This window comes from Carcharodon carcharias, chromosome 18 (assembly GCF_017639515.1).
Source record: "Carcharodon carcharias isolate sCarCar2 chromosome 18, sCarCar2.pri, whole genome shotgun sequence".
NCBI classification, from domain to species: domain Eukaryota; kingdom Metazoa; phylum Chordata; class Chondrichthyes; order Lamniformes; family Lamnidae; genus Carcharodon; species Carcharodon carcharias.
In genome coordinates, this window is record NC_054484.1 from 73,099,446 (window position 1) to 73,243,624 (window position 144,179).

A 144,179-nucleotide genomic window follows, 5' to 3' on the forward strand; every position below is an offset into this window, starting at 1 on the left:
ATAGACCGCCTGTACTATTCCATGCAGAGTGGTTAGTCTTGCAGTTACTTTCTCCAAGTAGGAAAGTTATCACAATTTTTAAAAAACTAACCTCTTCTCCTGAAAGTGCTGAGTTATGTTGGGTAAAGATCAGCGGGTATTTGCCCTTCAATGCCCTGAGGTAGAACATTGTTTTGGATGTCAGGAATTGTTTTTTTATATTCAACTGAAACTTGGAACCAACAGCCTCAAAGCAAAATTTCCACAGCCATGACAACAGACTGCAATAGAGCCAGTGATAGTTTGTACACTAGATCTGTTTGCCAGATTGTGTCATATGCAGCAATAAACTCAAGGAATATTGACCCTGTTTTTTGTCTGTTCGAAACCTGATTCATTCAGTAAATTGTCAACACTGCAGACAATTCTTTGAAGGATAAATCTTTCAAATAATTTGTATGTGCTGCTTCCATTGAAGCCGTGGGTGGCAGAATCGAGAGGTTGGGCTGAATTTTACTGAGGGCTTCAGGACTCTGGCGTGGGGTGGAAAGCTGCTTGTGAGCTCACACTTGCCAGCAGCAGGACCGCATCAGTGATTTTACCACAGAAGGAATCCTAATTCACTGTCTGTGTGCCTGCCAGTCTATTCAGGAAGGTGGGCAGGCTCTCCATGCTGCCAGCCCCATCAGACGGTCAGCAGTTCTGAAGCCTCACTGGTAGCATCAGGGGAGCTGGGTGCTGCTGAGGCAGGCAGGAGACCTTTTATGTCTTGGGTAAATGAGTTCGTTGGCCAACCGAACTCTAACTGCACACCTGCCTATGTCCTCTTCAGTTGTTGCTTACAATCAATAACAGGGAGAGACTGATGTAAGAATAAACAGTGATGGTTCATTGAGACATAGGGCAGAGCACCAGATCAAAGTGCTCACTCAGAAACCTCCAGAACTAGACTTGTAGTTCCCAGCTGCCCGTGCTGTACAGTGATTCCTCGATGCTGTCACATGATCGGTACACTTGCATTCCCTTAAAGGGACAGGGTACCTCACTTTACCACATCCCTCCCCCTTTACTTAAAAGTACAGCTAACAAGCTTAAAACACATGAACTATTTACACAATAACTATTTGCAGGTCAAGTCTCTCAGGAGGCCTTCGTTGACAGGTTGAGTGTCGTAGCCCAACAACCTCGGCTGGTGCTTCCAAGACCTCCTCTTCAGGGGCAGTTACCCACTATGTCCCTCAGTGGATGAGTTCATCCTCTTCCGGGTGCAGCCACATTCACTCCTGCTGCCTCTCCCCTCCAAGCTGAAACAGATAAAGGGCAACAAGCACAAAGCAACAAAGCGATGAGCTACATGATGTGTGAGGAGAAAGAGGAAAAGGGGGAAAAGAATTCTTTTTGTTTTTCTTTCCGAGGACTGTCAGTAAATTCTCTTTTTCTTCCAGCATGTCCTTTTTTTGGTAGCACTGACTCATATCTCTGTCTTTTCTTTAATTTTGCTGTTGACTGGACTACACTCAGGTGTGAGCTGAGCATGAATGAGCTCAGTAGTTAGGTTTTCTGACAGCTCTTCTGAGAATTCGGGGGCTTCTAGCTTTAAAACTTCAGGGCTTTTACACAGTTGCTGCTTCAGCTCTTCCAACTCTTTTCTATTCTCATTAATAGTTTCCTGGAAAATCGTATATCATTGCCCCTTTGCAGGTAGTTCATTCGTTAACTCAGCCAGAGACAAGCTTAACTCTTCCTTTTTTTCTTCATATCATTTTCGTGGCACAAATTGGGAGCTGATTGAATTTTGTTGTGCACAAAAAAAGTCCTTTAATAGATTTTCCATTTCCTTCCGAAGGATGCTGACTTCAGGTTGAACTCTGTCCCTGTGTAACACTTCTGTGGGCATCCCCCGTTCGGTCTTTGTGTACTCATTTTTTTTGCAGCAACACTTCTGGTTTTGAATTGGGAACTTAGTGGACCCTCAAGATTTATCTCTCCCAACCAGTTCCTTCCGAGGACATTCAGTCCCCTGCCTGACATTACAAATAGGTGTAATTTTGCAGACTGTTCCTCATACTGCACCTTGACTTGACATACCCCTTTTATATTTATTTCTTTGCCTGTGTATGTCCTCAGCTTTGTGTCCAAAACTTCTAACTTCAAAGGATGGGTTCCTTTACTCAGATATCTGAACGTATGCTCTCCAATGGTGGGCATCAACGGTCCCGTATCAGCTTCCAACTTAATGGGTTGTCCGTTAACTGTAATGACTACTTGGATTGGCTCAGTTACACCCACTTTGAGGTTATATAATGAATGGATGTCAGATTCTATTTCTTCTGGCTCTTCCATGAGACATATTTCATGATTTTTCCTTCTGCCTTTATAGTGTTGTTTTAGCCTTTCTCTGCAGTGCCGCATTATGTGGCCATAGCAGTGACAGAAAAAGCACTTGATTTGTTTGAGTTGTTGTTTGCTCACTGGAGGCCTGGATGTATTTCTCTCATTCATTTTGTGGGTTTTCACTGCAGTGCCGTTGTTTTTCAACGGTCTGGAGCTAGAGAGCGTTTCCCGCCTTTCCCGAAGTTTTCACGCCTTTTGTTGCCAGATTGTCCCACTTGACTAGATGGAAGATGCCATTTTGTGCATCTCTTATAGCTTCCGAATTTCTAACAGCACTCTCCATTGCGGTAGCTAATTCTAATGCCTTATTGAAGTCTAGACTAGGTTTGGCCAGCAAACGCCTTTGTATAATATCATCTCCAATCCCACATATCAGCCGGTCTCTCGACATATCACTAATGGACCTTCCGAATTCTCAATGCTCAGTTAATGCCTTTAAAACAGCCACATAGTCAGCTATTGTCTCCTTTGGAAGCCCATTCCTTGAATTGAACTTGAAGCGCTGCACAGTAGCTGAGGGCTTTGGTCTCAGGTGGCTCTGTACAATTTTTATTAACTTTTCGAAAGTCTTTGAGTCTGGGGCATCAGATGACATAAAACTACAGATCAGCCCATATGTTTTGCTCCCGCATGAGACCAAAACAATCGCCCTCTTCTTCTCCTCCTCCTCGGCAAAGCCGTTAGTGGTAAAAAAGAACGCTAGGTATTCGACATACTGAGACCAGTCATCTCAAATGGGGTTGAATGGATCGACACGCCCAGACTGCGGCATCGTGAATGACTGCCAAGGGGACTGCGCTTCAAATAGGTTTTCCAGGTAATGACGAATTTAGGTGTTTGGCTTACTGCAGAGTCATCGTTTCTTTGGGGTCTCTTATAATTTTCTGTCCATAGCCATTTTTCAAGTATTTACCCTTTTAAATGTATTACCTCTTTAAAAGCAGTTGCTGTATTTTTTAAACTCTGTCTCTGCAGCTGGTAGCTTTTCTCTCCTAGGTTTCGCGCTCTTCTCGGGTTTTGGCAGGATCCCCAGAATTGTGATTCTGTAGGGCTTTAAAAAATTTTTAAACTGCAGCACTGCTTTCTGCTCTGATTGCTGGCTGTTGCCTGTTCTACAAGGTAATTACAGATGCTCTTTCTAATGCTTTGCTCACCCATCTTGAAATTTATTTTCTTTTGTTCTTTATCCTCGTCGCCACTTTTATGTCTTGGGTAAATGAGTTTGTTGGCCAACCAAACTCTAACTGCACACCTTCCTATGTTCTCTTCAGTTGCTGCTTGCAATAAATAATGGGGAGAGACTGATGTAAGAATAAACAGTGATGGTTTATTGAGACATAGGGCAGAGCACCAGGTCATATGTGCTCACTCAGAAACCTCCAGAACTAGACTTGCAGTTCCCAGTTGCCCATGCTGTACAGTGATTCGTCAGTGCTGTCACATGATAAGTACCCTTGCATTCTCTTAAAGAGACAGGGTACCTCACTTTACCACAAGACATCAAACATCTGGGAGATAAATTAATAAAAATTGCAAAATTCAGGGAGCTGAGGATCGGAGGGAAACCCCTCCAAGGGGATTGTTGGCATTGTGAGGACTGCCTTTCTTGCCCATGGCTCCCTCTTTGAATCATGAAGCCTCTGGCTCAGTTTGACCCTGGCTGCCATGGGGAGGCCACCTCCATGCAGCTGGCAGCTTGCCAATGCAGCCGGGCATTGCCCTGCCATCAGCAAAATGTCAGTGGCCCTGTAAAATAGGCCCTGATGGAGCCTTTTAATTATGCAAATCAGCTGCCTGCCTCCATGGAGCAGGCAGCTGATCCACCTTGAAACCAGCCCCCTCCCCCCACCCCACTCCACCCATTGAGAAAATGCCATCCCAACGCTGGTCCCCACTATTTGACCTGCCCCGCACCACCTCCCAACCCACCACAGTGGTGGGTAAAATCCTGCCCATTATTTCTCAGAGTGTCAATAATATTGTTGGTGCCACTTGCTCTGTTTCCCTGACAATCAGTTGCCAAGGATTACCAGGCCCAATGCCATTTGTTAAAAGCATGTTGTCAAATTTACTAAGCACTTTTGACTGATTTGATAGCTAAAGAGAATGTAGTCGATCTTCAGAAGGTGTTTGCTAAGATAGTGAACAAGAGACTTGTTAGAAAGCTCAGTTCTATGGGTACAAAAATAGATATAGCATACTGGATAGAGTCTTCATTGGGAGACAGTAAACAAAGAGAGTTAGGGTAAATTGATATTGTTTGAATGGAGAAAGGTTGGAAGTGGTGCACCCTGAGCCAGTGCTGGATCCATTTCCATTCTTAATGATTTGCTCTGGGGCATAGGAAGCACAACCTCAAACATTATTGATATAAGTGTCAACCATGGCTCAGTTGGTACGACTATTGCCCCTGAGTCAAAATGTTGTGGGCTCAAGTCTCACTCCAGAGACTTGAACACAAAATTCCAGGCTGACACTCCAGTGCAGTAGTGTGGAAGTACTACACTCTTTGAGACAATGTCCTTTTAGGTGGATGTAAAGAATCCCCTATCATTATTTTGAAGAAGAATAGGGGAGTTATTCCTGTTCTCCTGGCCAGTGTTTATCCTTCAATCAATATCACTAAACAAACCAATTATCTGGACAATATTACATTACTGTATTTGGAATCTTGCTGAGGGCAAATTAGCAGTTGTGTTTCTGACGTTAAATCAGTGACTACACTTCACTAGGACTGCATTGGTTTTAAAAACCTTGGTACATCCTGAGATCATGAAAGGTGCTTTATAAATGCAAGTCTTTATTTTTCTATAGAAAGGAAATTAAGGCCATAGACAGCATGCAGCATAGGTTGGTTAATGTTTTGTGAGCTGCAGTAATTTGCTTTAAACTTAAAATGCTAAATATATTCAGAAACAATCTGAGTTTCTGTGCATGGCTTTGATTTCAGTTTATAATGTTTCAACTGGGGAAAATTTGGGCAGATGTAAGAGCCAAAACTTGAGGATGTTTCACCATCAGCTAATGGATTGTTGCTGCAGATGCTGACATTTGGGAGAACCTCATAAGCTAATCTCATTTTAAATCATCTTGAACCAAATCTTAACTGAACCTTATACAGTCCCACAATAATTTTAATGTTTCTTTTAACATATTCCTAATGATTTTTTTTAACATAACTTTTTAAAACCTATATGGCTTTCATGAAAAATATTTACTTTGCTTGCAAACATGGTGATCTGTTAATGTGATTGAAACATGTCTCCATGGGCTAAACCTTTGGCTCGGCATGCGGGGGCAGGGCCTGCTCGCTGAGGTTAAAATGATGTGGGGTGACATTGGATGTGCGTCCTGACATCACCACGCCTCATTCAGACTTTCAGTTCAGCAGGTGTGCACCTGAGCCGGCTGCGTGCCCGCTGAACTGTCAAAGGCCTATTAAGGCAATTTAACTCTCAATTAAAATAATTAATGGAGCGGGCAGGTGAAGACCCCAGGCGGCTTTCGCATTTTTCATGGAACTGCATCCATGGTCAGGCTGAGGTCTCATGAATGATTCTAAATTTTGACAAAAAATTTGATTGAAATTAATGCACATGTCCCAGCTCATGTGACAGTTCCACATGAGGGGACATGTCATAAAAATTTTCTTGCCACTTTATTAAACTTTCTGGACTTAAAACTAATCTCCCTGAGGCACCTGTCCCGACTCAGGCCACCCTCACCCCACCCGCACAGGGAGCCCTCAGCACTTCCGGGTGTGCATCCTGCTGGATGGGCCTTAATTGGCCCATCCAGGTAAAATGGCGGCATTGACTGATCAGGGGTGCCGATCGGGTCCGCGCCCATGCCCGGTCCCACACCGCCCACCCGACAGGTGAGAAAATCTGCCCCATCACACTTTCTGCATGATCACATTGTGGTGACACAGGAGTGCAGCTGCCTCCCCAGTAGATCATTGCAGTTGGAAATAAAAACTAATCATAGACATAAATGGTTGCAGCTCCCCGATTCTCTGGTACAGTCGACACCACTTAGTTACATTTAATCACACTTCAGTTACCTGTATTTGAACAGCACGTCAGAAATGCTATATTATTCCACATAAACGACGTTAGTGAATAACTGGGCCTAATCCATTAAAGATCAAAAATATTGTGTGGAAAACTGCTTCTCACATGACAATGCTGTAAGACAGCAAGATAATATTAGCCGCTCGCAGCTGAGATTCTATAAAAGTTGGAGGAGGGGGTTTCACTGGGCTGAATTTCCCTGGTTGGGCCGCGATCCTGATGGCGACCTCCATTCCAGGAGCTGGATTTTATGGCGTTGGGGGGAGCGGGGGCACCATATTCCCAACATGCCGTAAAATAGATGGTGATGATATCAGGAGGGTGTCCCAATGTCACCAGGTCACATCGGCAGCCTGCCCAATGTCAATTAAAGGGGCAATGCACTCCAATTTTAAGCAACCCATGTGCTTTTACAGTCAGTTAGGGTTAGGGTTGGTGCACTGGCTGCATGGGCAGGCAGGGATCCTGCATTGAGCACTCTCTTAATCCAGGGCAGGATATAAGGCAATAGAAGAAGCAAGGAATGCAGAGGTAGGAGCTAACATTTATTGCTAAAGTTTTGATTTTCTGGATTGTTTTCTGAAACATTTTCTTCAAATGTTTGGGGGGATAAGGAGGCTTCCCTCCTTAAAGAGCCACTAATAGACTGGCCACAACATCAGTGAGTCTGCACCTCAGCAATCCAATTGCTTAAAAATGGAGATTGTTATATCAGGTGGAGGTGAGAGCAGAAGGGAGAGAAGGCCAGCTGACCAGAGACAGCATAGATGGGTCCACCCGCGGGAGCAAGCAATAAACCCTGAAGGGGTTGAGGCCAGCGAGCCTTGCTAAGGAGAAGGGGTCAGCAGAGGCGCCATTATCCTGCTGGCAGAGTATACCAAGTGGGATCTAAGTGTCGGGGCATGATGGAGGTAACGTGCAGGAGAAGAATCCGTCTCTCAAGGGAGACAGTAACCTCCATCTGCAAAATAATTGGCCCTGAGATTGCATCCAAATGTGTTGGGGGGGCACCCTATACTTATTTCGCTGAGTGATTGCCCTGAACTTTTATGCTACAGGTTCATTCAGGGGTGCTGTAGGGGATCTGTGCAGTGTGTCACAGTCTGCAGCACACCAGTGCATAAAGCTTGTCAGGGCTGCACTCTTCAGGGAGGTGAATACATTTCAGAACAGATGAGGATAGTCAGGCAGAGGATCTGCAGTGATTGCACCCATGTGGGAATCAAAGCGCCTGCAAGAGAGCCGGGGGCCTTTGTGAATCGTAAAGGCTACCACTTGCTCAACATCCAGCAGGTGTGCAATCACCAGCAGCAGATCCTCCAGCTTTGTGTAATGTATCCTGGGAGTTGCCATGATTCCTCCATTCTCCGGCACTCCCAGTTTCCAAGGCTTTTCAGCACCCCTCCATGATTGGATGGCTGGCTGGTGGGGGATAAAGGATATCCTCTAAGAAGATGGCTGATGACACCTATAAGACATCCTGGAACCCCAGCTGAAGAGAGGTAGAGCAGAAGCCATGCCTCCACGAGGGACATAATTGAGAGGACAATAGGGCTGCTCAAAATGAGATTCCTTTTCCTGGGCTGGTCTGGGTGATCCCTTCAATACACTCCAGATGGTGTGTCACTCATTCTTGTTGTGCGCTGTGTCCTGCACAATCTAGCTCTCTCTTGGGAAGATCAGATGGAGGAGGAAGACTGGGACACACTGCCACAGACATTTGAGCATGAATCCAACACGGACTGAGAGGATGAGCCTGCACAGCCCCAGGACCATGCTGAGGAGCTAGCAGGGCAGCAGCTTTTGGGGGCCAGGGAGACTTGGGAAGATCTTATTCAAAGGAGCTTCCAGTAAATGTCCAAAGTACTCATTCCATATCCTTGAAAAGCTGCAGTTAGATCATTGGCCAAACCCCATGAACTCCTCCTGACACCCTCTTGGGCCTGCATTTCTTCAAAAAAATAACAATTTTCATGCTCACTTACTCCTTGGGATTGAGTTGCAGGCCTCCAATATTCATGGCATCAATAGCACAAGAAGAACACGTGATATGAAATATCAATTTAATAAAGTGATGTGGAACAAAACACAAGTCACATAACTAAATATATCACCCGGGATTGCCTTTCTGTGTTTAGTGTGATCTCTTAAAGTGTTCACGAGTGCTGCATATTGGTGCTCCCCCATCGCTGGCAGCTGCATTAGAGGCAGGATGCTGACTCAGATGCCACAGTGGCCTGGATGACCTTGGAGGCCATCCTCTGGTTGCCAGTGGCTGTGTGTCCCTGATTGTGCGGGAGAGTCCTGCACATTGGCAAGATACTTAGCAGGACACTCTTCAGTCACCATGGAATCCTGAGTTGATACTGTCACTGGCAGAGGGGCAGAGGAGCTTCTGTCACCATCAGGAGCACCCTGAGAAGAGACCCCAGATAGCTGCCGTTTGTCCACCAACATGAGGTTTGCTAAAACCTCCCTGCTCATCACAGATGGATGAGAAACTAGCAGAGACACTAGCTGCCTCATCCATCTCTCACACTGGCGATGTCCTGCTGACATCACTGCTAGTGTGTGGATTTGCAAGTCTGAACACAACCCCGGAAATCCTTGATTGAGCTGCTGGAGTTGGCTGTCCATGAGAGTTGCCAATCTCTCGATGGAGGATAACGTGCATTCAGAGGTGAGGGTGTCTGTAGTGCTCATACTTCGCATGGACCACTCCATTGTACAGACACGCATTCCCTCTGGAAGCTCCACCAGATCTCTAAGTCCCTCCAGCTGGACATCCAGCATTTGCCACCAAAGGCTCCTCATCTGCCTGGGATCAGCATCTTCCTGCTTTCCAATGCTCCTCCAACTGTCAGAGACCTGGGAATCTCAATCTCTGACAGCTGCTCAGGTGATTGCGATGTGCTGCACCCAGCCTGTGCTACCATTTGTACACTCAACCCCACTGAGGTGCCAATACCTGAGGTGGTGTGAGGTGTGGGGTGAGGATGTGATTCAGCAGCAGCTGAAGGTGCCTGCTCCTTCGATGTTGCTGATGGACCATCTGGGTCCTCGATTGGTCTGAATGAAGATCCACCTGATGATAAAAAACACGTATGTGAGCATTAAAGAAGCAGAGTAAGTAACTGTTGCAGCATTCTGCACAAGGCCGTTGTACACTTCACAAATATTAAGATGTAGGATAACAGAGGAACAGTCAACATAACTTTGCTTTCTCTGGCCCTAAGCAGGTTCTGGGGGAGGGGGTGCAGATGATACTAATCACTGGGGGCCCATGCTCTAGGGGATCCTGAGCTCATTGGCTGCTTTGGACACTGACCATTCAGAATGACAGGCATGAGAGCATCCTGATTGGCAGGCTACTCGACAAATGATTGCTGTCGTTCTGAACAGCAGCACTTATTGGCCCAGTGGGGCCCACCAGATTCCTCAGTCCTTACTTTTCTTGCCTACCTCCTCATGGATTTCTGTCTGGGTATTGTCGGACTTGTGTGCTGCTTTCTTCCCTGGCTGGAACCTGGAGGGCGTTGAGCACAAAATAAGTGCCTCTACATTTACTTTAGCTTCCCCCTGAAGGCCCTACCCTCGTGACACCTTTTTCTGATTCCTGAAGTCCTTCCCAAGTCTAGTACCTCGATGTCTTCAACTATGGTGTATGTAGCCCTGGGCTTTCCCCTCCTGACCTCTTTGAGGTGAATGAATTATCAGACTCTGATGGCATTCTTATGGAAACATGGAAAAGAACTTCCACAGTAAGAGGTAACATAATAAGATGCAGTTTGCCTTGAACTGCCATTACGGGTGGGATTTCCGGTCCCAACACTGGCGGGCATTGTTGTAGGTGGGACAGGGAAATTTGGAGACCGGTTAAAAGTCAACAGTTCTCCAAATGTTCCCGTCCCACCCATAACGATGCCTACTAGTGTTGGGGCCAGAAAATCTTGGCCTACGTTGCAGGCCACCACAAGACCATAATGTGGAGACAGGTCCCAGCCAAGTCCAGAGACAGAGTTTTCATATGTTTGGCTTCCTCCAGTGTTTGAAAGAATTGAATACTTCTCTTCCTGCCCTTCCATAATTTAGAACACAGCAATCTTATCAATTTCCTGACACTGGCTTGAATTCAAATATTTTAGCTCCCTTAACAACACCAAGGTTTTCTTTAGAAAATGGAAACCATTCCTTCGTTCCCAAAAGCTCATTTCCATGTCATACCATGTCTGTAGTAGTAAACCTGTGCCCGAGGTTCATGATGAATAGATTCTTTTTGACTTGGCCACACTCATACAGTGATCTCTGCTCCACCTAGGAATGCATTCCTTCTCCTGATTGTTCTGTCTGATTATAGCAACTGTTCTCGAGGTCAGGAAGGGCAGGGCCCTGGGCCACACGCCATTGTTGAGGAAATTGACTGGGGGAGAACTTCAGGACTTAGAGAAGAAGCCGGGAGGGGAAGGGCCTTCAGCCGCCCAGGGCCCTTCCCTTCCCTCCTTGAGTTGGCCACCATCTCCACATGGCTTAATTCCAACTGACGAATTGGGCTTATTGCAAAGTCATAGGAGAGAAATCACAGCTACTATTGAGTCTGTGTGTGTGTGTGTGTGCGTGTGTGTGTGTGTGTGTGTGTGTGTGTGTGTGTGAGCAAAGTGAATGTGTGAGCATGAGTGAGTGTGTGTGAGTGTGAGTGATTGTGTGTGAGAGTGAATGAATGTGAGTGTGTGTGAGTGTGAGTTAGTGTGTGTGAGAGCATGTGAGTGTGTTTGAGAGTGTGAGTGTGTGTGAGAGCATGAGTGTGTGAGAATGAATAGGTGTGTATGTGAGTGTGTGTGTGTGAGCACAAGTGAGTGTGTGTAAGAGTGTGAGGGCGAGTGAGTGTGTGTGAGAGCAAGTGAGTGTGTGTGAGGGTGTAAGTGTGTGAGCGTGGGTTAAAGCGAGTGAATGTGTGTGTGAGTATAAGAGCGAATGAGTGTGTGAGTGTGTGTGAACCCTGAGTCTGCGAGTGAGCTGGACGCACACACACATGTACACACGTGCATGCACACACATACACACACACAAATACAGGCTGTTCGGTGTTGGGATACACACACACACTCCCCACCACCACCCCGCGCCCCCCCACCACCCCCCTCCTCCTCCCTCCCTAAAAACCTATCCAAACATCAGGCCAGGAGAGTAGGGAAATGCAGATTGAAAGGCAATCCACTTCTGACCTCTACTTTCATATGAATTCTGCTGAGGCCAGCACATAGTGTGTATCAGCAGAGGTGAACACAAGCTCAGTGTTTGTTAAACCCAACTCCTTAGCTGGCCCTTGTCCCGTCCTCCATCCCTGCTGAACAGGACTAGAGGTCCAGTCTGTGTCTCTTTAGCTCTGCTTCTTAAGCAATAAGGCAAAGAAGTTTTTATTAGTTGGCTCAGCTGCTTGGCACCTCTGAATGATCATTTTTATTCATCATTCTTTTTTAAATTATCAATTTATTGCTTTGACATTGATTTTTCTTTTGTGTAGTATGTTGTTTACGTTTCCTTCATACCCTCAACTTTTTAAAAATTCATGTTTAATGTCCCAAACCAGATCTCAGGCAGCTGCTGCTGGATCTTTTGCCGAAGGGGAATCAGAGGCTCACAAGAATCTGATTGTTTTTTGGAGGCTGGCAAAAAGGATTATTTTTGCTCCTGTAGAAACGGTAAGTGTTGGAAATGCTCAGCACACCTGTTAGCAACTGTGCATAGAGAAGGAGAGGTCAGTGACCTTTCATCAGAACTAGTGCAGATCATGGACCTGAAATGAAATACTGACTCTTCACTCTCTGCAAATGCTGCCTGACCTGCTGAGTATATTTAGCATTTTCTGTTTATATTTCAGATTTCCAGCATCTATAGTATTTCACTCTCCTATTATTTGCCCCATGCTGGGTATTTGTAAGTGTGGTTAGTTTCAACTTAAAATGGGAAAATAATAATCACTCAATGCAAAGGGTAATTTATTTTTGTTAACAAAGCCCACTTGTGTGGATAGAAATAACATATTATTGCAGGTGAATTGATTGGTGCTGATTTACTGGAAGGTTTTGCCATTTTAAACTTAGAAGTGAAACCAGGAGTTATGCGCTAATAGAGTATACATGGGACTGTTGTTTGTGGTTCTTGTGAAGTTTTTTTGATACTACTGTCTGAATATTGCATAGGGCCTAACACAAAAAAGCGAACCTGGTTGCATAATGTGAAGGGTCAAGTTGTGTGCAATTGTTTGACAAAGCCATGGTTGTATGGTGTATCAGACTGAAACCTGACCTTTCGATGGGCTTTATAGATAGATGCATGGAGTACAAAAGTCAATAAGTTTTCTAAAGCTATATGAAACAGTTTGAACCCACTGTGGCAATGGTTCCCAATTGTGGATGCCTGAAGAATGTGGCCAGGAGGGTTAAAGGGGATAGGGTTGTGGAGTTAAGGGGCCTAGAAACAGGTGAAGCACTGGGGCCCATGATTTCTCTCCCTGGCCCCTGCCCCTGAGCCCTTCATAGCAGATGCCCGCCCTCTACCCCCCCCCGACCCCCACTGTGAAAGTGCATCCCCTTCACTCTCAACCTGCTCAAAAACTCTGCCTCTCCTCAACCAGCAGATCTCGCCCCTTGCTGTCATGCCAACTCAAGAATGTTCTCCTCCATCGGCTTCAGCATATTTACATTTGAGACTCCACCATCTGTACAGTTGTGTTCCAGCGCCTTGTTTTTCTTCTCCTGCGAAGACAAGAGCACATTACTGAGTCTCTATTTTGGATGGCTGAGGCGTGCATGCTCCTCCCTAATATCACTGGTCCATGTGCCCAACACATTGCAGCACTTTGCCATTATAGGTGTGCCTGCCATCCTACCTTTCCGAAACAGCCTTGCTGGGCATAGGTCTCCTTGGCCTCTAGTGCCATGCATGTACCATCTTCCAGCCCCATTTGGTGATGAGGCTTGCCCTCTGGCCGCCATACCTCAAATCCCTCAAGAAATTGGTCATGCCTGGGCTGCAGGCTAGCAGAGATTGGCTGTCACTGAAGAGAGTCCTGCAACTGCACTCAATTCCACAATCATATCTTCGGTGTCCCCAGTGTCCTTGCACGCTGTTCTTTCAAACCCCCGCCCCCCCCCCCACCCCCCTCCACCCACAGCAACTCACCCTGTTCCCACTGCCAGGACAGTGCTGGCCTTCTGAGCGAACACTTTTCCGGCTGACCGGCTGTTAATTGACCAGCCAGTGCATCATTGCTGTCAGCAGCCAGTGTTGGGCCGGAGAGCACATCTTGTCTGTTTCTGGGTCTGCCAATCTGGCACGCATGCTGACTGTAATATTCAGGCTCAGATCAGAAACCCAGAAGTGGCCATGGCGGGATGTCAGGTGGAATATTAATTGGCCACCTCCGGGGTACCTGTCCAATTAGGAATGGCATCTGGATGCCAGTGTTGGCATTTCAGCATGGCCTGCGGGTAGGCTCTCAGTGTAGGTGCCGCTGAGTGGCCAGTAGCAGAATTATCAGTGGTACCTTGGAGGCACCTTCATTGGAGGGAAGTGGCTGCCATATTACAACAAGAGCTACATTAGCGGAGACCATAGCCTCTATGACATGACTGCAATGGCATGTGGAGACTTGAGCACTGTGATTTAACACCAGTAAAAGCACATGGAGGTGGGAACATGAGTCAATCACATTTTCCTTGCCCCGGCCCCTTCACACTCTGGCTCCGAAGCCTCCTCTCTGAGGCTGGGAAAATTCTCCAGTGAAAACACAAACGTGTTCTTGGAGATTGGTTTTACAATGTTGCAGAAATAGTGAACATGGGAAGTCTTTCTGCCCTGTTTAGGATTTTGTTCACACATAATGAAAAGAGAAATATTTCCCAAGACCAGTACCTTATCACTCTACTTTTAGTCCATTTTTAATTAAGCTTTAATTTCCTGTCTTCCTCACAACTCAATAAAGTGTTAATATTATTATTCTGTGAATGGGGTATTGCTGATTCTTAACACCAGCCAAACAGAAAAAGAAGCTATGATAATGGTATACACTAACTTTACGAAAAAAACTTCTCTCTGTATATCACAAAACCACAGAATCATTACAGCGCAGAAGGTGGCTATTTATCCCATCGTGTCTGCACCAGCTGTCCGAATGATCAACTCACCTAGTTCCATTCCCCCACCTTCTCCCTGCACATTCTTCCTTTTCAGTTAGTGGTCTGATTCCCTTTTGAATGCTTCAGTTGAACCTGCCTCCAACACACTCTCAGGCTGTGTATCCCAAACCCTAACCACGTAAAGAAGTTTCTTCTCATATCACTTTTGCTTCCTTTACTGATTACTTTAATTCTGTGCCCTCTCATTCTTGATCCTTTCATGATGGGAACAGTTTCTTCCTTTCTATGCTCTGTCCAAACCTCTCAGGATTTTGAATACCTCTAACAAATCTCCTCTCAATATTTATTTTCTCTAAGGTAAACAGTCCTAACTTCTCCAATATATTTTCATAACTGAAGTTCTTTTTCCCTGGAACCATTCTTGTGAATCTCTTCTCCGCCCTCTGTAGTGCCTTCATTCTTCCTAAAGTGTGTTGTCCAGAACTGGACATAATACTCTAACTGAGGCTGACTTAGTGATTGATACAAATTCAACATGCCTATAATCTGTATACTCCAAATGAAATTCCAGTGTTACTATCACAATGCTTAAGCTTGAAGAAATAATCTTTGAAAACGAGTTAGTTCACTAGCCTACTGTAAAAGGTAGTATATAATTTAAATTTATTATTTCACATCTCATGGCTGGCTTGCTGTAGTTTGGTTAAATTATATATAGTAGAGCCGATCATAATCAAAATTAGGACAAGCTGAATCTCCAGAATGTCCAAGTCACTGTTGTATAAATAGTTATAGTCACCTGAGCTGCTGGTGTACAGATCTCATGTGGTTTCAATGTGATCTGAATTTCCTTTGTGTATGAGTGCCACCCACTTTCCATGTTGAATGTTGTTGTGTGCAGGCACAAAAGGACAAGTTCCCATTGAATTGAGATGTTTCATCCTCCTCTCCAGAATGTAATCCATTTATGCAATTCCTATCTTCTCATTGAATATGTGGGGTGTGAATGATGAGGACAAATACTCTGTTCTTCCAATTCAAAAAGAAAAATTGAAGGAGTCAATTGTTAAGGGAGATTGCCAAAAGAGTAGATTAGCTCAACTGGACAGGGCAGTTCTTGTGAAATACTGGTTTAAGATAAGTTCCACAATGTAATGCAATAATGAAGAGTTAACTGTACCAGTGTTTTTTGTACACTATTCATGGTTTGCTTTGTATGGTTGGGCCATATTTATTTAGTTCTACGGTGTAAAACTCAGCAGTTCACGGAAAACATGCATTTTGCAGACTCTAGAGACAACAGAAATACACAATGAAAACCATAAAAGACAAACTCAGGACGAATAAAAACAGAAAATGCTGGAAATATTCAACAGGTCAGCCAGCATCTGTGGAGAGAGAATTAGTGTTAATGTTTCAGGTCAATGATGTTTCATCAGAACTGGAAGAAGTTAGAGATATAATAGGTTTTGAGCAAGGGTGGTTGGGATAAGGACTAATAATAATTTTCATATAATATTGAATGTTACAAAACATAATGTACTGACCAATTCCATACAGCTCGCTTCAACCTCCTTGGTGCCTCTCTCCACAGTTGCTGTCAGACCTGTTGAACATTGGCAGCATTTTCTGTTTTCATTTTGGATTTCCAGCATCCGCAGTTTCCTGCTTTACAATTAGTCCAAGGCTAAACATGGTCCCAGTTTGTCCCTATTACAGAATCTCAGAATTGTTACAGCATAGAAGGAAGCCATTTAGCCCATCGTGTCTGCACTGGCTCTCCGAATGAGCAATTCATCTAGTGCCGGCAACTCACCAATCTTATTGATCACACTTTGTGCATACACATACATGCACATTAACCTTAATTTAGACTCTATTACTTTCTCCCTTACTCTGGCCCCCCACTTTAGTGTTATCTATCTTTTCCAGTATTCTATGCAACTTGGTATTCCTCTCTGATATTGTAGCCAGACTTTAATGTTTGCTGTGCAGGCAGGCGACAGTCCTGATGCAGTGTGAAATGGCGCACGATGATGTCGGAGTGACTTCCCAATGTTATTGTGCTGCCTCGCAATATTTCGGTTGGCAGGCTCACGAATATCGGAAACACGCCCACTGGTAACTGAAGGGCTAATTAAGGTCAGTAAAAGTGCAATTAATCCCAGTTTTGAGAGACCCGTGCACTTATACACTTGGCACATGGGCCAATCAAGCAGGCGGGCTCCATAGTTTTTCATCATTCTAGATCCAGTGTGGGATATAAGGGCCAGACGGAATGGAGTGTTGAGGAGGTCGGAGCATCAAATTGAATTGTGAGTATTGTGTGCATTATAGTTTATTTTTTGATTCATTTTGTTCCTCTACATAACTTTAGGAGGTTTAAATCTTTGCAGAGGCTTTCTGCAGACAGCCCCCTTCATACTTTAGGTCAAACCTCTTCAAGCATAAGGTTTGACTTGGGTTTTGTGTACCCTGCTTGAGAGACCTCCTCAGGTGAGGAGGAGAAGGCAGGAAAAGAGAGGAAGCCACCTGTAAGCATTGTGTGGGGAGACAGGTAACTATGCCGGAGTGAGGTAGAGACTGAGTGAGCAGTGGTTCACATGGTAAGTTCTGGTAAGTCCTTTTCAGGTTTAACTATAGATTAAGAATCAAGACTTGACATAGTACTAGCCTTCTAACAAGTTAGGGTTAGCTTGTTAAATAGAGAACTGCCTGGAGTGGCATATATCTGTCAATCACCTAAAAGCAGTTGGTTCCAATGGTGTTAGTTGCTGTAGCAGGACGCTAAACCAGCTAGTGATTCATCAGAGGGTCTATAAAAGAGACAGGTTTTTCAAGCTGCACGGTCAGCAAGGGATAGCTAGGAGGAGATAGGCGAGTAAGCCAGAGTGAGATGGAGACTGAGTGAGTGACAAATTAGGTTCATGTGGGAATTTGGTGCATGGGGCAAAGGGGTGAAGTATACATAGGAATTATTCTAAGTTAATTAAGTGAGTAATTAAATTAGTTAACATAAGTGACAATGGCAGGGCAGGTGTTATGTTGCAGCTGTGGGATGTGGGAGTGTTTGGATGCCAAGGCGATCCATGACAAACACATCTACAGAAAGCATAAACAGCTAGAGGAATTCCGGTCAGGATTATTGATCTGGAAGCCAAACTGTGGACACTGCGCAACATAAGGGAGAGGAAGAAATACTTGGACATTTTGTTCCAGAACACCTCTTAGGATAGGGTCATCTGCCTTGGTCAGCGGTGAGGGACAGGAAGATGTGACCATGAGTGAGACAGGTAATGGGACCGAGCAGACAGTAGTGGAGGAACCTCAGGCTTTGCAATTGTCAAACAGGTTTGAGGTGCTCACAATCTGTGGGAACAAAAGTGAGGTCTGCAAGGTGGATGAGCAGGCTGGGCATAGCACCATGGTGCAGGAAGCCAATCAAGCAAGGGAAGCAAACAGGAATGTGGTGGTAGTAGGGGACAGTGTAATAAGGGGGATTGACACTGTTCTCTGCAGCAAGGAGCGAGAGCTCAGAAGGTTGTGTTTCCTGCCTGGTGCCAGGGTTTGGGACATCTGCTCAAGGCTGCAGAGGAATTTGCAGTGAGATGGGGAGGATCCAATCATTGTGGGTATAGGCAGGACAAGGAAGGGAGTTCTGCATAGTCAGTATGAGGAAGCTAGGTACCAAATTAATAAGCAGGACCTCAAAGGTAATAATCTCAGAATTATTACCTGAGCCACGTGCAAATTGACATAGGACAAATAAGATTAGAGAGAGGACTGTGTGGGTCAAAGCCTGGTGTGGGAGAATTGGGTTCTGGTTTGTGGGCCACTGGCATCAGCGCTGTGGTAAGTGGAGGCTGTACCATTGAGATGGTCTACACCTGAACTATGCTGGGATCAGTATTCTTGCAAATCGCATAATTAGGGAAGTTGAGAGGGCTTTAAACTAAACAAGGGTAGGAGGGTGAGTGATCAAGCTTGGGTAGATGTGGCAAATCAAGGGGTAGATTCCAGGTCGGACATCACAATAGTAATATAGGAAATGAGAGTCATGGGATAGCAGGAAGGGACAGAGCGAAAAAATCTAAGAATACACCAATTGTCAATACTAGAGGCAGAATTTTGGCCTTGATGTGCAGGGTTGGCGGGGCGGGCTGGGACAGTCGGGAAGCTGTCTGCCTCCCGCAATCGGCAGCGCTCTGTGATTTTATCTGGGTGGGCCAACTGAGGACTGCCCAGTGTGATATGTGGCCTGGGAATGAGCGCAAAGGGGCAGGCAGGGGACAGGCCATGATGTCTGCCAGGTCTAATGCCCACCCAGTGGTTGATCCAAGTGCAGCCTCAGCAGCCCCTGGATGGTTGCTACTGAAGGGCGTGGAAGTCCTGTGAAAGGAAAACGTAGCGGGTGGGCAAGGCAGGCAGGAGGGCAGGCCAGCGGGGCAGTCGGCCTAGCGTTTCTTGGGTGAGCATCTCGCGGCCCTCCTGGGGGAGGTGGCAGCGAGGAGAGAAACCCTTGTCCCCAGGGATAGTAGGAGGAGGCCCCCCCCCACCCCCATCTCACCAAAAAAGTGGGAGGAGGTGGCATCCAGGATCAGCAGCCACGATGTGGTGATATGTACATGGATCCAGTGCCGGAAGTGCTTCAGCGATCTCCAGTGATCGGGAAGGGTGAGTACCCTGTTGGCATGGATCACTTTGCATGGGTCACTTTGCAGAACAAGTAGGAGCTGACCATCACGCCGTGGACCTCAGGGTGTTAGAGTGTGAGTGGCAAATGTCAATGAGGCAGGAGCAGGCCAAGGGGGTGAGCCCTGGCTGCTCGGAATAAGTGTCTTGCAGCTCCAGGGTCACAAATTGGCTGAGCTCTGTGAGGTTGTGAGGTGTTCCTCAGGTGGGGTTGGCCAGGCTGCAGTGGCGCTGCAGGTAGAGAGTGGACTCATCAATGCGCCTCTGTCCTTTCAGGAGAAAACATCCCATAACAATGCTGAGAGGTTGCGGACTGGCAGGGAACCCCCACACCTCCTCATCCTTACGCATTATGAGCAGGAGGCCCTAGAGCCGGAAATGTGCCATGCACCTCGGTCAAGTGGCTGTGGTGAGGTTGGGGTGCCACAGGAAGGTAGGAGTGCCATGCACTGATGTGAGAATGTGGTTATTTCAACCATTCTAGTGTAGTCTCTATATTGATGTGAGCTTCGAACCTGGAACCCCCATTGATAATCGAAAGACGAGGGCACCATGATGCATTTCTCTGTCTCACCAGGGTACCAGGCATGCACAGTGACAGTGTCACAACTTAAACTAATGAAATGTCCTTTTTCTCCCTTTTAGGCTCACCAGCAGCCATTCGTTATGAGGAGCCTGAAGGTTCACCCCTGACCCCTGAGGACCACTATGCTCAACATGCACCTGCGTCACACCCTCTCTGTCAAGCAGGCACCAGCGCAGTTACCAGCACCTCAGTGGGCATAACATTACCATCTAGTCTATTAGTGCACATTGATGAGGGTACTTATGTTCACCTGAGGTGCAGGTGGAGACAGAGAGTGCCCAGGGTGCCGGCAGTCGGAGGACTGCTGGAGACCAGGACAATGCTCAGTCGATGGCTGATGATGGGCCTCTGAAGTTGTCCCTGAGGCAGCAGATGCTGGAAGTCCAGCAGTGTGTGCAGGAGGATCTGGCGGAGATACATGAGGGAATGATCCTCATGGCCAAGTGCAATGCCTCCTCCAAGGAGAGAGTGGAGACTCTCATGGAGAGACTCCTACAGGGACTAAATCGGGTGTTCCTGGGGATACGCTCAGACCTGCAAGCCCTCACATCGGCAATGTCCTCAGCTGGAAGATGGATTGGGCAACCAGTTTCCCAGCTTGGTTCCCGTCCATCAGTGGTGAGCAGGGAGGCCCAAAGCGACCTGACCTTGGTGCACGAGCTGCCTGTCACCTTTGTGAGCTCCTCTCAGGGCGATCTGGATGACGGCAGCAGTTCCTCCGCTCCTCTGCCAGTGGCTGTGGCATCCAATGAGGCTGCGGTGACTGGGGAAATGCCAGCCGTGGCACTGGCCACTCCCTCCCAGGCAGGGCCAGCACAGGCTCCATGGGCCAGAGGAAGCCTGCCAAGGTCATCGAGGCCAACAGGACAGCAGAGTGAGCAGGCTGTCTCCAATGCTGGTACCAGCGAAGGGGAAGCACGTAGACGGAGTACCCGCAAATGAAAACGTAAAGCACCTGAAGCACATCATGGCCTGATCACGGGTGATATTTGTTTCCCCCATTTTTCTTTTTTTTTAATGGTGTGATTGAAAACACCGGTTAATTTCTGCAATGTTTAACATTCACAAGTAAATGAGATGTTACTTTGTGCAACTGGCCTCTGGATGTTTCATTTGTTCTGTAGGTGCGGGGTAGGCCATGGTTTTTGGATGGACCTGTGTCTCCTGAAACTTTATTGCACTGGCACATAGTGCATGTTGTTGACCAAGGAACTGGTCCTGTCAGGGATCGAGTATGGAGCCTGCAGCCCTGGTCTGTGCAGTTGTGTCAAGATCTTCTTCCTCCACTGTGTCCCCCCCTTGCCAGTGCCAGATTGTGGAGAGTGCAGCATACAACTACTATCAGTGACACACGATCTGGGGGGTACTGGAGTGCGCCCCCTGAATGGTCCAGGCATCGGAAGAGCACCTTGAGAAGACCAATGACCCTCTCTACCACCACCCATGTGGAGGCATGGCTCCTATTGTACCACTGCTTGGCCTCTGTTCTTAGTTGGTGGAGAGGCGTCATGAGCCAACTTCTGAGGGGATAGCCCTTGTCACCCACCAGCCAACCATCCAGCCGGGCTGGAGCACTGAAGAGCCCCGACACCTGAGATTGTCTGTGGCTGTAGGCATCGTGGGAGCTGCTGGGGTACCTCGTTCAGACTTGCAGAATCTGCATATTTTGATCACACACTATCTGCACATTCATGGAGTGGAAGCCCTTCCTGTTGTCAAAGGCCCCCAGCTCACCCACCGGCACCTTGATGGACACATGTGTGTGGTCAATGGCACCCTGGATGTGGGGGAACCCAGCAATCACTGCAAAGCCTCTGGCTCACTCTGCCTGGCTGGCCTTGTCCATACGGAAATGAATGAAAGACAATACCCGCCTGAACAGAGCGTCTGTCACTGTTTGATGCAACTGTGGACACTGATTGAGAGACACCACAAAGATCACCCATTGACCCTGGAAAGAGCTGGAGGCATAGAAATTTAGGGCCACCGTGACCTACAGAGCCACTGGCATGGGGTGTCCAGCCACACAGTCGGAGCTGATCTCATGCCCAATCATCTGACAGGTGGAGGTCACTGTCTCCCTTGAGAGATGTAGCCTCCTTCAGCATTGCACCTCAGACATACTGAGGTAGCTGCATTACCACCTGTAAACACTGGCAGCAAGACAGTGGTGTCATCTGTGGCCCCTTCCACCTTGGACTTTTTGTTGGCCCTGCGCCCCTTGTGCCTCTCCTCCCACAGGTCACTCCCCTGGAGGCTGAACAGGGACACATGGCCTCCTCCCCCTTCCAGCCCTCTCTTCCTCCTCAGAGGAGGTGCCTCTAGTGGAGAGCACAATCCCATTTACCATGGTAAGGCTGTCTGATACCTGGAAGACCCCACGCAGTTGAATCCTCCAGGTCCTGAACTGAAGCCTCTAAATTCTCTGAATGCAGCTCTGAAGTGAGATGAAGCTGTCCCATTCACAGAAGCAAGCAGCAGCAAGTGGTATCCTGCACACCTCACTAATCGCTTTGACAAGACCACTGACCCCTCTTATCCTGCCCTTGGATGAAGTTTGGATAATTGTGGCCTGCCCGCCTGCCCATTTTGCCTGTGCGATGGCCTAAAAATCGCACGGGCTATGTAAAGTCAGAGGCAATCGGTGTCTCAAAGGCCTTAACTGGCCAGTTAATTAATGGCGGGCGTGTCTCCGTGTCCATCATGTGCCCACCTAGCGAAATATCACAAGAGTGCTTGTTCACATTGGAACGCTCAGCCAAAGTCAGCGCGCTTTATTTAACGCTCGAGTGGGTCGGGCACTCTCTAAGCTAACAATCCTGTCCTAGATGTTACAAAGATAACAAAAAGACAAAACTAAAAGCTCTGTATGTCAATGCGTGCAGCATTCATAACAAAGTAAATGAATTGATAGCATACATTAAAGTAAATAAACCTGATAGTCATTACGGAGATGTGGCTGCAGGATGACAAGGATTGGGTCCTGAATATCGATGGGTATATGATATTCAAGAAGAATAGGTATCTAGGTAAAGGCAGAGGGATAGCACTATTAACCAAAGATGACATTGGTGCAGTGGTTAAAGATAACCTTGGTTCAGGAGATCAGGATGTAGAATCGGTTTGGGTGGAGGTGAGGAATAGCAGGGGAAAGAATTCATGAGTGGGAGTTGTCTACAGGCTCTCGAACAGTAATTACAGTGTAGGACAAAGTATAGAAGAAGATATATTGGGCGCATGTGATAAAGGGATGGCAATAATCATGGGTGATTTTAATCTATATATAAACAGGAAAAATCAGATTGGTAGTGGTAACCAGGATGAAGTGCTCATAGAATGCTTTCAGGATAGTTTTTTAGAACAGCATGTTCTAGAACCAACTAGAGAGCAGGTAATATTAGACTTGGTATTGTGTAATGTGACAGGGTTAATTAATGAGCTCAGATGAAGGCACCCCTAGGTAGCAGCAACCACAATATGATTGAATTTTACATCCAGTTTGAAAGGGAGAAGTGTGGGTCTAAGACTAGTATCTTAAACTTAAGGGCATGAAAGCTGAGCTAGCTGAAGTGAAATGGGATACTAGGCTAGGGGATAGATCAATAGAGAAGCAGTGGCTGATTTTTAAGGGGATATTTCAGAATATTCAGAATAAGTATATTCCTAAAATAAGGAAAAACTCTAAGGGGAGGACCTACCATCTATGATTAACTAAAGAAGTTAAGGAAAGCATCAAACTTAAGGGAAAAGCACTTAACCGAGCAAAGGTGAGTGGCAGGTCAGATGATTAGTCAGAATATAAAGAACAGCAAGGAATGACTAAAAGGTTAACCAGGAGAAAGAAATTAGAGTATGAAAGGAAGCTAGCTAGAAATCTAAAAATCGATAGCAAGAGTAAAGTATTTAAAAAGGAAAAGAGTAATAAAGTGAATGTTGGTCCTCCAGAGTGTGACAGTGGGGAGTAAATAGAAGACAATGAGGAAATGGTGGATGAAATGAACAAATGAACAAATATTTTGCTTCTGTCTTCACTACAGAAAATACAAAGACATTCCAGTAATAGCTGTAAATTAGGAGGTGGAAGGGAGAAGGGAACTTCTTGAAATTACAATCACCAGGGAAGCGGTACTGAGCAAACTGGTGGATCTGCAGGCTGAAAAGTCTCCAGGTCCTGATGGACTTCATCCTAGAGGTGGCTAATGAGGGAGTAGATGCATTGGTGTTAATTTTCCAAAATTCGCTAGACTCTGGAAGGATTCCATCAGACTGGAAAGTAGCAAATATACCCCCTCTATTCAAGAAGGGAGGGTGGCAGAAAACAGGAAACTATAGGTCAGTTAGCTTGATGTATGTCATGGGGAAGATGTTACAATTGATCATTAAGGAAGTTATAGCTGGTCACTTAGAGAAACTCTAGATAATCTGGAAAAGTCAGCATGGTTTTGTGAAAGGGAATTGATATTTAACCAGTTTACTGGAGTTCTTTGAAGGAGTAACATGTGCCATGGATAAAGGGGAGCCTGTAGACGTGCTGTACTTGGATTTCCAGAAGGCAGTTGATAAGGTGCCACGTCAAAGGTTATTGCGGAAAATAAAAGCTCATGGTGTAGGGATAAAATATTAGCATGGATAGAAGATTGGCTGGCTGGCAGAAAACAGAGACTATGCACAAATGGGTTCTTTTCTGATTTGCAGAATGTGATGAGTGGTGTCCGCAGGGGTCTGTGCTGGGGCCTCAACTTTTTACAATTTATATCAATGACTTTGATGAGGGGAGTGAAGGCATGGTAGCTAAATTTGCAGATGACACAAAGACAGGTAGGACAGTATTTTGTGAAGATGACATGAGGAGGTTGCAGGCAGATATAGATAGGTTGAGTAAGTGGGCAAAAATCTGGCAGATGGAGTATAATGTAGGAAAATGTGAAGTTGTTCACTTTGGCAGGAAGAATAAAATGGCAGATTATTACTTAAACAGAGAACGGCTGCAGAATTCCAAAGTGCAGAGGGATTTAGGTGTTCTCGTGCATGAGTCACAAAAGGTTAGCATGCAGATACAGCAAGTAATTAAGAAGGCTAAGGGAATGATATCCTTTTTTATGAGAGAAATTGAACTTAAAAATAAGGATGTTGTGCTTCATTTATACAGGGCATTGGTGAGACCACACCTCGAATATTGTGCATAGTTTTGGTCTCCTTATTTATGGATGGGAGGTGGTTCAGAGGAGGTTTATTAGATTCATACCTGAAATTAGCAGGTTGTCTTACAAGGAGAGGTTAGACAGACTGGGTTTGTTTCCACTGGAGTTTAGAAGAGTGAGGGGTGATTTAATTTAAGTATACAAGATTCTGAACGGTCTTGGCAAGGTGGATGTGGATGTGGAAAGGATGTTTCCCCTTGTGGGCAAGTCCAGAACTAGGGGGCACTGTTTTAAAATTAGGGGTCACCCTTCTAGGACAGGTGAGGAGAAATTTTTTCTCTCAGAGAGTTCTGAAGGTGGCAGAGGCGGGTCATTGAATATTTTTAAGGTAGAAACATATAGATTCTTGTTTGGCAAGGGAATGAAAAGTTATCGAGGGTAGATGGGAATGTGGAATTTCAAACACAAATAGACCAGCACGATTTTATTAAAATGGCAGAGTAGGCGAGGGGTCGAATGGCCTCCTTCTGCACCTATTTTGTATGTTCGTATTGTTCGCAGGCACCGTAATAGAGTCTGCCCTCAGGACCAAGAGGCACAGCCAGAAGTCAACAGGCATTACAAGGGAGTAGGGGCAGGAAAAGGCACCAATACCCAACTGGAAGAGTGTACAGGTTGTGATCCAGCTACCTTGACAAGCCAGAGATACAGTGCCAAAGAAGGTTCTGCCTTTCTGGAGAAACAGTCGCCTTAATAAGAGACATGATTGGACCAGAGATAGCTTCAAACTGCATAGGTGGCCACCCAATTCCAGTGAATCTGAAAGTCACAGTTGCCTTAAACTTTTATGCTTTGGGTTCATCTGGGGGTCTGTGGGAGATCTTTGCGGAGTATCATAATCCGCAGCACACAACTGCATCAAACTGGTGACAGATGCACTCTTCGAAGGCTAAACACTTATATTCAATTCAAAACAGATGAGAACAGCCAGATGGAGCAAGCCAAAGGTTTCGCAGCAATAGCAGGATTTCCAAGAATTCAGGGGAGCCATTACTGCACACATGTACCCAGCACACAGGGGCACCAGTGGGGGAACCGGGGGCATCATGAATTGAAATTCCACTTTCTGAACATTCAGATAATGTATGATCACCAGCACAAGATCCTGCAGGCTTGTGCCAGGTATCCTGGAAGCTGCCATGATGAGTATATCTTATGTCACTCCCAGGTGCCAAGACTCTTCATAGCCCCAGCATGGCTGGATGGCTGGCTGCTGGGGACAAAGGATATCCACTCAAAAGGTGGCTGACCACACTGTTCAGACAACCAAGGATGCCTGCAGAGAAGTACAACTGGAGTCATGCTTCCACAAGGGCCATCATTGAGAGGACAATAGACCTCCTCAAAATGAAGTTTCACTATCTGGACTGCTCAGGAGGATCCCTGAAATATTTTCAGGAATATTTTTCCCTTATAGTGTATTATGCTGTGCCCTTCACAGTCTGATTCTCTCAAGGGGGGAGCATATGGAAGTGGAAGACAATGACGTTCTTCCAGAACTGCTGAGGATGAATCCAGTGCTGACTCAGAGGTAGAGCCTGCTCAGTCCCAGAGTAATGAAGAAGGTCCAGCAATGAGATTGCTGATGGGAATCATGGACACAAGGGAGACCCTGACTTATAGGAGCTTCCAGTATGGCTCCAAACTCATGACTCCAAATGTTCACAGACAGCTCATCTTCTTACTGCTCAGGGCTGATAAAGCCCTCCTGGTACCATCTTCTCCTGTCCCTCCCTCTGAAATACACTTTGTAGCCCAACTGATGTCTTACCCTATGATATAAAACACAAGGCCATTTGATGTCACATTTTGCAACATATACATACAACGTTACACAAGTGAGAATGAGAAATAATTCACCTTTTTTATTCATTGGATGTAGGCTTCACTGGCTAGGCCAGCATTTATTGCCCTTGCTCAGAGTCAACCACATTCCCCAAAAGATATCAGTGCATCCCAGATGAGTTTTTACAACAATTATTTCATGGTTATCATTAGACTTTTAATTCCAGATTTTTATTAAATTCAAATTCTACCAGCTGCTATAGTGGGATTTGAACCTAGGCCCCCCCAGAAAATTCCCCTGGGTTACTAGTCCAGTAATAATACCACTATGCCATTGCCTTCCCTGTGAAACCACTACAGTGATTATAGTGACTTTAATTTCCATTTACGGGTGCTACATCTTGGTGCTTCCCCCTTGCTGGCAGCTGGCTTGGAGGCAGGCTGCTGACTATGATATTCCATCGGTCTTGATGACTTTGGAAGCTGTCTTCTGGTTGTTCACAGGCCCCGACTGGGTGACAGAGTCTAGTGCCATGGCTGGGCACTCCTCAGTTGTCATGGTCTCCTTAGATGTGATGGTGACTGGCAGAGGGACATAGGAGCTGATGCCATCATCAGGAGTGTCCTGAGATGAGCCCCCACATTCGTGGAGCTGCAGGTTGTCCGCCAGCATGAGGCTTGTTGGAACCTCCCTGCTCCCCAGAGATGGACGGGATGCTAGCAGAGTCACTAGGTTCCTCATCCACCTCTCAAATTGGCAGTGACCTGCTGATGTTACTACCAGAGTGAGGGCTCACACGTATAAACGCAACCCCCAGAAATCCCTGATTGAGTTCCTGGAGTTGCCGGTCTATGAGAGTTGCCAATTTGTCTATGGAGGGTGCTGTGTGCTCAGAGCTGTGGGTTAACACAGTGCTCATGCTCTGCATGGACCCCTCTGTTATGACCAGTCCCTGGGTGAGGTCCCCCACTTTGTTAACTTCCCAGATGGGACCCCAATTTTGTTATGCTCCAAGATCAGGAGGAATGAGCTGACTCCCCTCCTTTATTCAGCCCTCTTGGCTGGTCGCATCAAGGTATCTCTTGATATCTTTTCCCAGTCCAAATGTATTTATGTTTTAGAAGGAGCTAATTTAACCAGGCTTTCTTGAGTCAAAGAAAGAATAAGTTTATTAGTTACTATAAACTCAAGAAAAATAATAAAAACACAACATTCAAACACACACAGATCAGAAATGAGAAGTTGAGTCCAAATAAAAGTTTTTAAAAATATACAAATCAGTCTTTGGTTTATATGTGAGGCATTGATGGCGAAATGGGGTTGAGAAACTTATCAGCCATGATTGAATGGTGGAGCAGACTCGATGGGCTGAATGGCCTAATTTCTGCCCCTATGTCTTATGATCTAAACGTTGCAGCCGTTAAGCTGGGTGATTCCAGTAGTGCTGACTTTTGCTGTTTAACAGTGGGTTTGGAAATACATGGCTCTGCAAGTTAGCTAAAGAATCTGTTCTATTTCCTTGTTGACTGTGGCTTCTGCTGACTTGCCTCCAGCAACAGAGAGAGAGAGAGGAGACTAGTTGGTCTTCTTTTGCTATCACTCACACAGCACACTAGCACACTAGAACAGTAGCACCGCTCTGTAACTAGCTTTTTACCCCATTTTTCTCTGTGTATTCCTGTAAGGGAAAAAAACCATGTCTTGTGCTTAGGGTGTTTTCTCTGATCTCCGGCCATGTTATACATTCTGAGATATGAATCAACAGGAGATGGATTTTGGATGCCTGCTGAGATTGGTAATCAGTCTTTTGTCTCTGCATCCAAGGAGATTAAAGTTCAGTCTTTTGCATCTTTCCTATCTCCCTTTCAAGTGTCTCTGTTTGAAGAAGACTATGACATCTTTTCAGGTGCGACATTCCATGTTCTCTCAAGACAGGTTGGTCCTTATAATCCACATAGGAATGTTCCAGAAAGTAGTCACTTTATATTATCAACCACTTTTTGCTGAGTGTCCTTGCTTGTATTTCTTTAAAAACACACAGTCTTACTTAAAAAGTTCAATATGCCTAAAAGTAATTTGTGGCAGCAATCGGCTTTTCATGACACCTCCAATGCAGAGACCATGGCATGCAGACCCTCAGGGATCTCTGCCAGATCTTCACGTGCATCCTGCTGGAGATCCAGAATTTACTACCTCCAGAGTCTCATCACCTGCGTTGGGCTCTGCACAGTCCTGGTCTCCAGCAATCTTTTGATTGTCAGTGCCCTGAGGACTCTCTCCCTCTGTCAGCTCCTCAAGCGAGTGTGACATGCCTTCCCCAATGTGCACTGTCATCTGTTCCAGAACACTCATTCCCATTAATGTGCTCGTATCTGTGTTGGGAATGGTGCAGAGGGAGGATGTGATGTGGGTGCATCTGGCTGGACCTCATCCTTTGATGTCAAGGGAAGGTCTCCGGGTCATTCTCCGGCCTGGAGGAAGTTCGGTCTGAGGGAGGGAAAACATATGTAAGTCTCCAGCAGCCTTTAAGAGTCAGAATACATTTATTCAGGTAGCTCTTCAGATTGGAGATCTGACTAACCAAAGACTTTTGTATAGACGAGCATAAGGGACTAGTGGGTTGTACCTGTCAGTCTTACAACCACTGCCCTACATCTCTCATACCCTCCCACCAATCTATTCCTTGTCCACTGGACTCTTACCCTCCTTGGAAACACCACCTCTCCATGACCAGTGGACCTTGCTGGAGACCATCTCCAGGATCTGCTCCTCCATTGGAGTTAGCACTGCCAGATAAGGGACACCACCACAAGTTTGTTCTCGCTCTTGGGCATTGTGACTCCTTTTCTCCTGTAAGGACAATAGTCCTTTCATTAGATCCCCCCTCTACATGCCAGGACATTCCATTTTCTTCTCCAAAGTCACAGGTATAAATGCCCATCAATTTGCAGGACTGTATCCTTCCATGCATACCAGCCATCCTGTCTACTCACAGTCTTAAAGGGCACAGGAAGATGTGCCAAATTAATCTCAGGGCTTTACACCCAGGAGCCCCAACAAGTGCAGGCACACACAAACACATCTCTCCACGGTTACCTGGGGACTCAATACTTACCCTGGCAAAGTGCAGAAGCTCATTGACCCTCTTCCTACCCTGCATCCAGGCCCTTTGGACTACATCACTAACCAGAAATGCCACCTCCATCCATGCCTTCTTCCTTAGATGTGGAGTCTTCCTCTTCCCATCTCAAGGCAGATATATCGATGAGCCGAAAATTTAGGCTTATCTCCTGGTTACCACACACCTGCCAAGTTAGTTTAAAGTCTCTCCAATAGCACTTGCAAACCATTTCTCGAGAAACTCAGTCACTGCTCTGTTTAGGCAATACCCATCTGACCTGCTCAGGTCCCATCGCCCCCAGAGCCGGTCCCTAAGTCCAAAGAATCTAAAGGCCTCCCTCTTGCACCATCTCTGCAGCCACACACTCATCTGCTTTATCATCCTATTTTTATACTCATTAGTGTATGGTACTAGGAGTAAACCAGAGATTACTACTTTTTTTGCATTCATTCACAGGATGTGGGCTTTGCTGGGCCAGCATTTATTGCCCATCCCTAGTTGCCCTTGAGAAGGTGGTGGTGAGCTGCCTTTTTGATCCACTGCACTCCATGTAGTGTAGGTGCACCCACGGTGCTGTTAAGAAGGGAGTTCCAGGATTTTGGCCCAGCAACAGTGAAGGAACGGTGATATATTTCCAAGTCAGGATGGTGAGGGCTTGGAGGGGAACTTCCAGGTGGTGGTGTTCCCATCTATCTGCTGCCCTTGTCCTTCTAGATGGTAGTGGTTGTGTGTTTGGAAGGTGCTGTCTAAGGAGCCTTGGTGAATTCCTGCAGTGCATCTTGTAGATGGCATCAGTGGTGGAGGGAGTGAATGTTTGTGGATGTGGTGCCAATCAAGTGGGCTGCTTTGCCCTGGATGGTGTCAAACTTCTTGAGTGTTGTGGGTGCTGCACTCGTCCAGGCATGTGGGGAGCACTCCATCACATTCCTGACTTGTGCCTTGTAGATGGTGGGCAGGCTTTGGGGTGTCAGGAAGTGAGTTACTTGATGCATGACTCCTATCTTCTGATCTGCTCTTGTAGCCACAGTATTTATATGGCTGGTCCAGTTCAGTTTCTGGTCAATAGTAACCCCCAGAATGTTGATAGTGGGGGATTCAGTGATGAACATCAAGGAGTGATGGTTAGATTCTCTGTTGTTGGAGATGGTCAAATCCTGACACTTATGTTGTGTGAATGTTACTTGCCATTTGTCAGCCCAAGCCTGGACATCGTCCAGATCTTGCCACATTTGTAATGTGGAAAAAGACTGCTTCAGTATTTTTGAGTCGCAAATAGTGCTAAACATTGTGCAATCATCAGTGAACATCCCCACTTTGGACCTTATAATGGAAGGAAGGTCATTGAAGAAGCAGCTGAAGATGGTTGAGCCGAGGACACTACCCTGAGGGACGCCTGCGGGGATGTCCTGGAGCTGAGATGACTGACCTCCAACAACTACAAACATCTTCTTTTGTGTTAGGTTTGACTCCAACCAGGGTTGAATTTTCCCCCTGATTCCCATTGACTCCAGTTTTGCTAGGCCTCCTTGATGCCACACTCGGTCAAATGCAGCTTTGATGTCAAGGACAGTCACACTCGCCTCGCCTCGGGAGTTCAGCTCTTTTGTCCATGCTTAAAACAAGGCTGTAATGAGGTCAGGAGCTGAGTGGCCCTGGCAGAACCCAAACTGTGTGTCAGTGAGCAGGTTATTGTTAAGCAAGTGCCACTTGATAGCACTGTTGATGACCCCTTCCATTAATTTACTGATGATGAAGAGTAGACTGATGGGGCGGTAATTGCTGGGTTGAGTATGTCCTGCTTTTTGTGAGCAGGACATACCTAGGCAATTTTCCTCATGGCCGGGTAGAGGCCAGTGTTGTAACTGTGCTGGAACAGCTTGGCTAGGGGTGTAGCAACGTCTGGAGCACAAGTCTTCAGTACTATTGCCGGAATATTGTCAGGGCCCAAAGCCTTTGCAGTATCCAGTGTCTTCAGCTGTTTCTCGTTATCACGAGGAGCGAATCAAATTGGCTGAAGACTGGCTTCTGTGATGCTGGGGACCTCTGGAAGGAGGCCGAGATGGATCATCTACTCAGCAAATGCTTCAGCCTTATCTTTTGCACAGTAATGCTGGGCTCCACCATCATTGAGGATGGGGATATTTGTGGAGCCTCCTCCTCCAGTGAGTTGTGTAATTGGCCACCATCATTCACAACTGGAAGTGGCAGGACTGCAGAGCTTAGATCTGATCCATTGCTTGTGAGATTGCTTAGCTCTGTCTATTACTTGCTGCTTATGCTGTTTGATATGCAAGTAGTCCTGCATTGTATCTTTACCAGGTTGACACCTCATTCTTAGATATACCTGGTGCTGTCCCTGGCATGTCCTCCTGCACTCTTCATTGAACCAGGATTAATCCCCTGGTTTGATGGTAATGGTGGAGTGGGGAATATGCCAGGCCATGATGTTACAGGTTTTGGTTGAGTACAATCCTGCTGCTGCTGATGGCCCACAGCGCCTCATGGGTGCCCAGTATTGAGTTGCTAGATCTGTTCGAAATCTATCCCATTTAGCATGGTGGTAGTGCCACACAACACGATGGAGGGTATCCTCAATGTGAAGGCAGGACTTCATCTCCACAGCAACTGTGCAGTGGTCACTCCTACCGATACTGTCATGGACAGATGCATCTGCGGCAGGCAGATTGGTGAGGATGAGGTCAAGTGTGTTTTCCCCTTGTGTTGGTTCCCTCACCATCTGCTGCAGACCCAGTCTAGCGGCTATGTCAATTAGGAATCGGCTAGCTCGGTCAGTAGTGGTGTTACTGAGCCGCTTTTGGTGATGGACATTGAAGTCCCCTGCCCAGAGTGCATTCTGCACACTTGCCACCCTCAATGCTTCCTCCAAGTGATGTTCAACATGGAGGAGAATTGATTCAACAACTGAGGGAGGGCAGTAGGTGGGAATCAGCAGAAGGTTTCCTTGTCCATTTTTGATCTGATGCCATGAGACCTCATGGGGCCCGGGGTCGATGTTGAGGACTCCCAGGGCAACTCCCTCCCGACTGTATACCACTGTGCCGCCACCTCTGCTGGGTCTGTCCTGCTGGTGGGACACGACATACTCAGGGGTGGTGATGGTAGTGTCTGGGACATTATCTGTAAGATATGATTCTGTGAGGATAACTATGTCAGGCTGTTGCTTCACTAGTCTGTGAGACAGTTTTGGCACTAGCCCCCAGATGTTAGTAAGGGTGAGTTTGCAGGGTTGACAGGGCTGAGTGTGCGGTTGTCGTTCCAGTGCCGGTGGTTTGTCTGGTTTCATTCCTTTTTCATGACTTTGTAGCAGTTTCATACAACTGAATGGCCTGCTAGGCCAACTCAGAGGGCATTTAAGAGTCAACCACATTGCTGTGGGTCTGGAGTCACATGTCAGCCAGGGCAGGTAAGGACGACAGATTTCCTTCCCTAAAGGGCATTAGTGAACCAGATGGGTTTTTACAACAATCAACAATGGTTTCATGCAGGATTCAAACCCAGGTACCCAGAGCATTGGACTGCAGCGGTTCAAGAAGCCAGCTCATCACCAACTTCTCAAGGGCAGCTGGCGATGGGCAATAAACGCTGGCCCAGCCAGCGAAGCCCCCATTCGATCAATGATTTTTTAAAAAATTACTCTGGGTCTCTGGATTCCTAGTCAGTGACAAATACCACTACGCCATCACCTCCTGATCCTGCTGCTAATACCCTGCCTAGCTCCCTAAATTCTGACCGCAAGGCCACATCCCCCATTTTGTCTATGTAGTTCATACAAATGTGGACCGCAACTGCTGGCTGTTCACCCTTGCCTCTCAGGGTGATCTACAGCCATTCAGTGATATCCTTGACTCTGGCACCAGGGAGGCAACACACCATCCTAGATTGATGCCTGTGGCCGCAAAAGTGCCTGTCTATTCCCCTATCAAATCACCTATCACTATTGTCTTCCAATCTTCCTTGTACCCCCCTGTACAGTTGAGCCACCCATGGCATTATTGGGCAGGATTTTTGGTCATTGGGCAGGCATGGCAGGTAAGCCCGGGAGCGACCGGGAAATGGTTCGTGCCTGTGATCGGTCTCCGACCGCGATTTCACGCTGCCTGGCCAATTAACGGCCAGCCAGCGTGAAACGTGGGCTGAAAGGCTCAGCGCTGCCGGGGTGGGGGCAGGGGCAGGTCGAGCGCTGAAGTCTGTGTGAGCACAGGGGAGCGCGCACTGAAAGCTCCCTGAAGGCAGAGAGCTGCCTCAGTGAGCTGAAGAATTTTAAAATCAAAAATACAGGTTCGGAAATTCACAGAATCACAGAAACACAGAATCACACAATGCAGAAGAGGCCCTTTGGCCCATCGAATCTGCACCAACACGTGAGAAACACCTGACCTACCTAATCCCATTTACCAACACTTGGCCCATAGCCTTGAATGTTATGACGTGCCAAGTCCTCATCCAGGTACTTTTTAAAGGATGTGAGGCAACCCGCCTCCACCACCCTCCCAGGCAGCACATTCCAGACCGTCACCACCCTCTGGGTAAAAAAGTTTTTCCTCACATCCCCCCTAAACCCCCTGCCCCTCACCATGAACTTATGTCCCCTCGTGACTGACCCTTCAACTAAGAGGAACAGCTGTTCCCTATCCACCCTGTCCATTCCCCTCAAAATCTTGTACACCTCGATCAGGTCACCCCTCAGTCTTCTCTGCTCCAACGAAAACAACCCAAGTCTATCCAACCTCTCTTCATAACTTAAATGTTTCATCCCAGGCAACGTCCTGGTGAATCTCCTCTGCACCCCCTCCAGTGCAATCACGTTCTTCCTATAATGTGGTGACCAGAACTGCACACAGTACTCCAGCTGTGGCCTCACCAAGCTTCTATACAACTCCAACGTGACCTCCCTACTTTTGTAAATTCTGAAAAAAAAGTCCCCACATAGGACTCACTCATATGAACATAAACATAATAAAAATTATGCAAAAACATTTTTTTTAAAATTAATGTTGGAAACCTCATCCTGCCCGGGGAAGAGGTTTCCTCAAAAATGCAAATGCCACCTGGCCGATTTGCCTGCCCGCCAACCGTAAGGTTGGACAGGCAGTGAAAAATCTCTCATACCTGCCCTGGGGATATAAAATTCTGCCCATGGACTTGGCTCTGGTTGCATTCCCCAGATAAACCATCACTCTCATCAATATTCAGATCTCAATGCTGGTTGGAGATTGGGATGCACTCAGGGGACTCCTGCTGTACCTGTCTGTTTCTTCTTGTTTCTTCTCTCTGGTGGTCACACATTCTCTCTCTCTCTGAGTTCTCTTAAGCTGCAGGTTGACCACATCTATAGATGTGCTATTCGTAGAGTTCTCAAACTCATGGATGCACCGCAGTGATGCCAACTGCTGCTCAAGTTCCGAAACCTGGTCAAGCTCAAGCTGGTGCAACTGACAACACTTACTGTACAAATGGTTATCCAGGACAGGGAATGCATCCTGGAGTTCCCACATAGCACAGAATGTGCACTCTATAGGTCAGAACAGCCTTGCCATACTTGTATGTATTAGTTAAAAGCTTACTACTGCTAATAAATATTTACCAATGTTAATAAACATTATGGACACTAATAAGCCTTACTAATACTGGTAAACCCTACTAATACTTAATACAACTTGCTTACAATAATATACTTCACTTATAAAAAACAAGACTCATCAGTTATTATTACTTAATTTTTTTATCTGTCAGTTTTTTTTGTTCATTCATGAGATGTGGGTGTCACTGGCTAGACCAGCACTTATTGCCCATCCCTATTTGCCCTTGTTCAGAGGGCATTTAAGAGTCAACCACATTGCTGTGGGTTTGGAGTCACATACAGGCCAGACCAGTTGAGGATGACAGATTTCCTTCCCTAAAGGGTATTAGTGAACCAGATTTTTTTTTTTACAACAAATCAACAATGGTTCTAAACTTCAACGATTTTAGACTTTTAATACCAGATTTTTTAAAATTTAATTCAATTGGCACTATCTGCCATGGTGGGATTCAAATCCAAATCCTGGGTTTCTGGATTATCACTCCAGTGTCAATTCCACCATGCCATTGCCCCAGTTGTTTAGACTCTGTCCCTTAGCAGCATTACTCACCAGTAAGTCAACTTCTAACTTTTCTGTGATTTTTTTCAAACTCAGGCAAGATCCAGACAGGTCTGCTCCTGACTCTATCTCAAGGTATTACTGCTAATAAATTTACTGCTGCGAATAAGCCTTATGAGTCTTAATAAAGTAATAGATTCATTTAATATTATAGTATCCCGATTTAAATTCTTAATTCCCCATTTCCTAATTTGAAACAAATGCCCGAGTTTCAATAGAAAAGAGAAAAGTACTCACTAACCAATCACTTACCTGGTATCCTATGACGTCACACTTTGATTTTCTTTGGTGACCTACCATTGGTCCCAAAGTGACTTTCTCGCTCTCTCTCATTGCTCCTATTATTCCCGTTGTGTTTTTGTCTGTCCTGCTGGTTTCACAGTGTCTCGCTTACTCCTCCTTTGATCCCCACTATGTTCATGTCTGTCCTGCTGGTCTCACAGTGTCTCTCTCACTCTCTCTCGCTACTCCTTTGTATCTCTGCTGTGTTCTTGCTTCTCCCACTAGTCTTGCAGTGACTCTCTTGCTCTCTCTCTCTCCTCCTTTTATCCCCACTGTCTTCTTGCCTGTCGTGCTGATCTCACAGTGACTCTCTTGCTCTGTCTCTTTGCTCCTTTTATCCCGCTGTGTTCTTACCTCTCCTGCTGGTCTTGCAGTATCTCTCGTGCTCTCTCTCGCCAGTCCTTTATCCCCGCTGTGCTCTCTCCTCTCCCACATGTCTCACAGTGACTCCAAATTACAGTTGCACAAATTAACATTCAGGATTAAAAGGATATATGAGTATGTCACCCTTTACTTTTGCACTCCAATGTATGCCTTTAATACAAAAATCAGCTTTCTATTGTCATTCAGTCCATAATTAGAAGCTGCTTCAATTACTCTGCTGTTATTATATTTCTGTTTAGATAATAAATGCAATTTTTTGTGAAAAAACAATATTGGCCCATTCTAAAAAATGTGAAGATATATACTGCTTATTCATGAAGTAATCAGGACTGCTTGTAGATTCCATTAAAATATTCAGTTGCCATCTGAATCATTGGAGGATGCTAATGTAAGGCTTTTACATTGTCCACTTAACAGCAAAATGAAAAAAATACTAATTGTCAACAACCTCAATTTATTGATTACAAACAACAATGTTGTTTCCAATTTAGCTCAAAAGCCATTTTGAAATTACCCCTTTTTCCGTTTTGGAAGCTACATTAACCTTCCTGAACAATATTAACAGTATCGTACCTTTCCTGACAATACAGACAGACATATTTATATGGAAGATTAAGTACCTCAAATAGGACTGCATATCAGTTTACAGCTTTAGAACCTGCATCATTTTTGGAAATTAATTAGTTTTGTCTTTATGAAGCAGACCTGTAAGGACGCTTACCCAGTGGATTGGTAACCCATTATTACAACCATTCAAATAATCACATGCTTATCTTTCCAGAAGTATACTCAATTATGAAGTGTCTAAAATAGAATACTGTTGCTAGTGTTCTCCATTTTATTTCAGTAAGTTAGTTACTAGCCATGGGTCTTTGGACAGACCCCTTCACCATTTGTCACATTCTTAAAGTCCCCTCTCCCGTCAATAATTTTCTCATTTGTTGCAACCTGTCATTTTTAATAATGAATGGAGGCCATTAACTGCAAAATAGCAGCAGTTGTAGTTGCTTAAAATTAAAAGAGTTGTTGGAGTATCCTATGCAGGAGTTATATTTGTTGCCAGTGAGAACAATGGACTTATTCAACTGCTTCAGACATCTACTCTGGTTCAATAATATGCTGCAAGCTTAAGGAGTTTGGCCATTTGCTTCTGGAAGATAACTCCTACTGTTCTAAATCTACAAATATGATGGTTAGCCCAATGTTAACAATGAAACTCATTTGTGCCTGGACTAGATCTCCATGTTTTGCACATGTATGCTGCCTCAGTCTCTCCAAAGGTGAACAAAGTCAACACAAGGTGAGGTGACACTCTGTTTGATTGGTAATCTGCTTTATTCCACTGTAGACAAAACATGAAGAACTGAGAATGATGAAAGTCACTTGGTACAGTTAGTGCATTACTACAAAAATAGAGAACATATGAACACGTTCCTCTCCTTCTCCCTTCCCTCACCTCAATCACCTTCTCCCTCCACTCTCTACTTGCTTCCCTGGCCTGTTTGCTTCCCTCCTCTGCACTGACTTTCCCTTTTCCCTCTTCTATCTTCTTTTCCCTTGTCAGGGTTCCATTATGCTTCTGCCCTATTCCCTCACTCCTCTTCCCTCGTCACTCTTCCTTCACCCTTTTATCTCTCTCCTCACCTTTTCTCTCTCCCACAATACCCTTCCTCCCCCCACCCCAGCCTCCCCACCACTAATCCCTCTTCCTCTGCCATCCACCCTCTGGCTCCTGTCACTGGAAAATACTGTGAGACTATACACTATCTGTCATGCTTAATTCCCATTAGATGCTCCTATCAGGCCTGATGCTGGGTATGCTAATCCCCATATTTAAAGATTGTGGTTCTATATTTCAATTCCATTTCAAAACTCTTGAGCTTTAAAAGGTCAGCGGCCACTGATCTAAACAATAGGTTAGATTCACAAGTGTGAGGTGAACATAGTTATAGGTAGGCGTACTCACTCTATTCAACAACACAGTGCTTACATAACATCATAAGCAGCACTTCAACAACCTTCAGACATTCAGAATTTCAAGAGGGTTGGAACAAAAGAACTGGAATGGACTGGATCAGTAATTGATTCAGCTCTGGTGCCAAGCAAAATGCAGGCCAATGTTGGTGAAGCAAAATAAGCGTGGGCACAACAATTTGATAAACCTTATTTGAGTAACTTTGAACTAGATAAGATGACCTTTCCTTATGACGCAGCAGATTGTACTGTTTCAAAGTTCATAGATGAAAGGCTTGAGCAGATAAATTACCTGCCTATAGGTTATTCTGGTCATCAGTCTACATTTCGGTCTCTATGATCTATTCTGACTCCATCATGATAAAATGTACAAAGCCATGGTAATAAAATTCCAACAATTCTTTCTGGCAAGGAATGCCAGGCTACCCAAAGTGTGCAATCATTATAGTGGGTCTCGTGGATCCAGTTGAGATAAACATTCCCATTTGTCTTTGGAAAACCTATTTGAAGTAGTTATAGCGTAAACGCCATATACTGTTCTCTGCAAGGTAGCTAAAACCAGCTAATCAGAATGTGATTTGTGGTTTAGCATTATTCTTACTCAATTTTGTTTCAATAGTGCAGTTCATTTAAAATAACAGCCATTGTAACATTGCTACAATGAACAGTGGGCTTTCTTCAGATTAAATCCTGTCAGAGTCAATATGTTTGCGATGCACAGAAACTATTTCCATTGGTAGATTATAGATATAAACACTTTAGCTTCTTTGAGATTCACTTTTTGTACCTACTAAATAGGAATTTTCACAAAGCTAGAACTCAAGGCTCAAGAGTCAATTTTAAGTTAGGGCCCTGTTCGGGGCAGGCGGTGTTCAGGGCTGGAGGGAAACCTACCTAGACAATTCAGCCTGAGGCCTGTACTGCACTACTGTCTCTGAAGCGACAACAGGGTTGGCAGGTGAGTGTGGAAATTAGACCAGGAGGCCAAGAACGTCAGGGACCCAGAGCACAGTCCCTAGCATGAAGTTAGTGCCATGAGTGTATTTCCACAGGCAATAGTGGAACTTCAAAGGTCAAGGGAGGTTAGACCTAGGGACTTAAAGCCCAGGGAGCACACCAGTTACTCCTGTGCCACAAGGCATCTGCGAAAAAGTTAATGTAAACACCAACCTTGGCCTCTCTGCTGACTCTCACCAGGTTCTATTTTCAGGCCTGGCCCCATGAGGACCTCCTGAGTATTTTTTTTTAGCTCAAAACAGTTATGCTGTTATAGAGTTGATTTTCCAGGCAACTTTTCTTGGTTGGACTTTATTTACAAGACAGCAGCAGCAGTTACATGTGTACCTCTAACTCTATAACTAAAGAAAAACTCTTTCCTAGAGATTCTCCATGTTGCTAACTCATTGGTTTACATGGATCATGTGAACTTACAATGCAGGATTATTCTTAAAGCTACAGTCCTGCCTTTATCAAAACTATAATTACTACATTCCTTCCCCTTTAACTTTTCTGTATATTTTGTATTTACAAGGATATTTATCTCATGACATTACAATATTTACACAGGTCATGAAATCACAAGTTCCATCCTTCAGGCGGTTTCCTGATCCGTGTGGAATGTCGTAGCTCCGCAACTTCAGATTCTTTGATAGAAACCACATTCTCTGGAACTGCATTAACATCAAATAACTCATTAGGCACAGGCAGTTCAGTGTCATCCACTCCGACAAAGGCATCGGGCATGTCTATCCTAGGTTGAGCAACGTCAACGGGAACCACAGGTCCAGCAATGATTACAGATAGAACATCATTTTGTTGGGGTATCTCCATTCTTCTTAAATGATCCACATGCTTACAGGTGATCTGGCCCTCCACTTCCATGTAGTATGACAATGGTCAGGTCACAGAGCTTACTTTACCAGGTAACCACTTCAGGGCTCCACCGAAAATTCCTTACACATACTGCTTCTCCAATAGTGAATTGGCACTCATGATTGCGCAACTTATGAGTCGCTTTTTGGTTCCTTTGACTTTTCTCCACCTTCCTCTCCAAACTGGGAAGTATCAGGCTTAGTCTTGTTTGAAGACGGCGTCTCATCAGAAATTCTCCGTCTTCTTCCTACGTGTCTTCTTCTTTTTACCACAGAATTTGGTCTCAGCCTTTTTTTACCTGACTGTCAGCCAGACTTCTCTCAGATGAAATCTCAACTTGTCTTATTCAGAAGTTGAGCTACCCATGATTTCATCATCTACTACCATCTTGGAAAGTTCTGCCACTTTTGCTTTCAGAGCCTCTTTAGCTTCATTCAGCTGATTCTTCAGGTCTTCTGTCTCCTTCTTGTGTCTGTTGGCTTCCTACTGGAACCTTGAACATTGCAGCCTCTTCTTTGCCAACTCATTCTTCAGTTTATTCAGAGTGGCATTAAATTCTTCCTGTTTCTCTTCGTAATTTTCCAGAGGCACTAACTTTGACCTGAGGGATCCTTGTAGTGTGTGAAGGTCATTCAACAGGTTTTCCTTTTCTTGGCAAAATTCACTTGCTTTATCTTGAATTCGGTAATTCAGCAGAGTCTCCTTGGGTTTCTGCTGCTGTTCTTCCATGTTGTTTTTTAAGACATTTCTTCAGGTTGCTGAATGGCTACACACTCTTTTTCATCCAGTTGTGGTCCTTGGACTCTCCTGGCTCTTTCTGAAGTACTTTGCCTTGTTCCTTTTTCAACTCAGGAACTCTTCCTGCTTCCTTTTGAAATCTCACTGGCCAAACAAGGTTAATTTCCCTCAACCAATTTCAACCTAGAAGGCTTGGTCAGTCACCTTCTAACACCATCACTGGTGGTGGTGCTGTTTGGTGTCTATAATAAGCAGGTGCTCTGGTGATACCTTTTACCTGGATTTCTTCACCTGTCTATGTTTTCAACTTGGCTTTGTTCCAAATTTAATTGTTGAGCACCTTTATTTAAATATCTGAAAGTGTGTTCTCCTATTACAGTGGTAGAAGCACCTGTGTCGACTTCCATTTTTAAGGGTTCACCATTCACTTGCAATGTGGCAGTAATTGGCTTTGTCTTCCCAACTTTCATGTTGAATGAGGATTAACTGTCAGAATTGGTTGTTTCTGGTTCTTCCACACTATATACTTCATTGAACTTTGTTGCCTGGAAGCCTGTTTTAACCTCGCTTTGCAATGCTTCAAGATGTGCCTCCTTTTGTGACAAAAATAATTCAAATTAAACTGTAGGTTTTGCTCCCACAAATACTCAGGAGAATCACTCTCCTCTTCCCTGCACCCCCCCCAATTATGATTTCCACATTGGCTTGAAAGTAGAATGCAAAATATTCTACATACTGAGCCCAGTCATCTGTGGCTGGCTCAAAGGGATTGATTCTGACAAACTGTGTCATCTCAGATGAGTACATCTTCCTTTCTTTTTAATTATCTTAGATACTCACAATTGCTGGGTGAGAGACAGCACTGGATTTGATTTATTCTCATCGCCAGTTTGTTACAGAGTTGATTTTCCATGCAACTTTTCTTGGTGGAAACATTGAACTTCATTTACAAGACAGCAGCAGCAGCTATATGTATGCATTAAACTCTATAACTAAAGAAGAAATCTCCCCTAGAAGTTTCCCATGCTACTAACTCATTGGTTTACACAGATCATGTGATCTTACAACACAGGATTATTCTTAAAGCTGCAGTCCTACGTTTATCAAAACTATAATTACTACAAATACAGATTACACCATCAGGTCACAACTTTGAATGCAAATTGGTCTCCCTTCTCTCTGCTTGCAAGTAATTATAAGTCAACATGGTAGGTAGTAGATGAGTGACTGCTTTCAGCCTTTTAATTTTGTGGGAAATGGCATTCATTTCTTGATTGTTTAGTGCCAGTTCGGTAGGGGAAAATAGATTCAATGATAGTGGTAGGATTATCTCTGCTGCTATCCTATTTTCCCAACATTATGTGGGGAAGCTGGAGAGTGAATTGTAATAAACTTGGAATGCAGGGAAAACTTCTTGTTTGAAACAGTGAACTTTATTTACAGACTCCTGATGAGGCTACATACTTGTTCCAAGACCAAGGCTAAAGAGCTCCACCCCTAAGATTCCCCGCACTTAGGGCTGATTCATCTGTACAGTCACATAATCCCCATAACAGTAAGAAATGGTTTAACTTACAATTACTACATTCCTCCCTCTAATTTTTTTACGCTCTTATTTACAAAGGCATCTTAACCCATATTATATACAATTATATACAGTTCATGTCATTATAAACTTAGCCTTTGAGGAGGTTTTTGGATTCGGATAGAGTGAAGCAACTCTACAACTGGAGGGTCTTTCGCTGGATCGACGTGAACAGGAACTGCAGGGACATCCCTACACAATGGCAGTTCAGAATTATTTACTTCAACAGAGACATTGTCTATTCTTTGTTGATCTGGCATCTCAGGAGTCGAAGTTTTGACTTCAATTTCAGGTGGATTAACTGGTTATTGAAAAGTTTCTCAACTTCTGAGATGATTCACGTGTTTCCTAACAATCCTGTTTTCCACTTCTACCTGATAAGACAAAGGTCCTGTTTCTAGGGAGCATAGAGAGGTGGAGAATCCCATTATAAGGACCAGTGAACCTCCCTTGAAGGTAGCCATGATCTTTTTATCTAATAACAAATTAATCAAAGTAAAGCATGAATTTTAAAATTCTATTGGAAATAACTGACAGGAAAAACAATGTAACTAACAATATACAATATTTTGCTATTTATTTAATTAAAGCACGCTATGTGCACTGATTTATTTAATGAGGATATTAGATTTATTTTTAACTATCTATTTGCAGTGCATGGGGGAAACACTTTTTTTATATGCTTGTTCCTTCTTTCTTAGGGTCACAATTTTTCATCATGCCTTCCTGTTAACATTTACCATTGTAAATTACTATGTCAACATTACTGTTCAATTTTGCTGTGCCAAATGTAGCAATGTGATGCAGGCTTTGGCCATTAAGTGGCACAATGGACTGATTTCCCCTGCCCCAAAGTCTCGCTCCAACTCTATCATTTATAATAAAATTTATATTCATGAAATGACATTGTATAACACCACAGGCAATCTAGAAACTTACATAAGTCATTAAAGGTGGCAGGACAATTAGAGCAAGCTGTTTCTAAAGCATACAGTATTCTAGGCTTCATTAATGGGAGCATAGAGGACAAGAGCATGGACTTATATAAGACACTGGTTAGACCTAAGCTGGAGCATTGTGTACAGTTCTGGGTGCCACACTATAGGAAGGATGTGAACGCATTGGAGAGAGTGCAGAAGAGGTTTACAAGAATGGTTCCAGGGTTCAGATACTTCAGTTATGAGAACAGATTGGAGAATTGGGACTGTTTTCCTTGGAGAGGAGAAGGCTGAGAGGAAACTTGATAGTTTTCAAAATCATGAGTCGCCTGGACAAAGGAGATAAGAAGAAACTGTTCCCGCTCATAAATGGATCGAGAATCAGAGCGCACAGTTTTTAAGTGTTTTGCAAAAGAAGCAAATGCGAGACGAGAAAAAACTTTTTCACACAGCGAGTGGTTAGGATTTAGAATGCACTGCCAGGAAGTGTGGTGGAGGCAGGTTTGATTGAGGCATTCAAGAGGGCATTGGATGATTATTTAAATAGAAACAATGTGCAGGGTTACGGGGAAAAGGTAGGAGATTGGTACTAAGTTAAAATGCTCAGAGAGTCGGTGCAGACACGATGGGCTGAATGACCTCCTTCTATACGTAACAATTCTGTGATATGCGTCATCAATGCAGCCAATTTCTGGACAGAGAATGGGGTAAAAAGAACTAATTTTGGGATGTAATGTCCCATGCCCAAACATTATATGAGCCAACGTATTGGTAAAGATGACTTTGCAGACATCCTAGACAGCTGCCTAAAACAGGTGTTAGGCCCCCTTGCAGTTTTGGATTAAATGCAGAATGTTGTGGGTCGTCTAAGCTGCACCTACTGCCGAAAGGAATGCTTAAAAAGAAATTCAAATAAGTTCCTGTGGAGCCATGCAAAGGGAAACGGTTGTGATTTTTGGAGGCCAATCCTATCTACAGGATAATGCTGCAGGTGTCACTCATAGAAACAACTTTGGATTAACTACATTCAACTATTTGGCCTAATTACGTTCAACAACCTCATCATAAATTCAGGAGTGGGATGTTTCTACAGAGTTCAGGTACATTCAGTACTCCCCGGATATTGATGCAATTCATGCCAGCATTCAGCAGGACCTGAATAATACCCAGCAATGCCTGACAAGTGACAGATAATATCTCTGTCACACAAGTTCCAAGTAATGACCATTTCAACAAGACAAAGCCAATGCATCTCCCTTTGACCTTTAATGAACCCACCATTGCCAAGCCCCCCTCATCATCTTCAGTGTCACTATTGAACAGAAGCTCAACTCAACCTGCCATAGCAACACAGTGGCTACAAGAATAGGCTGGTTACTCTGTGAAGAGTGGCTCAACTCCTGGTACTTTAAATCCAATCCACTAACTACAGGACTCAAGTCAGGAGTGTGATCAAAATATGCAAGATTGTATATGGCATGGTAAAGGTACATCTGGAAAATATATCTTCAGATAAAGAGCAATCAATATATAGAATAGACCCCCAGATAGAGGTCTTCAGGGGAATACCCTGAAATTATTAAGAAACCAATTAGATGCTGCACTGTGGGGATTTCTGGATGAAAGAGCAAAGGTGGGCTAAGGCCTTCTTCATCTATAACTCTTTTGTAATCTTATGTAAGTTTGGAAAATTTTAGAAACTTGTAATCTTTTGTAACTTTTGTTATTGATGTTATAATAACTGTTTTGTAATGCTTGGATCAAATTCTGTTTTCTTTTTAAAGATGGCCTCATGTTTGAATCATTCCCCAGTGCTTCCTTCATGATAATAACTAATGACCAACAGATATTCTGCCTGGTGTCCTTCAGCACCCAAGCACAAATTACATTTGATTGAGGAAATGTGTTTGCTTTAAATCCCTTTCTAATCAACGTTCTGGAGGTTACCACCAGAAACTGCACTGGATCAGCCATATAAATACGGTGACTATAAGAGCAGGTCAAAGGCTGGGAATTCTGCAGCAAGTAACTCACCTCCTGACTCAGCAAAGCCTGTCCACCATCTACAAGGCACAAACCAGGAGTGTGATGGAATACTCCCCACTTACTCCCCACAGTGCAGCTCCAACAACACTCAAGAAGCTTGACACCATCCAGGACAATGCAGCTTACTTGAATGGCGCCACTTCCGCCACCTTAAACATTTACTCCCTCCAGCACCGATGCATAGTGGTAGCAGTGTGTACCATCTACAAGATGCACTGCAGCAACTCACCAAGGCTCCTTGACAGCACCTTCCAAATCATGGATCTCAACCACCTAGAAGGACAAGGGCAGCAGATGCATGGAAACACCACCACCTGAAAGTTCCCCTCCAAGCCACACACCAACCTGGCTTAGAACTATATTGCCATTCCTTCACTGTCTCTGGGTCAAGATCCTGGAACCCCCTTCCTAACACACTGTGGACTGCAGCGGTTCAAGAAGGCAGGGCATTGTCACCTTCTCAAGGGCAATTAAGGATGGGCAATAAACGCTGGCCTAGCCAGCGACACCCACATCCAGTGAACAATAAAATAAAAACATGTACATCTGCCACACTGATGTCAGGCCTCTGAGATGTTGGGTGAACTGCAAAACTTGGAAAGCAAATTAACATTAACTTCTACTGAGCTCAGTACTTCAGGAAAATATCAATCATTGAATTAGTTTATCTTGCAAACTCACTGTTACTTTTATCATTTAGAACTCTAACTCGAAGGAAATTTAAGTATTATGCTTTCTTATTTGTATTGTAAGTGTCCTGTTAACTTAGTTTGGTATGACCTTAATGCAATAAAGTAATAGCCCTGATTCTGCATTGGGCCTTGTGTTTAGAATGGTTTCACAGCAACAGCAGAGCCTTGTAGTTTGTACCTTTTAGAATCCTTAATCTATTTGGAGAAGAACATGCATTCAAGCTCTTATCAATAGATCTGTTTGAATTTAAAATATCCAAGCTCCGGAGGAGTGTACTTGCATAGAAAGTGGAGCTGTTCACATTGGTTTATCAAATAAAATTAGTTTCTGTTTCAGAATTAAAGAAGCTTTGCACTGGCAGCAGACGTTAAGGCTTATCTGTTGTGATGGTGAGGAACTGCTGACAGCATACTGAAAATGGCACTCGCCCTGTGCAGTTGAATTTGTTTTTCCCATGAGCTGTGCTATAATGTTTTTCAGAGCCGTTTGTTTCTAACATGTTTGATTTAGAACAAGTTTACTTATATTATTCCTATAAGGAATATTATATAAATGCAAATTTTTGCTGAATTTTTTGAAACATTATTTTCTCTTTCAAACAGGTACTTTCAATTAGGTTTGGTATTTGGCACTCCTTGACTGCGTTCTCATCTCCAGAGTATCTTAATTTAGCCAGAAGGAATGAGAACATTGAGGTTGTGGATAACTTCAGAGCTAACATTGATGCTCTTAAATATTTTCTGAATCAATAGTCTTTTTGCACAATAGGATAGATTCCACAGTCTTTTATCCCTTGCTACGAGGCAAATCATTTAAAGGCCTAGCCAGTTCATTCAGATTTGGCAGTCAGACTGGGATTCAAATCAAAACTCTTTGAACAAGAATCTAATTGTCAGTGGTCAAGCTGTTAACAAGTAACACCCATTCTGAGGCTCACATTCAACTTGTGCCACTTGCAGCATTGGTCCTTTTCAAAGGAAAAATAATCTAACTCAAAGTATTCCACTTGGCAATTCTAGGCAGATGAACAGAAAAATTCTGGTAGATATGTTTGCACACAAGCGAGGATTACACGCTGTATTTAAAAAGAAGTTTTTTTGTTATCTGGGAGCATTTTGTAGTTCAGCAAAACCTCATTTATTGGCATGAATCTCCACTCAACAAAATAACATTTATATCTGATTTCTTCACATATCCTTCAGTTTGAAAATAAATGTGCTTATACATACTGCAAAAAAAAATTGAAGTCTAACTCATTGTTTGCCTAAAAAGTGCTCTTAACTTAGTGTTGAAGTTAACAGCCATGGGGGATAAAAGATACTTTTGAAGTTTTGGACTCTTGTCTTTCTGTAGACAATAAATGATCTGTTATATTTATAGATCTAAAGCTTCAAACTAACCTTATCTCAAGCATCTTTATTAGTGTTTCTGGGATGGGGAAATCAAGGAGTGTGAATGCAGATAGTGGTGCAACTATCCTCTGCATGGTGGTATGGAACACAATGTCCATATCACTCTCACAGATGGAGGATCAGTGCATTAGGAATCATATGGAAGGTTACAAGCAAAGGTGCAAAATGGTATATCAAAGACTATATCAAGCCAATGTTTGATTGAACATCCCACTACACTTTAAATGCATTGTTAAAATATCTGGTTAAGATTTATGAAATCAAAATCAAATATTTCCAATAGAGAGGGCAAGGAATGGGTAGTGCGGGACTGATCCAGTTCAAAACCACCTTGATTGCTTCACACAGAGAAACCACAGAATGTAGCAAAGGAAATGGTAAAACATCACATTGGTATAATAGGGAGAACAATTATGGGTTAAAGGCATGTTGTCAGAGCAAAGGGAGATTTTCTCTGCATCTAACCTGTGTTATATCTAATTTAAAAGTGTTTTCTAGACACCAGGTGCCATGTATGTCAATGTTTTGTTCCCTAGCAATGACATTCAACATCTTGTAAGTATAACATTTGTAAGAAAGGATTTTAAACATTTGATGAAAAGGAATGCTTTAAGTCATGTTGATCTCATGCTGCCTGGCTTTGGCACTTGTGAGGAAACAGATATGAATGAGTTGCTTTCCCTGAAGGAGGGAGAATGAGTCACCAACATCATTTTCTCACACCTGGCATGGCTCAAGAACAACAAAACCAGAAACCTGAGGGCAAGTTGCATTTCTTCAATATCAAGTGGCATGTTTCTCAGGGAGGATGTAAAGTGCAGAAAAATAAAATAAGCAAAGATAGATGGAAAATTGAGAGAAAAAGAAAAGGGATACTTCATTACAATAGATAGGATCCTTATTATAATATGGGAGAAGTGACTTCATTTAACTGTTCGTGGTAGAAATACACAGCTTCTTAATTTCCTCTTATAAATTGGACATCCAGGATTGTTAGGCTTTGTATTTCAATGGAAAGTATTTAAAGGGACAGCAAGGAACATTCAGGTGTGATTTAAAATTGTTTCTAATCATGCAGGTGAATGCCCACTTCCCTGGCAGCAATCATGAGCTTAAGGCAATCCGTCACGGCCCATTATTTGACCTGGAAAGAGAAATGGAAGGCTAATTGCCTGCTGCAGCCATAGATCATGACCCCCACTGGCAGCTACCTGCAACAGCTGAACATGGGGAAAATGAGGTGTATGCATTTATTAAAGATATTATCAAACACAACATAGGACTGATGAGATCCAGTTGCTCAGACAAGGGCTGCCCTATAATAGAGATGTCAAAGTGTTGTACATCATTATAATCTCCTGCATGCTCCACAATTTTCTGGTGCAATGCAGACTCAATAAGGATCACACAGAGGAGGAAGGCATTAAGTTTCAGTAAAGACACAGTTGACAGGAGGCTGAGGATATGGCTGGTAAACCACATGTGCCAGCCACAAAAGCCAATCTCATGGAACAGACTTTCTCGGAATTACCCACCCCTCACATGAACAGTCTTCACTAAATCCTCAGAATGACATCAAGAAATTAAATCTTTACCTACGCCTTCTGCAGCTCCTACAGAATTGGTGCAAAGTAGGTCCTCAGCCCAACCATCTTCAGCTGCTTCACCAATGACCTTCCTTCCATCATAAAGTCAGAAGTGGGGATGTTTGCTGATGATTGCACAATGTTCAGCACCACTCGCGGTTCCACAGATACTGAAGCAGTCCATGTCCAAATGCAGCAAGACCTCAACAATACTCAGGCTTGGGCTGACAAGTGGCAAGTAACATTCGCACCACACAAGTGTCAGGCCATGACCATCTCCAACAAGAGAGAATCTAGCTATCACCCCTTGACACTTAATGACATTACCATCATTGAATCCCCCACTATCAATATCCTGGGGGTTACCAATGACCAGAAACTGCACTGGACTAGCCACATAAACACTGTAGCTATAAAAGCAGGTCAAAGGCTAGGAATAATACGATGAATAACCCACCTCCTGACTCCCCAAAGCCTTCCACCATCTACAAGGCACAAGTCAGGAGTGTGATGGAATACTATCCACTTGGATGAGTGCAGCTCCAACAATACTCAAGAAACTTAACACCATCCAGGACAAAGCAGCCCATTTGATTGGCACCAAACATTGACTCCCTCCACCACCATCGCACAGTAGCAGCAGTGTGTACAAGATGCACTGCAGGAATTCACCAAGGCTCCTATGACAGCACCTTCCAAACTCATGACCACTACCATCTAGAAGGACAAGAGCAGCAGATAGAGGGGAACACTACCACCTGGAAGTTCCCCTCCAAGTTACTCACCATCCTGACTTGGAAATATATCACTGTTCCTTTACTATCGCTGGGTCAAAATCCTGGTACTCCCTCCTTAACAGCACTGTGGATGTACCTACACCACATGGACTGCAGTGGTTCAAGAAGACAACTCAATACCATTTTCTCAAAGGCAACTAAAGATGAGCAATAAATGCTGGCCCAGCCAGTGAAGCCGACATCCCATGAATGAATTTTAAAAATTCCATTCCTTTCACCTGATGATAAAAAATCTAACACATTACTAAGACATAGGGAAACTAAATTTTATTTCTGTAAATGTGTTTTGTTAGTATTTACCATCCTGTTATTGTCTGTAATTGATGTGTTCTCCTATCTAATCCACTGACTGGCTGCTCTGTGTCCATGGCAAGTTCCTGACCTTATGGTGGCTATGCCTATTTTCTCACATATGTGTAGACTGCACCACTTTGTTAGCTGTAGGGGTAGGCTAACTCTGCCTGATTTCTCAGTCATGAGACAGAGGGGTGACAAGAGTGTGGATGTGTTGTCATCCTAAGAGATTGCAATGCTCTTCTTGGCCATTCGGCACCTAACTGGGCACCATCTCAACTTGTCTACCAATTTCACAACAACAGACCCAATGGTAATGACAAGATTCATAAAACCTCTCTGTGCTGAAGGCTGCTTGACACACTTTCCAATGACTCCAGGAGTATGTGAAACTCAGAATGTATTCTTTTAAAAACAGTTTATCTATTCCCTGATCCAGGATAATCTCACTGCTCTGAATCACTTGTGTCATTTTCTCAAAGCGGGTAAGAGGGTATAAATTGAGGGATTCCTTCTCCCATGTGGCCTTTCTCCACACTCTCATGTGTGGTCTTGCAAAATATGCAAAAGTGATTGAATAATTGACATTGGCAGGGAGACATATAGGGAAGCCTAGTACCTACACTGTCCATGGATGTTATGATTTTATACAAATATAATATCATGCAAGTATTGTAAATTGAAGATTTTTTTATGGGAAGCAGCAGTTGACAATACAAGGGATGAAATAATTAATGGGAAAGAATGTTGTTGCAAAGTGTACCCTGCTGCATAAAGTGCATGGTCAGACTCTGTGGGTGGAAAGTAGCTATTTGTGGCATTTATATTAGGCACATTTATCAGTGTGATGTTAGGGTAAGGTCTATTACCTTGAGATCATTTAATTTTTTGTACTATTTCGGCCAGGTTTTTTGAACATTGAGTCCTCTTGGAATTTACATGTGTTGTTACCTGTTGCCAGTCTCCTTGACCCACTCATCTCACCATCCAAACTTCTGTTCCAATAACATATCCATCGTCCGATCAGAATATACAAGAAAAAAGTCCTGACAACTGAGCACTCAGGAAATAAATCTCATGGGTAGGGAATATGGGAATGGCAGCACGGTGGTTATGTTACTGGACTAGTAATCGTGACTAGTAGTCTAAACTAGGCTAATAGTCTGGACTAATGTCCCAAGACATGAATTCAAATCCTGCCATAACTTTTATTTAAAATATTAAATAAATTTGGAATAAAAAGTTATATCAGAAATGGTGACCATGAAACTTCCAGATTGTCTTAAATCCATCTAGTTCTTTAATGTCCTTTATGGAAGGAAATCTGCCTTCCTTATCTGGGCTGGACTATACAAGACCCTAGTTCCACAATAATATGACTGACTCTTAACCACCCTCTGAAATGGCCACTTGGTTGTATCAAGCCACTACTAAAAAGCCTAATAACCATAAAACCAACAAGTCATCTGTTATTGATCTAGGCACTGCATTCAAGCAAAGGTGCTTGCAAAGTCCTCCTCACCAACATCTGAGGACTTGGTAGAACTGTCCCACAGACTAGCAAGAACCTAACAGGATCATACCTTTCAGCCAATGTGCCAGACTCCTCCATCACTGTCCCTGGGTATGTCCCATCCCACAGCAGGACAGATCCACCAGAGGAGGCAGCCAATGTTCCCTGTAAACTGCACAATAACATAAAAGTTATCATGCAAGCTGCATATGAGTCAGCCCCTTTAAGTTGCCAAGTATTTGAGGCTGTGCAAAAAAAGGGGGCTGTGCTTAAATAAATCAGCCCTGCACTGCAAACAAAAATTAAAGCTCATTAATAGTGGTACAGTGGTATACAGTCAGGAGTGATTGGCCCTGGGCAGTTATCAACATTGACTCCAAGCCCCATAAAGTCTCATAGTATCAGGTCAAACATGGACAAGGGAACCTCCTCCTGATTAACATCTACAGTCCTCCCTCAGGTGATGAATAAATACTCCTCCACATTGAACACCATTGTTCAATTCTCCACATTGGGAGAAGCACTGAGGGTAGCAAGCACACCAAATCTGACTTTGGGTGGGGAATTTCAATGTCCAACATCAAAAGTGTTCAGTAGTCCCACTACTGACCAAGCTGGCCAAGTTCTGGAGGACATATCTGCTAAACTGGGCCTGCAACAGTTGGTGAGAGAACCAACACAAGGGAAGAACTTGTCCTCATCCTCACCAATCTATCTGTTGCAGATACACCTATCCATGACAGCATTGTTAGGAATAACCACAACACAGCCCTTGTGAAGACCAAGTCCCTTCTTCACACTGACTACACACTCCATCCAACTGGGTGACAGTAACACCATGCTAAATGGGATAGATTCAGAACAGACCTAGTGGTTCAAAACTGGGCATCCATGAGGCACTGTGGTCCCTTGGCAGCACCAGAATTGTATTCCACAGCTATTTTAACCTCATGACCTGACATATCCTTCACTCTGCCAGTACCAACAGTGCCAGAGTGCTAACTCTGGTTCAATGAGGAGTGTAAGAGAACATGCCGGAAACATACCTAAAATGAAATGCCAACCTGGTAGAGCCACAACACCGGACTACAAGCATGCAAAACAGCAGAAGCAGCATGATACAAACAGAGATATGCAATCCCACAACCAATGGAACACACCAGAGCTCTGTGGTCTTGCCACATCCAGTCATGAATGGTGGTGAACAATTAAACAATAAATGGGAGGAGAGACTCCCCTAACACCCACATCTCAATGAAGGAGAAGTCCAGTACATCAATACAAAAATAAAGACTGAAGTTTTTGTGACCATCCTCAGCCAGAAGTGCCAAATGGTTGATCCATCTCAGCCTCCTCCTGAGGTCGCCTTCATCACCAATGCAGTCTTCAGCCAATTATTCACTCCCGTGCTGACTGGAGGGCCCTGGTTGAATTCACAGGATACAGCAAGCTCCATGGGTCCTGACAACATCCCAGCTGTAATGCTAGAACTAGCTGTGCCAATAGATAGGCTTTTCCAGTATGGCTACAACAAAGGCATCTACATGACAATGTGAAAATTGTCCACAAAACAGAGGACAAATCCAATCCAGCCGATAGCCCCATTAGTTTACTGTCAATCATTAGCATATTAATAGAAAACATAATCGACAACACTATCGAGGGACACATGTTTACTTGTTCACCAATACTCAGTTTAGGTTCTGCCAGGACCGCTAAGCTCTAGACATCATAATAGCCTTGGTTCAAACATGGACAGACTTGAATTCAATTGATGAGGTGGGAGTGACTTCCCTTACTATCAAGGCAGCATTTGATCAAGTGTGACATGAAGGATCCCTAGTAAAATTGAAGCCAATGAGAATTGTTGGGAGTGGGGGGCTGGAGGTGGGGGTGAGTGGTGGGAAAGCTCATTGCTGGCTGGAGTCATACCTAGTATAAGGGAAGGTGATTGGGGTTGTTGAAGCCCAATCAGCTCAGCCCCAGGACATCATTGCAGGAGCTCCTACAGGGTGGTATCCTGAGATCAGCCATCTTCAGCTGTTTCATCAATGACCTCCCCTGCAATGTAAGGCCTGGAAGTGGGAATATTTGCCGATGATTCTATAGTGTTCAGTTCCACTTGCAACTCCTCAGTAATGAAACTGTCTGTGCTCACAGACAGCAAAACCTGCTCCGCATTCAGGCTTAAACTGATAAGTGCCAAGTAATGTTTGTGCTACACAATCCCAGGCAATGACCATCTCCAACAAGAGGAATCTAACCACCATCTTGACATTCAATGGTATTACATCTCTAAATCCTATCAACATTCTGGGTGTCGCCGTTGACCAGAAACTTAACTTGACCAGCCACATAAGTACTGTGGCTACAAGATCAGGTCAAGGCTGGGCTTGGAAAGGAGCTCACATCCTAATTCTTCAAAACTTTTCCATTATGTAGAATGCACTAGCCAGGAGTGTATTGAGACATATGAATAAATGAGCACAGATATGATAGCAATCAAGAAACTTGACACCTTCCAGGAAAAATCAGCCCACTTGATCAGCACCGCCTTCACCATCTTAAACATTCACTCCCACCACCACCGACACACAGCGACTCAATGTGTATCATCTACAAGATGCACTGCGACAACTCACCTAGGCTCTTTCAACAACAACTTCCAAACCTGTGACCTCTACCACCTAGAAGGACAATGGCAGCAGGTGCATGGGAACACCACCAGCTGCAAGTTCCCTTCCAAACTACTCACCACCCTGACTTGGAACTATATCATATTCCTTCATCATTGGAGGATCAAAATCTTGGAACCTACACCACATGGATTGCAGCGGTTCAAGAAGGCAGCTCACCACCACCTTCTCAAGGGCAATTAGGGATGGGCAACAAATACTGACCTTGTCAGCAATTCCCACAGCCATAAATAAATAAAACATACTATAACTGGGCAGAAATTAAATATTGCACTGGCCTATATTATGAGGGCAACTTTTAGAATATCTAATCACTTGATTACATTTTCAAGTTGTCTGTCTTGTGAAATGTGTTCTTCTGATTAATGGTGAGGCCTGGGAACTTCACCTTCTATACATAGTCAGGTAATTGTAACCCTTTAGGTTTTTCTTAATAAGATAATATGCATTTGACAGGACTCATGTTATTTGATCAGGAAATGACAAGGGATTCACTAGATTTATGGTTGAATGTGCCAGGCACCTATCATGGAACCAGATGAACAGCAGCTTTTCTCTCTCCTTCAACATGAGGTTTTGTGGAAAGTAAAAGGATTCATGTAACAGAAAGTACCTCAAGACCTGAACTACACAGATATTTTTCTTGGTCCATTATTTCATAATTAAAAGCAAAGATAACTGTGAAAAATGTAATCATGTTCATTTAAATATAAATATAGATAAAATGTAGCTACTAATTATTTAATATAATTCATTTTTTCAGCTTATGAAAAATCTCTGAAACTGCCCTACCCTGAAATTATTGCTTCCATTTCTAATAAACAGAGTTATTTGGGGCCTCAAAGGTTTTCCCACGGCTGTAACTCACAAGTTAATAATGCGTGGGAGTAGTTTCGATCATTCAGGTAGGCTGGGTTTCTGTTAGCTTGATTGCACACCTTTTCAGCCATATCATCATGTCAGCACTAAACAGTGATCAGCCTAATTCCTCGCATTCCTTCCACAGTCTCAAAGGAAACACATCCGCACAGCAAACTTCAATGGCCCGCACAGCAATCTAAGGTTGTACCCTCCTGCATCATTAAAAGTAAAAGGTTAATTCCTTCCTGATTAAACTAGACCACAGCCAATTGTCAGGCCCGTTCTTTTTTATCTTTGCCAGCAAAATTGTGAGGCAGCCCTTGCTTGTAAAAGCCATGTTGCTTGCGCAATTTTTCATAGTCACTCCTATTTGTCTAATGTCGGAAAAAATTAACTCTTTATTTCTGATTTGAAATGCTTGTTAATGCACTAAGGCAAAGTCCATATTAAAAACAGAGATAAAAACAAAAAAACTGCGGATGCTGGAAATTCAAAACAAAAACAGAATTACCTGGAAAACTCAGCAGGTCTGGCAGCATCGGCGGAGAAAAAAAGAGTTGACATTTTGAGTCCTCATGACCCTTCGACAGAACTTGAGTTCGAGTCCAAGAAAGAGTTGAAATATAAGCTGGTTTAAGGTGTGGGGGGGTGGGGGTTGTAGAGAGAGAGATAGAGAGAGAGAGAAGTGGAGGGGGTTGGTGTGGTTGTAGGGACAAACAAGCAGTGATAGAAGCAGATCATCAAAAGATGTCACAAACATATTGTTTGTGACATCTTTTGATGATCTGCTTCTATCACTGCTTGTTTGTCCCTACAACCACACCAACCCCCTCCACTTCTCTCTCTCTCTCTCTCCAACCCCCCCACCCCACCCCCCACCCCCCCCCCACACACACACACACACACCTTAAACCAGCTTATATTTCAATTCCTACTTGGACTCGAACTCAAGTTCTGTCGAAGGGTCATGAGGACTCGAAACGTCAACTCTTTTTTTCTCCGCCGATGCTGCCAGACCTGCTGAGTTTTTCCAGGTAATTCTGTTTTTGTTTTCCATATTAAAAATATTACTGAAAATAAAGCAAATGTAGTTTTGTGAAGGCACACATCATAATTTTAAAGCATAACACTTGTTCTCAGGGTGTGGCCACAATTATTGCCCATTCCTAGTTGCCTTGAGGAAGTAATGTTGGGCTTCCTCCTTAATCACTGCAGTTATTGTGGGGACGGCGCTCCCAGTGATGATGAGAAATTATGGTGCATGTAGAAATCAAAATCAGAAACAATGCACCGCTGGGAATTGATACTTAGGCTGGTGACATTCAAGTGAACTGCTTTGCGCCAGATTCTTCCAAGATTCCTAATGCTTTCTGTCATTGATGCAGGCAAGCAGTGAACATGCCAAAAAAACTCCAGTTCAACTTTGTAGAAGGTGAATAGGCTTTGAGGATTCAGAAGGTAAAACACTCATCACAGAATACGCTATCTTCCTCCTGTTATTATAGTCATGGTGTTGATATAACTTGCTCAGGTAAGCTTCTGTCAGTGGTGAACCCCAAGAGGGATGGAACTCAGTGATGGTGATACTATTGAAGGTAAAAGGGCAATGTCTGGTTTGAGGTGATCACTACCTGGTACTTCCCAGTTTCCTCCACCTTTCCTGAAGACGCTGAGGTACTGTTTTACAGATGCCAGGAGACCACTAATTCTTGTGAGCCTGTGTCATCAGGCAATCTCCATGGTGGGCATCAGAGGCAAGCACAATCTTGTTCTCACATCACATCCAAGAATGCGCACTTACCAGTAGGAGTCCCAGATAACAATCAGGAGCAGGAAGCTTGGCTGATCTCCTGCTCACAAGCTCTGGACTGATGGGTTTGATAGCTGTGCAGTGGCATAAGTCATTCTTAAGCAAGCAAGACCAAGCTTTTTGTATGTGATATGTGGAACTACTTCTGAGATTTGTGATCACCCCACATAATCCTGGAACCTCAAGAAGCTTAGAAAGCAAGAAATGTTTACGTTTACAATTCATTTGGATTTTTTAGTTCTATTAAAAAAATACTAAGGCCCTCAAAAAGGGAATTTTGTAACTATTACTGGGCTGAATGTTTACAAAAGAATAATACAGCTTGGAAGTTAATTAACCCACTGATTGTTTGAATAATTATTTGATACAGAGCAAAAAGGCACTGACTGATAAATTACTGAATTAATGCCATGAAGCTTCTAGAAACTTCCTTCAATGGGTTCCAGTGAACGTAGAAACAGAATGGTCTGCCCGACAATCTATGCTGAAATCACTTAACCAAACAACTGCCAAATGGAGTATAATGTAGGCAAATGTGAAGTTGTCCATTTTGGCAGGAAGAATAAAAGAGAAACATATTATGTAAATGGTGAGAGATTGCAGAGCTCTGAGATTCAGAGGAATCTGGGTGTCCTCATGCAGGAATCACAAAAGGCTAAGTATACAGGTACAGCAGGTAATTAGGAAAGCAAATAGGATGTTATTGTTTATTGCAAAAGGAACTGAATGCCAAAGTAGAAGAGTTATGATTCAGTTGTACAGGGCACTGGTGAGGCCACTTCTGGAGTATTGTGTACAGTATTGGTTTCAATATTAGAAGCAGTTCAGGGGAGGTTTAATAGACTAATGCCAGGAATGGGTGGGTTATCTAATGAGGAAAGCTTGGACAGGTTAGGCTTGTGTCTGCTGGAGTTTAGAAGAGTAAAAGGTGCCTTGATTGTAACTTTTAAGATCCTGAGGGGTTTTGACAGAGTGGATATGGAGAGGATGTTTCCTATTGTGGGAGAATCTAGAACTGGGGGTTATGGTTTAAAAATAAGGGGTCGCCCATTTAAGACAGAGGGGAGGAGAATTTTTTTCTCTCAGAGGGTCATGAGTCTTTGGAACTCTCTTCCTCAAAAGGCAGTGGAAGCAGAGTCTTTGAATATTTTTAAAGTGGAGCTAGATAGATTCTTGATGAACAAGGGGGTGAAAGATTATCAGGGTGGGGTGGGGAGGGGGGTAGGTGGGAGGTTGCAACCAGATCAGCCATGATTTTATTGAATGGCAGAGCAGACTTGAAGGGCTCCTAGTTAGTATGTTCATAAATAACTGGAAATTTAGAGCTGATAACCCATTACTGGAATCATCTACTTCATAAGTTTAGTATTTATATATTATTTCAGCATTAGGAAACCCAAGACCACGTTCAACCAACATACTTTGAAATCCACATAAATAGATGAATCAAAATGGCGTGCACTCTGTCTCTTCTTAGACACAGACCCCATTTCCTTAATCCTACAGAACTTGGTCAACCAGCTACTTGACACGAACTCTCCAAAATGTGTGTAGGAATACTCCTGAAGTTTAACTAGGTACAACCATACAGCTTAGTAGCACAGAGAACTGGTAAGTTACTAGTCTGATTGTGGCCACCTTGTCAGGTAGGGCATTGCTTTAAAGAATTATGTGACACTGAGAAAAATCCCAGCCCAAATGAAAGGCCTACCTCTCCAGATCCGTCAATTTGTCAATCATTGGTGTTCTGGAGTACTGAAGACTTGCTTAGAATCTAAACAAATCTGCCACAGAATCTGTCAAGAAACAAAGAACCATAAAGGATGTAAACAGATATTTCATTCCATATGTATAAAGCAATAATGCTTTTGTACTTCTGATCTTTATAGGAACTTGGCTGAATTAGTGTCTTAAAGCTTCCAGAATCAAGGCAAATATTATAAATGCTAAAACTAATGGCAAATATTAGACCAACTTTTCTAAGCTGTGGGCCTCAAATAATATTATTTTTGGAGACAGTAAAGGAATAATGGGCAGACTTACTGCACTGGGTGTCCCCCCACTTTGTACTAGCCTAGGATTTATGGGGCTCATGTATCAGGTAGCCATAAACTGAGGTGGGTGGGAAGGAGAGCTAACAAGGTCTCATATCTCATTTTCCTCCCATTACAGAGGGTGGGTACACATTTGGAGAGTTTCCCAATTCAATTGGCGATTGCCCTTGCTTCTTGTTCCCTAAGATCAGGGTTGCTTGAAAAGTTAGATCAATATTTGTTCCATTGATCCCCAAGCATCCCCCAGCAGAAGCACAATTTTCAGCCTTGATTTTGGGTGCAGATTCTCAACAAGGATGGGCTGGAGCCTGAAGAATATCAGGCCTAAGCAACCTTGAAATTCAGGTGAGTTCAGGTTGTTAAATTTGGGGCGGGGAGTGCAAAAATAGGACAATTTTTAATAATCTACGTGAGTGCTTCCAAATATTTGATACTCATTTTGTCAGCAGTGAGTATATTTTGAGATTATTTGTTGCAAACATTGCTTAGGCTGACAAAAGTTCACTTTCATAATTAATATTGGAAAAAGGAGTGAGAATGCACAGGTATACAAAATGTCATTTGTGGATAATTAGAAATAATGTTAGAAAGAGATAAGAAGGCAATAATACAGTAGAAAAGGTATATTGCAGACAGCAGAAATTTGGTTATAGGGGAGGCCAAATACATAATTTCAAGGTTACTTTAGAAAAAGGGAATAGAGAAACACTATTTGGGTACCTTGCCTTCAAAAGGTGATTAATGCTTTAAAGAATTCAGGTAAAAATGACAAGGATGTTTCTAAGGATCCAAAGTTCCAAGTTAAGAGATTGGTGGAACCCCCAGTAAACAGCAAGGATCTAGTAGCATTGAGTTTCTCTAGGTTCTGGGATTTTTGGACATGCTTAGTAAACTTGGAATCATTGATGGCTGCCAGATTTCCCCAAAGGAAGCAAAAATCCATGGCCGGAATGTTCCCATTGGCGTGCAGATGTGGGCCCCGCACACTGATGTATAAAATGACGCGTGGTGATGTTGGGAGAGCATGCCGATGTCACTGTGCGCAATTGCAATATTTAGGTGTTCTCCGATGCGCACCTGCCATTAACTAATCACCCAGTTAAGGTCCTTGAGGCACCAATTGACTGCAATTTTTCGGGACCCATGCAACCTTCAGGAGGTCACATGAGTGCAATGGGCAGGTGGATAGGAGACATTTGTATAAAACTCATCCATGGGTCTGATAAGAGGGGTGCATGGGGTCGCGAATGTTATCTTTCAGGTATTTACGTGTGAAAGTTCCTGATACTTGCCTGTATGAGCAGGAATGTTTCAAAACTCATACCAGCTGCTTGAACAGGAGTAACAGCCTTCAGGTCAGGACTCTGTAAAGATCATTTTTGGGGCCTGCAGTTTTCAGGAAGCCTTCCCTTAGCCTGGGAATCGGAGTTGTGCTTTCCACTGGCAGTGCCTCCTCTGAGGAGAAAGGGAGGGCCAGAAGGGGGAGGAGGCCAGGAGTCTACATTCAGCCTCCAGGGAGCCACCTTTGGGAGGAGAGGTGCAGGCACATGGGGCGCAGGGCCAACAGGAAGTCCAAGGCAGAAGAGGCCGCAGAAGATGCCATTATCTTGCTCCAGGGTGTACAGGTAGCGAAGCAGCTACCTCAATATGTCTGAGGTGCAGTGTCGAAGGAGGCTCCATCTCTCAAGGGAGACAGTGACCTCCATTTGTCAGATGATAGGCCCTGAGATCTCCACGAACTGTATGGGTGGACATCCTTGCCGGTGGCTCTAAAAGTCACAGCTGCCCTCAACTTCTATGCCTCTGGCTTTTTCCAGAGCTCAGTGGGCGATCTCTGCGGAGTCTCCCAATCAGCTGTCCACACGTGTCAAGCAGGTGTCAGACACTGTTCAGGCGTGCATTGACTTTCATCCATTACTGTTGGGATGAGGCCAGTCAGACACAGTGAGCCAGAGGCTTCACGGCCATTGCCGGCTTCCCCCGTGTCCAGGGTGCAATAGACTGTACACATGTGGCCATCAAGGCGCCAGCAGGTAAGCCCGGTGCCTTTGTCAACAGGAAGGGCTTCCACTCCATTAACGTGCAGATAGTGTGTGACCACAGGATGCAGATTCTGCAAGTCTGTGCAAGGTACCCAGGCAGCTCCCACAACGCCTACATCCTCAGACACTCCCAGGTGCTGAGGCTCTTCAGTGCTCCAGCCCGGCTGGATGGATGGCTGCTGGGTGACAAGGGCTATCCCCTCAGAAGGTGGGTCATGACACCTCTCCGCCATCCAAGAACAGAGGCTGAGCAGCGCTACAATAGGAGCCACGGTTACACAAGGGCTGCAGTGAAGAGAACTTTCGGTCTTCTCAAGATGTGCTTCCAATGCCTGGACTGCTCATTCCAATGCCCCCTAAATCGTGTGTCGCTGATAGTGGTTGCATGCTGCGCTCTCCACAATCTGGCACTGGAAAGGGGCGACGCAGTGGATGAGGAAGATGTAGATGCAGTTGGTCCAGATGCAAACGATGAGTCCAGCAGTGAGTCTGAGGATGAGCAAGCACAGGGACATGCTGAGGGGGTAGATACTGACTCAGGCATACTCCAGGGAGGCAGGGACACCTGGGAGGCTTTAATCCTATGAACCTTCAGCCAACCCATCACAGGTGTATCTTCAACACATGGCAGGGCTGCAGGCTCCATACTTGATACCCGAGTGCTAAATCTGCCTGGGTAGTAACATTAACTAAGGCCCTTGTCAATAAAGCTCAATGTCAAACAAATCACTCATAACACCATGGGTTCCCATCCACCTGCAGAGTAAGGAATCACCCTGCGGCATGGCAACATGTCAAAATTTATTGAGAGAACAAATGTAACTTCATAAACAAAAAAAAAGTGTTGGACATCACACCAAGTCTTCAATAAACTGCTATGGACCAACATAAAAGCACCAGTGAGAAACCCATGGTGTGCCTAAGGTGCCTTAAATTTACACTTATAGGTGCTACATTTAGGTGCGCCCCCCTCGCTGGCGCTGGCAGCTGAGACAGCCTGTTAACTGTGCTGTCCTGTTGGCCTCAAAGATCTTGGTGGGCATCCTCTGGTCCGTGGACCCTTTGATTGCCCCACCTGGAGGGAGCTGCCAGTTCCACAGCTGGCTTCTCCCCAGTTGCCATAGCCTCATCGGATCCCACAGTCGCTGGCAGAGGAGCAGCTGCCCTCATCTGGAGTGCCCTGAGAGGAGCCTGCAGAGATGACAGGCAGCTACTGTGCCGACGTGAGGTCGTTTCGAACCTCCCTGCTTACCGTAGATGGATGGGCACCGAGCTGGGATACTTGGTGCCCAAACTATTTCCCACATGGGCAATGACCAGCTGACGTCAATCCCGATGTGAGGACTTGCAGGTCTGAGCACAATGCCAGGAAGCCCAGATTGGTCTCCTGGAGGAGCATCTCCACGAGAGTCACCACTCTCTCCATGGAGGAAGCCTGGCACTCAGCCATGAGGGTCATTGTATCGGTGATGCTCTGCATGAACTCCTCAAGCACCGGTAGCCTCATGTGTCTCTGCCAGATTCTCCCACATATTCTGCTGCACTTCCAGCATTCGCTGCCTCATGGATAACTCCAGGGGCACCTCATCAGCCGCCGACCGAGCATGTACCTGGCCCCCAGTCCTCCGACTGCCAGCGCCCTGGGCACTCTCTGTCTCTGCCTGCACATCAAGCAAGTGTGAGTGCCCTCACCGCTGTGCCCCAGGACACTAGCTGAAGATCTAATTCCCACTGAGGTGCTAGTATCTGCACTGGTGCCTGCCTGGCAGAGGTGGTGTGACACTGGTGGGTGGATTTCTCCTTGAACTTGTCTCACTTCCTCCAAATAAAAGGTGTGACTATGGGTACCCACATGGGCCCCAGTTATGCCTGTCTCTTTGTGGGGTATGTGGAATACTCCCTGTTCTAGTCCTATTCAGGCCCCCTCCCACAACTCTTTCTCCAGTAGATCAATGACTGTTTTGGTGCCGCTTCATGTTCTCATCTGGACCTGGAAAAATATATTAATTTTGCTTCCAATTTCCACCCCTCCATCATTTTCATATGGTTCATCACTGACACTTCCCTTCCCTTCCTTGACCTCTCTGTCCCAATTTCTGGTGATAGACTGCCCACCAATATTCATTACAAGACCACCGACTCACACAGCTACCTCGACTACAGCTCATCACACCCTGCTTCCTGTAAGGACTCTGTCCCATTCTCTCAGTTCCTTCATCTCTGCTGTATCTGTTCTGATGATGCCACTTTCCAAAACAGTGCTTCTGACATGTCTTCCTTCTTCATTAACCAAGGTTTCCCACCCACGGTGGCTGACAGGGCTCTGAACTGTGTCCGACTCATCTCCTGTGCCTCTGCCCACACCTTTCTCTCCCTCCCAGAACCATGATAGGGTCCCCCTTGTCCTCACTTTTCACCCCACCCACCTCTGCATTCAAAGGATCATCCTCTGCCACTTCCGCCAACTCCAGCATGATGCCACCGCCAAACACATCTTCCCTTCACCCCCCCTGTCGGCATTCCATAGGGACCGTTCCCTCTGGTACACCCTGGTCCACTCCTCCATCACCCCCTACACCTCAACCCCCTCCCATGGCACCTTCCCATGCAATAAAGGACAGTGCAACACCTGCCCTTTTACTTCCCCCTCCTCACCATCCAAACACTCCTTTCAAGTGACCACAGATTGAGTAACTGCTTTGTGGAACACCTTCAGTCTGTCTGCAAGTATGACCCAGACCTCCCTGTCACTTGCCATTTTAACACTCCACCCTGCTCTCTTGCCCACATGTCTGTCCTTGGCCTGCTGCATTGTTCCAGTGAAGCTTGAAACAAACTGGAGGAACAGCACCTCATCTTCCGATTAGGCACTTTACAGCCTTCTGGACTGAACATTGAGTTTAACAACTTCAGATCATGAACTCTCTCCTCCATCCTCACCCCTTTTTGATCCCCTTTTTTCAATATTTATTTTTAAATTTTTATATATATTTTTTCCCGCCTATTTCTTCTTCTTATTTTTTATTTTATTCCCATTCATTGTTTTACCACCACCTTTTAGCCCATTTCGATCTTTTTTCCCACACTGTCCCCTCCCTTCACCCCATCCCCATCTGTCACTTGCTCATCCTGCTTTCTACCCTTAATGTCACCATTAACATATCCTTTAGCTATCAACACCATCAACACCCCTTCAACCTTTTGTTTATGACATTTTTTGCAATCTCTCCTTTGCCTCCACCTATCACTGGCCCTCTCTCCAGCTTCAACTGTCCATCCCCCCTTAAACAGTATAAATTTCACCACATTTCTACTTCTCTTTAGTTCTGAAGAAGAGTCATACGGACTTGAAACATTAACTCTGTCTTCCTCGCCACAGATGCTGACAGACCTGCTGAGTTTTCCAGCAATTTTTGTTTTTGTTCCATACTCTGGGTGTCAGTGTCACACATGCCGCAGGTGCAGAGCCCATCCTAGTTCAACCCTCTCAGGGTGAACTGGGCATGTGAAATATCTGCTGGCCCACCCAGCGAGGGATACATGCCATGAGGGATTCAATGCTGTTACTGTACTCAGAGTTGCGGGGAAGGTGGGACGGGGTCCTGAGGGGAAAGGCTGCATTAAGTGACCTGAGCCAACATGGCACTTGCCCTTCCTGAGCATAGGATGTCGTTTGCAATCTTTTGCGGCACTGGACCAATGTGCACCACACCACATCATGGGAGCTCACACTCTCAGCCACCTCCTCCCAGGCACATTTGGTGAGATGGGGAGACCTCCGCCTCCCGTCCCTCAGAAGCAGGACCTCCCACCGCGCTGCCACCTCCTCTAGGAGGGCAGCTAGGCACTCATCCGAGAAACGAAGGGCACACTGCCCGGCTGGCCTACCCTCCGGCCTACCCTGCCTCGATGGCCTACCCTCCGGACTTGCGTGATGCACAGTAGCCCTCTGTTGTGCTCTTCTCCCGGCCATTGTGAGCAGCTTTGCAAAGGCTGCCCAGCCTTCACTTAAACAGGCCACCATGTCGCCATTGGACCCGGCGGTCTGTGCATGCCCGCTGCTGCTCGCACCCTCCCGCTATCCTTGGGAGTCAAGAGATACATTGGGTGGGCCTTAATTGTTTCGCCCACGTAAAACGACGGTGCGGACCCGATCGCGGGTGGCGATCAGGTCCGAGCCCACCCTCACCCACTCCCACACGGCCCACCCGACATGGAGAAAAGTTTCCCCCATGTTTTTTTTCAAAAAATCTCAGTTAACTTCCTGACATCACAGGCTAATGCGGACATGGCTGGGATTTGACAAGGAGTTGGTCAATCTCTAAATAGTCAGCAGATGCTGAAATTTTGGGTTACATGGGACAAATGGGCATTAAATGTTTGACCCTCTCCCCCCCACTAACCTTGCAAGCTTCATTGGGGCCAGTAGTATATAAGGTTAACAGATGGCGTATGCTACTGTATGACGTAGATGGTAATTTACCACTGACACTAGTCAATCATGTGTAAGACTCTGTCGAGAGAGAGAGAGATGTTGGAATCATGCCTAAGAGCTAAGTACCTACTCTGTAACCTGTTTAGAAGTAGTACTAATAAACAAGTGTTAAGCAGATACAAGGGTGTGCCTACAGTCTGTCTAAGAATCAATCCCCAACTCCTAGAGTCCAAAGGGCCCAATCTCAGAACAAGATCAGTGCTAGAAAGTATCATTGAGCACTGCTGTGATCATGTTCCAAGGGTCCGAGTCACTGTGAAGAGAGACTTTCAGAATAGAACTTCTTTCCATTGGTGAAGTAAAAGTTCGAGGGAGACCACTGATTCATAACTTTAAAATGCTGATAGGTTTAAGTCATGTAAGTGAAAGCAGATTATTTCACACGAACTGTCAACATGGAATTAAAATTAAAAAGCTGAAATGAGGCCGGCGATTGGAAGAATTTCCTTTACTCACATAGTTGTTGGATTTGTGGAACAGAATCACAGGATAAGAAGTTGATGGCATATTTATCAACTTTCCAAAAATCTATCAGGAAAGTAGCTGATTGGGAACAGGATTGAAATTTATAACAATAGGTAATAGACTAAATTAATCAATTCTTTCTGTACAACATAATACTTCCTGGGGCACAGGAGTTATCAGTGGTGAGTAACAGATCAGGATTGCAGAGTGGAGATGTGAGCGTTGATGAATGTTCAAAATTTTTCTTGATCACTTTTGGACACAGGAAGGATTTATAGAAGCTTTTTTGTTTGGGATATTTAATTGGTAGAGTAGACTCAGTAATATATAGGTTTCACGGTTTATGAAACAAATTACCTTCATGGACACATTAGCCATTTTTTGCCAGATGCTCTCTTCTATTCTTTGATTACACACATCATCAACTGGACCAATTCCAGCAAAACACAGAGGCCATCTAATTCGAATTGTTTCAAGTACCTTATTCTTACAGAAGTTGAATCTCAACTGAAACTGATTTTGAATTTGATATTGTGTATACTTTAAAAAAGGAGTCACATTACATGTAAATACTGATCAATCTGACTTATTTTTCATCAACTAGCTCCAATGAAATCCCAAAATCAGAATGGATCTTTAGCCCTCAGCCTGAAGCCTGGACCAGTTCAAAGTACTGAAGTAATACAAGGTGTAGAAGGTTGAGAACTGATTCTTTATCGGTTAACAAACAGTGATCTAAATGTTTAATACAAGAGATCATCGGAGAATAAAAGGTCACTTTTATTAGTTCCCATAAAAGGATAAGGGCACAGGGCAGGTAAACACTAACACAGTCTGGTTGGACCAAATGGCCCATTTTCATAATGTGATTTCTATGTAATTCTAAATCTTGATTGCTTTGCTTTTCCTCTCGTACAGCTGGTTTGGTGTCCTGTGCAGTGAGTTCAGGAGAATCAGTAAAGCTTAAACACTTCTTTAAGATGTCAGTTTTACATTAGAATCAATGAGTGCCAATAAGCAATCATTTAAAGTAGACTTAAGCATGATTCCCTTTTACAGTGCATCCAATTGCAATTGAGAGTTTAGTCTACTTGGTCAAAATAACATTTGTGTTCAGCAATGGTTCTGACAAAATTGCATAGCAACAAAGAGTGCTTAATGCCAATAGAATCATTACACATCCTAAGTGGAGAATGTGTTTGTCTTCTTGGGCTGTTCAATCCAAAGTTATAGCTGCACAATTATACTGCAGCAGGTTTTGTAATAGTCATGAATTTTAAAATCAGTCAACTACCAGAATGTGTGGAAATATTATTTTATTAATCTACAATGACAATTTTCCAATATGTTTGAATTAGGAATCCAGCACTGTTCAACCAACATCATCCCACCTGCACAAATAATCCCATGGATCTATCAGATTAAGATTTGTAAGAGGAAGGATTAAACTGAATTAATGCTGTTATCAATACTTGGTATTAACATAACATGAAATCTGATATAAATCAGGACATACGATTTTCTAGTATTAAAGGAATGAGTTTTTATGAGTTGAAAATAAGTTCTTGATATTTTATTCTAATTGTAGTTTAACTGATAATATGTCATTAGCAGCACCTAACAATATAAAGAAGACAAGCTTCACTTCCAGTGGTGCCCAAGATTCTAAATTTCATGTTCCCTGAAAATATACCTCTCTTAAAAGGAAGTATTGGTGGTTTGATGAATAAACCATGCAGCTTTAGAAAATAAATAGTTCTACATCATCTGAAATGAATGATGCATTGTACCTATGGAAAGGCCTTTGACAAAACTTCTTTTTTAGCTTGGAAAATAAGACAAGTAATAAATCATATTTATTGTGATATTGCCATTTGATTATTGCATTCAGTGTATTTCTGTCACCATTTAATGGCTGGAATTTTACCGCCCCATTGCGATAGGGACGGGGCCATAAAATGCGGTGAGCCATTCTAAACTCCATTGATTTTGGTGGGACTGTAAAATCCTGCTAACGTAAAATTCTGCCCATTGTGTTTGTAAGAAAACCAAAGATTGGCCAACTGCCTGTTTTGTGAAGACAGCACCATTAAGAAGAAAAAAGGAACTTGTTTTCATATAGCACTTCTCACACCTTCATAATGTCCTAAAGTACCTTACAACCAATGGATAATTTTTGAAGTGTAGTTGCAATTGTTTTGTTTGAAAATGCAACATTTCATTAGTACACAAATTGCAGTAGGATGAATGACTAGTTAATTTGTTTTGGTGGTGTTGGTTGAGGGTTAAATATTGATTTGGACATCCAGAGAATTCCCTACAACGGAAACATTTAACTTAACAGGCAGATGGGGGCCACAGTTTAATGACTCATGCAAAACACTTCTGACAATGCAGTATTGAGGAATCAGATTAGTTTGCGAACCCAAGTCCTGGACTGAGGCTTGAGCCCGCCACCAACTAACTGAGAGGCAAGAGAGCTACCACTGAGCCAAATTGATACTTTAACGTATCATTCATTCCTGAATGAAAATGAAAGATTAGCTTTGAACTGTGTCCTAGGGCAGCCAAGGCAAGCACTGCAAGAGGAAATGTATTTAAATTGCTGAGGTAACCCACTAAAGCATAAAAGCAAAATACTGCAGATGCTGGAAATATGAAACACTAAAGCATAAGATGGCCGATCAACTCCTCCTTCATTGTACTCCTTTGCATAAACTGCACGCTATTCTGACCAGCTGAGAAAGCAGAAGGGTGCACTCCTTTCTTCAATGTCAGTATAATATGCATCATTTTGACATGTGTTTGCAAGAAAACCAAAGATTTCCCAATTGACTTTTTTTTTAATGAGAACTGCTTCATTGAAACAGGAATTCATTATCTTGATATGTGGCTGAGTTAATGGAAGGTCTAGGCTGGAATGTTTCCTCAGCGAGATTAGGCAATCCTAATGATAATGTATTGATTTGTGGGTATGTGAAAGTGTAATAGAAAAATTCATAACCAGTTAGTCAAGGACATTAGGAAATCTTTTCGCTGAATCTAAAGAATAGGAATAGGATCAAAGTAACATTATTTTACAAATTCGGAAATAAATCTTAGTTTAAGAGCTTTGCTAATCTGAAAATTGACCTTCTGCGATGCCTTATAGAATTAAATCAGATCGTTATGAAACTTGAAGCTTCTAATCATTATACTTGTAGGAGATAATCCATGAGTAATTCACTTTAATTATCTTGGCATGTGGAGAGTTTTCCCAAACTGAGTTGCCACCTATAAAGAAGATGTTGCATGTCCCAATGGTCTCTGGATACAAAGGGATTTCTTGTTCTGCTCATTTGTCTACCCATTGGAGAAAGCACTGGCTAAAGAAGCCATGTAAAATGAGTGTTACTATCTGAAATGTATGGAAACTTGTGCAGCCTTTACAAATGCTGTTCAGCCTGGACACTTCAACAGTTGACTGGGTCAAACAGGTAAGTAAAGAACAATGCTTGTCTCTCTTACTTCATTTTCACCTAATTTCAATTATTTGGATTATTAACATTTCTATCATACTTTTCAAGAAGTATAGCATTAGCAGAAGAACACAGGAGTGCAGAACTCATTCAGACATTTAAGCACTCATGGAAAGGTTTGAAGACAGAAGTAAAAAAATTTGACTTTGGGTGCATACAGAAATGTAACTAGTGCCATGTGGAATTTTGTAGCACTGGTAGAGTGTCAATTCTCTCGTCCCTCCAGGACTACAAAAAACTGCTGAATAGAGTTCTACATCCACAGGGCAGGCAGCGTAACACATCGGCCATTCTCCTTTTTCTTCATGATCACCCTGGGCAAGAGCACGCTCTACTCTCTTAAAGCAACGTTTGCGCAACTAAACATCACAATGCGTTCTGTTTAAATGGGGCTTAAATTTAGTTTCTTACCATGTCGATCTCCAGCTCCTCTAATTGCAATTACTCATATGCACAATCCCAAAACACCTTCCTCCTCTTCAACAGTGTCATACATCCACATATCTTTTCTCCTATGTCATTTGGCACATACTCCTCAAACTGCTGGACTTAACCTCATTTACTCTATCTGTTGCAGGAAAAATTGATGTACAATGCTGTCACAAGCAGGGTATCAGAAGGGATTTCCTGAAACTTAATTCCCTCCCACTCTTCAAGGTCATGGAGTTCAGAGAAGCATTCAGCGTTGCCATGGAAGATGGTGGAGTCAGCAGCATCTTGCTGTTACCAGATTGCTAAAATTACACTGTTGCTTTGGCATCCTCAGACAGAGCTTTGTAACATTGTACTGCCTGCATTTACAGTGTGGATGGGGATGGATAGGGAGGGGGAATACCAGGTCGGTTATAATATTCTGATGCCTGACTGCCCTTTGCTCCATCCTGTGCTGCTTAAATGACATACAAGGATAAGCCAATAGGGAATGCTGTATCACTGCTCAGGAACCCTGACTCCAAGTGGAGAGGGGTCTGAGAATTTGCTGGTGGGCTGATCTTGTCAGAAGCAGTTACAGGTACTTGTAGCCAGAAATCCAAAAAATATACATATTACAAAGTGTTTCCCAGCTATAGAAATCAATGTTTAAATTCCCTTTAGGTAGGCTGACAAGTACCACACTTCCTGGTAAGCTCCACCTCGTGTATGTCTTTCTGATTTACCTATCACATATTAGCAGTGCAAATCCATGAGACTCAGAGCCACTACTTCACAGACAGTTACTGATTTTATAGAAATAAGGCGAGTGGGTGAATTATGAAAAGGTAGGAACAGTATGAGGAAACTTGGGGGAAGCATTTTAATGTTGCACAACTCAATTCTCCTGCATTACTTCTGCTTAAAACAGCTAGGAAATTCATCCCCATTTCATTTCTATATTCAAATTAGGCTAATTCAAAAATAGACTTTTCTGTGTGATTCAGGCCAAAAACAGGGTACTGAAGGGTCCAGTGTGTCGTGCAGAGTGTATGCTCATTCTGTCCTGGAAATAAATCACATGTCATATTGTTAGGGCACTCTAGGATTAGTCAGGCATCAAGCACCATTGTCTATACAAGTTGGCAACCTCACACGTATTTCAGACCCCTTTGTGAACGTTTATTTTCAAATGGAGAACGGCCTTAACAGCTAACTGTGGGGCTCTGCCAACCAACAATGGCCCTCGCAATCCCTCCCCCACCCCCACAATCTCTTCCTCCATTCACCCTTCTGGAAGCGCCGTCAGTCTGATGCCAGAGTTCTTTGTGATTGGCACAGTGCCTATTAACTGGTACCCCCAGCATCCTGATGATACAAGAGCACCAATTTCAGGTGACCCTCTTGCACATCAGTTTCAGCGCCGTACTCAGTGTCTGTCATTGTGCTTATGCTGAAAGTCACAAAGCAATTGATCAGTCAGTATCGCATGGGAAGTCACTTTGCACCTATCTCTTAGGAACATGGTAATCATTATGGAAAGCAAACATTCAGTGCTGCATCAACCCACTTATCACCAAAATATCCTTTTGCTCATCTCTGTGGGAAACACGAAGACTCCTACATAAATATTTGTTACTCAGGCAGAGCATTATTCATTGTGATTTGATAAAAGTGTTGGTGGTCGTGTTTACAGAGCAGATATTTAATTATTTAGCAAAGAAGGTCAGTTCCGCATTAATTTATGAATGCATGATAAATATGTTAAAACAATTTAAATCTTAGTCTATAAGAAAAGAATTATCACTATTGGCAAGTCCAAGTTCTGTGTAACACCAACAGCAACCTCTGCTGGTGTATACATGCTGTTAGCTCCCATGTAATATAATTCGGATACCTAAAAACCTGAGAAAATGTTGAGTAGGTGTTTCTTGTGAAGTTGTGTTTGCTTTCTGTCCTTACAATTTTTTCCACACCTGCCTAGAGGGTGTTGACTCACACAGGTACATGGTTCCACAGAGAGCAGCCCTGCCCTCAATACCTCACTCATTCTTTAGGTATGAGCCAAGGTGGCTAGTGTCAACACATACTTGATTGTGGCAGGTTTCGCCACCAAATCTGATTCTGTCTCAATTAAAATCCACACCCACGCACTTTCCAGAAGGAGTCAATATTAATGATCTGGAGCCAGAATTCTGACTGATATTTGCAGATCTTCATTCACCAAGAGGTGCTGAAGCCCATAGCAGCACCTCAGCTGCTCTCCTAGCTGCAGTCAGCTAACTCAACATAACCTGTTAGTTGAATCAAAACCGTTTCCTGAGGCAGAACTTTTCGCTGAGTGGGTGGGTGTGCACCCGACCTGCTCGAGCGCAAAATGACACATGATGATGTCGGGCAAGTGTCCCAACATCATCGCACCCTCACATGATATTTCACTTGGTGGGCACGCGTGAATGTCGGAGCTGTGCCGGCCATTATTAACAGGCTAGTTAAGGCCCTTAACAATCCAATTGATGGCGATTTAACATTGCCCGTGCGAGTTTTCGCTCATCGCACGGGCAAAACGGACAGGCGGGCAGACCACAATTTGCAAAACCTCACCCACGGGAGGGATAAGAAGGGTCAGCAGCATCATCAGTGTGAGTAGCGAAGAGCTTTGGAGATAGTTTGCTGCTGGTGGCTTATTGAGACTTGGCAGATTATTCTGATAATAGCTTCATTCTTAGCATTTCCAGGGCCTGAATTTTTCAGGCGGTGGGCGGGCTGTGCGGGAGCAAGCTGGGGCAGTCATGGAGACAATCACCGCCCACAATCGGCTCCGCACTGCCATTTTACACGGGCGGGCCAATTAAGGCCTGCCGAGCGTAATACGCAAGCCATAGTGCTCAGCGCTACCTGTGCGGGCGGGGGGAGGAGGAATTAAACGGGGCCAGCGCTCTGGGGCATGGAGGAATGGATATTGAAATAATGAAATAAATAGTTCAAAAATTTATTCAAACATGTCCGCTCAAGTGACTATGTCCCATGAAATGGGACATGTTTTTATATTTAGGAACATTTTTTTCTTCATTTCATAAAAGCTTTAGGAAACCTCATCCCACTTGTGATGAGGTTTCCTAAAAGCGCAAAGGCTGCTTGGCCTTTTCGCCGGCCCGCCAACCTTAAGCCCGACTCTGGTGCCTGCCCACTGAACAAAATATCGCGGAACTGCACAGTGACGTCAGGACACTTGCCCAACGTCATCGTGCGACATTTTATGTGTCGGTGTGTCGGGCCCACTCCTGCATGTCAATTGAAAAGTACCAGCCCCAGGCTTCATTTCTGTACTCACTGGGGAGTGTCCAGGTGGTGCTTAATGTGGCCCAGCTAGATTCAGTGGAATATTAGTAGGTGCCCTCATTTTTAAAAAAAGTCCAATTTCAATTTTTGCTGTAATTAAAAAACTTATGAATGTAAAACTATTCCAACTTTATCCTTAAATGTAATTATATTTTAAGAGAACATTGGAAAAATCTGAACATGTGCAGCATGGAATGTGACTCTGGCATGATATTTTATGTAAAGTGTAATTCTATAGTTGCCAGCAGTTAAAATTTAGTGAGTCTGAATTTTTTTAAACTTATTCTTTCACAGGATGGGTGTTGCAGGCAAGGTCAGCATTTGTTACCCATCCCTAATTGCCCTTGAACTGAATGGCTTGCTAGGCCATTTCAGAGGGCAGTAAAGAGGCAATCACATTTCTGAGTCTGGAGTCACATGTAGGCCAGGCCAGGTAAGGATGGCAGATTCCCTTCCCTGAGTGGGAAGATTTCCTTCTCTTTTTGATAATCAATGATAGCTGCATGGTCACCATTGTTGAAACTAGTTTCCAACTCCAGATTTTTTTTATTAATTGAATTGTAAATTCCAACAGCTGCCAAGGTGGGATTTGAATACATTCCCCAAAGTATTAGCGTGGGCCTCTGGATTACTAATCAAGTAGTGTAACCACTCTGCCACTGTCTCCCCAATGTTGAAAGGATTTGTTTGAACAATTTTAATCCACCAAATGGAAATAACTCTTTACTCAGAACCAACTTACTGTAAAAAAAATCAAAATATGACAGATGCTGGAAATCGAAAATAAAACAAACAAATGCTGGAAATACTGAGCAGGCCGGGCAGCATATGTACAGAGAGCAGCAGGGTTAATAGGCTGGATATTGAACTAATGGTGGGAGCAGAAATGGATGTGGGCTTGAGTTGAAAATTGCATTCCTGGAGAGCAGTACTGAACACCGCTGGCTCTGGGATGGTTTGCAATTTTCAAAGGGTCTGAAGTGAAACCCGGTTGCCACCATTTAAGATGCTTAATGAGATTGCTACTGGGCCTGCCTGGGACAAAATCTTTCCTTGGGACAAAGCCAAATGGTCAGGTGCATATTCGTTCACAACTGTCGGGGTCGCCAGGGGACAAAAGAAACTTAATTTCCATCTGTGATTTTTTTTTTGTGAAATTTGAGGGGTCAACTAGCATCAAGTCGAATGCCTGATTTGTTGTCCATGGTCACTTTGCGCTGTCTTTATCCTCCTAGTCCTTTTGTGAGCTGCTTGCTTTCCTGGGCAAGGCAGCATTAGTCCCCATTCATGGCTGCCGCCTGCCTTTGCTGTTGGTAGCAGGCAGGCAGTTCCCACTTTCTTCGAGGAGCTCAGCTCCTCTAACTGAGCCCCGAGCTCACCTCCTGCCCAATCAGCTCATTTACATTTCTAAATAGAGTCATGAGATTGACGCAGTTCAGGCACAGGGTCAGGACCCGGAATTCATCCAGGCATTGGTTTCCCAGCCCCTCTTTGAAAATCCTGCTCAGTGCTTCAGGTCGATGACCTTTCAGCAGAACTTACTGTATCCCACCAGTGTATTTTGAAGATTTTGTTTGCCATCCTATCTCAGTTAATTAACATCAATGATGTCACATTGGATCCAGTATCATACAGAAATTAATTGGAACCAGATTCCTTAAGGCACACAACACCTTCTCACTTTATTTGGGCCCCCAGTTAAATACAAAAGGGAAGCTTGAGTCTTTTTAATTTACTTTGATGCTGTTGGAAAGTATAATATCTTAAACCCAAAACCTTCAATAAAGGTATCATCCTTTGAAGAAAATTTACATTCTTTAGTGATTTAAACATTCATAACTTCCTCTGATACCTTGGCCTGCTTCCAGTTTGTGCTGGAGGCCCTGCATGACTACATCTGTTAAGTAAACACCCTAAATTCTCAAGTTCTCACATGGTTCACATGACGGTTAAGGTAAAGATTAACTCTTAGCACTTTTTATGGGGGTGGAAGTGTAGTATTACCTGAAGAGCTGGCTCATTAAATATTCATTGCTGTAGTTAATTTGTTCCTTTGCTACCAGTTCCATCTGTTTTCAAAGGGACAATTAGAGAATATGGAGAAGGCCTGCAACATCAGTGCGTGGAGAGGGAGGAACAGATAAACTGCGCAATCAGTACAGGTGGGAATATCATAAATGTTTTCAAAAGGAATTTCTACCCCATAGAGGGTTCCTGATCTCAGTTATGCTGTCAGGCTAACAGAGGCCAAGCACTTATACAATGGAAAGGTGATTCATCTCAACCTGCTCCCTCCTGCCTGCTAATAGGTTGTGATCCAGGAGGATGGGCCAAAGCCTGCAGAACAGTGTCTTTTTTAACTTGGAGAAAGGTAAAATTGCTGGAAATAGGAAATAGCTTTGAAAAAGAGTGCAAAAGGAGGGCATTGAATCTTCTTGCTTATGCCTTACGGAAGACATCCTAATATAGGAGCTTAGCACCAACAGCACAGGCAACATTAATAAGAGTGGGATAGTTGAATTCTATCTCTACTCCAGAACACTAAGCTTAAGAGGCTCTGCTAGTGCCAAAAGAGCCTTACTGTTTAAAGGTGTGGGCTCGAAAATCTGGCACTTGATCTTGTGTACCCAACTCAGAGGATGCACACTATGGTTTTTAGGATGAAGAAAGGTGCAGGAAGCACACATTGAAACATTAATTTTATTTCAATGGAATCGCCTGCAGAATTTCAAAACTTTGGGTAAGGTTCTGTGCCCAGTGTGCACCTCACCTATAACAAAACAATTGCTGTTTGATTTGGCAATGAGCTTTTATCTAGTTCCATTTGGAGGAAGCCATTTCCAGCATACTTAAAGGGGTCCACACCTGCTCTCAAGTAAAAACTTGGCAAAGGTTTTGGAGACTTCTTTTTGTATTGGATAGTTTTTTTTTGCTACGTTGGTCATTTTAAAGTGCATTTCATATCTTGTACTGATTCCTTGGTCTGCTAATTTCTGCATTGCAGAAAAGAGCCTTTGATTTACCAGGCGGCACATTCCTGCAATCTAGAAATTGCTGCTGGGACATCATTAATAGGTGAAAATTGGAGTCAACGCATTTAATTAAGACCACAAAGCTGTTTTTATCTCTACTCACATTACTAGATTCTCAACTCTTCCACAAACATGGAGTGATCCTTAAATACAAAGGCCAAAATTACACACGGTATTCCCGGTGTACTCTCACCAAAACTCCATACAATTGTATCAAGACTCCTTGTTCTTGTATAAAAGCAAGAAACTGTGGATGCTGGAAATCCAAAACAAAAATAAAAATATCTGGAAAAACTCAGCAGGTCTGGCAGCATCTGCGGAGAGGAACACAGTTAACGTTTTGAGTCTGGAAACGTTAACTGTGTTCCTCTCCGCAGATGCTGCCAGACCTGCTGAGTTTTTCCAGGTATTTTTATCCTTGTTCTTGTACTCTCGCAATAAAGGCCAAAATGCCATTTGCTTTCCTAATTGCTTGCTATACTTGCATGCTAACTTTTTGTGTTCTTCGTACAAGTATGCCCAAATCTCTTTGGGTCAACACTTACAGATTTTGCACCTTTTAAAAGATATTCTGCTTTTCTGTTCTTATGACCAAAGTGAATAACCTTACACGTCCCCGCATTATACTCTGTTTGCCATCTTGTTGCCACTCACTTAATATGTCTATATCTCTTTGTATCATCAACAAAGTTAGATACATTACTCTCTGTCTCTTCATTTAAGTTATAAATATAGATTGTAAATAAGTGAGACCCCAGCATTGATCCTTGCGGCACTCCATTACTCACAGACTGCCTACTTGAAAATGCCACATTTATCCCTATTCTCTGTATCCTGTCTGTTAATCAAGCCTCTAACCATGCTAACATATCCCTCCAAACTCCATGAGCTCTCATCCTATGTATTAACCTTTTGTAGGGTGCCTATCAAACACATTTTGGAAATCCAAGTATGTAATATCTATTGGTTCCCCTTTATCTACCCTACTAGTGACATCCACAAAAAACTAATAAATTTGTCAAACAGGAATTCTCTTTCATAAAACCCTGTTGACTTGTTCTAATCATACTATGCTTTTCTGAGTGTATAAGATTTCCTTAATAATAGATCCCAGCATTTTCCTGATGACTGACATCAGGCTAACTGACCTGTAGTTCCCTGTTTCTCTCTCCTTCCTTTCTTGAATAGAGGCGTTATATTTGCTAACTTCTAATCTGCTAGGACTGTTCCAAAATCTGGGGGATTTTGGAAAATCATAGCCAGGAAATCCATTATCTTGCAGCTATCTCTTTTAGAACTCTAGGATGTAGGTCATCAGTTCTGGGAATTTTTCAGCTTTTAGTCCCTTGAGTTTTTCCAGTAATTTTTTTCTGCTGACATTCATTACTTTAATTTTCTCACTTTTATTAGTCCTTCGGGTGTCCTTTGTTTCAGGTGTGAAACTTGTGTCATCTACTGTGAATATAGACACAAACTATTTGTTAAATGTCTCTGCTATTCCCTCATGCCCCATGATAATTTATCCTGTTTCTGCCTCTAACTGAATGACATTTACTTTAGCTACTTCCTTCCTTTTCATATACTAGAAAAAGCTCTTACAATCCATTTTTATATTCCTGGCTAGTTTACTCTCATATTCAATTTTTTTTCCCTTTTCATCGATGTTTGGTGGCCCTGTCCTGGTTCCTGAAACACTCCTCAGATTTATTAGTATTTTTTGCAACATTATAAGCCTCTTCTATTAATTTAATTTAATACTATCGTTAACCCCCTTAAGGAGCCACAGATGGATCTTTTTCACTCAGGGTGGGATTTTCCAGCCCTGCCCGCTGCCAGGATCATCTGGTCCCACTGAAAGTCAATAGACTTTTGGCTGGACTGCTGAAACTCCTGCGGCAGCTCCAACTATGACAGGGATGGAAAATCCCAGCCTGGGTTTTTATTTTTCAATATAATGTATTTTTGTTGTACATTTTGAAGTGATTCTTTAAATATTTACTGCCATTCCTTGTGGCCTATTTACCCAATGAACCTTAGCCACCTTTCTCCTCATACCTATGTAATTGGCTTTGACTATTAAGTGTAAGATTCATATTTGTGATTGTAGTATTCAATTTACAAATTTAATGTGGAATTAATGCGGCTGAAGGCACTGGATGCTGCAAAGGCTATGGGCCCTGACAATATTCTGGCAATAGTACTGAAGGCCTGTGCTCCAGAACTTGCAGTGCCCCTAGCCAAGCTGTTCCAGTACAGCTACAACACTGGCATCTTCCCGGCTCTGTGGAAAGTTGCCCAGGTATGTCCTGTACACAAAAGGCAGGCAAATTCAATCCAGCCAATTACTGCCCCATCTGTCTACTATCCATCACCAGTAAAGTAATGGAAGGGGTCATCAATAGTGCTATCATGGCAGCAGTTGTTTAGCAATAACCTGCTCACTGATGCACAGTTTGGGTTCCGCTAGGGCCACTCAGCTCCTGACCTCACTACAGCCTTGGTCTAAACATGGACAAAAGAGCTGAACTCCCAAGGTGAGGTGAGAGTGACTGCCCTTGACATCAAGGCAGCATTTGAGCAAGTGTAGAGCATCAAGGAGCCCTAGAAAAACTGGAGTCAATGGGAATCGGGGGAAAACTCTCCACTGGTTGGAGTCATACCTAGCACAAAGGAAGAAGGTTGTAGTTGTTAGACGTCAGTCATCTCAGCTCCTGGACATCACTGCAGGGGTTTCTCAGGGTAGTGTCCTCAGCCAAACCATCTTCAGCTGCTTTATCAATGACCTTCCTTGCATCATAAGGTCTGAAGTGGGGATGTTCGCTGATGATTCCACAAGGTTCAGCACCGTTTGCGACTCCTTGGATACTGAAGCAGTCCATGTCCAAATGCAGAAAGACCTGGACAACATTCAGGCTTGGGCATAGGCTGACAAGTGGCAAGTAAAATTTGTGCCACACAAATGCCAGGCAATGACCATCTCCAACAAGAAAGAATCTAAACATTGCCCCTTAATGTTTAAAGACATTACCATCATTGAATCTCCCACTATCAACATCCTGGGGGTTACCAATGACCAGAAACTGAACTGGACTAGCCATATAAATACTATGGCTACAAGAGCAGGTCAGAGGCTAGGAATCCTGTGATGAGTAACTCACCTTCTGACTCCCCAAAGCCTGTCCACCATCTACAAGGCATAAATCAGGAATGTGATGGAATACTTCCCACTTGCCTGGTTGAGTGCAGCTCCCACAACACTCAAGAAGCTCGATACCATCCAGGACAAAGCAGACCACTTGATTGGCACCACATCCACAAACATTCACTCCCTCCATCACCGACGCACAGTAGCTGCAGTGTGTACCATCTACAAGATGCACTGCAGGAATTCACCAAGGCTCCTTCAACAGCACTTTCCAAACCCATGACCACTACCATCTAGAAGGATAGGGGCTGCAGATAGATGAGAACACCTCCATCTGGAAGTCCCCCTCCAAGTCACTCACCATCCTGATTTGGAAATATATCGCCGTTCCTTCAGTGTCGCTGGGTCAAAATCCTGGAACTCCCTCCCTAACAGCACTGTGGTGTATCTACAGCACATGGACTGCAGCAGTTCAAAAAGGCAACTCACCACCACCTTCTCAAGGGATGGGCAAAAAATGTTGGTGGAGCCAGAGAAGCCTATATGCCACGAATTATTTTTTAAAAATGTATTATGATCATTATTTCCCAGTGGATCTTTTACTATGCCATTATGAATAAACTCTGCCTCATTGCTTCAGGAAACTGTCATGAACGCATTCTACAAACTCGCCTTCCAGACCACCTTTGCCAATATGATTGGCCCAGTCTAAATGAAATTTACAATACCCCACAACTATTATATTGCCTTTCTTACAAGCCCTGGAGTTGAGGCTGAAGATCAGCCATGGTCATATTGAATGGCAGAACAGGGTCAATAGGCCGAATTGTCTATTCCTGCTCCTATTTCTTATGGGCTGTGCAAATTAGGAGAGAGCCATTTTTCAACAGTATTAAAATGGGTCCTCACCTGCTCTCAAGTAAAACATGGAAAAGATTTAGGAGACATTTTTCTTAGACTGGCAGAGAGACTTTAATTTATATAGTGCCTTTCCCAAAGCTTTTTATAGCCAATTTAGTATTTCTGAAGGGTATTTGTTTTTGTAATATAGGTAATGCGGCAGCCAGTTTATGCCCAGCAAGCTTCTACAAGGGCAATGTCATAATGACCTTCCTAACTGCTTGCTGTATCTGCATGCTAGCATTCTTTGTTCTTTGTTTGAATACACCCAGATTATGCAGTTACTGTAGGGTATATTCTCATGGCTCTTCTCTGCACTACTTCTGGACCCGAAATGTCATAATTCATCATAAAATGAAATATCTTAGACTGCTACATCTCTCAGTTTGTTCCTTAGCTAGTTCAACATGACTCATTGAGTACGGGTTTTTCTGATCTTTACCTCCTGTGTGCCTTACTTTATATTTGTCTGCCACTGTTGCTTACTTATATATGTTATCCAACCTATAAACCCTCTAATGGGTATTCATTATTTTATAGCTTTCAGCCATTTTTACAATTCATTCCCAGGGTTACCATGAATCATGGCAGCTTTGAGTTTAACTAATAACCACTCGTGTTAAACATGGCTCAAATGTTCACTGCATTGTAAGCCTCATCATAGTTCAGGGAGTAAAAGTTATGCTACTGCTATATAAAACCCTGGTTAGATCACACCTGGAGCACTGTGAGCAGTTCTGGACACCACCACTTCAGAATTATATATTGGTCAGTTAAGAGTCATTGTGGTGGGTCTGGAGTCACATGTAGGCCAGACCAGGTAAGGATGGCAGATTTCCTTCCCTAAAGGGTGTTAGTGAACCAGATGGGTTTTTACAATAAGTGATAGATTCATGGTCACCATTACTGAGACTAGCTTTCAATTCCAGTGGATGATTCATCTTGGCTTCTTCCTGAGGTCCCCAGCATCACAGAAGCCAGTCTTCAGCCAATTCGATTCACTCCACACGATATCAAGAAGCAGCTGAAGGCATTGCAAAGACTATGGGCCCTGACAATATTCCGGCAATAATGCTGAAGACTTCTGCTCCAGAACTTGCTGCATCCTTAGCCAAGCTTTTCCAGTACAGCCACAACACTGACATCCACCAGGCAAGGTGGAAAACTGCCTGTGCATAAAATGCAGGGCAAATCCAGCCCTGGCAATTACCACTCCGCAATCCACTTTCAACCATCAGCTAAGTGATGGGAAGTGTTGTTGACAGTGCTATCAAGTGGCACTTATTCAGCAATAACCTGTTCGCTGACACTCAGTTTGAGTTCTACTCAGCTCCTGACCTCACTACAGCCTTAATCCAAACATGGACAAATGAGCTGAGCTCAAGTGATGAGGTGAGAGTGACTGCCCTTGATATCAAGGTAGCATTTGACCAAGTGTGGCATCAAGGAGCCCTAGCAAATCTGAAGTCAATGGGAATCAGACTGAAAACTTTCCTCTGGTTGGAGTCATACCTAGCACAAAGGAAAATGGTTGTGGTTTTTGGAGATCAATCACCTCAGTCCTGGGACATGGCTGCAAGACTGTCCTAGGCCCAGCTATCTTCAGCTGCTTTGTCAGTAATCTTCCTTGCAACATAAGGTCAGAAGTGGGGATGTTCACAATTGCTCAATGTTCAGCACCATTCACGACTCCTTGGTTACTGTAGTAGTCCATGCTCATATGCAGCAAGACCTGGACAACATTCAGGCTTGGGCATGGGCTGATAAGTGGCAAGTAGCACTCATGCCACATAAGTGCCAGGCAATGAACATCTCCAACAAGAGAGAATCCAACCATCTCCTCTTGACATTCAATGGCATTACCATCACTGAATTCCTCCACTTTCAACATCCTGGGGGTTACCATTGACCAGAAACTGAACTGGACTAACCATATAAACACTGGCTACAAGAACAGGTCAGAGGCTGGGAATTCTGTGGAGAGTAACTCACCTCCTGACTCCCCAAAGCCTGTCCACCATTTACAAGGCACAAGTCAGGAGTGTGATGGAATACACTCCACTTGCCTGGATGAGTACATCTCCAACAACACTAGTCACCATCCAGGACAATGCAACCCGCTTGATTGGCTCCCCATTCACCACCTTCACATCCACTCCCTCCACCACCACCACACGGTGGCAGCAGTGTGTACCATCTAAAAGCTGCATTGCAGCAACTCACCAAGGCTCCATCGACAGCACCTTCCAAACCCATGGCCTCTACCTCCTAGGAGGATAAGGGCAGCAGATACATGGGAATGGCACCACCTGGAAGTTCCCCTCCAAGACTCACCATCCTGAATTGGAGCTATTTTGCCATTCCTTCACTGTCACTGGGTCAAAATCCTGGAACTCCCTTCCTAACAGCACTGTGGGTGTTCCTAAACAACATGGACTGAGCGGTCCAAGAAGGCAGCTCACCATCACCCTCTCAAGGCCAATTAGGGATTGGCAATAAATGCTAGCCTAGCCAGTGATGCCCACATTCCATGAAAGAATTTTTAAAATTATTTGACAGTGATTGGAGCCAAGATTAATGAAATCTGAAATTACCTGAATCTGTTATGTCATCCTTTGTGAATGTAGGCAGCACATTAACCTATTTCAATTCTGTTGGGACCTATTTATTGACTCCTCCCCAGTGATTGTAAGTGCCTCACAAATCTCACTATTAGTCCCTTTCCACTGGGATGAATATTATCTCACTCTGAGGATTTAGTTGTTTTGCACTCTTTCAGGACTCATTAATATTGAAGCCCTTGATATTACTTAGCCTAAAATGAGGAGTGCCTGCTGTTTATACCTTCCCTTGTGAATACTTAAAAGTAATCATTCAGAAAATTTACTATTTGTGAGCATCCTTAGTTTCAGATATATTTGCATCTTTTAGTGTTTTCCTCTCTTTTGATTGCCTTCTTACTATTTCAGTACTGAACGAATTGCTTTGCTAATGCACTTAACCTCTGATTCTGTGCTTCTTTATTTCACTCTTTGCTCATCTGGTTACCCTTTTAATGTTTCTATATTTTATATTCAGTCCAGTGCTAAGACTTCTATGTACCTTGTGTGGGTCATTAGTAAATAGCAAATCAGGTCAACACTGCTTTGAGTGGCTTTCTTGATGAACTTAGTCATGAAACATTCGTGCATCACATTGGGCAGAATTTTGCCCTTGATGGGTGGACGGGCCCCACCGGTTCAGCGGTTGCCCCGCTGCCATTTTAAGTGGGCGGGCCAATTAAGGCCTGCCCAGCAGACTGCCCGACGGGAAGTGCTATGTGCTTCCTGTGCGGGGGCGGGGAGGGATTTCCCAGCTGTCAAAGTGCACTCTTTCGCGCATGCGTGTGAAAGAGCGCATATTTCCCTGAGACTAATTGCTGCCTCAGGGAGAGCGCTGAAAGTTTTATAAACTTAAAATATAGAAAAGTAAAAAAATTATTCACATATGCCCCTCATGTGACAATGTCACACGAGATGGGACATGTTAATAAATATCACATAAGGTTTATTAAAGTTTTTTAAAACTGACATGAAACCTCATCCCGCAGGTGAATGAGGTTTCATGTTTTTCCAGAAGCCCGCTGAGGCTCCTGGCTTGCCTGCCAGCCTTAAGGTTGGATGGGCAGGGCCTTTAATTGGCTTAATTATCCCGTCAAAGGCCTCAATTGGCCACTGACAGGTCTGCGGGCCCACAGCTGATTTCGCTGTCCGCCCGCCTTCCTGAATATTTAAATGGGGCGGGATGACATTGGGGGATCATCCTGCAGGCCCCGCCCCCAACTCGCCGACGGAAAAATTCTGGCCATTGATTTACAGAAATCTGCTCCAGCTCCACAACCCTCCAATGTACCTGTGCTTCTTTAATTTTGGCCTTTTGTGCATCCCCAGTTTTAATTGCTGCACCATTGGTGCAAAATATGGACTTAAGTCTGTGTGGCACATCAGGATCCATCCGAAGTCCTGACGTGCTGACATGCACTGTAATTGCCTGGAAGTTTAAACTGCTGATGGGCTGATTTGTGCTACCAGGGTCAGTATGCCAATGTCTCTTATACTGGTCACAGTGTCAGAGACTTGGGCTACACATTACTTACCCAGATACTTGGGTAATGTTACACTGGAAATGTTACACCATTTTATCTTTGGTGTAATTCAGTGATTAACAGCCTAATTGAACTGAACACCAAAACTGACACTCTGCAATCACCACCACCCCCCTGCCAAACCCCCCCATCGACTCAGGTCCCTCCCGACCCAACTAACCCCCAACTCGACTGCTCCCCGTGACCTGGCCGACGACCCAACCACCCCACCACATGACCTGACTACTTACTCCTATCCCAATAACCCACTTACCCACCCACTGAAGAACATAAGACCTTTAAAACCTGAATACGGAAGATAATGTTGTAAGAGGGGAGAGTGTTCTCTCTCCATCCATCTTCTCCTGTGCTTGTCGGTCTTCCCCTTGAAAGGGTGCGCTGATCCATCGCTGCTGCAGGTGGGATTGTAAGTCCCGACTGAAAGAGAGCTAAAAGATTGGGACACAGAAATCTTCACAGGCAGCAGAAATACGCCCAGCATTGACACTGACTGGAAGATCTGGGCCAATATCTCTTTATGTGGCTCAGTGTCATACTTTGCTTTGTAATGCTCCCATGAAGTGCCTCGGGATATTTCTTTATGTTAAAGGCGATATATAAATATAAGCTGTTGTTGTTGTTGTAGCCAGAGTAATGGAGTTTGAAGTTTATACCAACCACAGGACAAGTTAATTTACCATTCAAATGTCTCTGACAATATAGGACTGCATCAACTTCCATATCACTGAATGTTAAATTCATTTCCATTCTCTGGATTTAAGCATGTTTCTGTTATTCCTAGTTTTTAATGATCTGGTTTACATTAAGGGTGAAGGATGGGAGGCCAGCAAGAAGACCATTGGAATAATAAAGTTTGGGGGTGATGAAGGTAAGTATGAGGGTTTTATTCATGGATGGATGAAGTATATAATGTTTCTTATAATGGATAGTAATTCTTTTGCCACTTTGATGATTTTAAAGTGCTTGCAAAGGCTGTACACATTCTGAATTCATGCAAGCTTCTGGCAACGCACATTTTTCTTCTGGCAATTCCACTCTAGCTGGAAGGTGAACCGAAGAAGGAGGAACAACTGCAGCAAGAAAAAGAAGCTTTTAATGTTTTTGGTTATCAGTTCACTTTGTCCGGTGAATGCTAGCTGCGCCCTTGATACTAACACATTACTTGATGCTTGAAATAATATAGGCAGACAGACCATTTAACTGAACAAACACTGCTGGTTTATTGGAACTAAGAACAAATCACTAACACCAGGTGTGCTTCTTCAATCACCTCCAGCTCTAGACTTACAGTTACCCAAGAAGCCCACGTTGTGCAGCGATTGTTCAATACAGTCACATGGTCAACTGATTACATTCTCTTAAAGGTACATAGCACTCCACTTTAACACACCCCTCCCTCTTTACTTGAAAGCACAATTGACAAACATCACAACATCCCAATTATTTACATGAATAACTATTTACAAGTCAAGTCTCTCAGGAGGCTTCCTCAGATGTGTCAAGTGTCATAGCTCAATGGCCTTGTCTGGTTTTGCCGAGACCCTCTTCTCACCAGGGTCTTCAGTGGAAGTGGTAAAGTTTGTGTCTTCAACCCTTTTGGGTCCAACAGGCCCCACTGGTACTTCCAAATCATGTGATATTTCTTCTATGTGCGGCGCAGACGCAAACACAAATGATGACAGCATTCCTTCTTGTAGCACTGTCTCTCTTCTCTGGAGATGATCCACGTGTCATCTAGTTATTTGGCCATTTATCAATACTTTATAGGAGAGAGGTCCTGTCATGGCACTCAATTCTCCCAATAGCCAATTGGACCCATCTCCAAAGCTCTTTGCGAGAACTGTGTCTCCCACTGTGAAATTTCATCCATGATTATGGCCATCATGTCTAGCCTCCTGGGTCTCTTGGCTTCTCTCCACCCTCCCCCCTAAATTCGTCCAGATAAGACTTAGACGGTGCGGAGACATATCTTCATTAGTAATTCAGTGGGGGCAATACAGGTGGTCGTGTGTGGCATCGTCCGGTATTCGAACAGGAACCATGACAATCTGGTGCTGATGAAACCCCCCTCCAGCTTTTTCATCCCGGATTTAAAAGCTTGAACCGCTCACTCAGCCAAACCATTAGAGGCGGAGTGGGAAGGTTAGGTTTTGATATGAGTTATTCTGTTGAGGGTTGTAAACCTGTGGAACTCCCCACTGGTAAATGCAAATCCTGTTGTCTGACATGAGTATCTCTGGTAACCTGTGCACTGCAAAACTCTGTCGCAAAAGGTCTATGGTGGCAGCAGACGGGTGACCAGACATCGTAGACATTCATCCACTTGGAGTGGGCGTCCACTCGTAAAAGTAACATCATGACCAAGAAGGGCTCCACGTAGTTGACGTGGAGTTACACCAATGGCCATTCCCAGGAGTTCAATGGAGCTAAGACGGGAAGCTTTTGTACCTGCTGGCATTGAAGACAACTTTTGACTAGGGTTTCAATGTCTGCATCCATCCCTGGCCACCACAAGTAGCTGCACGTGAGCATCATCATCCTACTAATGTCAGGGTGAGCGCTATATAATTCAGCCAGTAATGGCCTTCGCCCTCTAGGGGCCACGATGACCCTTGCTCCCCAGAGCAAGTCTTCGCAGGTGAGCTCATATCTCCAATTGAAATAGGGCTTTATGACATCAGACTTTGGCTTGCCTGACCATCCATTCAACACCTGCTCCCAGACATGAGATAAAAGTGGATCTCAGCTTACCCACTCATGGATTCGTTTGGCTTGGACAGGGGAGGAATAGAAAAAAATTAGTACTAAGACAAGTTCCTGAGGAATTGGAACCTTCTGTCAGGGGGAGGCAGCTCAGTGCATCAGCATGTGTGATCTGGCTTACCAATCGGTGAATAAAATTGTAGTTGTAAGCAACCAATATCAGTGCCCACCTCTGGATTCAAGCAGATGAAATGGGGGAAGTATTGCCTTATTCTCTCCAAATAATCCCAGCAGAGGCTTGTGGTCAGATATAATGTGAAAATGGCGACCGTGGAGGTATTGATGGAATTTCCGAACATCAAACGCAACAAACAAGCCTCCTTCTCAATGTGAGAATATCATTGCTCTGAAGCACTGAGCGTACAAGATGTATAATCAATGGGTCATTCAGAGCCATCTGCCATCCAATGTGAAAGTACAGCCCCTACTCCATAAGGGGATGCATTGCAAGTTAAAATCAATGCTTTCTTTGGGTTAAAGTGAACCAATAGGACTGATGATCTTAACAATTGCTTTACCTTCAGAAACGCATCCTGGTTTTCCTAACCAATGCAGATAACGGAAACAGTATGGTTGATGGATTTGAGATAAATTGCCTTTGGTAGGTCATCATGCCTAAGAAGGCCTTTAGTTCTGTAGTGTTTCTCGGTGCAGATGCCTTGTGAATAGCCTTGACCTTCTCTTCCATGGGATGCAGGCCCTGCGCGTGGACGTTATGGCCCAAGTAAACTGCCTCTTTGGCTTGGAAAAGACATTTTTCTTGCTTCGAGTGCACCCCCGCTTGTGAGAAGCATTTTAGCACCTCCTCCAAATTAGCTAAATGTTCTTCATCAGTTCGTCCAGTGACTAAAACATCATCCAGATAAACAACGACATGGAGCAGTCCCGGAAGCAGATTTTCCATGATACGCTGGAAAATAGCACATGCCGACGAGACCCCAAAGGGTAGTCGAGCATATTGATGCAATCCTCAATGTAGATTGATGGTCACAAATTCCCTAGAGCCTTCTTCCAACCCTACCTGCTGGTAGGCATGTTTCATATCGAGTTTTGAAAATGTGATCCTCCCTGCCAATTTCGAATATAATTCATCAATCGTCAGTATTGGGTGTCTATCAAGTTTGACCACATTGTTTACAGTTAACTTATAGTCACCGCATAAGCAAACACTTTGGTCTGGTTTCAGTATGGATATTATCGGTGCCGCCCACTCAGAAAATTGCACCAGCTGTAAGATACCTAACTTTTCCAGCCTGTTTATCTCGGTCTCAACCTTGTCCCTAGAGCATAAGGGACTGGCCTGGCTCTGATAAATCTGGGGCTTGCTTTAGGGTCTACGTGGATTTTGGCTCGTAGCCAACGAATCCTTCCTGGCCTGTCACTGAAAATGGGAGCATACTTCTGTAACAATTCCTGTAAGTTTCTTGTTGTGATTTGAAAAATGTCAGCACATCGTAATTTGTTATTTTTGAGCCAGTTACGACCAATTAAACTGGGGCCCACTCCAGCTACTACTATAAGGGTATACTGATCCCCATAATGCACCAGAACTTGACATATCCCTTTCACTCTTATTTCTTCCCCTTATATGTTTTTAATTTAGTATCCGATTCTTCCAAACTTAAAGGATGGGCTCCTTTATTCAAGTGTCTGAACGTGTATTCTCTTATGACAGACATTAATGCCCCAATATTGACATTCATCTTTATGGGTTGTTCAGTGACTCTAATGACTACCTGGATTGGCTCAGTTCCACCCACTTTTAGGCTGCATAATGCATAGATGTCAGATTCTGCTTCCTCTGGTTCTTCAACAAGACAGATTTCGCGATTTCTACCTTTGTATTTAAAATGCTGTCTCAGCCTATCTTGACAATGCCGCATTATGTGACCATTGCGGTGGCAGAAAAAGCATTCGATATCTCTGAACTGTTGATTGCCTGCAGGCTGCCTGGATGCATTTCTCTCATTAATGTTGCGGCTTTTCACTGTAGTACTGTTGTTCTTCAATGGTCTGTACATAATGGCCATTCCCCGCCTTGCTGCGGAGTCCGACATTTTTGCACCTTGTGTTACTGGCCCTTCCCAACCTACAAGATGGACAGTGCCATTTTATGTATATTTTATTGCCTTCAAGTCTCTAACAGCACTCTCCATGGCTGTTGCCAATTCTAATGCCTTACTGAAGTCTAGATCAGTTTCAGATAGCTTTTGAACATTATCGTCCCTAATTCTGCATATTAATTGGTCTCTCAATATAACATTGATTGAAGTTCCAAACTCACAATATTCCATTAATTCCTTTAAAGCAGCTACATTGCCAATGATTGTCTCTCCTGGAAGCCTATTCCTCGAATTTAAAACACTGCATAGTGTCTAAGGGCTTTGGCTTCAGGTGGTTTTTTTACAATGTTTATTAACTCGTCGAAAATCATCCTAACAGGGGTGTTAGGTGATGTGGGACTGTGGATTACTCCTGCATGTGGACAAAAGAATCAACCTCTTCTTGTCCTCCCCCATGATGTCATTAGCAGTAAGGAAGAACACTAGGCATTCGACCAGTCATCGGAAACGGAGTTGAATAGCTCAAGATGCCCAAACCGCGGCATACTCGATGACTAAGCAGACTGCACTTTCAAACAGCTTTCCAGGTAGTGGCGAAGTATCGTAGCTTACTTACTGCAGCTTTCTTGATTGTTGTCAATTGATTAGGTTTATCCTCATTAGCAGTTTTATGTTTTTGATTAGCAGAGTCGCTTTGTCCGGCGATAGCTAGCTGCACCCTTGATATTAACACCTTAGCCGGAGCTTGAAACAATATAGGCAGAGAGTCTGATTAACTGGACAAACACTGGTGGTTTATTGGGGCTTAAGAACAAAGCACTAACACCATGTCAAAAACAGAATTACCTGGAAAAACTCAGCTAGTCTGGCAGCATCAGCGGAGAAGAAAAGAGTTGACGTTTCGAGTCCTCATGACCCTTCGACAGAACTCAAGTTCTGTCGAAGGGTCATGAGGACTCGAAACGTCAACTCTTTTCTTCTCCGCTGATGCTGCCAGACTAGCTGAGTTTTTCCAGGTAATTCTGTTTTTGTTTTGGATTTCCAGCATCCGCAGTTTTTTTGTTTTTATCACTAACACCATGTGTTCTTCAGTCATCTCCAACTCTAGACTTGCAGTTACCCAAGAAGCCTGCATTATGTAGCGATTGGTCAATACAGTCACATGGTCAACTAACTACATTCTCCTAAAGGTGCATAATACTCCACTTTACCACAGGAGCAAACAATAATGATTTTAATTATAGCACCTTTAAAGTAGCAAAATGATCCAAGGTGTTTAACACATCAGTAAAAGTGTTGGCACATGCCATACAGTAAGAGAGATTGGATGGCCACAAGCTTGGTTAAAGAGATAGGTTTTAAGGAACATCAAAAAGGAGGAGGGAGAGGTAGAGAGGCAGAGAGATTTAAAGAATTCCAGAGCCTTTGTTCAAGGCAGCTGAAAGCAAAGACTCCAACGCTTGAATGATTAACATTAAAATTAAAATTAAACAGAGCAGGGAAACCATTTAGAAGGAGGCATACTCACAGGCATGTTTCCTCTAAGCAGCCATCCTTAGCCCCCTCCCAAGACTTAGTGGAATGGTCAGATTTCTTCTATTTCAGACTGAAGGTTCAGTTCCAGTTGCAAAATGCATACAAAAGTTACAGAAACAGTGATGCTCCTTTTGAATTGTCTTGAGATTTCTCAACTTCCCTCTGGTGGTGGGGATAAGAGAATGGAGTGTATTTCAATCCATGCAAACAGGTTTGGGAATGACATATAGTGCCCCTTTCCTGTTCTCTTATCCCAATGCAAGGCACATGTCCATCAGGGAAGAAACCCTAAAGAGGTAAGCATAAAGGCCTTCCCCTAACCCCACAAACAGGGTCTGAAAGATATCAGGCAGTAAGACAAAAGAGCCCAAATAAGTAATAAAAACGGAAAATGCTGGAAAAACTTTGTGGGTCTGGCAGCATCAGTGGAGAGAGAAACAGAGTTAATGGTTATGACTTCTTCTGAGCCCAAATAAGTACCTTTTTCCTCCTGGTAACTTGTGTCAGGCCAGTCGATACCACTGCAGCCCCCTTAGCCGGTGAATGCTAACTTGATGCAAAAGACCTCTGGGGATAAAGGGCATTGGGGAGACAAAGTTTGTAGCACCATCTCTTGCACTGCTCCCCTGAAGTTGAGCCAGCTGCCAAGCTGGAATCCAGTGATTTTGCAGAGTTCAGGGTACTCAACCGAAACAGGTGTTAGGTGCCTTGAATATGTAAATTGAGTCCTAACACCTGCTTTAGGAGCCCAAACCAAATTTTTTACCAACAGAGCTAGCTTGCCCAAAGCAGATCTGCCCAGTTGACCTGGGTAATCAGTGACCTAAGTAGTGGTTGTCAAAGAGACCATTGGAGCCCCCCAGCCCCCAATAGAGAGGTAAATTAACATCTTATAGTTTGATTTCTGTGGAACTTGGTAGGGTAGGAGTATTCCTCCTGTCTCCACAAAAATAGTGAGGGCTGATGCCAGCCACGCCTTCCCGCTTCCCCTTTGGGTTTTGCTTCTCCCTCCCTCTCAAGACCTATTTGCAAACTGGCTTGGCATTGAAGCTGACTGAACTTCCTAAGGTCCCAGCCTACAAGCTGCATTGGGACATGTGATTAGCCCCTGCAACAGTTGAAGCCTGAAGCTTCATTTCAAGCAGGCCTCAGGCAATGTCTTTGGGTGTATGCTCATTTTGCGACACCCATTTTACACCAGTAGTTAGCACTACTCCAATTTCTCAGCCCTACACTGAGTTAAATAGATAGGCATAGTACAGGTCTGCAGAATGTGCTTTGAGTGTACTCTGGGGTGGAGGCTGAGAGGAAATCTTTTCATGGCCCGACAAAAAGATTAATATATCATTACTTTTTTGTATAAATTATGTGCTCTAAATTCTATGGTTGTGCTTTCCTTTGGTGCCCTTATAGGTGTTTACCTATCCTACTCCTTAAACTTGGCTGCTAGAGCCTGCTAGTGGCTGCTGTGCCTGTGTTGTTATTATAAATATATAATATCTTGGGCTTTTTTACTGTACCAGGCACAAGGCACCAATCTCTCATATGGGATTGAGTAAACACGTTGTGTGTTCACTTCTTAAGACCAGGCACATGAGAACAGTTATACATAGGTATAAAAGCTGTGCGTCTGCCCTCTGCTCAAGGAAAAGTGAAACTAAGTCTGGATCTCATGACACATTTCCCTTCCAGTGATGTCATGCCGATATTGCTTAAAGGCATATTGCAACATCCCCCTTTCTTTTTAAAGACACTTTCCCCTTTCCAAAGAAGAATTACTATTTACAATACATGTTCATGTTCAGATACCATCACATAAGTGCACAGAACAGCTGAATCTCTGAGTCTCTAAATTGTAAAGGTAACCTACTGGTATGCCCAGGTGTTGTGATGGTAGCCTTGGGCAGAATCATCCCAGATTTGCATTAAGTGCGGTAGTGGGTGGGAAAAACACATTTTACCCTTTGGCCGGAATGGCGGCTTCTCACGCTATATCACCTCAATCCCACTGTATTAATTATGCTTTCCCGGGAAACACGCTGTTTTGATGGCGGGCGGGCACTCATTCACCCACCACGCCATCACCTCACTGCTTCATCACGCCTGGCACCATATTTAAAGTGCAGCTGTGTGCACACCTCTCAATGCTTCCAGCCATGACTGCTGCATGGAAGACATGGCCCTGAAAGGCACAAAGACTGCAGCCCCCAGGTTTGATGACGTGTCCCTCGAGCGCCTTTTGGATGCAGTGGAGGCCTGCTGTGATTTACCCTACCACTGCTCTGGCTGTAGGATGGGCAGCAACCTCAACCTAATCCAGCCTGGGAGGTGGTGGCTGTGGCGGTCAGTGCCAACACCTTGCAAAAGGGGACAGCCACCCAATGCTGCAAGAGGATGAATGATCTCTTCTGTTCCGCCAGTGTAAGTTACTCTTCTCATCACCCTCGATTCACAAGCTCACAAACCCATCATACATCCAAGGCCCCTCACTCAAGGGAGTTCACTATTCACTCTCTCTCACACACACCTTCATTGTCCTCATCTCGTTCATGGGACCACTCACCACCCACACATGCCAGGCATACTTATCATCTGGCCCAGCAGGCATCATGCTTACACTCTCTCCATCTCTTTTCATACAGGACAGCTGGCACACAACAAGAGGGAGAGGTCACAGACCAGTGGAGAAATACCTGAAATCAAAGTCCTCACGGACTTTGAGACCAGAGCCATCCAGCTGGCCAGCGAGGATCTGGACGGTTCCTGTGCTGACAGTGATATTGGCGGTGCTCTTCCAAATGAGGATCCAGCAGTGCAACATCCAATACTGTGAGTGAAATGTTCTGTTTTACAGGCCACTGCCATGCACTAATTATTTCTCCTTACTTTCGTAGGCACATATGGGAAACAGCTGACTGACTCCATGAACTGGGGCCTCCAATCAAACTCCGAAGAAACCTCTGAAGAGGAATATGGAGGCACCCTCCCTGAGGTCTCGTCACAGCGCTCACCCACACCCTTCACCAGCACAGAGACACACACCATGTAGGGACCTAGTTTTAGAGTAGCTCCGGGTCACAATCTGGTGAGCACATCTCACTTTCTGATCCACAATGCAGGCGGAGACAGGGACTTCCCAGGTCCCCAGCACTCGGCGGACTGCTAGAAGCCAGAACGTTGCTGAGTCCAAGTCAGATGATGAGCCTCTGGACTCAGTCATGTCACAGTTGCTGGAACTGCAAAGGCAAGCTCGGGAAAATCAGGAAGGGATATCCGCTGCACTCCTCAGATTGCAAGGCACGATGGAGGAGTCTGTCCTCCTTCAGGCTGAGGTGATGGTGCCAGCATACCAATGCACTGAGGTCATCACTGGTAGGATGACGGCTGCCATAGAGATATTGGTCCAAGGCGTCACTCCTGCACTGCTGCGCAAGCTGAACTCCATAGTTGGCCTCCAACAGTGTGTACGCAAGAGGGGTTCGAGCAGCTCGATCTTGCTCCAGCTTCCTGTTCTCCTCAAGGGATCAGCCCGGGGTTCTTGGGCACCCATAGAGAGGAAGATCAGCAGGTGCACACTCCAGGACTTTCCACCCAGGTGACTCTGGGAGTGACCGGCCCATCTGATTCCCCCCTTCATATGACTTCCGCAGCTCCAGCTCCACAGGCCGAGGAGGATGCCACTGTCCCATAGCAGGACCCCAAAAGCTGATCGGGGCCCTCCAGGTCTCAGCCCTCTACATTACAGACAGGGCGTCTCAGTCAGCAGGCTGCCTCCACCTCCACTGTGGATCCCTGGGGAGCACCAAGACGTAGCGGCTGGGTTAGGAAGGTTAAGAAGATGAAGTTTCACAACCTGGGCCTGGGTGTTAATCATTGTAAATAATATTCACTACTGTCAATAAACTCCCTAAAATGTCTCCCTGCCTGTGGCTCCTTGTTCTGATGAGCAGTGTTCGTGTCGCCCAGATGTGAAATCTTTCTGCACAAGATAAAGGCAGGTATCTTAGTCCAAGGCCTCTTCCCTAGAAGACTTTGTGCAGCCTTCAGGCCAAAATGATGGTCTGGCCTCACACTCCATGGACACATTACTGATGCCTGCACTTTGATGGTTCTTGTCATTGCTGCCAGAATGTCGTGGGCAGAAGACACAGGGTTCCATCATTTTCTCTGTGAGCTCTCAGCACCTTGAAGGTGGGGCTGACCCCCATCTCTTCAGCATCCGTGACCAGTAATGCTGTGCTCCGGAAGGGCTCGAGTGTTGAAGTCGGACAAAGCATTATAGAGGCTTCTAAAGTTTCGTGGCTGCGTCTCTATGATATGAGCCTGACCACAGAGCGCAAGCGAGCTGCCCTCAGCCAGACAGGAGTCAGACGTTCTCAGAGGCAATGTGAAGATCTATGGAGTGTCCTCACTGTATGTCAACATCATCTTCCTGCAATTGAGCTATTATTAGAGCCTCTGCTGCGTCTCCATGACAAAAGCCTTATCACAGAGGGTATGTGTGCTGCCGTAAGCTAGACTGCAGTCAAACATTCATAGATCTAATATGAGGATATATGGTGTCTCCTCATCGCATGTTGTCATTATCCTCCACAAGTCAAGCAGCTATGAGGGCCTCCCAACTACAGCTGCCTCATCTGGCCAGTGCGATGACCTCATCACCATCATTGTCACCTTTGAAGACCTCCTCACCCTCATCCCTGACGACATCCTCCTCATTGGAGGAGACCCGCACCTCCTCTACAGCCAGCTCCTCTCCCCGTTGCAGTGCCAGGCTGTAAAGTGTTCAGCAAGCCACGACAGTACATGACACCCTCTGTAGACTGTATTGCAGGGCTCCAGCAGACCAGTCCAGGCACCGGAGCCTCATTTTCAGCATCCCGATGGTCTGCTCCACCAAGTTGCGAGTTGCAGCATGAGCCTCAGTATATATTCGCTCTGCTGCAGTCTGAGGCTGCCGCATTGGTGTCATCAGCCACGTCCACTGCGGGTAGCTCTTGTCACTGAGGAGCCATCCCTGTAGCCTTTGTGGATCCTGGAGGACTTCAGGGATCTGTGACCGACTGAGAATGTAGGAGCTGTCGACGCTCCCTGGAAACCATTTGCAGAGCTGCAGGATATATTTGTGATGTTTGCACACCAGTGGCACATTCAGTGAATGGAAGTCCTTGACATAGTTGACCACTTGTTGCGATTGAGATCTGAGCGCCATGTGAGTACAGTCAATCGCACCCTGCACCTCTGGGAAATCCAAGATCTGGGCAAATCTCAGTGCTCTTGTATCCTAGCTTTCCTGTTCCTGAGCAAAATGCACAAAGTTGTATGCCGTTACGAAATTGGCATCCATGACCTCAGTGGATGTATTTGTGGGCAGAGGCTTGTGAGATCCCACAGAGGTTACCTGTGGAGCCCTAAAAGGAGCCGCTGGTGTAAAAATTGAGTGCCGAGGTCATTTTCATGATGACGGGCTGTGGATACTTCCGTTACCCTGTGGCGACAAATCCTGCTGCAAGAGGCATATGTGAGCAACTAGGTCCCTAGACACGCGCAGTCTTTGACGACATTGGTTCTCGGTCATTTGCAGGAATGAAAGGTGGTGTCTATAAACTCTGGGTGTCACTAGTTGCCGACCAGTGACAGTATGCTGTGGCTCTTCAATGGCATGTGCGGGAATCCCAACTGCTCCTTCTTCCTGAGGGTGCTGCTCCTCCCTCTGCACAGTCAGGCTCCTCAGTCACTCTCTTCTCAGTCATTTTTGCTGTCTGTACGCCACAATGCATACAGCTAGCTCACCAGGCTCCATGCTCCTGATGTACTCCTCCTGCAGGTGAAAGAGAGAGTGACGTGTGGGTTAGCATGGATATACTAAGAACCTCTCTTGGTTATGTCTGAAAGTCCCTTAATGCATCCCGGAGAGTGATGGCCACCACTTGGATTGCCAGAGATTATTGGGCTGCATGGCTGCTCGAAACCCCACCCACCTCCACCCCACTCCACTCGACCTATTGGCAACAGCTTCGCCCACTGGACTGCATGCTGTGCTCTCAGCTCAGGCACAGGCAACCTCCTAACCTGCACTGCAAGTCTGCACAGTTAGCTTGAACCATGGGGATACTGTCCAAACCAGGATGATGACTTTGCAAGGAGCTGTGTGTGCCTCCACCAGTGACTAGCCCATGGCCAGCTTTAGCAAGGACATTGTACAATATACCCAGTTGTCCAACTGTTCTGCAGTCCATTAAAATCCTCATTAGTTTGCAGTCTGTGCCTAAGGGGTGAAAAGCTTTGGAGCACTTGGTGGCACTTTTATGCCTCTGCTTTGCTTGAGTGGACAGATAAACTCGATGTCCGTCTCCATGCATATCAATGTGGCTGCGCCTGAACTGTCTCACTCAGCTGCAGAGGAATTGTCACTTTATACAGATTTCCCTAATGTATGGTTGCTTCCCTCCCAACCCCCGGCACCTAGCACATGCTTGTGCACTACCATCAACCACAGGGCAGCCCTTGAACCCCACACCCCCAACAAGTCACTTCAATAGCAGGGCAACCCTTGGAGCACTCCCCCAAGTTGCCTCAAAAGCCGGACAGCTCTTGGCTTCCCCCTCAAGTCACCTCAATGGCAGGGCAGCCCTTGCACCTGCCCCCACCCTCCACAAGTCCAACAGGTGACCCTCGCGAGCACTGTGCAATGTTACAGTGCACCCCACTTCAAGTTCTCCTCAAAGTGCCAAAGTGCAGCCCACCAAGTGCACATCTTTTATATGCTGTTGTGGAACGTGTTGGTGTGCAATCACGCCAATATGAACAGACAATCCAGGGTGGGGGTTGATTCTGGTGGGTTGGCCTCATAATGATATGCAGATGTATTACAATGAGGTTCCCAGCTTGCGACAGTGGGAAACATGGCCCACCATTGGCAGGCTGACGGACATTCGCAAACTGGTTTCATGACGTTGTGAAACCAATTTTTGACCTTCTCGCCATATTGTCCGCTCACGTTGCCGAACACGCTCGACGCCAGCGGGCACGGAATATTCCATCCCTTGTCTGGAGATTTCTTTAATTGTTCACAATGATCCATGGGGTTGTCATTCTTGGATGCTGTTCCTGGTTGCATTTAGGATCTTGTCCTAGATGAAATAAGAATGTACGGTGATTAAGGAGCCAGAATGGATCGGATTTGTCCTCAGTTAAACCTTACCGTTGTACTATTGGGTGTTCATAGGACCTTTATTCTGAACAAATCCTTGTAACTTTGACTGGTCACCATGTACCTTCTGTGGGATCCTGGATGCAAACTTCTTGTTCCAATTGTAAAGCTGGCAATTCTGTACCTGCATTTTCATTGTGCACATTGGTCATCTTCTACTGCAGTTTTAAAAGTTGCTCTTTAGCTTCTGAGAGAATTGAATGGGGAAGAATAAGTAAATTGGTACACACTGGTCTGCTGAACATGAGCTCTGCCTGTGATGGAATAGCTCCACTTAAAGGTGTCACTCTCAGGTATAACAGTGCAATGTGTAGCTCTTGCTTGGTCTGTCTACATTTGAGAATTAAGGATTTCACGATGTGATTCATTTGTTCAACTAAGCTGTTAGATCTAGGGTAATGAGGGAACAAGTTGTGTGATCAAGATTCTACTTCTCATACATATCCTGAAATTACTTACCAATAAATTACAGACCATTGATCTCTTTAGGCACACCGAATAACCTGAAAGTAACACTTAGAGTGTGCGCAGCAGCTGTGCTTGACGTAATAGGCAATTGTTGAATAATGGGCTACTTGGTAAAGTAGTTGAAGATTACAATGAAGTTAGTGCCATGGACATGGAAGAGGTTGAATGCAATTTTGGACCAAGGTCGGGTAGGAGCATCATATGGAATCAATGGAGCTTTGTGCTGACTTTACATACACCCTTGGCATGCCTCACACTTCTTGATGACAATTTCAATGTCATTGTTCATACCTGGCCAATAGACTGTCTCCCTTGTGAGTCTTTTCATCCAATCTATGCCTGTGTGTGAGTGATTAAGTTGTTGAAGAATATCAGGTCACATAGATTCCAGTATAATGACAAGCCTGCCTTTAAAAACGACTCCCTGGGAGATGCCAGGCCTGTCCCAGTAAGGCCAAAACGGTCTTACATGTTTGTGGAAATGCTGAATTAAATCAGACCATCCATCAAGGATGCTTTTCCACAATTTCTATCGTGTAAAATATTTCACTGTTTCTCCTTGGAGCTGCGGGCATTTGCATTGCACAAAATGTACCAAATCAATTTGGAGAATATCTTCAAATTCAATGTCAATGAAGTCAACTGGAAGATATCTAAGGCTATATCTTCTGTTTTCGCTGGGTTAGACAATCTACTCAGTGTATCCGATATGACCACCAAGTTACCTGGCTTGTACTTAATTTCACAGCCATAACCTTAAATCTTTATCAAAAGACATTGCAACCTTGGTGGTGCACTGGTCAATGGTTTTCACCAAATCATCTCCAGCAGCTTGTGCTCGGTCTGTACCACAAATCCTTTGCTAAATACAGGTATGAAAATACATGATTCCAAACAATAAAGCTAATGTTTCCCAATCGATGTTGGAGAAGTTGGATTGCGTTACAGACAGAGATTTTAAAGCAAATGCATTTGGTTTGTCTTTTTATAGTATGCATTCTCCCAGACCTTTCTGTGAGGCATCTATCTCCAGGGAAGTTGTCTCCCTAGGATCGTAAACTTGCAATGTCGATATTTCTGAGAGTGACTGTTTCAGAGCTTTGAAAAGGTATTGATGGTCTTTGTGCCACAGGAAAGGCACATCCTTTCTCAACAATTCCCTTAGAGATGAAGACTTTTGAGTGAAATTGGGAAGGTATAGCGACATGAAATTAAAGAGACCTAGACATCTTCGTAGATCATCCTTAACTTGAGGGGTTGGCATGGCCTTAATATTCCCTATCTTACTTGGATCAGGACATATAGAAAATAGGAACAGGAGTAGGCCATTCAGCCCTTCGAGCCTTCTCCACCATTCAGTATGATCATGGCTGATCATCCAACTCAATAGCCTGTTCCCGCTTTCTCCCCATATCCTTTGATCCCTTTCTTCCCAAGAGCTATATCCAACTCCTTCTTGAAAACATACAATGTTTTGGCCTCAACTACTTTCTGTGGTAGTGAATTCCACAGGCTCACCACTCTCTGGGTGTAGAAATTTCTCCTCATCGCAATCCTAAATGGTCTACCCCATATCCCCTGGTTCTGGACTCCCCCACCATCAGGAACATCCTTCCTGCATCTACCCTGTCTAGTCCTGTTAGAATTTTATAGGTTTCTATGAGATCCCCCCTCATTCTTCTGAACTCCAGCAAATATCATCCTAACCAACTCAATCTCTCCTCATACGTCAGTCCCACCATCCCAGGAATCAGTCTGGTATAAATGCCAGCACTGAAATAAATAGAACCAAAGAAACTGACCTGCTGCATTTTGATGTTGCATTTCAGATTGTTGAACTCCAATCCTTTGTTACGTGCCACTTGCATCAATAAGTACAGATTATGGTCATGTTTGAGTTTTGTTCTTCCCACAACAGCAATGTCATCAGTGATACATATGCATCCTAGTACAGTGCAAGTAATGTGGTCCATGTGAGCTTGAAAAAGATAGCCTGAAAAGAAGTAATTGAAAACAGCACCATCAGCATGGAATACGAAATGTAGTAAGCTCTTGGGACTTCTCTGCGAGATGTACTGACCAGCAACCATGCTTGGTGCCAAGCTTCGAGAAGAATTTTGCACCTGAAAATCTTGGGTCTAATGTGCGTATTTTGCAAGGACAATGTTTCAAACCTGCGTTTAAATATCTTGGATCAAGGCATACTCTCAATAGTCCATCTTTTTCTATGACACATGTGATTGAGCTGTGCCAATCTGTGTGCTCTTGTACTCTTCTAATGATTCCATCTTTCTCCATTTTGTCTAGTTGGACCTTCACTTTGTCTTGTATGCGGATGCTGCACTTATGTGGTGGATCAATTGATGGACTTGCATTCTCCTGCGGTGTAATGTTACAGCTCCCTCGAAATTGCCAATTTTGTCAAAACATTCCGGATATTTTGATGTTAGGTCATGAACTGAGGTGATAGGAGTAGTTTCTGAGGTTGATCTGCCTTGTGACATCTAACTGATTCCATGGATTGTCACCAGTCTGAGGTCACGACATGCTGGTAGACCTACAATCACTGGGCCTTTAGTCTCCATGCTGTAGAACATCTATGACACCCAGGAGGATTGATTGTTCTTGCACTCCAGGACCATGGATCCTGCACATGGGATTAGTGAACCATTATATAGAAAGTTTCACAGTAGTAGGTTTTGACATAGCCTTCCATGTCTGCGAATACATGTCTTTTAGAATTTGCAGAGTTAGTATGTTGGCACTTGCCCCGTGTCAATCTTGGCCAATAACAAATAGTTGCCCACTTCCTTGGGATAGATCATTTGAATCTTGGCAAAAACTTCAGATGGTGAGATGGCATCTATGTTTTCCATGGGATTGATGATGTGAAACCTGTGTTCACTGCTCTTCATCTCATTATGCACATCACCCTCAATTTCTGGTTTGTCAGTCACCTCATGTATATGCTTCTGACGGTATACCAGATGGTCATTCTTATTGTTTGAAGGTACCTGTTGTGTATAGTCTGTGTGGACCAGTGCATGGCTCTTTGAAGCTTCATCAGCCTTTGCTCTAGTGGGTCAGATACACCTGAATCAAGAAGTCATGGCCTGAATTTTTTGGATGGCAGGGTCTCGCTTCCCGCCATCCACAGAGTTGGCGGGGAATGCATCTCCACTGACTCCGAGTGCCCTGCAGCCATTTCAAACTTGAATGAATATTAAGTGGCTACAGGCAGGAACTTCCGCCCCTCCCTTGGGAGGTAGTCCCGCCTTTGAGAGTCGCTGGCCAATTGCAGTGCTCTAGCCCCTGCAGCAACAGTGCTCCAGTGGACAGAAGAGGAATTTCAGGAGGATATTGGAATCGAAGTCCGGGGAGTGGGGCCCCTGGTAAGTTCAAGAGGTCTTAGGGCAGGGAGGGTAGGGAAGGCCTAGGGGGGATGCAAAGGGGGTAGTAGGGCTCTCAGGGGAGAGATGGGGATGGGTAGGAAGAGAGGTCTGGATACCACCGGATCTGAAGGGGGAGATGTCCAACTTCAGAAGGGGGCTACTGATGGAAGGGCCCCCCTCTTCCCTCCCTGAACTGAGTCTGTTTAATTTTGGCCTTGCTCCATGCCCAGAAAATCCTCCCGCCAGCCTAAAAATTGAGGCTGTGAAGGAAACGCCCCTTTAGTGACCAATAATTGGCTACTTAAGGGCTTCAATTCAGGCAAGTGCAAACTTCCCGTCCAAGGCCTTGCCCGCCCCAGCATAAAATCGCTGCGTGGTCAGGGTGGGCATCTACCTGGAGGGAACCCTGTCCCTTCATTTTCACGCTCCCCCACCCACCTGAAAACCCGCCAGTTGGGGAGTGTAAAATTGTAAGATAGTTCTGTATGGTGTTTAAATGTTTTGAATTCACATGGCAGGTCAGCTTTATCCCAATTCAAACTGGGGAGTTTTGCAAGCCTTCTGACAATATCCCTTTGACCGTCCTTCTTCTGCAGATGCTGGGATGAGTATTGCAGTAGCCTCTTTCACGCACTTTTCTGCAGCTCCACCCACAAAGATGAGTTGTGGCAGGATTGAACCACACAGTGATAGCATCCTTGATTTTTATTCAATTTATTGTTCAGCAACTCCTGAAGCCACTAATTATAGTCACAACATTCTCTGACCTGATTTATACAACAGCTTTTTTTAACTCTCCTCTTTTTTTATTCATTCATGGGAGGTGGGTTTCTCTGGCTGGGCCAGCATTTATTGCCCATTCCTAGTTGCCCTTGAGAAGGTGGTGGTGAGCTGCCTTCTTGAACTGCTGCAGTCCATGTGGTGTAGGTACACCCACAGTGCTGTTAGGGAGGGAGTTCCAGGATTTTGACTCAGTGACACTGAAGGAACGGTGATATATTTCCAAGTCAGGATGGTGAATGACTTGCAGGGGAACTTCTAAATGGTGGTATCCCCATGAATCTGCTGCCCTTGTCCTTCTAGATGGTAGTAGTCATGGGTTTGGCTGTCGAAGGAGCCTTGGTGAATTCCTGGAGTGCATCTTGTAGATGGTACACACCGCTGCCACTGTGCGTCAATGGTAGAGGGAGTGAATGTATGGATGTGGTGCCAATCAAGTGGGCTGCCTTGTCCTGGATGGTGTCAAGCTTCTTGGTTGTTGTTGGAGCTGCGCTCATCCAGGTAATTGGGGAGCATTCGATCACACTCCTGACTTGTGCCTTGTAGATGGGAGACAGGAATCAGGGGAGTCAGGTGAGTTACTCATTGCAGGATTCCAAACCTTTGACCTGTTCTTCTAGCCATAGTATTTATATGGTTTGCCAGTTCAGTTTCTGGTCAATGGTAACCCCCCCTGGTTGTTGATCATGGGGGATTCAGTAATGGTAATGCCATTGAACATCAAGGGGCAATGGTTAGATACGCTCTTGTTGGAGATGGTCATTGCCTGACACTTGTGTGTCACGAATGTTATTTGCCACTTGTCAGCACAAGCCTGGATATTGCCCAGGTCTTGCTGCATTTGGACATGGACAGCTTCAGTATCTGAGGAGTCATAAATAGTGCTGAACATTGTGCAATGATCATCGAACATCCTCACTTCTGACCTTATGATGGAAGGAAGGTCATTGATAAAGCAGCTGAAGATGGTTGGGCCGAGGACACTACCCTGAGGAACTCCTGCAGTGATGTCCTGGAGCTGAGATGGCTGACCTCCAACAACCACAACCATCTTCCTTTGTGCTGGGTATGACTCCAACCAGTGGAGAGTTTTCCCCCTGATTCTCATTGACTCCAGTTTTGTTAGGGCTCCATGATGCTATGTTCAGTCAAATGTAGCCATGATATCAAAGGCAGTCACTCTCACCCCACCTCGGGAATTCAGCTCTTTTGTCCATATTTGAACAAAGGCTGTAATGATGTTAGGAGCTGAGTGGCCCTGACGGAACCCAAACTGGGCATTAGTGAGCAGTTTATTGCTAAGCAAGTGTTGCTTGATAGCACTATTGATGACCCTTTCCATTACTTTACTGACGATTGAGAGTAGAATGATGGGGTGGTGATTGGACGGGTTGGATTTATCCTGGTTTTTGTGTACAGGACATACCTGGGCAATTTTCACATAGCCAGGTAGAAGCCAGTGTTGTAGCTGTAATGGAATAGCTTGGCTAGGGGCACGATAAGTCTTCAGTATTATTGCCAGAATATTGTCAGGGCCCATAACCTTTGCAGCATCTAATGCCTTCAGCCATCTCTTGATGTCAAGTGGAGTGAATCGAATTGGCTGAAGACTGGCATCTGTGATGCTGGGGACCTCCGGAGGAGGCCGAGATGGATCATCCACTCGGCACTTCTGACTGAAGATTATGGCAAATGCTTCCACCTCATGTTTTGCACTGATATGCTGGGCTCCTCCAACATTGAGGATATTTGTGAAGCTTCCTCCTCCAGCGAGTTGCTTAATTGTCCACCACCATTTATGTTACGACTGGATGTGGTAGGACTGCAGAGCTTAGATCTGATCTGTTGGTTATGGGATCACTAAGCTCTGTCTATCATTTGCTGCTTATGCTGTTTGGCACACAAATAGCCCTGTGTTGCAGCTTCACACCTCATTTTTAGGTATGCCTGATGCTGCTCCTGGCATGCCCTCCTGCACTCTTCATTGAACCAGGCTTGATCCCTTGGCTTGTGATAATGGTAGAGTGGGGATATAGCTGGGCCATGAGGTTACAGATTGTTTTTGAGTACAATTCTGCTGTTGCTGATGGCTCACAGCACCACATGGATCCCAGTATTCAGCTGCTTGAAATCTAATCCATTTAGCATGGTGGTAGTGCCACACAACACGATGAAGGGTATCCTCATATGAAGGCAGGACTTCATCGCCACAATGATTGTGCGGTGGTCACTCCTATCAATACTGTCATGGATGCATCTGCGGCAGGCAGGTTGGTGAGGATGAGGTCAAGTATGGTTTTCCCACTGCTGGTTCCCTCATCACCTGCTGCAGCCCCAGTCTGGCAGCTATGTCATTTAGGACTCAGCCAGTAGTGGTGCTACTGAGCCAATCTTGGTGATTGACATTGAAGTAACACACCATCCCACACACCCCACCCCCCAGCAGTACATTCTGCACCCTTGCCACCCTCAGTGCTTCTCCAAGTAACGTTCAGCATGGAGGAGTACTGATTCTTCAACTGGAGGTTTCCTTGCCCATATTTGACGTGATGAAATTTCATGAGCTCTGGAGTTGATGTCAAGGACTCCCAGGGCTATTCCCTCCCAACTGTATACCACTGTGCCTCCACCTCTGCAGGGTCTGCCCATGGGACAGGACATACCCAAGGATGGTGATGGTGGGGTCATGATCTGATTCTGTGAGGATGACTATGTCAAGTGTTTGCTTGACTAGTCTGTGAGACAGCTCTCCCAATTTTGGCACCAGATGTTAGGAGGACTTTGCAGCGTCAACAGGGCTGAGTTTGCCCTTGTCATTTTCAGTGCCTAGGTCAATGCTAAGTGGTCCGTTTGGTTTCATTCCCTTTTTTGGGATTTTATAGTGCTTTAAGTGGCTTGCTAGGCCATTTAAAAGTCAACTGGAGTCACATGTAGGACAGACCAGGTAAGGACAGCAGATTTCCTTCCCTAGAGGGCATTACAGCAATCAATTTATGATCTTCATTAGATCCTTCAAATTCCACCACCTACTGTGATGGGGTTTGAACCCAGGTCCCCAGATTACTAGTCCAGCAACAATACCACTACACCTTCACCTCGCTATTGAACCTGGCCCACACATTTGCCACAGTCCTTCCTGTCTGAGATAACCTGGTGCTGGTCCCATTCATGGAACTGACAGGCTTTGCGCTGCAATCTCAGCGAGGGATCCGCCTGTTTAACAGATCTTTATTTGCGCAATAGCTTGGTGCTGTGTCTCCAAAGCTTTTCTTCACAGCCACCATGCTGCATTTTCAATACTCTCTGATGCTGTGTCTTTGTAGTGGTCTGACCAAAAGGTCAAGGCTCATCTCATGCCATGTAGCACGATCTAAGGCTAATCACTGTATCGTGTTATTATAATGATATAATATCTTGGGCTTCTTTACTGCACAAGGCACAAGACACCAATATCTCATAAGGGATTGGTTAAACATGTTGTATGTTCATTTATTAAGACGTATCACATAAGATCAGTAATACATAGGTGTAAAGCTTAATGGCATCAAAGCTGTGTTTGTGTGTGCTCAGCTCAAAGCAAAAGTGAAACTAAGACTGGATCACATGACACATTTTCCTTCACGTGATGTCATACTGATATCCCTTAAAGGCATATTACAGCAGTGCCAGTCTACAAATGGGATAAGATGCAGGCATCCTCAGCTTGTTCTGTCACATTTCCACTCTGGGTGTTTAAGCCAGATGACCAAAGATTTGCATAAAACTAAACTGCATGACTTCTATTTGGTTTACTCTACTATAGGAAATGCTTTGCTGTGTTCTGTATAGGCTTGACTATGCCAATGCTCTCCTGGCGGCCTCCCATATTTCACTCTTCAGAAAACTATGCTACAAGACTGAAAGCTACCCAACTATGTGCATGATTACTCAGAAATATCCCATCTACATAAAGCAGGACAAACCTCATCTGACCAATTACCAGTTATCAGTTTATTCTTAATTATCAGCAAAGACTTGGAAGGAGTTGCTGACATTACTATAAAGCAACACTTACTCAGAAACAACCGGTTCACCAATACTTAATTTGAGTTTCACCAGGACCATATAGCTTCAGACTATGTTAGAACCTTGATCCAAACATGGCCAAAAGAACTGAATTCCCGAGGCTAGATGAAAGTGACTGTCCTTGATGTCAAAGAAGCTTTTGACCAAACATGGCATCGAGGAGTCCTTGTAAAATCAAAGTGAATGGAAATCCAGGGGAAAATCTCCACTGGTTGGAATCATACCCAGCTCAATTGAAGATGGCTGTGGTTCTTGGAGGCTGATCATCTCAAACCCAGAACATCATTGCAAGAAGGTTCCTCAGGATAGTGTGCTAAGCCCAATCATCTTCAGCTGCTTCATCAATGACTTTCTGACCATCATAAAGTCAGAAGTGAAGATGCTTGCTGAAAATTTCACAGGTTCAGTTCCATTTGCAACTCCTTAGGTAATGAAACAGTCTATGTCCACATGAAGCAAGACCTGGACAACATTCAAGCCTTTACTGCTAAGTGGCAAGTAACATGTATGGTACTCAAGTGCCAGGCAATGACTATCACCAATAAGAGACAATCTAAACATCTTTCCTTGACATTCTTCAGTATTATCATTGCTGAATCCCCCACCATCTACATCCTGGGGGTTACCATTTACCAGAAACGGAACTGGATTAGCCACATAAATACTTCAGCTGGAAGAGTAGGTCAGAGACGAGGAATCCTGCAGCAAGTAACTCACTTCCTGACTCCCCAAAGTCTGTCCACCATCTACAGGGCAAAAGTGGAGAGTGTGATGAATTATTCTCCACTGTTCTGAATGAGTGCAGCTCCAACAACATTCAAGAAGCTCAACGTCATCCTGGGAAAAGCAGCCTGCTTAACTGGCATCCCATCCACCACCTTAAACATTCAGTCCCTCCACCACCGACTCAGAGTGGCAGCAGTATGTACCATCTACGAGATGTACTGCAGCAACTCACCAAGGCTTCTTCAATAGTACCTCCCACCTTTACCACCTAAAAGGACTAAGGCAGCAGGGAGCACCATCACCTGCAAGTTCCCTTCCAAGTCACTCACCAACCTGATTTGGAACTATATTGCTGTTGCTGGGCCAAAAACCTGGATCTCCCTCCCAAACGGCACTCTGAGTAACTGCATCATACGGACTACAGTGATTCAAGACGCAGCTCACCACTGCCTTCTCAAGGGCCATTAGGAATGAGTAATAAATGCTTGACTTGCCAGCGATGCCCACAACCAGGAAAGAATAAAAAAGAGCTTCATCTCAATCATCAATCTGCTGCCCATGTACTAACTTGCTCCAAGTCTTGTTTACCCATCACATTGACCTACAATGGTACAGCAATGCCTTAATTTTAAAATCCTCATTCTTGTGTGCAAATCCCTACATGGATTTTACCACTCCCTGTCCCTGTAATCTCTTCCAGCCCTACAACACTTCAAGATTGCAGCATTCTTCCAATTCTGGCCACTTGCATACCCAAATTTCCATCTGTCTACAGTTTGTGGGCATGCCTTTAATGTCTAGGGCCTGTCTCAGGAACTCCCTCCCTAAACTTGACTTGCCGCTGATGCTCGCTTCCCAGAATGACTACTGCTTCTACTCTCTCTTCTCTCCTCTCTAAAACACTCTTTAAAGCCTACCTCTTTGACCAAGCTTTTAATCACATGTTCTAATATCTTGTATAGTTCAATGTCAAATTTCCTTTAGTTTGGGATCACTGGGACTGTTTCTGGGGAAGGTGGGACCTGTACAAGCAGGATGGTCTACATCTGAACCAGAGCGGGACTAACATCCTTGCGCGTGGGTTTGCTAATGCCGTTGGGAGGAGTTTAAACTAATTCAGCAGAGGGAGGGGACACAAAATGTTAGCAGAATAGGGACACATCATAATACAGTAAAACAATCAAGTCAGAGGGAGTACAGCTGCAATAAGCTTCAAGGGAGTAAGGCAAGGCTGGATGGCCTCTACTTTAATGCCAGGAGTATTACAGGTAAAACGGATGAGTTAGGGGTGAGGATTGACAAGTGGAATTGTGATATAGTAGCCATCACTGAGACGTGGTTGAGGGAAGGGCAGGATTGGCAGCTCAACATTCCAGGATATAGAATCTTCAGGCAAGACAGGGGAGGGGTAAAAGAGGAGGAGGCATTGAATTATTAGTTAAGGAGTCAGTTACTGCAGTAAGGAGAGATGATATCTTGGAGGGGGCATCAAATGAAGCTTTGTGGGTAGAGCTTAGGAATAAAAAAGGGGCAGCCACATTGTTAGGTGTTTATTATAGACCCCCAGATAGTCAGCGGGAAATTGAGGAGCAAATATGTGCACAATTTGTGGAGGTGCGTAAAAACAATAACAATAGGGTAATTATATTAGGTGATTTCAACTTTCCCAACGTTAATTGGGATAGACATAGTGTTAAGGGCTTGGATGGAGTGGATTTCTTGAAATGTTTACAGAAGAACTTTTTAGGTCAATATGTAGAGGGTCCAACAAGGGACGGTGCATTGCTGGACCTAACTCTGGGGAATGAAGCCAGACAGGTGACCGAGGTGGTGATGGGCGAGCATTTTAGTGATAGCGACCACAACATGGTACAGTTTAATTCCAGGTAATTCTATTTTTGTTTTGGATTTCCAGCATCCGCAGTTTTTTTGTTTTTTTTATCTATATGGTACAGTTTAAGTTTGTTATGGACAAAGAAATCGACAAGTTGCAAAAAAACGTTTTTGATTGGGTGAGAGTGGATTTTAGTAAAATAAGGCAGGATCTGGCCAAGGTAGACTGGGAACAGTTACTTGTGGGGAAATCTACAGAGGAACAGTGGGGGGTGTTCAAAAAGGAAATGGGGAGGGTACAGGCTCAACATGTTCCCTCTAGGGTGATAGTAAGGAGTAACAAGCCCAGAGAACCATGGATGACCAGAGATATTCAGGTTACGATGAGAAGGAAAAGAGAGGCTTTTAGCAGGTACAAGGGAAGCAAATCAGCAGAGACATTAGTGGAGTACAGGCAGTGCAGGGTGGAGCTTAAGAAAGCAATTAGGAGAGCAAAGAAGGGATATGAGAAAACTCTGGCTGGTAAAAGTTGGGAAAATCCCAAGATATTCTATAAGTATATCAATGGGAAAAGGATAGCCAGGGAAAGAGTAGGGTCCATAAGGAGCCAAGGGGACAATCTATGGGTGGAGCCAGAGGACATCGCTAGAATGTTGAATGAATTCTTCATGTCCATCTTCACCCAAGAGAATGAGGATGAAGGTATCGAACTCAGGGAGAGAGACTGCGAGGTACTTAAGCAAATTGATACAGGGAGTGACAAGGTATTGGAGGTGTTGGCAGGCTTAAAAGTGGACAAATCTCCAGGTCTGGATGATTTGTGTTCCAGACTGTTGATGGAGGCAAGGGAGGAGATCGCAGGGGCTCTGACTCGAATTTTTAATTCCTCTCTGGCCACGGGGGAGGTGCCAGAGCACTGGAGAACAGCTAATGTGGTTCCGCTATTTAAGAAGGGTTGTAGAGATAAGCCAGGGAACTACAGGCCAGTGAGTCTCACATCAGTGGTAGGGAAACTATTGGAGAAATTTCTGAAGGAGAGTATCTATCTCCATTTGGAGAGGCAAGGTTTGATCAGGGATAGTCAGCATGGCTTTGTCAGAGGGAGGTCATGCTTAATAAATTTGATTGAATTTTTTGAGGAGGTGACCAGATGTGTAGATAAGAGTAGTGTAGTTGATGTAGTTTATATGGATTTCAGCAAAGCCTTTGACAAGGTCCCACATGGGAGACTTTTAAATAAGGCAAAGGCACATGGGATACAGGGTAATTTGATAAGGTGGATTCAAAATTGGCTTAGTTGTAGGAGGCAAAGGGTGATGACAGAAGGATGCTTTAGTGACTGGAAGCCAGTGTCCAATAGTGTACCACAGGGATCTGTGCTCGGTCCCCTATCATTTGTAATTTATATAAACAACATAGATGACTACGTGGGGGGTAGGATTAGTAAATTTGCGGATGACACAAAGTTTGGCCGGGTGGTTATCAGTGATGTTGAGTGTCTTGGGCTACAGGAAGATATAGACGGGATGGTCAAATGGGCAGATAAGTGGCAGATGGAATTTAACCCTGAAAAGTGAGAGGTGATACACTTTGGAAGGAGTAATTTGACAAGGAAGTATTCAATGAACAGCCTGGCACTAGGAAGTTCTGAGGAACAAAGGGACTTTGGCGTGTGTGTCCATAGATCTCTGAAAGCAGAGGGATATGTTAGTGGGGTGGCGAAAAAGGCAAATGGGACATTTGCCTTTATCAATTGAGGCATAGATTACAAAAGTAGGGAGGTCATGTTGGAGTTGTACAGAACCTTGGTGAGGTCACAGCTGGAGTACTGTGTGCAGTTCTGGTCGCCACATTATAAGAAGGATGTGATTGCACTGGAGGGGGTGCAGAGGAGATTCACCAGGATGTTGCCTGGGATGAAACATTTAAGTTATGAAGAGAGGTTGGATAGACTTGGGTTGTTTTCCTTGGAGCAGAGAAGACTGAGGGGCGACCTGATCGAGGTGTGCAAGATTATGAGGAGCATGGACAGGGTGGATAGGGAGCAGCTGTTCCCCTTAGTTGAAGGGTCAGTCACGAGGGGGCATAAGTTCAAGGTGAGGGGCAGGAGGGTTACGGGGGATATGAGGAAAAACTTTTTTACCCAGAGGGTGGTGACGGTCTGGAATGCACTGCCTGGGAGGGTGGTGGAGGCAGGTTGCCTCACATCCTTTAAAAAGTACCTGGATGAGCACTTGGCACGTCATAACATTCAAGGCTATGGGCCAAGTGCTGGTAAATGGGATTAGGTAGGTAGTTCAGGTGTTTCTCACGTGTCGTTGCAGACTCGATGGGCCGAAGGACCTCTTCTGCACTGTCATTCTGTGATTCTGTGATTCTTTTCAGGGAAATAATACTATTGTAATCAGTGATTTTGAGGAACACTTGCTCATTATTAGTAATGCATCTTTCCTGAGGAATTTGTTACTAAGGTTGCTAATTATATGTGATCGTAAATAATGAGAAATTTATTTAAGAAAATGTAGTGTCACAAAGCATTAGATCTCACAGGAGGTGAATTTTATTATGTATTTCAAGGAAGAGAATTGTGCTCTATCACAACACTCTCACAGAGCTCTGAGAGCTATGAGACCTCGACACTATTATAGTTACACTGTTCTGTTTCTCAGTTTTTCATTGTTGCATTGTAATATTTATATATTTGCCTTTATTTTCTATGATTGTTGTAATTGTGGTTCTTCTATCTTTCCTCATTTCTTTGTATAATGTTATGTAATGCCACAGTCTGATTGTAAGTGTGACTCTGGCTTAGAAATTTGGGCAGCTTGGTTCTGGAGCATGCCAGGGCAGTGCAAAAACCAATCTCTGCACCTGAATGGTGAGGTCTGTGTCACCTCCATTATTGAGCCTCAGGCCCAATTTATTTTGTTACAATTCTGTTATGAACTGTTAACATTTAAAGAAGAATTCTGAACACCCAGTAATTAACTGACAGAACTACGCTACAAGATTTCATGTTTTTTTAACAAAAACAAACTTTATTGTATACAAAAAGAAATTAAACAAAACAAGCATCACAAACTTAACACCAAACCTTAAAAAAAGACATGCTACAAACTCAGCTCCACGTTTTCCTTTCCCCCCAAGAGTTCCCTTATCTTACAAAGTCTTTAAGGTTCATTCACTTCTTTTCTGGCGTCAAATCAAAGGCTTTTCACAGCTCTCTGGAATTCACTCTGATTTCTCTTCAGTATTCCAGCTATTCTCCAAGGTACGAGATTTCATGGGGGTCCTTCCATTAGCTTTTGGCTAAGTGACCCTCTAACCTTTCTTTAAAACCTCATTAGTCAGGATTCCACAGATCAAGTATTGGCCTCCCTGTGACTCCTGCGCAGTGGTTTAAAATATCAGAAAACATCTTTAGTTTCCAATAACTGCTGCTATGGATTTAAACTGCAACCAAGTTTGTTACTTCCAGAACTCCAATTGCAACCAGGTCAACTGTCTTTCACTGAGACGATTAGTATAGATTTCTTCCTTTAGCTTCCAGCTAAATAAATCTTCCATTCGTTTTTCCCCTTGCCAACTTTGTCTTGTACTGAATACTAGCTCCCAGTCACAGGCTGCATTGTGAACAAGGGACTTAGCATTTACTGTACTTTTGATGTAGCTCTGGCTTTACTTCTAAGGAGCTACAAGCTGCATAAGACCCAAAGCTGAAAGTCTGTTAGCTGCTTTTCAGCATCATCCAGTCTTGCCTGCTGGCTATGTCGTGACTGAATTCGCAAAGATAAAACTCAAAACAAAGAATCTTACTAAGCTCCAACCATCTCCATGACAATGTGACACATACGGCCTGTTCCCAGGTAGAGATGCAAATGAAGTACCTGCAAATTCCGAAGCTTTTCTAAATTCTGGGAAACCACATGAACAACTTAAATCCTTTACTGGGATAACTACAGAAGTCACGTCTCCAGTTCTTTAGCTAAATAAGCCCACCTGCCATTTTATCACTCTCACCCTTTTACTCTAGCTTTATTCAGTAAACACAAGTTACTTTTTGAATTGTAAATATCTTGACAGTATGGTTTGCCCGCCTCTAGGTGTTTACTAGGGATTTTTCTCACTGAATTTACATTTAAAATTCAAGTTCCAAAATTAAAAGGCAAAACATATGAACTTTGACATTAGATGTGCATAACAACATTGAACCATGAAGTTGGAGAGAGCAGCAGGCATTGAAACTCAATGGAAGGTCAAACTGCTGCTGGTGCCACAGCAGCCCTCAGTTAATTGAGGAAGGGGGCATTTGGGTCAGGCAGTGGTGGCCAGGGGGAGTTAGCAGTAGACTTTAGGGCAGTAGCGGTGGTTATTGCAAGTGTAGGGTATCAGTTTCTATCAGGACTGAATGGTAGCAATCAGGGTAAAGCAGTCTTGAAGTGGGGCCTCAAACAGGCTTCATTTGCACATGCAAAGGGCCTTACACCAGCTCCAGGTATGGGCCCTGCATGCTGATTTTATTTTTGTCCTTCACCAATTTTGTAAAGTGATGTGGAGCACACTTGACTTGTAATGAGTGCACACTTTCTGCTTAACATATTAGAGATTTAGGAGGCCTTTCAGCATCCGAAAAACAGGTGCTAGGCTGTAAAGCTTCTAGTCCAATGTCGTTTGTGATGTGCACATGCACTTTTGCTGAGAACAATTATCCATCTGTCATTCAGATCTTTATTCTGAAATGACAACATTTTGCTGTATATTCAAGGAATGGTCACATTTCATGAAGGGAAGTGTTCCTTTTCCTTGGATAAATTTAGTGCACAATGGCTGGAAGGATAACATTGCTAATTGAGAATAGCATTTCCAGGAATCTATCAATGTCAGCCTTTTCATTTATCTTTACCACAGTCTTACTGTTAGAAAGTCATGGAGGACTATTAGCCTGGGTGCAACTTATCTAAACTGTATGCTCACATTGGTGGTTCTGAGTAAACTTACTGTATGACTTTTGACCTAGTTAACTATTTTTTTTAAATGGGGGAAAATGAATGATTCACTAAAACCATTAGTTTTCCACTGTCACAGATGACTAACTTCCAGGAATAGCAATATAATGTAGTTTACTCATATAACCCAGGCTGACTGCCAAAATGGGACCTGAGCAAATATTTTAGCAAGTGCGTGATCAGCCGTGTATCACAACATGCATCTGGGTCATGGATAACAGATTATAAGGAAGAAGCATCAGTTACTATTGATCTAGATCAGTTATCAATTCAGGGCCCATTAAACAATGTTCTACATTCAGCTTGTAGGCATTCACTCTCCTTCCAGGCTGAATGACTCATTGAGCCTTGAATCAGGAACACTATCATTTGGATATTGTATACAGCTAAAGCAGATGGAGTTAAGGTTCTTGTGAAAACCTTAACATGTACTATTGTGTAAATGAGCCATTTCAAACATCGTCACTCTTCTCTCAATCTCTAAACTACAAAGGCCTTGTGGACATATTCAATTAGATCTGATCTCAGCGTGAAACAAGGATTCGGCTTCACTTTAACTGCATAATCATGCTTAGCCTTTCTGCCAGACACAATGCTTTACATTGCTAAAGTTAAATGGCATTTGGAAAGATGGTACAGTAAGATATCATTCATCAGTTGAACTGTGTAGCAAAACTGGAAAAGCTGATGAGGAAAAGACCTGTGTATTGTGGACTGTACTTTGTGGCTACAAAGCAAATGACCTTAACAAGAAAGACTTACAGGTTTAGAGTATATCAAAAACAAATTAGTATGGATGATTGAAATCTGAAACAAAAACATAAAATGCTGCAAATGCCCAGGACAGCGGGGAGGTGCCTGTGGGGTGGGGGTCAGGCAGCATCTGTGGAGAGAAACAGAGTTAACGGGTGGAATTTCCCACATTTGCACTAAGTGCATTTGCTGGATGGTAAAGCGATGTTTTACCTGCCAGCCACGATGGCAGGTTTTCATGCCATATCGTCCCAAGCCAGCCTTATTATTTATGCACTCCCACAAAACATGGCGTTTCCATGGTGGGCGGACTCTCATTCGCCCACTGGCCATCACTCCATTGCCGCATCACGCTGGGCACCATGTTCAAAGTCCAGCTGCAAGCACAGCACTCATTGCTTCCAGCTCACCACTGCTGCCTGGCAGACATGGCCTGCACAAGGAAGAAAGACCGCAGCCCCTCACTTCAATGACAGGTCCCTTGAGCAACTGCTGGATGCCATGGAGGCCGACCAAGATGTCCTGTACTCTTGCTCTGGCCATAGGATGAGCAGCAATGGAGCTTGGGAGGTGGTGGCAGCAGTGGTCAGTGCCAATTCCCTTCAGAAGAGGACAGCTGCAAGAGGATGAATGATTTCTTCTGTTCCGTCAGGGTAAGTCACTCTTTTCATCACTCTCAACTCATACACTCACAAACCCATCACACATCCACAGGGATCTCACTCACTGCCAGTTCATGGGACATTGCCATTCACTCTCTAACACACACCATCATTGTCCTTATCCCAACCATGGGAGCACTCACCATCTGCACAGACCAGGCATACTTATCATCTGGCCTGTCAGAATCTTGCTTACTCTTTCTCCATCTCTATCCATGCAGGACAACCTGGCACACAACAAGAGGGAGAAGTCATAGACCGGTGGCGGAATGCCCGAAATCAAGGTCCTCACAGCTGGCCAGCGAGGATCTGGACTGGTCCTGTGCTGAGGGTGAGGTCAGCGCTGCTCTACCAAGTGCGGATCCAGCAGTGCAACATCCATCAGACAACCATGCTTGTGAGTGATGTGTCCTCTATCACAGGCCACTGCCATGCACTAATTATCTGTCCTTGCTTTCACAGGCACATCTGGGAAACAGCCGACTTACTCCACGACCCAGGGCCTCCAATCAAGCCACGAAGAAGCCTCTGAAGAGGAATCTGAAGGCACCCTCCCTGAAGTCCTATCACACTGCTCACCACACCCTCCACCAGTGCCAGAGACACACACCTCAGTGGACCTAGTTTTAGAGTAGTCTCAGGATCACAATCTGGTAAGGACACCACACTGTCTGATCCACAGCAGGTGGCGGCAGGGACTTCCCAGATTCCCGGCACAGGGAGGACAGCTGAGGCTGAGTCAGATGATGAGCCGCTGAACTCGATAATGTCACAGTTGCTGGATCTGCAGAGGCAAACTCGGGAGCATCAGGAACGTATGACCGCTGCACTCCTCAGATTGCAAGGGAGGAGTCCATCTGCCTTCAGGCTGAGGTGATAGCGCCGACATGCCAATGCACCAAGATCAACAACGGTAGAGTGGTGGCCGCCATGGAGACCTTGGTCCAGAACATCACCCCTGCACTGCTGAGTGGGCTCAACTCCATCGCTGATGCCATAGTTGGCCTCCAACAGTGTGTACATGAGATGGGTGCTGGACAGCTCGATCTCACTCCAGCTACACCTGCTCCTCAAGGACTCAGCCTGGCACTCCTGGGCACTCATAGGGAGGAAGAATGGCAGGTACACACTCCAGGCCCATCCATCCAGGTAACTCCGAGAGTGCCCGGCCAATCCATCTTCCTCTTCCTGTGGCCTCAGCAGCTCCAGCTCCATAGGCTGAACAGGGTGCCACTGCCACACAGTAGGACCCCGAAAGCAGGCCGGGGCCCTCCAAGTCTCAGCCCTCCAGAGGACACCTGCCAAAGTCATCACAGACAGGGCATCACAGTCAGCAGGTTGCCTCCACCTCCGCTATGGATCTCTGGGAAGCAACAAGATGGAGCGGCAGGGTAAGGAAAGTTTAGAAGAATTAGTTGCACAGTCTGGGCATCACTTGTACACACTGTTCATTATTGTCAATAAACCCCCAAGAATGTCTCCCTGCCTCTGGCTCTTTGCTCTGATGGGCAGTGTTCTTATCACTCAGATGTGAAAACTTTCTGCACACGATAAAGGCAGGTGCCTCAGTCCAGGGCCTATTCCCTATTCTCTGTGCAGCCTTCAGATCAAAGTGATGGTCCAGCCTCACACTCCCTGGAAACATTACTGATGCCTGCACCTCGCCGGTGCTGGTCGTTGCTGCCACAATGTATTGGACAGGCGCCACTGAGTTCTCTAATTCTCTCTGTGAGCTCTCAGCACCTTTAAGGAGGGGCTGGCCCCAATGTCTTCAGCATCTGTGATCACTGATGCTGTGCTCCAGCTCCTGAAGGGTTTAGGTGCTGAAGTCGGACAAAGGATCAGAGCTTCTAAAGTTTCATGGCTGTGTCTCTATGATATGCCCTCGGCCAGACATTCCAAGAAGCTACATGAAGATTTATGGAGTGTCCTCACTGCATATCATCATCATCCACCTGCAATCGAGTGGCTATTAGGGCCTCCACCGCATCCCCATGACAGGAGCATTCTCACAGAGGGCATTCACACTGCCATAAGCCAGACTGAAGTCAAAAGTTCACAACTGCAATGTGGGGATCTATGGGAGCACCTCACTGCATGTCGTCATCATCCTCCACAAATCTAGCAGTTATGAGGTCCTCCCGAGTGTGCCTGCCTTGTCTAGCCAGTGTGAGGGCCTCATTCCCATCATCGTTGTCTTTGAGGACCTCCCCATCCCCGTCGGCATCCTCCTCATTGGAAGAGATGTGCAACTCCTTCATCTCTTCCTCAGCCAGCTCGTCTCCCCATTTCAGCACCAGGTTGTAAAGGGCACAGCAACCGACAACGATATTGCAGGGCTACACCAGACTGGTCCAGGCACCGGAACCATATTTTCAGCATCCCAATGGTTTGCTCCACTAAGTTGCGAGTTGCTAAATAAGCCTCATTATACCATCGTCTTGCTGCAGTCAGAGGCCGCCGCATGGGTGTCATCAGCCAAGGCCTCTGTGGTAGCCCTTGTACGTTCAGTGAGTGGAAGCCCTTGAGGTTAATGTAGTCCACCATGTGTAGCAACAGAGACCTGAGTACCAGATGGATGCAGTCAATTGCACCCTTTACCTGTGGGAATCCTGAGATCCAGGAGAATCCTTGCATCCTGGCTCTCACAGTCCCGGGTGAAATGCACAAAGTTGTGTGCCCTCGAAGATGGACTCTGTGACCTCATGGATGCATTTGTGGGTGGCGGCTTGTGATATCCCACAGGGGTCACCTGTGGAGCCCTGAAAGGAGCCACTGGCATAGAAATTGAGCACCACAGTCACTTTCACAGCCACTGGCAGTGGATGCCCTCCATGTCCTTCCCATCTTTGTGAAACCAGTCACGCCATATTGTCCACGCATGCCACCTATCATGCCTGCTGCCACTGGGCAAGGAAAATTACAACCTGTTTCAAGTTGATGGCCAGTCATCAGAAATATCTTGCCCATGGTTATTCAGGCCGTGAGGAACCCTCACACTGCAGCAGAAGAGAGTTATGAAAATCTGTCACAGTTTAACTCAAGTGACCATCAGGCAGGCCATTGAGCTGAGATTCAGGTGCCTCATCAGATCCAGTCGAGCCCTTCACTATGCCCCAGCAAATAACTGGTAGATTGTAGTGGTCTGCTGTTCTCTGCACACTTTCACACTGCAGAGTGAGAAGACCTTGAATAATGAAAACATCCTGGATGATCAATCTTCATCTGATGAAGAAGATGTGGAAGAGGCTGCTGAGCTGGCAGCACAGGACTCTTGCACCAGGAGTGAGTGGAAATGATTGACCCACAAAGATGGCCCAGAACACTCTCATACGTACCCAATTCTTGGGACCCTGATTTCACAATCAGAGTCACCTTAATGAGGACCTGCTGTCACCTCTTTCTGGCTCACAATTCATCCAATGCCTAGGTTCACACTGCACTCTGACAAAGCTGAGGAGCTGACCAAATGTGGCCCACTCTAATACTAACAGTCCACTGAGGGAGTAAGGCTGTAGATAACATCTAACAAGGCTGCAAGAAATGAAGAGATGTCTAATAGCAATAAGTTTAACGTTTATTTATAGGCTCTACAGTATAAAGCCTTAACATGAACAAAATCTAAACACCTGTGAACCTCAAGTGCAGCTAGGTGCTCCTCTTAACTCTCTTATGTGTGCTCCAATGAGATGTGATTCCTGCTCTTGCAGCTGCGGAGGAGACAGTTTGCTAACCAGGCTGCCTCATAGCCTGGGATGACCTTGGCAGGCGAGCTCTGGCTGTCTGAGGCCTGGAGGGTCCTGGTGTTGCTGAGGGGCTCCTGCACAGATTCAGGACTGTCCTCTGTAATCATAGCAACTTGAGGTGCTGTTGTCACTGGTAGAGGAGCTGAGGAGCCAGTCCACAATAGGATTGCCCTGAGAGGAGCCACCAGATGTAGAAGGCAACTGCTCCTCCTCCTTCACAAGACATACTTGTATCTCCCTGCTAACCTGAGAAGGACGAGCGCCTAGTGGAGTCTCCAGGCACCTCATCCCCTATTACCTTGCCGCTGTTGCATAGGGCTCATGGATAAGGCAATGGCGCACAGGTCTGTTGGCATCTCCAGCAACCACTAAGTGTCTGCTGGATCTAGCTATCCATGGGGCTTGCTAATATCCCGATGAAGGAAGCCATCTGATCAGATGCCTAAGATATGGTGGCACTCATGGCCTGGATGGACACCTGCATCATCCATGCATGGCTGCACATAGCCTCTGGCAACTCTGCCAGATATTCCCCCATCTGTCATTGCACCTCCAGCATGCAGCGTGTTGTCAACCTGTCATCAGCCTGGAGCTCAGCATGGGCATGGCCTCCAACAGTCCTTAGACTGTCAGTGACCTTGGCTGTCACAGCAGCCATCAGCTGCTCGGGTATGTCTATGCTGTGTTCACCAGTTTGCAACCCTGAGTATAAACATGAGTGAATACTCGTCAATGCGAGAGTATCTGCGCTTGTGGAGAGTTGGGGGGATTGTTGTGATGGTGAACCATCTGAGGATCCCCCCTCCTCCTCGGGTGCCCAGCTCAATCCTAATCTCTCCAACTGTGCGTCCTTTGGGATTACCAAGACCTGTATGAAAGAACACAAACAGTTAGGAGTTAAGGGCTTCTTCACTTCTCATCCCAAATATGCCTGGCCTAGAGCTCCCCATGTCCAGTGGTGGGCACACGGGCACTATACCTCATGTGTTGCCCAATGGCACCGTTGTGCTCCTGCACTCATTCACTATTCTCTGGGACTGACACTCCTGCCTCGCCATTACCAATCACTAGGCCACCCTGCAAGCCAGCCAGTTCCAGGGCCACCTCCTCTGCTCGGGTCAGGACACAAATGTCTGGGTGGCCTCCACCAGACTTGGCCCTCTCTTTAATATTGTGTGTTTGATTCTCTTGCAAGCAGAAGGAGGGACACAGTTAGTTTCCCCCTGCACAAAGACAGGCACAACGCCTTTGGTGTTGGTATCTCTTGTTGCTTCCTCCATACACCTGCTCCCAAAGGACTTTGTGAGAGTCAGGTTCAGTAAAGAAAGCCTTTTGCCAAGATGCAACCATACCTTTGACAGATATGCTGCTACCTGACCCCATGACATCAACTAGTTGGTCACTTCCTTCCCACCTAGCACACCATCTCCCATTTCCAAATACAAGCCTCAAAGAGGAGAGAGGTATGGGGAACACACACTGTAGAGCGAGGAGGCATTGACTTGTTTGCAGTATTATGTCCATGTTTGAGGGGGAGTGGGTGGATGGGGGAATGACCCCCATGGCTGCTGACATCCCTTACAATTTCCATCCAGGCTTGTTTGATCAGGTGGCCAGCCTCTTCTTGCTGTCCGTTGGGCCTCCCACCTGGTCATTGCAGCCTGGAGGAGGAGCTGCAGGGAGGAATCGCTAAATTGTTGGGCCACTCGGTGTTTTCTCTTTGCCATGGTGACAGCTGCTTCCCGGTCCGCTCTCTGGGTCTTCTGTTCTGGTGGAGGGGTATTCTGCAATGTTGCTGAGGCAAGCGACTCAAAGAAGACAGCAGTGCCAACAGGGTTGTAGCCTTTAAATATGGCACCAGCTGATGCTGCCATCGGTGCCTCATTGCCTGCCTCCACTTGTTAATAGGACTGGTGCCGTGCCTCCAGTTAGTTAATTGGCCCGTTGACTATTACCCACGTTTGGCCAACTACATGATGTCTGAACGAAGCAGCCTTTGCTTCTGGTGCTGTCAGTGGGACCTCCTGCCTCTGAATAAAATCCAACCCAAAGTACAGAAGCAAAAAAGTTGTGCTTAACCTTTATTAAAATAGCAGGGTAAGGTCTTGGATAGAGTATTGTGTTTAATTCTGGGCATTACACTTTAGGATGGATCTTAAGGCCTTAGGAAGACAGCAGAGATTCATTAGAATGATACTAAGCATGAGAGATTTTAGTTACGTGGAGAGACCAGAGTAGTTGGGATTGTTCTCCTTAGAGCAGAGAAGGTTGAGAGGAGGTTTGATGGTGGTGTTCACAATCATGAAGGATTTTACTACAGTAAATAAGGAGGAACTATTTTCATTTACAGGAGGCTTGGTAATCAGAGGGCACAAATTTAAGGTGGGGAGACTTGAAGAAAAGAAAATTATGTAGTGAGTTGTTGTGATTTGGAATGCATTGCCTAACTGTGCAGTGGAACCAAATTTGATAGTAAATTTCAAAAGGGGATTGAATAAATAATGGAAGGAAAAAGACTTTTCAGGGCCATCGGGAATGTGTAGAGGAATGGGATTAATTGAATAGCTCTACCAAAGAGCTGGCACAGGCACAATGGGTCAAAAAGCTTTCTTATGTGCTGTATCATTCTTTTATTCTATACTGCTTAACTAAACTTACTAATTGAGTAAAAAATCTAATACAACATCTACTTGAGAGGGCAAACAGAACCTCATTTCTTTCAATGGATGGTACTTTGAACAGTGCAGCACTCCCTGCACACTGGCCTGGAATACCAACTGAAATTATATACTCAAGTCTTTAGAGTAGGACTTGATCCCACAACTTTCTGATTCAGAGGCAAGAGTACTACCATTGAGCCAAGACCCACATTTAAAATGTACATGAAAGAAAATGGAAGTGTCATATGAATGAGTGTGTTGATACTCCTGTCAGGATTATTGTTTTCTTTGTGATTCTCACACATTAATCCCATTTTCAGTTGGGATAACTGAAGAAGTTAACAAAGGGAGAGGTTTTTCCCCAGGGGGAGGAATGGTATTAAGAGGATGAGTCAACGTAGACCATCTTTGAGCAACTCCCAGCAATATGTTACAGACAAGGCATTGTCACAATCCTGGGATGTAGCTCATTTACCCACCTTCTAAACAGGGGAGTAGTCTTAGGTGTGGCTGAGCTTGAGGTAGAAACTATTTTTTTTTAAATCTGGAGAAATATCCAGCTGTACACTTTTGGATATGGTGCAGTTTACTCAGCCTCTTAGGATGTTTATTTTTTTCCTTCTTTTCATGAAAAAAGCTAATTAAGAACATATTTGCGATTACATTGTTTGAAAAAGAATGGACTGGTGGTACAGGGAGACAGTTAATTAGCTTGTAAATAAAAACCTTTGATAACACTTTTTTTTCATTTGTGCCTGGGATGGGGCATTGCTAGCAAGGCCAGCATTTGGTGTCCATCCCTAATTGCCCTTGAGAAAGTAGTGGCAAGCCACTTTCTTGAACTGCTGCAGTCCTTGTGCTGATAATACTCCTAAAGTGCTGTTAGATAGGGAGTTCCATGATTAAAAACAAAAAAACTGCGGATGATGGAAATCCAAAACAAAAACAGAATTACCTGGAAAAACTCAGCAGGTCTGGCAGCATCGGCGGAGAAGAAAAGAGTTGATGTTTCGAGTCCTCATGACCCTTCAACAGAACTTGAGTGAATCCAAGAAACCGCCCCCCCCCCCACACACACACCTTAAACCAGCTTATATTTCACCCCTTTCTTGGATTCACTCAAGTTCTGTCAAAGGGTCATGAGAACTCGAAACGTCAACTCTTTTCTTCTCCACCGATGCTGCCAGACCTGCTGAGTTTTTCCAGGTAATTCTGTTTTTGTTCCAGGATTTAACCAAGCAACAGTGAAGCAACAATGATTTAATTCCAAGGATGGTGTGTGGCTTGGAGAGGGACTTGCAGGTGGTGATGTTCTCATGTATCTATTGCCCTTTTTCTTCTAGGTGGTTTCTTCTAAGGGTTGCATATTTGGAAGTTGTTTTTGAGGGAGCCTTGGTGAGTAGCTGCAGCATCTGGTAGTTGGTACACACTGCTGCCACAGTGCATCAATGGTGGAAGGAGTGACTGTTTAAGGTGGGGATAGTGTTCCAACCAGTCCCCAGGCAAGATCCTCCAATTTGTTAACTTCTTGAACAGGACCTCAATTTTTTTATGCCCCCAGATGAGGAGGAATGAGTTGGCTCCCCTCCTTTATTCATCTTCCTCAGTTGGTCGCAACAAGGTTAATTTAAAAGGGATCCCTCTCCCCATACAATGCAATACACATACACACAGATTAGAAATGAGAAGTTAAGAATCCAAATAGAAGTTGAAAAAGATATGCCAATCAGTCTTTGTCTTATCTGTGATGTATAGATGGCGATATGTTGTGGGCGATTCTGGTAGAGCAGACTTTGGTACTTTCACAGTTGGTTTGGAAACACTTGGTTCTGCAGGATAGCTGAAGAAGCTGTCCTATTCCCTTTATGATTGTGGCTTCTGCTACCTTACCCCCAGCAAAAGAGAGAGAGTGAGAGAGAGAAAGAGACTCTGCCCGCAACTGCAGGGGTGACTAGTTGGTCTTCTTCTTGCTGTCTCACACACACAGCACACCAGCACACTAGCACACTTCTGTGGCTAGCATTTTCCCTTGTGTATTCCTGTAAGGGAAAAAAACCATGTCTTGCACACACAGTCTGTTTTCTTTGATCTCCAACCATTTTACACATTCTAAAATATGAATCAATAGGAGATGAATTTTAGATGACTGCTGAGACGTGGTAACCAGTCCTTTGTCTCTGCAACCATCGGAGATTGAAGTTTAGTCTTTTGCATCTTTCCTATCTCCCGTTTAAATTTCTCTGCTTGAAGAAGGCCATTACACCTTTTCAGGTGCAACATTCCATGTTCTCTCAGGACAGGTTGGTCAGTACAATCCACATAGAAATTTATCCAGAAAGTGGTCACTCTACATTGTCAGCCATCAGTGTCTTTGCTTGTATTTCTTTAAAAACACACACATCTTCCCTAAAAAGCTCAATATGCCCGTAAGTAATCATGGCTATAATTGGCTTTTCATGACAATGGGGTGCCAATCAAATGGGATGCTTTATTCTGGATGGTGACAAGCTTCTTGAGTCTTATTGGAACTGCCTCATCCAGGCAAGTGGAGAGTATTCCATCACACTCCAGACTTGTGCCTTGTAAATGGTGGACATGCTTTGGGGATTTAGGAGGTGAGTTTTTCATTACAAAATACCCAGCCTCTGACTTGCTCTTGTGGCCTGTTTTATTGTCCTCTCATCTCTTTCTAAATTTAATCATCCCTAAATGACATTTTGTATACATATGTATTCTCACTGCTTTTTTTTACCAATACGATTAAGATAAACTTTCATCAGCTTAAGTAATGTTTACAACATATAATCTCAAAATATGCTCACTTCTTACAGACGGAATGCATATCAAATATTTCAAAGTACTCTTTTCAGACAGTAGAAGAAAGATAACTCCCTTAATTTTGCACTCGTCTGGTCAATAGGAACCCCAGGCATGTTGATAGTGGGGTTTTCAGTGATGGTAATGCCATTGAATGTCAAGGGAGTGGTTAGAATCTCTCGTGGTTGGAGATGCTCACTGTCTGGCACTAAAGTGGCATGGTTGTTTTTTGCCACTTATCAGTTCTGAATGTTATCCCAGCCTTGCTGAATATGGACATGAACTGCTTCATTAACTGAGGAATGGTGAATGGTACAGAACATTGTGCAATCATAAGTGAATATCCGCACTTCTGACCTTTTGATGGAGGGAAGTTCATTGATGAAGCAGCTGAAGATGGTTGACACTATCCTGAAGAACTCCTGCAGTGATGTCCTAGGGCTGAGATGATTGACCTCCAACAACCACAACCATCTTCCTTTGTGCTAGCTATGACTCCAGCCCGTGGAGAGATTTCCCCCTCAATCCCATTGCCTTTAACTTTACTAGGACTCCTCATTTGGTCAAATGCTAACCTGATGTCAAGACCAGTCACTCTCACCTTGAGGGCAGAATATTATGGGGAGGGGTGGGTGGATGGCTCACCTCCCCCCACCCTGGAGTCAAAGGTGATGTGGAGCACCCTGCAGCCATAACGTGCCACGGGCAGACTCAACAGGGGCAGAGTAGGACTTCCACCACTCACTGGGGAGGATGTCCTGCCCTTGGGAGCTGCCGGCCTATCTAATTGGCCTGAAGCCCCATCAGTTTCAGCAGCACCAAGAGCACTTCAGTGGGCGCTGCTGGGACTACAACGAGGAAGCAGAAGAAGGCCCAGCTTCAGGCTAATCCAGGGTCTTGGCCAGAGAGGTTTTGGGCAGGTTAGGGAGGGGGCTGGGGGTGGTGGGTTTAAGGCAATAGGCGGGTAGGAATAAAGGGGGATTCTATCCTGGGGGGACCACCCCCAATCCATAAAGGGCAGCCCCAAAGATAAAACCCTCTTTTCTTCCCATCCTTTGAAGAATTTTTTTTTAAATTGGACTGCCCACACCCGCTCAACTGCCCATGCCAATCATTTAATAGCATGGGCAGCATATTATTGGGGCCAATTGTCTTGGTGACAAGCCTAATTGATCCTTGATTAGCTATTTAAATATGGCAGGCGAGCTGCTGATTTTGGTGGCCATCCACCCTCCCGTATTATGGGGGTGAGCTCAGGAGTGGGCGGGAAGGTGAAGGGGTGGGGCACTTGCCCATATTTTACTTGCTCCCCTCACCAAAAACACACCTGGCCGGGGCACATAAAGTGCAGCCCCAAATCTGGAATTCAGCTCAGTTGTCCATGTTTGAACCAGGGCTGTACTGAGGTCTGGAACTGAGTGGTTCTGGTGGAACCTAAATAGAGAATTGAGCAGGTTATGGCTATATAAGTGCCGCTTGATAGCATTGTCGATGATATCACTTTACTGATGATCGAGAGTAGACTGATGGGTGGTAATTGGCCAGATTGGATTGTCCTGACCTTTATGAACAGCACACACCTAGGAAATTTTCCACATTATTGGGTGTATGCCAGCATTGTAGCTACACTGGAACAGCTTGTTTCTCATGACACCCTGTGGTGGTTGTGAACAGTAACACGTTCCTCAATGCAAAGCATTGACCCAAATGATTCAAATGAAAAATGGCACCATAATTATTTGACAAAACAAATTGGAAGTAGAAAACACAAGTAACCTGAAAATGTGATTCAGCCAAGTTGGAAGCTGATTGGTAAACAATTCTTTTGCCCTTCTATCCTGTTGAAATATTTCAGCTAGATTGTAAATCAAGTTTAAAATTATGGAAGCCAAGCAGGATAAGCAGGATACATAAGAGGAGATTCACCTTTGTTAACTACATGCAGGGTAAAAATTTAGTTCAACAACTTAATGTCCAGCGTCATATTTTGCGCTCTGACTTACTGGTGAACAGATTTTGGAGGACTAATGCATACTTTAGATTAAATTTCAGAGTTATTTTTACATGTAATTTATTTCTGTTGTTGAGAATGAGGATTATATGTGAATGGCATGGTGTGTGTGCTCTGCCCGAAAGCAGGCTCTTGGCTTGTTGTCTGCTGATGCTTCATCTTGAGTTGTTTTCTTGACAGTTTTTTGTCAGCAGTGGTTTGCCATTGCCTTTCACTCTCAAGGACAGGCCGAAGTCTATCCCAGCGGAAACGGCAATCATTCTGAAGCGCATGCTAAACATCTAAGCTAACCAGCCCCACAACATGGATAGCAGGACAATATTATAAGATAAGAGTTCTGTTGCGATGGAGCTTTCTTTTACTTTTCCTTGGTTTAGTTCAGAAAATCACATCTAAAAAAACAATTGCAGTGCGCTTTCCCGCCACATTCATTAAAAAAATTAAGGGCCCGATTTTAACTCCAGGCTGCAATTGTGCAGGAGGGTGGTAAACTTCGCAGTATTCAACAAAATGAATTAAATAACTGTGTTAAGAGCAACAATACTGAAAACTGTAGTGTGTTACATAGTCATATAGTGAAGTTAAATCAAGTTCTGTCCCCAAAGTGAGTGACCCAAAGTGTGTGTGTTTAGGTTATTCACCCGTGTTAGGTTTGAAAGAGCCTACCCTTTTAAAACAAACACCAGTAAAAACCTGAGTCTAATGCACTAACTCAAATGAGGGCAGAGGCTGATGGTGCAAAGGTGGAATTTTTGCAATGCTAACTAAACAACAGCAAAATAACCACTACATTCCAAACTTTCAAAAAAGTTACACAAAAGTATGATCCTGACAATCATAAACCTATTTGCTTTTTTTGAGGGAGAAATGTTAGACTAGCAAATAAAGGAAACAATTGAGTTCATAATCAGTATAACAAACACAAATTAATATGTGTCATATGAGAGACATCCTGTGCCTTACGTGCCATTGGAATTCTCAGAAGAACTTAACTTTGTTGAGGAGTGTAACAGAGCGGGATAATAAAAAGCTTGAACAGAATAATGGTAGGGCACTGTCATGTTGGATATTTAGCTGCTCTTTCTGCATTTGAGAAACAGATATGATGCCTCAAACATGTGGGCTAATGTTCCTGATAAAGTTTGGAAGCGGCTTTGATGAGGTGATGTGAGGGGAGCTGTGAGAGTTGATGTGCAGAGATGCCTCTATAGATGAGGGTTGGAAGGAAGGGAAATGTTTCCAGGACTGTTTCCATAATGATTACATTTGATAACCAAAGAGAGTGTCTCTAGTGTCAGTGCGGCAGGCAGAAAAAGTTTTTCTTACAGAAAGAAGAAGGAATTCATCCACATTACATTAAAGCTGCTGTGCAGCTTGCAGGTTGATGGTTCTTGTCAGGCATGAGGGTACAGGTGGGTTTACCTAGACGAGTCTCCTCAGCCTCATTTCCTACTGTTTCTTCTCTCCTTCCATGTAATTAGGCACTGCCTTGATAAGGTGCCACTCAAGAGGTTATTGCACAAAATTAAGACTCATAGGATTGTGGTTAATATATTAGCATGGGTGAAGGGTTGGGTATTGAACAGGAAACAAGGGCAGGGATACATGAAATATTTTCAGGTTGGCAGGCTGTATATATCAATATACGGCAGGGATCAGTACTTGGCACTCAGTTATTTACAATAAATATTAATGACTTAGATGAGGGGACTGAGTGTAACATTTGCAAATTTGCTGCGACACAAAGTTTGGTGGAAAAGTAAGCAGCGAGGAGGACACAAAGAGGTTGCAGAGAGATATAGACAAGTTGGGAGAGGGAGCATTAACATGGAATACAATGTGGCAAAGTGTAATATTATCTATACTGATAGGAAAAATTAAAATCAGAATATTTTTTGAATGGTGAGGTGCTGGAAAATGTTTGCATTCAGAGTGACCTGGGTGTCCTTAGAATATAAGAAATAAGAGCTTACGAAATAGGAGCAGGAGTAGATCTGATCTGATTGTGGACTTAACTCCACTTTCTTGCCTGCCCCTGACTCCTTGTAGATCAAAAATCTGACTAACCTGTCTTTGTACATGAATCACAGAAAGTTAACATACAGATACAGCAATAGGAAGATAAATGGTAAGTTAGCTTTTGCTACAAAGAGATCGGAGTATAAGAATAAAGAAGACTTCCTACAATTATACAAGACATTGGTGATGCCACACTGGAGTACTGTCAGCAGTTTTCGTTCCTTTACCTAAGAAAAGATATACTTGCCTTGAAAGGGGTACAACAAAGGTTCACTAGCCCTGTTCCTGGGATGAGGAGATTGTCCTATGAGCAGAGATTGAGTAGAGGAGACCTATATTCCTTGAAGTTTAGAAGAATGAAAGATGATCTCATTGAAACATAAAATTTTTAAGGGTTTGACAGGGTAGATGTTGAGAAAATGTTTCTCCTGGCTAGCGATTATGAACGTGTGGCCACAGCCTCAGAATAAGAGGTCAACCATTTATGACTGAGTTGAGGAAAGAGATTTTTACTGAAAGCATTGTGACTCTTTGGAATTCTCTACAGCAATTCAGTGGAACACAAACCTTTAGCCTCAAATACCAGAATTTTCAAGTGATGACAGGGGTTGGATTCTGCTATTGTTGTTTCTGTTCATCACATCCTGGACTGAATCATGTTCATTCTGATAGTTGGGGTTGATCCTAATGTCAGTTGCCCAGTTTCGACATGGCGTGTGAATCATGTGTGAATAGCCCATCATGTCTGCAAACCTCGTTTTCAATGTAAATCACTTGGAAACTGTCTTGAACTAAAGATGAACAATAAACCCAGCCGTCGCTTCAGTTCTGGATCCCAACATTGCATAGTGTGTTCCAGACATGCCCACCCAGATATTTAGAGGGGCAGGCCAATTAGCGACAGGGAGCAGGTTCACCATCCATTTAAGGATGGGAGGGGGGCTCCAGAGGCTGCAGGGTCACTGGGAGGCCTTCCAGCACTGGCACATCGGCAGCCCCCCCTGGCCGAGGTGAGAGCTGCAGATTTGTGACGGAGTGAGAGAGGATGCCCCAACATGGAGGGGCCCTCTGAAGAAGAGGTCAGTTTTTTATTAATTTAAAACGGCAACAGTTGCCTGGCCCTGAATGTGCAGGGCCTGTGGCTGCAACGATGGCCCGGCAGCCATGACTGGCGTGATTGTGGGTTCTCTCATGAGAGTAATCATGGGAGCAATCACAGCTCCCACCCATTTCCCCATATAAGCCCACTATGGTTGCCTGGCCGTGGTTCAGGTCGATATCTTTTGCCTGCATTCCTGACTCTGGAAATCCCAGTCAGCGCAGGAACAACCATGTCATTGGTGCTAATTTCTCTTAATTGGCTAGCCGCAACTTGGCAGTTGACCCAGTCCCGACCCTATCCAAAAATTGCTTGCAATCTTGTCTCCAAACCAACATGGTAGCCAGCGGTGCAAAATTGCAGGCCCACTCACCTCCAATCCCAACTCCAACCTGTTTCTAAAATCCAACACAAAGTCTTCAAGTAGCTCGTCATCAACATTCATCAATCAGTAATGCCCAGTAGATGGAGCTTTAGCTGCTGTTATAGTAATCATAATAACATTTGTTGGGATATTTTGCTCTGGGTGTTAATTTTCAAGAATAAAATAGATAGAAGTAAACATTTAAATATGTTCAGTATAAACTTGTGACATTTATTGATTTTCCCTATCTCTGTGTTTTATAACTTAAAATTCATGGAAATTAATGGAAAAATGTTGAAGAAACCTGGTTAATTGTACCGAAATTGTGCAGCCTTGTGATTAGCTAATGTAAAGAATGATTTAAATGCATCAGATCTTGTCCATCTTTAATTATGCCCCTCTTCCCTTTGAATTAATACATAAAATTATTACATAATTATTTGAGTACAATCAATAATTCCAAGCATTTAGCAGTTATTGTGAATGATCTCATTTTTTTATTTATATATGATAATTGATGCTTAACTTCTGTATAAGAATTCTATGCTTAAGGAATTATGATCACTTTATCCCTTTATTAAATTGAGTAAACTATTGAACATAAGAGCATAAGATGTAGGAGCAGGAGTATACGTTTATGTGGCACCTTATCAAATGTGTTTTGGAAATCCAATTACACTACATCTACTGGGTCCCCTTTATCCACACTGCTTGTTACATCCTCAAAGAATTCTAAAGTTTGTCATAAACGATTTTTCCTTTCATAAAACCACGTTGACTCTGCCTGGTAGTATAATGATTTTCGAAATGTCCTGCTATTGCCTCTTTAATAATTGATTCTAGCATTTTCCCAATGACAACACTAGGCTAACAACTGGCCTATAATTGCTGCTTTCTGTCTCCCTTCTTTCTTGAACAGAGGTGTTACATTTACGGTTTTCCAATCAAAAGTTTATAACCAATGCATCCTCTATCTTCGCAATCACAGGCGGAATTGTCCGCGCTCGCTGGTGTTGGGCGTGTTCAGTGGCCTGAGCGGACAATATGGCGAAAAGGTCAAAAATTGGTTTCACGCTGTTTGCAATCGTCCACTCAGCCTGTCAATGGCAGGCCACGTTTCCTGCCGTTGGATGTTGGAACCTCATTGTATAGGCCACATGTATATCATTATAAGGCCAGCCCGCCGGATTCATTCCCCCCCTCACTGGATCGTCTGCCCACATCTCTCTGATTGCGCACCAACATGTTTCACAACAGCATTAAAAGGTGTGCACTTGGCGGGCTGCACTTTGAGGGAAACTCCGAGGTGAGTGCACAGTAACATTGCGGAATGCTTGCGAGGGACACCTGTTGGATTTCAAGGTTGTTATGGGGGGGCAAAAGCTGCCCTGTGATTGAGGTGACTTTGGGGGGTGCCAGACCAAAGGCTGTCCTGTGGTTGAAGATAGCGCACAAACACTTGCAGGATGAGGTGGTGGGTGGGAGAGAAGCAGCCATGCATTCGAGACATCTTGTATAAAGTGACCATTCCTCTGCAGCTGAGACAGTTCAGTCACAGCCACATTGATATGATTGGAGTTGGGCCTCTAGTTTATCAACCCACTCAAGCAACGCAGGGGCATCAAAGTGCCACCAAGTGCTCCAGAGCTTTTCACCCCTCGGGTACAGACTGCAAAATAATGAGCATTTTAGTGGGCTGCAGAACAGTTGGACGACTGGACACATTGTACAATCTCCTTGCTAAAGCTGGCCATGGAGCAGTCACTGGTGGAGGCACTCACAGCGCCTTGCAACGTCATCATCCCAGTTTGGATCAGTCTCCCCCAAGCTAAATGTGCAGCCTCACAGTGCGGGTTAGGAGAATGCCTGTGCCTGAGCTGAGAGCACAGCATGCAGTCCAGTGGGCAAAGCTGTCACCAATCGGTCAGGTGGAGTGGAGTGGAGGTGGTTGGGGTTTCGGGCAGCCATGTAGTGCAATAATCTCTGGCCATCAATGTGTTGGCCAGCACTCTTCTGGATGCATTGAGGGACCTTCAGAATTAACCAAGAGAGGTTTTTAGTACACCTATGCTAACCCACATCTCTCTCTTTTATCCTGCAGGAGGAATACATCAGGATCATGGAGCCTGGTGAGCTAGCTGTATGCCTTGTGGCGCACAGAGAGTGAAGACGATGGAGAAGAAAGCGACTGAGGTGCCTGACTGTGCAGAGGGTGGAACAGCATCCTCAGGAAAAAGGGGTGGCTGGGGCTCCCAAACATGCTGCCGAAGAGCCACAGTGAGCCATTGCTGGTTGGCACCTAGCTAGACCCAGGTTCAATAGATGCCGCCTTTCATTCCTGCCGATGATCGAGAACCAGTGTCGCTGAAGACTGTGCATGATTAGGGAACTGGTCAGTTACATCTGCCACTTACTGCAGGATTTGGCACCACAGGGACACGGAGGGCATCCACTGCCAGTGGCTGTGAAAGTGATAGCGGTGCTCAGTTTCTACGCCAGTGGCTCCTTTCAGGGCTCCACAGGTGACCTCTGTAGGATCTCTCAAGCCTCCGCCCACAAATGCATCCATGAGGTCACAGACGCCATCTTCGTGAGGGCACAAAACTTTGTGCATTTCAGCTGGGACCAGGACAGCCAGGATGCAAGAGCGATTAGGTTTGTCCAGATCTTGGATTTCCCACAGGTGCAGGGTGTGATTGACTGCACTCAAGCGGTGCTCAGATCTCCATCGCAACACGCAGTCAACTATGTCAATCACAAGGGATTCCATTCACTGAGTGTGCCACTGGTGTGCAACCAACACAAACACATCCTGCAGTTCTGCGCACGGTTTCCAGGGAGTGTGCACTACTCTCACATTCTCAATCGGTCACAGATCTCTGGCATCTTCCAGGGTCCATAGAGGCTGCAATGAAGGCTCCGCGGGAACAAGGGCTACCCACTGAAACTGAGATTCCGGTGCGTGGACCGGTCTGGTGGAGCCCTGCAATATAGTCTACCAAGGGTGTCAGGCATTGTTGTTGCCTTTTGTGCCCTTTACAATCTGGCACTGCAATGGGGAGAGGAGCTGGCTGAGGAGGAGATGGAGGAGCTGGATGTCTCCTCCAATGAGGAGGATGTCGACGGTGATGAGGGTGAAGAGGTCCTTAGAGGTGGCAATGGTGGTGAAGAGGCCCTTGCACTGGTCAGATGAGGCAGGTGCTTTCGGGAAGCCCTCATGGCTGCTAGATTTGTGGAGGATGATGATAGCATGCAGTGAGGTGACACCATAAGATCCTCCCATTGCATCTATGAACGTTTGACTCCAGTCTGACTTATGGCAGCGCACATATCCTCTGTGATAATGCTCCTGTCATGGAGACACAGTGGAGGCCCTAAGAGATACTTAATTGCAGGAGGATGATGATGAAATGCAGTGAGGACACTCTATCGATCTTCACATAACCTCTGAGGATGTCTGACTCCTGTCTGGCTGGAGGCAGCTCGCTTGCGCTCTGTGATCAGGGTCATCTCATAGAGACGCTGCCATGAAACTTTAATAGCATCTGAACATTTGTTTGCCTTCAGCACCTGACCCCTTCAGGAGCACAGTGTCGCTGATGCTGAAGAGATGGGGGGGCCAACCCCACCTTAAAGTACACAAAGAGAATGATGGAACTCTGTAACTCCTGCCCACTACATTCTGGCAGCAATGACAAGCACCTCCAAGGTGTGTCCAGGGAGTGTAAGGCTGGACCATCACTGTGGTCTGAAGGCTGTATAGAGCACAGGGAAGAGGCCCTGGACTGAAACACATGCTTTTATCTTGTGCAGAAAGGTTTCAAATCTGAGTGACATGAGCACTGCTCATCAGAAACAAGGAGCCATAGGCAGGGAGACATTCTTTGGGGTTTATTGACAATAGTGAACATTATGTACGAGTGATAACAGCCATGCCCAGGCTATGCAACTTCATCTTCTTAACATTCCTAACCATGCCACCATGCCCTGGTTCTCCCCGGATATCCATAGCGGAGGTGGAGGCAGCCTGTTGACTGTGATGCCCTGTCTGTGATAACCTTGACAGGCGTCCTGTAGAGGACCAAGACCTGGCGGGCCTCGACCTGCTTTTGGGCTCATGCTGTGTGGCAGTGGCACCCTCCTCAGCCTGTGGAGCTGCTGAGGTCACAGGAAGAGGGTATTTAGGTGGGCTAGACACTCCTGGAGTCACCTGTGTGCATCTGCTGATCGTCCTCTCTATGGGTACCCGAGGGCCCCAGGCTGACACTTTGATGAGAAGGTGTAGCTGGAGTGAGATTAAGCTGCTCCGCATCTCACTTGCATACATAATGTTGGAGGCCAACCATGGCGTTAGTGATAAAGTTCAGCCCGTGCAGCAGCGCAGGAGCGACGTCCTGGACCATGGTCTCCATGGCGGCCCCCATCCTACCAGTGTTGACCTCAGTGCATTGGCATTCTGGCACCATCACCTCAGCCTGAAGGTGGATGGACTCCTCCATTGTGCCTTGCAATCTGGGGAGTGCAGCAGACATCCCTTCCTGATGTTCCCGAGCTTGCCTTTGCAGCTCCAGCAATTGTGACATGACCGAGTCCAGAGGCTCAGCATCTGACTCGGACTCAGCAAATTTCTGGCCTCCAGCAGTCCCCTGAGTGCCGGGGACCTGGAAAGTCCCTGCTTCCGTCTGCTGTGGACCAGACAATGCAATGTTGTCGCCAGATTGTGATCCTGAGGCTACTCTAAAGCTAGGTCCCACTGAGGTGTGTGTCTCTGCGCTGGTGGAGGGTGTGGGTGAGAGCTGTGACAGGACTTCAGGGAGGGTGCCTTCAGATTCCTTTTCAGCGGTTTCTTCAGGGCTTGACTGGGGGCCCTGGGTCTTGGACTCTGTTAGCTGTTTCCCAGATCTGCCTACGAAAGCAAGTGTCTAGGATTTGTCATGCTGTTTGTCCAACATCCAGCATTAGTTGAGCAGAAATTTCCTTCAATTAAATATTTGTGTCAGCAAACATGGGCATGTAACAATATCCATGAGAATTTTGTTTTATGTTTTATGGGGTGGCTGTATTACTGGAGGTACAGGGAGATATAGATTCCACCCGAGTTTCCCTGTATAGGTTCCCACAAACCCACTGCCTGTATAAAAAGAAAATATTTTTCTCTTTTAATATTCAACTCATTTGCTGCCATGAGGTTAAGATTATGCAAATGAATCCTCACTTTGTATGTGGCTGTTGCAATGCATTCATTTCAAGATGGGGGCATCTTGCTGCAACTTGGCTAAGGCTTGAGGAATTGTCACCGTGTGCTACATGTTGTACAAATTTGCCTTGCAAAGGCCCTGGAGGAAGGACACCAGGTGAATCAAGGGCATGATGAATGGGAAAAGGAAAGGTTGAAGAGGTTTTTGGGCAAGAGAGACGCAGCCTTCCGGCACAGTCCTGCCATAAATCCTCTAAAAGTACAGCTGAACAAGTGGAAATTAGGCCAAGGTTCAGTACACTGTCTCTTGTCCTTTCTCCTTCAGTTTCCAAGGGCCCTGTTGAGGTAGGGCCCAAACGCAAATAAGGGTCCCAAGCCCCAACACCAAAAAGACCATTATTGTCAGGCCAGATGTTCTCTCAACCAAGGAATCTGTCAGTGGGCTGGTTTACTGGTTCACTGGGTGAAACAAGGTGCATCAGTCTGCCAGCTCACAGATCTGCAACACCCTTAGGTTGTGGCTTTTATTTTAAATGTTAAGTTTTTTAACTCCTATATATGGACTGGGAAAGGAAGCCTTCCTGGTGGGTACCAAAGATGCATCCTAGTGAGCGCAGACACCCCCAACCTAGAATATTAAAGTAGAAAGTCTCCCTCTGATGCACCAAACTACGATGTGGGTTCTCAATGAGGGGACCCCAACACCTATGCCAGAATGCCACCTTGACAGACTTGCAGGGTCCTTGTTGGGGTTGTAGCTAGGGAGTGCCCTGTTTATATAACCTGACTGGAGCTCTCATTCTTCTGTTCACAAAGGTGTTCTGCATATGTATGATTTTCTGCAGATGGAGAGTTTCATAGCCATAGTTTAAAGCCTGGATTTTCATGGAGTCAGGAGGACTATTTCCAACTGATCCAATTTTTGCCTCAGTGCTGAGTTCAAACAGATCCCATTTCAGCTCTTGCAGGGGCATTAGCCCATAGTGTGCGTGTCATGAATTTGTGGAGCAGACAAGGCCTATTTAACTGTCATGATCTGAAGTTATTTAAATCCTCAGCCTTTTAAAAATGAAAACAAAACATGCTGCAGTTGACAGTGAGAGTTAAAATAAAATCTAGTTTATTGCTTCTTTTGACTGGCCAGTGGTGTGGATGCTATTCTAAGACTTTCAATAGTTGTTTGTTGATATTTCCCTAAGAGGTCTTCATGATTTCTTGGCTGGTTTCCAACAGATAAAATTATTTCTGCAAAGGTTTCTGAGTTCACAGTTTGATTGATATGTTGACGATCCTATTAAGATATTAGCTTTTGATGTGAAGTACGAATATAAGTTAATTTTTTTTATAAGACATTAACACCTTGAGATTTTAAAAAACAACTTTGAATGAGCTTTCATGAATAGGATTTGTTTAATATCTAATTTGTATAGTGAAATCTCTATTAGATTTTTAGAACTTCATTTTATTTTATCTTCACATGGCTCCTGACATCTGTCCATGATGGATACTGGTGACTTGGTATGAGTTGGCACGAGGGCTATGAGGGGCAATGGGGGTAGCAGGGGGACATGAGTTGACATGGAGGGTATAAGGGGCCATGGGGGTTGGTGGAAGCATGAGTTAGCATGGAGGATATGAGCAACCATGGTGGTGGGTGGGGAAGTGTGAGGGGTGATGGCTAGAGGGTCTAAATTCTTATAACACAACTGGGACAAAGTCACAAAGAACCTAGGTGGGCCTTCTAGCCAACTCACCTTGGCACTCAGCTGTCCACGTGGTCGTCTAGGCTCTATTTCCTGGATCAGCAGGCCTGACTCCATTCTGCACCCGCCCACCCGAGCTCAGTTTGCAACATTGAGGGTCTTTTATCCAGGGCGCGTCTAGGCGAGTCGGGAAATTTCACAACTTGAGCTGCCCACCTCAGTGATGAAAAACCAGTCCTAGATTTGTGTTTAGGGAGCATGAGCACTCCCGCAGGAATTACAGTAACTTGTAGTAGCTTTGTATAAAATGTCTAAGAGGTTCAGGCAGCCGCTTGGATGATTTTAAAACTCTCTTCAACACCTTGCTTGATTTATACAAGTCAAACAGAAGCACTGTGAGACTTCCTGATATAGGGAGTCTCACACCACCCTTAGAGCTGACTATGGGACTAAATTAGATAGCCCAGAATACCCGTGCAAGAATTACAATAACTGTCACCTTCATGTTGCAACTTATTCTCATGATTGTTACATGCAGCTAGCATTAATTGTGCTGTTCACTGGCTGTGCATATAAGCAGGGAGTCCAATGTTGTTACTTGCACTTCTTAAATTAGCCTGCACTCCATAAAGGAAGTTGCAATGTGGCAGCTGGAGGTTCTGGCAACATTGAGAATAGGGCTGGGCAGAAATCAACAATGACTGACCACGGGAGAGAGTTTTTGACTGGAGGTTTTGGTGAAAGAGATGGAAAAAGAGATGTCCTATATCTGCAGGGCACAGAAGGCTAACCAGATACACAATATGAAGGCATTGGGAGCAGATAGCCATGGAGGTTAATGCTAGGAGTCTACACCCAAGGATCTGGGTGCAGTGTCACAAGAAGTTTAATGACCTCACACAAGTAGTCAAGGCCAGTGAATGCAACTTCAAATGCCATACCTTACCAACTGCACCCTGGACACCTCAGACACTGCTCCCACCCTCACATACCAACAATCTCTATCAATCAGGGTTCATACAATTCAAATGTTTCACCTCACCCTCACACACATAGCAAGCCTCTAACACTCTGACAGCTTGCACACACTACATATATTCAATTATAATAGTCACATTACCCAAACAAACACATTGCACAACACCCAATCACACTTTTCCCTGTGTTGCTTTACAACCAGAGGCAGCAGGAACTAACCGAAGGGAGAGAGGTGCTCCTTGATGTTCTAACCCCTTGGAGGAGACAATACTAACCATTATTGAAGCGGCCATTGCTGAGGCCAGGCAGCAGCAGGGCTGAATCCACCAAAGATGTTGGTATGCACATACGTAATCATACTTCTCAAATCCCACTTCCCCCTCAGCTAGGGCAGGGGCAAGGATAGCACAGGTGCCAGCTTGCTGGTGGGTGAAGTCACACATGAGTTCTTCTGTAAAAAACACAGATGAGAACCTCAATGTGCCAGGTTATTGAAAAAGACTGACTGGGGTATACACCAAAATATCGGGTGCATTTGGGAAGACTTTCAGAAAGCCTGCATTCAATGCTAAGGAGCATGGCACCAGCTTGGCACTGGGCTTTCTGCAGAGATTGGAGTCTATCCTTTCCAGTGTGGAAATGGTGGTCAACTCCATCACACACTTGCGGACAACCAGAGGGCTGTGGGTGCTCCAACATTGAATACATTTAAGGCTGGGAAGGACAAATTTTTAGCCTCTCACAGAATCATGGGATATGGGGAGCAGGCAGTAAAGTGGAGTTGAAGCCCAAAATCAACCATGATCATATTGAATGGTGGAGCAGGCACTATGGTCTACTCCTGTTCCTATTTATTGTGTGCTTGTGACTCAGCCATGATGCAGCATGTGATGCCCTGCAAGTTCAGGCTGCTCCCACCATGACTGGGGATATCAATACTTAAAGAGGCTTGCATCAGGCCAGCGGTTCAGCAACCTGTCCTCTAAATCATTGCTAGGATTGCTGATACAGTGTCCCAGGTGAGTGACAGTGGCTCCATGGAGCACAAACTTGCGCCTTTTCTCAGGATGGCATTTGTGATCCCACCACTGACATTCCACCAGTACCCTTTCAGGTGCCTTTCAGGTTTCAGCCTAGGCTGCTGCTGCTGCCCATGCAGAGTTGGTGCAATCTGAAACTGGGCCTAGCCCCAGAGCTGCTTGAGGTTGTCTTCAATTAAATGTCAGTTGCCTTTCTCCAGTTATACTGGATAGTGCTTTGTAGGAGTATTAGGACAGGTCATTAAATATATTCAAAGCTGAGTTAAACAGATTTTTGATTGACAAGGAAGTTAAAAAAGTGGAGCTAAGGCCACATTCCTATCAGCTATGTCTTATTGAATGGCAGAGCAGGCTCGATGGGCCGAGTGGCCTATTCCTACTCTTTTTATATTATGATCTAATGATAAAGGAATGCACAAAGTTGGTTGGTTTAATTTTGTATGCAATATGACATGATTTAATTTATAAATTTGATTCGGATTGTGCAAATTTTGTGTTGGCATTTATGTTTGCACTGTGACGAAGAGGACAATATTATTGTCAGTGCTACAGGGAAAATATGGTGTAGGACTATTGGTGGATGGAGAATTCAGGTTGAAGTGACTGAATAATTTTTCATATACAGCCGCAGCAGAAAGTACCTGCCTAGGTTGCAAGCTCCCTTCCTACTCCTCCTCTTCCACCTTCCTGTTGTGTTCCTACTCTTCAGCTCCTCACCTGACAGATGATGACAAGGGCTGTTTCCTCATGATGCCGAGGTTGTCATCATACCACCACAAATCTGGTGATCTGCACAGATGAGTACTGCAGGGCTCCTGTAGAGTGGTCCAGGCAGCAGAATTACTGCTTCAGCATGCCAATGATCTGCTGCATCACATTTGTTGTGGCAGCACGGCTCTCATCATATGCATGTTGCACACGTGTGAGTGGGCTGCAACCCAGAGTCATGAACCATACCTTCAGCGGATAGCCCTCATCACCCAATAGCCACTTGTTGGTTTTTCATGGCAGCTGAAGTAGAGCCGACCAAGCGGACTGCTGTAGAATGAAGACACCCTGCATCAGGGGAAGCTTTCTAAACCCTCATGGTTGGTCCACCTCCTCATCTTTGTCGAGAGGGTTTGAAAAGAAATATGGGCAGAATTTTTCCAATGGTGGGGTTTCCCACCCCACGACTGGAGAAGTCAACTGGGAATGCGTTCCCACTAATCAGGGCTTGCCCTCAGAGAACTGTTGACTGATCTGATTGGCCAGCAGCCCTGCAGTGCCATCAGCGTCACCAGGAATAGCGGCCACGAATAGGATGGCAAGCAGAAACGAGAGCCAAATTGCCAGAACCCTAGGTACTTCAGGGGTCTTGTGGCAGGAAGAGGAGGGTAGGGGTCTGAAGGGCAGGTGCGTAGGGAGCACCCAGGGGTCCCAGACCTTGGGGCTGAGAACGTCTGATCTTGAAACGGGACCAGTAATGGAGGCCCCACCACCTCCCCGCAACCCTCCCACCACCAACGCTACCTGAACAGAGTGACCTGGATTACTCCCACTGACCTCTAAATTGGAGGCCAGGCAGGAAATGGCACTTAAGTGGCCATAAATTGGCCACTCAAGAGCCTCAATTGGGGCATGGGAGGATGTGTGGCGGGAAGGGCACCTGAGGAAGTTTTTGGGTTCCCCCCCTGCAAACCCTCTGGTGAGGCCTGTAAAATACCTCTCTATGAATGGAACCTCAATGACCTCCTTTATGTAACATTGAGCAGCAAACTGCGGGATGCTGTGAATATCTCCAACTCTAAACTGCCCAATGCATAAGATTTCATTGTGACAGTCACCATCACAGTCACTAGTCCTCACGCTACTCTATGACTCTAGCAGGTAGCAGATTTCAGTGATGACCTCCTCATGGAAGCGCAATGACTCAAACACTGGTCGTCACTGAAGTTCAGGTAAAATAATTGCTCCCTGAACACCCTGGACGGACATCACTTTTTGCTGAGAACCATTTTCCCCCTCTATTTCCTCCCTCTTCCAGCAGCTTGCCCTGCACTGGGTGACCTCTGCTCATTCTCCCATTTATGCTCAGTTACAAGAGGAATGCCTACCAATGCCCATGACTTGCAGTAATTGATTTGTGTAAGGGGAGATGGTGGCATGGTGGTATTGTTGCTGGGCTAGTAGACTCAGGGTAATCCTCTGGGGACTTGCGTTCAAATCCTACCACGGCAGATGGTGAAATTTGAATTCAGTAAAAACCTGGAATTAAAAGTTTGATGATGACCATGAAACCATTGCCAAATGTCATAAAAACCCATCTGGTTCACTGATGTCCTTTAAGGGAAGGAAATTACCTGGTCTGGCCTACATGTAACTCCAGATCCACAGAAAGGTGGTTGACTCTTAAATTCCCTCTGAACAAGGGCAATTATCAATAAATGCTGGCCTAGCCAGCGATGCCCACATCCCATGAACAATTTTTTTAAAAATGCCTTGAAGTGAACAAAATGTTCTTCAGCACCTGCCCCAATAGATCCTGGAGACCTTTGAAACTTGAAGCAGCTACGGAAAGTATCAAAAACATGTTGCTTTGCAGAAAATATCGGAAGAAATCTACCAGCAACTGGTCAGTCAATGGTTTATAGACTCTTTAAATAGCATTGGTGGGGGTGTGGTGTGTGGGGGTAAGTCCTTCACGCCAGGCCATCTTAAGACATACTTAGATGTACAAGGCTAAGTTAAGCCAGTTAAGTATTGCAAGCTGGTTAATGTTTAGTCAGCCTGCTTTGCAAGCTTCTGGCATACACACTTAACCCTTTATCAAGACAGTATCCAGTGTGCCTCATGTCAGAAGTGATGTGGATGCCATTTTGGAACAGTAAGAGCACTCATAGCATCCAGAAACAGGCCCCAGTGAACCTAATTTCTCTGGATTCTGGATTTATTCCTTAGCTTTAGCGAAATTATGAAATGAGGAAACTGAAGTTGTAAGTGTCACTATTGTACTTCTGATTTTAGCAAGGCTTTTGATAACATTCCACATGGCAGACTGGTTAAAAAAATCAAAGCCCATGGGATCCAGGGGAATGTAGCAAGCTGGATACAAAATTGGCTCAGTGACAGGAAACAAAGGGTAATTGTTGATGGATGTTTTTGTTGTGATGGGAAGGCTGTTTCCAGTGGGGGTTTCCACAGTTTCCAGTTTCCACAGGGCTCAGTACTAGGTCCCCTGCTTTTTAACAATTTGGACATAAATGTAGGGGGAAGGATCAAGAAGTTTGGGGACGGCACAAAAATTGACCTTGTGGTAGATTGCCAGGAAGATTGCTGTATACTGCAGGAAGATATCAATGGATGGTCAGGTGGACAGAAAAGAGGCAAATGGAATTCAACCCAGAAAAGTGTGAGGTGATGCATTTGAGGAGGTCAAACAAGGAAAAGGATTACTGTCATGATCTCAGCTGATGTTACTTGGTGGATCCTAACTTTTACTTTTTGCTTAGAAACTTGGAGAACAGAGTCACCGGAGTCAGCTAATGAACTTTTAACAAAAAAAGCATTTATTAAACAAGAAAATATTAATTATATTATACTATACCTTTACAGTTACATACAGATTCGTAAGGATAACACAAGGTACAAAAGCTATCTTATATGCTAATGTTCACAGTAAGTACACAGTCCATGTAAACCAATAGGTGACCTGTGGTCAGGCACACCACACTCTGAAACCAAGTGAGAGATGCCAAATTAAACAAATGCTATGGATCTCTCATCAACTTCTCCCAGACACTTGTCAAACCCAACTGGTCTCACTGAACTCCAGCTTTCACATGAGGGTTTCCAATCTCCACTCTCGAAGTACCCGCTTTCAAATCTTCTCCCAAATAACATTTTCTCTCAGACACCTTTCACAAGGGCCCACCTCCAGGGTTTAGAACACTCCTTCCAATGTTCCTCTCCCCTGGATCGCCACATGCATTCAAGCTTTCTTCCACATACTCTCCCTCACTGACTCAGCCCTGCCAACAGAACACCCCTACTTCACATGCCCGTAGAAAAGCGTTACAGGCCTTTGGCCATCTCCTTGGATTTTCTGGCTTCTCGCAAGCCTATTTTGCTTTAAGTTTTCTTCCT